At 43.8% G+C, this 121,896-nt stretch overlaps 2 long non-coding RNA genes across 2 annotated transcripts; one reads left to right on the top strand and one right to left on the bottom strand.

Moving 5' to 3' along the window:
* Nucleotides 1-484: 484 nt before the first annotated feature.
* Nucleotides 485-44,685, bottom strand: LOC124097023 (uncharacterized). Its single transcript, XR_006853079.2, has 5 exons — nt 44,574-44,685; nt 43,659-44,204; nt 43,374-43,552; nt 4,707-4,923; nt 485-997 (listed from the first exon to the last, which is right to left on the bottom strand). It is a non-coding gene; the product is annotated as an uncharacterized LOC124097023 (long non-coding RNA).
* Nucleotides 44,686-92,390: 47,705 nt separating this feature from the next.
* On the top strand, nt 92,391-96,076 carry LOC124096965 (uncharacterized). The gene is made up of 3 exons (XR_006853060.2): nt 92,391-92,724; nt 94,040-94,228; nt 95,108-96,076. It is a non-coding gene; the product is annotated as an uncharacterized LOC124096965 (long non-coding RNA).
* Nucleotides 96,077-121,896: the final 25,820 nt, after the last annotated feature.

Below are 121,896 nucleotides of genomic sequence, written 5' to 3'. Positions count from 1 at the left end.
GTACTGAACCACTGAGCCACATTCCCAGTCCTTTTTATGTTTTTAAAATTTTATTTATTTATCTATTTATTTGTTTATTTATTTTTGAGACTGTATCTCACTAAGTTGCTCAAGACCTACACTAAGTTGCTGAGGCTGGCTTTGAACTTGCGATCCTTCTACTTCAGCCTTCTGAGTTGCTGGGATTACAGGCATGTGACATTGAAATTTTTAACCATCTTTCTCTTCAGAGCCTAGCTAACAGTTGTTTTGATCATTTCTGATGTCTGAGTTTTCTTTCTTGTCCTTATTCATTTAACTAAGATTCAGTAGTCGTAGCAAAGGTTACAATTGGGAGAACTTAAGCTACCTGTGGATACCAGACACATTCGAATTATTGAGCATCTGGGAACTTCCAGGCACTACCCTGGACTGCAGGGGTTCAGCAGTGAATAGCAGTGTCTGTTTTCGTGGGAATAACACTGGTGTGGAGCGCAGACAGCAAGCCAGGAAGCAAATCGTTAATATATTTCCAGGTGATCTTATTGCACCTTCAAAACAACCTTAACCCAACAGGTACTATAAGCCCATTTTTACATATGCAGAAATACAGAGGCACAGATGAAGTGATCTGCACAAAATGAGATGAGAAATATGATTTAAACTCAGCCTGCAGACCTTGAGGCTCTTTTTTTTTTTTGCATTACATCTTTACTGAGCCTGTGGTCATGAAAGGTCCAGTTCTGATGCCACCCAATGAAGCCAATAACTCCAAAGCAGGGTGACAGGAGAAGAAAGAGTTTGGCAATAGGTTAGCAGGTGGAAGATGTAGGGCTGTCACCAAATTCCATCTTGCCAGGGGTTTTCAGGTGCAAAAGTATAACCAAGTGTTTCTGAGGATCTAATTTTAGTCACAGCCAGGTGGGCACCAATTCTTGCAGTAATTGAGTCTTTTGACGTAGTTTCGGTGTTGTCTATAGGTCACCAGGAGTCTCAGGAGTTTCTGGTTCCTGTAAACCTGAAGAAAGATCACTGATTAGGAAGGAGGTTGTGTGACTGGTACTGTTCTTTGATGTTTTCCTTATTCTTCTTTTCAGGCAAGGCTGACTTTACTGGTTAATTATTTGGGGAGTGAGGCAAAACAGAAATAGTGAAAAACAGGCTTGCTCATGCCAGGAGCTAGTTAACCCAATCATCGGCTTCAAGCCCAGAGGCAGGCAAATGGTGAAGGTCTGAAGCTTAAACTCTGGGGTTTTTGCTTGAGTGAACTGCTCACTTCTAAATTCACTTCATGCCTAAATTTTAGTCTTTTCCTAATGAAGACCCACCGTATTTTTTGTAAACCTGCAATCTCATAAAACCTGGTTTGGTTCTCACTGGGCTTTGGATTCAGAGATATTCCATTTCTTTTGAAGCCAGTGGAAGAGACAGACATGGAAACAAATAATCTTAACGTACAGACTTCGGAGTTACAATGGAGGGTTTATGGCTTAATTATGTCCCTTACCTTTGGCCCAAATCACAAGCTGAAATTCTAACTCTCAACATGTCTATATTTGGAGGTAATGTTTGGGGGGGACTAATGAAAGTCAAATTTGGTTTTAAGGATGAGCTATAATCCAATAGGGTTGGTGTCCTTAAAGGAAAGGAAGAGGCACTAGAGATGCAGCTCTGGAGAAGAAAGACCAGATGAGGACACAGGAAGAGAGCCCTCTACGGGCCTGGAAGAGAGCCCTCACCAGAAGCCGAATCTGCTGACCCAATGTCATGGACTTTCAGTTTCCAGAAGTGTGAGAAAGATACATTTCTAAATAACTCAGACTATGGTAAATTGTTCAGGCAGCCCCAGTGGAGTAATGCAAGAGGAAAAGTAGTCAAAGACTCACAAGGAAAAGTACTTGGAGTTCTTATATTTCAAAGAAATATCAGAAGAAGGCATCTTATGGCCCTAGATCTGTACTCCCAGTAAATTGAGTGCTCTGCTGTTGGAAGACAGAGGCCTGGGGGAAGATCTAACCATGGGTCTCATTAGTAACATCATGCTTCTTAGGAGGAGGCTGGTTTTGCTCCTTCTTCTTCCTCCTCCTCCTCCTCCTCCTCCTCCTCCTCCTCCTCTTCCATCCTCCCCCTCCCTCCCCCTCCTCCTACTCTTTTGTAAACCTAAAACTTGGCCAAGGAGGTTGAAATGTCTTGAAGAAAGTCATGTTCAAACTTGATATCCACTTGGCTTATAGCGAAGGGCACTTCTGTCCTGATCCAAGTCTTAGTCCTAAGCTGACTCTTGCTGTGTATCTTTGGGTGAATCATTTACTCTCTTTGGGCCTTAGTCCCAATTTCTCAAAGACAAACCACTTGGGTTAAATGATCTTTTTAGTGCTAATATTCTGTGCAATGATATTTAACCAACTTGTATAAAAAAGGTGTGGAAATAAAAATATGGAGAAGATCTCATTTCTAAAGACAATGTCTGATTCAGTCCTAAAACCACAAGTTTTAACTCCAACTCAAGGTTTAGCACTGAGACTCTGTGGACACTCATGCGAGGCGGAGGTGCTGGTCCTGACCCCTATTCCTGGCATGCTTCTTCCTCCCTTCTATCTGCCTGGTGCGATTCTGTTGACTTCCAAATTCAAAACGAATGTCATTTTGTTGATAGCCTGTTCTTCCCTTTGTTCATACCTCCATGGTTATATATACTTAATACATCACAAAGGAATGTTTCTTATCTCTCCATAGTTGACTTGACAAAAGTGGGAGCCATGTCTTATTGGTCTCAATACTTCTAATATCTAGCACAGGTGCTTAGCTAATGGCCAGGACATGAATGAATCCAATAGAAAGTATTGGGATAGATAAAAATTCAGGTCCTAGAGAATATAGATTCAAACAGAAAAGGCCTAGAAAGCCCTATCCCAAGAGGTGTGAATGAGAGGATGATTTTTCTCTCATCTGGTTTGTTCTTGGCTTTATAGGTCATCACCCTCATTAAGGACAGCTCCCTGAAGCTGCAGGCAGGAAATGCTTCACTATCAGGCTCGATGGCCCATATTGAAGACATAATCCTTTGGCCCATGACTCACCAATGGATTCCAGAAGGCACAGTGTGGGTGGCCTTCCTCTATCAATCAATGGTTGGGCTTCTCAGCTTGTGATTGGAGCTCCTTCTTGCCACCCAAGCTTATAGGTCTTTCAGATGCAGCCTGTATGGAGACCTCTGGCCATCAGGCCTGCTTGATTTCTAACCACCCACCAGGAGACGCAGGAAGCATCCATAAAAACTAGCTTTTATGACCACTGACACACCCCCTTGAGCATGGTCATTATGATCATTCAGCATTTATGAGACACCCTTCATGCAGTGGGGGCAAGGGAAAGGCGATTTGGCAGCCTCAACACAAACGGATATTTCTATATTACCCCCGCCCCGCAAGGTACTGTCTCCCTCAAAGATTATTCATTCGTAGTTACTTTTGGGAGCTCGCATAGGCCAGGGCAAAAATCCCTCTATGTGTCCCAAATAATACGAACCCCAGTCATTTCCAAGGGAACTTCACTTAACCAAAACCCAACACAGGTGAACTTTCAACTAACCACGTTTTGAGTTTGGCGCTTGTGTTCATTTGTTTTCTGAGTGATGTTGATGGGCATGTTCATTCTTTGTCACTGGGTAAAATATTTAGACTTCTGACTTTATGTCAGACCCTGTGTCTGGGCTTGATATTACCAGGATAGATAAGGATAAATAAATAAATAAGGATAATAAATAAATAAGGTAACCTGTGTCCTCTGAGAACTCCAATTTGGGAGAAGATAGTTATGGAAACAGAAATATGTTATAGGTGGTATGTGAAAGTCATGTTCATTGAAGGGTAGAGGCCCTAGAGGAAGGAGCGGTCAACTCACTCCACTGGGCAGGGCAGGCTAGGAAGTCTTTGCAGGAGGAAAGTTCCAGAAGGTGTTTGAGGGATGGTGACAATTTGAGGGGGTGTGAGTGTGAATCTTATAGGCAGAGGGAATGGCTGAGTAAAGGTATAGAGCCTGACGTGGCATGGCCTATCCAGGGAATCTGAGCCATGCAGAACAGGCCTGTCCATACCTACGGCACGCAGGTGGCAGGGGCTGCCTGAGGAAGGGCCTGGTCTGTCATTGAGGAAGGGTGGTGGCCATGCCTGCTGCCTTGGGAAGCATGAGTTACTCTCCTTAGGGTGTACCTCCCTGTGGTCTGGGTGACACTTTGTGAAGAGCTCCCACCTCTGGACACTCCACTCTGTCCTTTTCATGGGATTGTCCTCTGTCCACCCTTCCATAACAGTGTTCTTCAGGTCCCCTCCACTTTTCCCATGCTAGACCCCCTCTCTGAGGAATTTTTCCACTGTGGTGATTTCTCAAATGATATCTCATCCAGATGCGCTCTGACCGGACCTTGGACCAGATAGTCACATGGACCCAATGCTTCATGAATGTCACTATCTGATAGGCAGCCATCTGCTCCCGAAGCCTTTGTTGATGCTGTTTCCTATGCTTAGGAAAGACATCCATAGCCAGCCACTTACTGTATCCTCAAAGTTGGAATTATCCTAGACTCCTCACTTTCCTTCTAAGTCACCTCGAGTCCAACAATTATTAATCCATCCATCCATCCATTCATTCAATGTTTATTCAGTTCTTTCTTTCTTTCCCTCCTCCCTCCCTCAACCCACCCCAGCCCAGCCCAGAGACAGTGATACCTGGAGACATTTCTCAGGTCCTCAGCTGCCTTTGCTCACATTTGCATATGGGCAGAATAGACATGGATGAAGCTCCCAAGTGTTTTCCAGTTGAGTGCGAAGCAGATATCAGTGCTATTTGTTGAGAACGGAAAGCGAAGCAGGCTTAGGAGGATGAGCACGGGCCTTCAGTTTCAGACCAGTTTTGACATAGCCTGTTCCAAAGTGCTTTGTAAACCTAAAACGATAAAAGGTTTTTTGTTTGTTTGTTAGTTTCTCTCACAGGGGATGGGGCTGTTGCTCCTAGATCCAACCTTGACCTATCTGGATTAAATCCATGCCCTTGAATCCCAAGGTCCTAGGACAGAAAAGTGGACTATTTAGCAACGTGGACGGTGGGCTGGGAGTCACAGCAAACATTGGACTATTTTACCTTCGCTGACCTTCTGACTGTGGAGGGACTTCTGCTCTCTGGCACCTCCTGTGAAGAAGGCTGGGATGTTTGAGACACTCAACAAATCCCCATCCATACCAGGAAGGGGGAGGGGACTTCTGGAAGGGCCTCTGCCTCATTCCCTCCCCCTCCACGTGCTTCTCATTAAAGGGCTGATGGAGGGGGCGCTGGGGTGGGTTACATCTATCATCACTCTGTCCTCCTCCAACGCAACCTTCCAGAAAGCTTATGGTTTTAAAGGGAAAGGAGCTTTGAAAAAGAAAGTGCAATTCAAGAGGAAAACTGGATTTTAGAGCTCGTATAGATGCTGGTTCTCTTTGTTTGTTATTCCGTGTGAAAGGGTAGGTGTTTTCTGTTGCTGTTGGGCAGAGCAGCATCTCTGGCCTTCCTGCAGCAAGTGAAATGGGGGCTGGTCTGGGGATGAGGCTGGACACTACAGAGTCATCACCTGAACCACCTGGTCTGCTGCTGTGGTTTTAGTTTTTACGGTTGTTAGGTGCGTACATTACTGGCTCTGTGGCAATGCATCTTTTCTCTTGGTAGATTTGGTTCACAGCCAGCAGGGCTGACCACTCTGCAGTTTGGACAGGCACCATCCTGTTTACCGAGGCCACATGGCCACTGGCTTACTCAGCAGATCCTTGAAGCCCACGTCTTGTAGGACGCCTTCTAACCTGGTCATATTTTTTTCCTGTGTATTTCAACAATAGGCTGCTTTCTACCCTCTGATAAGGAGTCTATCATTCATAACTGAAATCAGGGATGGGTTGGTGGAGGTTCCGGAATGTTCTGGAACACTTCCTTTTGGGTCACATAACCATTGAGACATAATTTCTGACTAATCAACTCTTGTGATATAGCATGGGCAAGGTAACAGGACATAAATAGCAAAGGAAACCAAGATTAATGTGGAAACGTCTTGAGATATCAGCCTAGGAAATTGTGAAGGAGCCAGAGAGGCTCCTTGGGGAATGAGCGGGAGGTCAGGAAAGATAAGCTCATGGTGGAGTGAAAGGGGCTCTGGTGTTGATTGCCTGACATGAGCCCAGCCTGTGTCACTTACTAGCTGTGGGATTAGCAGTGGTAGGCAGGTCAACCTACCACTGTGAATCTCAGTTTCCCCAGTTCAAAGGTGGGATAATGTGACCCATGTCCTTGTGAACCTGAGAGAGAATGTGTGAGGGTTTAATGCAGAACCTGGCATTTGAGAGCTCAATGCACGATAGCATAACAATAACAATAACAGCTCACAGAGGTTGCGTGCTTAGTGAGGCATTATTTTAAGTGATTTAATTCATGAAGTCAGTATGATCCGAAAACTTACTTTGCAGTTGAGGAAACAGGTTTAGAAGGTTTTGGCAAATGCCCAAGTTACATACCTCCTAAGTAGTAGATCTAAGATTCAGACTTAGGTAATAATCTTATAGTTTCAATTCATACTATGTAATTGGAGGCATAATTATAATTATCATTGATTTTCTTCAGCTGTACAGTAATAAAAATTGGGAGCTTTTTCAACCAAGAAAAAATAGAAAGGTAGGAAAAAAAATTTCCCAGGTGCTATGTGATAAAATACTTAAACACCGAGTTTACTTAATTAACCTTCATGTTTGGCCTGGAAAAGATGTATTTGCATTTCAGAAATAAGGAAATCAAGATGCAAAAATATTGCACAGCTTGTTGGGTGCAAAGTTCAACCTCTCTCCATCATCCTGTTGCCTCCAGGAAACCCACTCAATGTCACCATGTAGGGGCCACATGACATGCCAGAGCCCTGTCCACAGGGATGACTAAAACCCTGGGGGTGCTTATACCGACTTGTGTCAGAGCTGCCAGGGAAGGAGGACCGTGAATAAGTTCAAAAGACACTGGGTCCAAAAGGAGTCACCGATCAGACTCCCACAGGAAGTGAAGCGGGCAATAGGAAAAGTACTGCTGGGGTCTGTGGTCCATGAAGTGCAGAGGAAACATCAGAGAACAAGGAAAATGGATAGGAGAGCCTATATTTAAAACTGGCTCAAGGTAAGGAAGGAAGTGATGGACTTAATTTTAGAAAGCCTCAGACTCTGAGGCTCCTGAGGTATGAGACATGGAAACTTGGGTGAGGATTATGTGTCATTTATATAGCATCCATCCACCGGCTTCCAGTGGAGAAGTGGGGGCCGATTCACTTGAAGGCATCCCCAGCAGGACTGAGAAAGGATGAGCTTTGAAGTCAGATAGATCTAGGGTTGAGCGGAATCGGATCAAGTGACTTATTTCAGCACTGTGAGCCTTGATTCCCTTCTCTATAAAATGGGGCAATCATATCTGCCTGACAGAGTTCTTATTGAGAATTAAATGAGAGAAGATTGCAAGGACCCAGGAAACTGCAAGGCCCAGGTTGACGCTAGGACATGCTCATTGAGTGAAACTTCATGGGGAAATGAAATGCTTACAAAAATTTTTGTTTACGAAGCAAGTTTTCTGTGAACTGTGATGAAAATATTGTCTGTTCACTCTGATGTCTTCAGATCAGGAAAGAGGTTCTCCGGTCACCTGCGATTACTGAATCGGTGCTGATCACACTCTGAAGACAGGTAGAAAGTTTGACAACTGTGTGATTCTGTTTGTCTACTTGAGCCCTGTCGTAGAATATCATTGCTAATTCCATAATGCTCTCCGAAGTTTACACTTTAACACTGATCTCTCTTTTTTCTTCCAAACTAAAATAGCTCTACTTTTTTCTGATTCTCAAAATTGTAAGTTAGTTGAAAATGATTTTATTAATTCACTGTGATATGAATTTCTGAGACATAACCATTTTTTACATGTACATGGTTCGAGATTTTGTTCTTCATTCATATAAGTACCTGTTGCATTCTTTAGGTAGAATAAAAAATACATTATGAGTTATTTCGAGGCAGAAGGAATCACATAAGAAATATCTTAGTAATTATCCAGTGTAAGAGAGGACATCCCACTGAAATGCCCTGTGTGTCTCATTCCAATTGAGTCACCCAACCCTCCTCACCCAGCAGGCTGGTGTTTCTGTTGCTCTTTCAACAACCCTTATGGCAATTGAGATTCTTTCACTAGCAAGCGATCAACAACCCCAGACCTTCCCTCACTGAAGAATGCATTTGTTCATACAATTTCAGTGTCCTGGAATAAACTGGTTGGCGATGGGAGGACTCATATATATCATCAGGAGTCTATCTCCCTCCTTCAGGTACCTTTCCCCCCACCCTGGATTTGTTCTCAGTTTCTACAGAGTGGCAAGATGGTGGCCAACAGCCTGTATCCCCTGGTGTTATGGTTTAGATGTGAGGTATCCCCTCGTGTGATGGTTTAGATGTGAGGTATCCCCCAAAATCTCATGTATGAGATGAGATGACAATGCAGGAAAGCTTAGAGGAGAAATGGTTGGGTCACGAGAGCATTAATCCAATCAGTGGCTCAATCCCGTGATGGGATTAACTGAGAGGGGCCTGAGGGCAGGTAGTGGCTGGAGGAGGTGGGTCACTGGGGGCGTGCCTTTGGGGTATATATTTTGTATCTGGCAAGTAGAATCTCTCTCTGCTCTCTGATCATCACGTGAGCTGCTTCCCTTGGTCATAGTCTTCCGCCATGATGTTCTGCCCACACTTGAGCCTGAAGGAATGGAGCCAGCTGTCCATGGTCTGAGACCTCTGAAGCCGTGAGCCCCTGAAATAATCTTTTCCTCCTCTAAAATTATTCTTGTTAGTTTTTTTTTTTTTTAGTCATACCAGTGAAAAAGCACACTAAAACACTTGAATTCACATTCAGCAGGAAAAAACAGCACATCTTTCTGGTAGCTCCAACCCAAGGCCTGGATTTGCTTTGATTAGACGAACCACAGTGTCATGCCAATCCTGAACACATTTAACTTCTGCTGTGGTTTTGACATCTGGAGTCTGTCAAACCTTTCTGATGCTCATTTGTTTCTTCCTGCATTAGATAACAAACCCCAGGAGTTGACTACCTTTTCTGTAATGTTTTCCCTGGGGGCAGGTGGCCCACAGATAATGTCCTTTAACATTTACCAAGTGCTCTGGGGTGCCAGGTAGGTACCTTGCCTCAGTCAGTCTTAGCAACATGGGTGCGAGGTAGGTATGGGGCCCATTTTAGACATGAGGAAAACAGAGGCTTAGAGGAGAGAAATACCTGTTGAGTTTCTACAACTTGTGTCTGTGGAGGGGGTGCAGCAGGGATCTAGCCCCCAGTTTACCTCATGAAAAGGAAAAAAAGCACCATCTTCTAGTCTAGTGGTAACACAGCCAGTCACACGGTCTCTCTTGCAAAACCCACGTGTTTACCTCACAGGGCTGTTGTCAATGTGACACAAAAACAATGTCAACTGAATCATTCACAGACAGCAGTTCATTGAACTCATTGATATGTCCTAATGTACCTCCTTCAAGGCCCAGGGGAGAGGAAGAGGACAGACTTGGTAGTTGGCCCAGTCATTCTGAGGCAAGCAGATTAAGTAAGAAGTGATAAGTTATACAAATACATCGTTTAAAGACATCTACAATTATTCAGTATTTTGGGGGTTTTTTTGTTTTTGATACTTGGGATTGAACTCAGGGGTGCTTTATCATGACATCCACAGGCCTTCTTATTTTTTATTTTGAGACAGGGTTTTACTAAGTTGCTAGAGCTGGTTTTAAGCTCGTGAGCCTCCTGCCTCGGCCTCCTGAGCCGCTGGGATTACAGGTGTGTGCCACTGCACCTGGCCATTTTCAGGATTTAAAGAATATAAAACACTTTGAAAAGGTATTTATTCAGGGCAAACAACATGGTGGGGGCCCCTGCAAAGTGTAGTGGAAGGAACTAGAATTTAAGAGTGAATAGGTCTGGCTTCCAGTCTGCATCTGACCATTGCTGGACCTACTGTATGACTTAGAGCAAGGTCCAGTCTCCTCCTCGGCCTCGGTTTCTCCAGTGGAGTATGGCTCAGCCTCCTTTCAGACTTGGTTTCTCTATTGACACAATGAGGATTTTGGATAGAGACATTTCCTACTCTGAAGTTTTTTTTTTTTTTTTACCTATAGAATTAATACAGGGTGAGAATAATTAGGAAGTGATGGTAACCCCACACTAAGCAGGTGTCATCCCTGAGGGTCTCAGGAAAAGAAAAAATTTCCTCCATTGGCTTCAGAACAGCCTCTGTGGGCTGAGCAGGAGCTGAGGAATGGGACCCTAGGGGCTTTCCTGCCTCTGGAATTAGTGTTGGCTTTGGTTATTCCCCAGCCAAAAGCTTTGGGACTCCTACAAGGAGTTGCTTGAAGTCCATGGCCAAGATCCAGTTGGGATGTGAGGAATACAGGTCATTAGCAAGAGACTTGAATGTCCTGAAGACTGGCTTCCTGGAGGGGAGTCTTACCCCAGCACGAGGGCACAGATAGAGAGCAACTCAGCCTCTTTACAGCCAGTGGCAGAGTTTGAGGGGGGAGCATGCAGAGTTGTGGCATCAGGAGGGGGGACCAGCTCTGGCCTGAGGGTCCATGGGTCCAGCCCAGGCTCTGTGGCTGACCTGGTCAATCACTCCCTCCTCCTGGGCCACTTTTCCCTCATTTTCAGAATGAGGCAGAACTGGACGTGCGTCGGGACTTTCCTGCTCAGACAGAGAGCTTTGGAGGGGGAGCGCTGCAGGTGCTGGAGCCACTCTGCCTGGGTTCTGAGCCAGCCCTGCTGCTCACGGTCTTTGTTTCCTTTGATGATTTATTTTATTCTCTCCTCTGTGAAATGGGGATGCTAGTGGTTCTCACTGCATGGGGTTTTGAGACAAATAAAAAACAGTGCACTTGCAATAGTGCCTGGATGCAGTACATGCCCTACAAGCTTCACCCGCCATGGTGGTTATGTTGTGACAGCACACCGCGAAGGCTTCAGCATTCCACAGCAGTTAGAGAGAAACTCAGCCTCTTTATAGCAGACAATGTTTTCTCTGTGCTGGAGGGTGGGAGGGCAGACCTTAGGATCCTAGGCCTGCTAGCTTCAGCAGTGCCTGCGAGTTCCTATGGTAACAGGAAGATGGCTTCATGTCCAACTCTGCTAAGGACCCCACAGGAGATGCCTCTGGCAGAGGAACTTCTTTAGGGCCAAAGTTTTAGATATCAGAGTCTGGTAGCAGGGACTGGGGGTAATGTAAAAGAAAGGAGGGATCCAGGCATGGTGGTGCACATCTGTAATCCCAGTGGCTCAGGAGGATGAGACAGGAGGATCGCGAGTTCAAAGCCAGCCTCAGCCAAAGTGAGGTGCTCAGCAACTCAGTGAGACCCTGTCTCTAAATAAAGTACAAAATAGGGCTGGGGATGTGGCTCAGTGGTCAAGGGCCCCTGAGTTCAATCCCCAGTACCAAGAAAAAAGAAAAATGAAAGAAGAAAAAAAAATGAGGGAAAGAGTCTGTGAGCTATATGTACACAGAGTCATGTTAGGGCCAGGCAGACATGAAGGCCTGGGTGCTACAGTTTGAATATGGTTGGTGTGTGGCCTCTAAGGGTTCATGTGTTAGAAGCTAGGTCTTCCCGGTGGTGACATTGGAGCCTAGTGCAAGGTAATTAGGTCATTTAGGGCATCACCCTCAGAAAAGATTAAGGTAGTTCTTGTAGGACCTCAGCTAGTTCTCGAGATGTGGTTGCTATAAAAAGAGCAAGCCTGGCCTTTTCCCAGCTTCTGAATTCCTATTTCTTCATGCCATCTTTTCATCTTGCATATATTCTCATTATGAAGCCATCTACTAAGATGCAACGTGGTCAGGGTGGCTTTGCCAAAGCCAGTGCCATGCTATTTGAAACTTCAACTTTCAAAACTTTGAGCTAAATAACCCTCTTCCCTTTGAAAATTACCTAGTCCTCAGGTGTTTTGTCATAGCAATGGAAAATGAAGTAATATATGGCTATGTGGCTTCCTTGCTGTAGGACCATTGGACAAATCTCTGAATACATCTGACCTTTGCATTGCTCATGGGCAAGATGAGAACATAGTGCCCAGACCACAGGTCTGTGGACAGTCTGAATGAAACAATACAATGAGGGCACCTGCACACTGTGAGCCACCATGAAGATGCTCAACAGGTGTGAGCTGAATCCAAATTGGAGGAAAGTAGAATATGACCTGAGAAAACCCCAGGGCCAACCTAAGGGTGGGGATGTTGTTTTTGGAAGTGTGTGTGTGTGTGTGTGTGTGTGTGTGTGTGTGTATGCATATGTGTTTAAGGTTGTACTACAGTGGAGGTGCAGGGTATGAAGAGAAAAGGGTTTTTTTTTTTTCTCTTTTTCCCCAGTGCTGAGGATGGAACTCAGGGCCTCATGCATGCTAGGGAAATGCTCTCCCCCTGAGCTCCATCCCAAGATCCTGTGACTTCTTGAGTGCTGGGAAGACCTTGTTAGTGACCCTCGTCTCTTTATCCTAAATGCCACCACCATGGCTTGGGACCACATCCTCCTACCCAGATGCCGGCATCAGCCCCTTAACTGGCCTCTGCCTCTGTCTCCCATTCGTTCATTCTCCTCCACCTTGTAGTCAGAAGTGTCCTTCTAAAATGGGGACGTGGCTGTGTCAGTCCAGCGGCTCCCCACCACCCTCAGGATGGACCTGAGCAAAGCTGTCTTCGGACTGCCCTGAGAGTCTGCCATCCTCCCTTCTCACCCTGCTGTGCCCCCCGAGACCCTGACCCAGGTCCGGTGAGACCCAGCCAGACGGGGGAAGGCAGGGGAATGTGACTGGAGCCCGTGTCCCAGCCCACATTCCAGCCTTCTTGCCAGGTCACCGAGAGAGACTGCTTCCCTCTAGCGAAGGCCACAGTTCCCATCACAAGCATCAACCCCCTCAACCCGCCCCCCCCCACTGCCCTGCAGGATGGTAATGGTCACTTTGTCAGTTTTTGACACAAAGCGTGTACTTAATAAATAGAGAATGAATGGCTTCTATTGTACAGGGCTCCATTGTACAATACTGTACTTTCCCATGCCACCAACAGCAGCCTTGGGAGGGAGAGTGTAGAAATTCTATCTGGGCTTTATGCAGGAGGACTCTGAAACATGGAGGGACTTACCCAGAGCCACAGAGCAAGAGGGACCGGGGCACTAGACCCGGCTGGGCTCCTCTCACTGAGGCTGGGTAGCCCCGCAGCTGTCTGTGTGACTCGGCCCTGGTCCCTTCTCTTGCTCTGGGGTCCAGGAGGCTGCAGAATGTAGAATCCAGGGCCCTCCGTGGCCTCTGCTTTGGTCACTTTCCCTGAAAATCTCTGAGTCACCTTTGGGATTTTCCAGGCTGTAGGCTCCTGGAGGGTTAAAAAAAAAGTCCCATGTGTCGCAAGTTCTGAAACCAGTTGCAAGTACAAGTCCTGTTGGCCCAGGCGCCCGTCTGAGCAACGTGGGAGCCAGAGGAAGAACTCCAGGAAGTGAGACTCGGAAGGGAAGTGAGCCTCTTCAATAAGTGGCATTGATAATTTACATAAGGTTCCTAATAACTGTGAAGAGCAGTCGGGGCGCTTCTGGGTGTGCTAAAGTGCCCTAGTGACACTCAGCTCTAGTGACACTCAGCTGGCTGTGTTTCCTCTGCTGCATCTGTACCCATTGTCTGGGGCGGTGGGGAGTCTTATCCAGCTGAGAAGCCCAGAAGCCAGCTCAGAGCCTGATACACCAAAGAAGTCCGGAGGTGTAAATGCCTTGACCAAAGCGACACTCCTGGCTCTGGTTCCTCCAGGAGTCCTCTTGGTTGAAAGAAGAGGATCCAAAGTTTTCAAGTCAAACACACCTAGGTTCATATTTCCAATCTGCCGGCTATCTGCTATGTGGTTTCCTGTAAATTACTTGACCTCTCTGAGCCTCAGGGGGCTGCACTGGTGAAACACGTAGAGTAACAGTAAATATTTCATCCAGTTATTATGGGGATTGCCACAGTGAAGACAAAGGGACCAGCAGACTGCTGCGAAGATAAAGCTGTTTTCACTATTGTTATTGTTCTTATTCTCATTGGGCTCCCTCAATGATTTTTCTTATATAAAAACATATTATTTTAAAATAAATTTATTTATTTATTTACTTACTTTTTGCTGCTGGGGATTGAACCCAGGAGTGTTTAATCACTGAGCTATATCCTCAGTCTTTCTTATTTTTTATTTTTAAGCAAAGTCTGGCTAAGTTGCTGAGGCTGGCCTCAAACTTGTGATCCTCCTGCCTCAGCCTTCCGAGTTGCTGAAATTACAGGTGTGTGACCGGCTGGTATGTCATATTATTGCGTATAAGCTGGCATATGGTAGAACAGCAACAGATTACTTTCTTTCCTTTCGGGGGGGGGGTCAGTCTAGTAACCTCTACTCTAACTGGCAGGTGAATTTTTTTTTTTTTTTTTTTTTTTTTTTTTTTTTTTTTTTTTTTTTTAAAGAGAGAGTGGGGGGGGAGAGAGAGAGAGAGAGAGAGAGAGAATTTTTTAATATTTATTTTTTAGTTCTCGGCTGACACAACATCTTTGTTTGTACGTGGTGCTGAGGATCGAACCCGGGCCGCACGCATGCCAGGCGAGCGCGCTACCGCTTGAGCCACATCCCCAGCCCTGGCAGGTGAATTTTTTCAAGGAAGCTCAGACCTACAGATACGGAGGGGCGTGGAAAAGGATGAAGCCAGTGCCCCTGGGAGTTACACTTACTATAGGAGGTGGGCAGAAAGCTTACCCCTGCTCCCAGGCAAACCCAGGATCACCTCCACCCCCGCTGCCCTGCTGGGGAGGGCTGGCCAGGCCGACCTGCGAGGGACCTGTCAAGAATCTGTTGAGGCTTCTTGCCTCCCCCATCCCCACCACACTTCCTGGCCCCAGGGGCCCTAGCATCACTTTCTTAGTGAATGGCCTTAACTCTCTGGGTGCCTATTATGTTCCTACTGCAGTCAGCTCAGAGGTCAGCCTCGTCGTGTGTACTTACAATCCAACATGGAATTGGGGTTCTGGGGGCCTCAGTTGGGTCATGTCTATAAATCTGGGAGACACTTGAGACTTTTTCATAATACAGAAGGGGAAATTGAGGTCCAGAGAGACAGTGATTTACCCCGACATGACACATTGGCTAGTGGCAGACCTTGGGGTTCAGTGTCAGAGGCAGTGTGTGTGTGTGTGTGTGTGTGTGTGTGGAGGGGGGGAACGCAAGCCCACAAGGGCCACAGCTGAGATTGGCTCCTGCGTGTGTAGGGCAAGCATTCTGAGCCCCTGACCTTGGTTTTCTTACCTGGCCAGTGGGCACATGACACCTTCTCACAGGGGCGCTAGAAGGAATAAAGACGACGGACAAGAACCCAGGTGGTACAAAGCAGTCCCTCCTGACTCCCAGTTCTTCCTGCAATGAAGAGGGACTTTGGGATCAGGCAGCACTGGGTTCAAACCCTGTGAGAAGCTGAGGAAAGTGCTGGCTGCCTCTCTGTTTTGTCACTTATACAGTGACATGGATGACCACGCTGGGTCTTGGAGGAGTTCAGAGGCATTAGATGTGATCTAGAGGTCCCCCTGGGAGATGCTGCCTCTTCCTTCACCCTGCTCCAGACCCAGATCGGCATCACCAGGCAGGGCCTGCACCCCAGGCTCCAGTGACAGGGGACATGTGTCTGTGGGTCTCTGGCTTCTCCTCCGGGAGCCCAGCAGTGCCACCCACTTGGGCTACAGTCAGCAGAGATGATGCGCTGGGGACAGGAATATCTTCTCAGCCCTCAGGCCACTTTAGGATGGGTATACCTTGGGGTCCACTAAACCCAAAGAAGGTCACCGCAGTAGCTTGCTATGAGGGTGCTGGAGACCTCGACAGCACCCGCAATGCAGTGGCCCCTAGGCGCTCCCTGACCAAGGATGAATGGTCAGCTATCCCTAAGACACTTAGTTTTCAAACCACCTCACATTTAATCAGTAACCATGCTCCTTTCCAAAAGCGATCCCAGGAAAAACATTAGTTTAATTTTTGCAAGAAACAACACTTGCAGAAAACTTGTGCACACAGCCCAGCCTCGAGGGACAAATGCGTGGCTCTGTTTGGAGTCAGAGGCAGCACCCAGCCCAGGACCCCGTGGCTGAGTCCATGCGCATCTGTCTGGTGTCTTCAGCTGTCCTGAAGAACAGTGGGGGATTGTTCAGGGACAGAGGCCACATGTGGGCTGTGGTGTCAGCAGCTCTGCATTCAAACTCCACTGTGCCTTGCTTCAGCAGTGTGTCCCCCAGCAGTGGCGGGACTCCTCCGAGACTTGTGTTCTCTACTGTAAAACAGGAATTATTATGTCGGCCTGGAGGGCATGGTGAGGTCTGAATCAAGCAAACCAGCGGATTGAGTTGAGCCATATGGAATTGTGTTTTGAAGATCAAAGCAGTGAAGCCTTGGAAATGTCCTATGTGTTCCTAGACATTAGGTACCTGGAACATTTGCTTTGTCTCTGACCTGCTCTGCATTTACACAGAGAACCTTGAAACTTAGTAAGAATAGGAAAGGGGTGGGGCACTGAGGAGTTGCATGGATCTGATTTAGAAGACCTGCGGGGAGCCTGGAGACCTGCACCTCACCAACTCCAGGTGATTTTGATGAGCAGATGCCTAGTGTTTGGTTGCTCCAGCCTTTGAACCAAGGAGAGGGGGCAGTACATAAAACATAGATGGCAATCCCCCCTCCCAACTCCTGTCTGGTTTTCTTTCAGGGCAGATGATGGCAGGATTAGCTTGGGGTGTATGCACGTGGGTGGGAGCAGAGGAAGAGACAGACAGTGCTAGAACTTGAGAATCCCTCCTGATTGCATAAAAACCCTCCTCCTAAGGGGGAGGCAATGCGGGATGAATTCTTTAAAAAAATCATGTTATGTTCCTATGTAAATACGCCAGTGGGAATTTCACCTTTATGGATAAAAAAAAAAAAAGAACCAACTCCAGGTGATTTTGGATCTATCCAAAGATAAATAGATGACTGAAAGGAAGTCTAGCAGAGCAGAGAAAGGAAAATGGGGAAAGCAAGAGAGGAAGGGAGGGGAAAAGGAGGAATTGTGAACTGAAATCGAATTCATGCATGTGCGATTTCATCAGCTTACTCTGTATAACTATAATGCTCTAATAAAAAATTTTAAGAAAGAAACCCAAACTAAAGACAAAACCAGACCAAACAAAACCAAACAAACAAAAAAAAACTCATCTTAATGTGTGGGGCCTGTCTTCCTTGTTGACTCCCCTGTCTTTGCCCCATTTTGAGGAAGGTGTTAGGCCAGCATATGTTAAAATCTCAGTAACTGCCTCTGGTATTCCCATATTTGGGAACACAGATTTAGTTATTTCAAAATGTGCTTAAGTTTGGAGCAAGAGGAATTGGCAGATGGAGAAATGTAATATCCAGTTTGGAAGCATGTTGCAAGCTCCCCTGATCCCATCTGTGCACATCTCAGGTGAGACAGTACCTCCCAACACCATGCAAACTGAATTGGGGCAGAGGAGGATCTTGAGCTCAAGATCCTTGGGGCTAACCCTTTGCCCTCCTGGAAGCCTGTAACTAATCTTACCTGGTCTCCTTGTTGCTGGTCTGATAGGCCAAATGCTGGTCATCAGTGTGAACCTCGATGACTTCCCTCAACTGCTTGTTCTTACTGCAATTCATACTGGACACACACTGCTGCCAGGCAAAGCATTCCTAGTAATTTTTCTATTCACTCAATAAATATAAATCCGTAACACTGAGGATCCAGGGATGAGCGAATTAGGCTTAATTCTTGCCCTTAGGAATTTTACAGCCTTCATGTTTCCAATATGTATAATTATAACAGCTCTGAGGGAAACACTTCTGCAGAATGCATAATGGGGAAGCCTGGTCTAGTTGAGGCTAGGTAGAAGTTTCCTGATCCTTACATTAGGATGGTGTTTTTTTTTCCCATTACCATAACAAAGTACCAGAGGTAAGTTGACTTTATAGTTAAAAAAAAAAGGTTCACTCTGCTCACAGTTCAAAGCCTAAGATTGGGTGGCAAGGAGCCATTGGTGTGGCCTCTGGTGAGTGCCTAACAGTGATGGCATCACAACAGCTGGAGCATGTGTGACAGGGAGTAACCCCATCAAAAGGCAGGAGCCCCACGGAGAGACTGGAGTGCCACATTCTTTTCTGAGAGCACTCCCCCAGTGACCTAGGGACCTCTCAGTAGGCCCTACCTCATAACGGTCACACTATTCCCACGCCAAGGACCAAGGCTTCAACATATGTGGCTTTGGGTAGCATGCTCAAACCATATCCCAAACACAACACATGGGGACCTGGTGACGACTTCAGGCTCAAAAAAACTTGCCAAGGTTTATTGGAACCAAACTAGCTCCAGGCACCATGCTGGTCTCTCTAGCTTAGTTACAGATCCAGAAGACAGGATGAGGAAGTCAGAATTAGTACCAACACTCGAGCAGAACTGATGTGGGCAAAAGCCCTGTTCCTCACAGTGTTTGGTGGGGGGTCCTCATTCTTCCTGAGGGCAGGCAGCCGTGGGATCCCCACTTGACAAGCAGGAAGTGAGCTCAGAGACTCTGCCTGAGTCGCTTGATCTTGAGTTCTGTTCCCACATCTGCACAGCAGAGACAAGAAGGTCTTGCTCCTCAAAGAGCTCGTTGTGAGAATTCACTGAAGTAACACACAGAAGGGCCGAGCCGTGTTTTGTCTTATCATGACTGAGGAATATTCCCTCGTTTCTTCCAGGAAATTGGCTTTCTACAACTTAGATGCTAGGCAGCATGGGCAGGCTTGAGCCAGGTGTGGGACTCCTCGCCTGGAGCCCCAGTTCCCACTGTACCATGAGCTCTTCTCAGGATGTACTGTGGAAAATTCTAGAAGACCTTAAGTTTGTGCTTTGAATTTGACCTTTATTTGGGGGATACCGGGCATCCATGGTGCTCTTTGGGAAGGGAGTCGTGTGACACAGGATCTCTTAGGCGATAAATGACCAGGGAAAACATGGGGGCTGAGGAAGGGATGAGAATTAGAGGCTGAGAGTCCATTTGGGTTATTCTGTAGGTTCACTCTTAGAGGAATCCTCGACCCCTGGACCAGGGCAGGCAGGGAGTGTCCGGGAAGGACAGAAGGGGGAGTGCTCATTTCTCCCCCGAAGCACTGGAGGGCAGCCCGTGGAATCTGAGGCTGATTCTGACTTAGTGCGCGTGGCTCACCAGCTGAGCCCACAGTGCCACCTCGTTGGCGGGCCATTACCCTCTTCTGCCCTTCGAGGAGGGCGACAGCCTCAGACACCAAGTTGAAGTTGCTGCCACTCAAAGTCAAGGTGGCCCTGCCTCTGCCCTCAGAAATACTCCTAGTTGCTTCTCATGCTAGGTGCTCTCCAGATAGCGTCTCTAGTTCCCTCTGCAGCCTGAAGAATGGATAATATTATTTGTATTTTACAGGTAAGGAACTTAAAGCTCTGAGCCGTTGAACCGTTGGACCCCATACCAAGGGAGCTCTGTTGACCACATGAAAGATGCAGAAAGTGACCCAGCAGGCTCTGGGTGTGAGAACTCTTGCTTCCTTCTCATCCACCCACTTTTTTTTTTTTTTTTAATACATACACACTCCCCTTTTCCAGAGCAGGACACCAAGGCTCCGAAAACCAAAGTGAATTTGCCCGCGATCACACAGCGAGTGTGACAGAATTTAAGAGTGTTCGCTGTGCCTTGGGCGTGGGCCAGGGGCCTAATGTACACTAGGCCTCATGTCCCATGGCAGAGCCCAGGGTGGGTTTACCTGGCTTTGGAACTTTCAGCTTCCCAGTTCTGCTTTTAGGAGACCAGATCCAAAATTATCAGTGGAGGAAAGGTAACATTGGCTGAGAAGATACCTAATCAGGATTTATGAGGTGAAGCTGCTACGAGCCACCCCTCCCCATGAATTCCATCTCTGTCCATTTTTAGTGATCAATGGAAGTCTGCTCAGTGAGGACCAGGCATCGTTGGCCTCGTATAATTGGCATTTAAGTGAAGGGCTTCAGTCAGTAGCTGCAACTGATGTAGAGATAAAACCCCTCAAGACAACGGGATGATGGAGGTCAGATGGATAAGTGCAGTCTGCAGCTCTGGAATTTTTCTTTCCCAAGGAAATTGAAAGAAGACGTGTCAGGCTGAGCTTACCACATTCCAGCCCAGAGGGTCAGCATCCAAAACCAGTGAGTGTCCCATACCTAGAGGTGAGGGGGTTGGGGAAGGGTCTCCTGACATCCTGGGTCCTGGAGATGAGGCATTATTGGCTCTGTAAATAACTCAGACATTCCTGGGAGATGAAAGATACTTCCACAGGCAGCTCCCTAAGTCCCTCCAAATGGCCGGCGTGCACTGGCCATCCCGGCTGGCGCCCACCTAAACACCATAAAATGTAGTGACGGCTCTGGAGAGCAGTGGAGGCTGGATAGCAGCCCTTTTACCAGAAATTCAGTGTATTTTCTACATGTTGCCCCAGGAGAGTCATCTCATCATCGAGTTGGAACAACAGACATAAAATGAATACACATGGGTGGAGAGTTTTGCAGTTACGTGCTGGTGTATCTATAATCTTTCCTCTCCCTTCCAACAGCCCAGTGAAGGGTGCACTGTTATAATTCCTATTTTACAGAGTAGGCCACTGAGGTCCAGAAAGGTAAGTCACTTGTCTTTGTACTTCGGCTGCTAAGCAATGGAGCAAGGTGTTTTGTCCAGGACTTCTAACTGTGTCTTGCCTTTACATATAATGGAACTTAGACATCAACTGTCCCCCCCTCTGTCTGCCTCCATCACTCATTGGACAGGTTGAATATGGCACCTCTATTTGAACATCCAATGCAGCCAGGGTCAGACGGCTATAATCTAGTGTTAAAAATAATGCTGACCGTTTCTGGAGTCCATCCTATATACCAACCCATATGCCAAAAGCACATTGCCTCTGATCCTTAGATCAATGTTACATGGGTTGAATTGATAGGAAATGAGTTTTAGAGAGATAAGTGACCGGCCCAAAGTCAGTGTGACTGGAGCAGGGAACGGAACTCAAGTCGGCCTCAGTCAGACCCTCTGTGCCTACCCACGGCCTCACACTTTCTCTTCTTACTGAATGGAAATCTCTACCTTCTGTATAGATGCCATAATTCTGCCCTCTGTGCCGCTTGTTTTCACAAGTTTGCTGGCTGGCAGATGCTGGGAGGCCTCTTTGCCTTCTCTCCTAAAGGGGCAGAATTTCTGGTCCCTCCACATCTTCATGGCAGGACACTCTCCCATTATCTCCCTGCTCACATGAGGCTTGGGTTGTAGGAAGAGCAAGGAGCTGGAGGCCTGAACGTGGGCTCTGCTTCAGTGCTGGGTCTACAGCTGTACTTCATCTCCTGGCTTCTGAGGGTCTCATGTGATGACTCCTTAATCCTCAGGGTTTATTGTAAGAATATAGCATATGAACAATGAAACTCACCATTCTGTATACACGATATGCATCAATAAAAAACAGGGGTATCTCAATTTAATGAAACATTATTCAGGTCTCTAAGATTTTCTTCAAAAAAAATTCCTACAATATAATGACAATTAAAAAACACAGATAAAGCCAGCCTCAGCATCTTAGCAAGGCCCTAAGCAAGACCCTGTCTCTAAACAAAATATAAAAAAAGGGCTGGGGATGTGGCTCAGTGGTTAAGTGCCCCTGTGTCCAATCCCTAGTACAAAACAAACAACAAAGATAGAAAACTTTATGTCTAGCATGATTTTCGACTTTATAAGGAATAAGACTGGAGTAAAACATGCTGACACTAATAACAATTATCTTAAATGATAGGTTTATGTATTGTGTTTGTGGGTGTGCACAAACTTCTTTGCATTTTAAACTTCTTTGCATTTTTCTATTTTCTGAAATTTCTTCAATGAGCATGAATCATTTTGAAATCAATGCAAAATATGGGGCTCAAAATGGGCACAAAGAGCTCCATTTTTCCCCCCAGTGCCAAAGTGCCATTTCAGCGTCTCTCCTCTGCTCACTCATCTCTTTTGGCGTCACTATCTTGATTTGACTGGATTCAAAGAGGAAGCAAATACAATAGACGAAAGCTAGTCTTTAGGAACTGCCTGGGCCTACGCTGCAAATAGGATATGCTGATATCATCTTTAAAAAAAACAAAAACCTAATAACCTCTTTAACATCTCACTGAGCAAGCAGCCCCAGTAAGAAAGTCACCTCAAAGGGAATATTCCGGATTTGTCACCTGCTCCAGGAGGGTTCACTGTCTGGCCATTCCAGGGAAGGGCAGGTGGTCAGAGGAATGAATCTAGGTGATCTGGGGACAGATGGGCTGACCCAGCACCTTTCTTTAAGTGACGCCTTCTGTGCCTGATAATTTCATAACTGACTGCCTCTAGGAACAAGACTGGTTCCCACTTTCTGGGGAGGGCAGCAGGGGAAAGGTGAGCTAAGAGTGTTTTCTGGAATTGCTTCCACTCACATGCTTCGAAGCAGCAGACGGAAGCTGAGTTTCTGTGAAGCAAAAGGTTCTGAAAATGGCAGGCCCTTGGCCTCCTTCCTGTCCTGTTCCTGGCAAGGCAAATGCTGGGGACTTGATTTAGAACTCTGTGAGAAGGGAAGGAACACAGATCATCGGAGGCGCACACCCTTTGTTCTTACTAAGGAGAAGGCACCAACATTTTACCAGTGTTATCAGGCAGCATTAGAAGCCAGTGCACCTCACGGATGGCCCAGCTTTTGGCCGTTCATTATAGCCCACAGGAAAGAGCCAGCTGTCACCCATCTCTAAGCGACTCTCTGCAGTCTCCATGCCAGTGATACTTAACCTACTACTCCAGGATCTGTGGTATTCCAGGCACTGCAGAAATTTGGAAATGACTCCATGTGTTACGGGCTAAATCGGGCTAAATTTAGGTTGAAGTTCTAGCTCTAGTCTTACCTGATATGATTGTGGTTGAAAGAAGGATCTTTAAAGAGGTAATTAGGTTGAAATGAGGATCCAAGGGTGAATCCTAATCCAAAATGACCAGTATGCTTTGAAGAATAGGAGATGGGACACAGGGAAGAGTATATGAAGACAAAGGGAGAGGATAGTCATCTGGAAGCCCAGGATAGAAGCCTCAGAAGAAGCCCACCCTGCTGACACCTGGCTCTCCATCTTCCAACCTCCAGTGTTTTGAGAAAATACACGTCTGCTGTTTAAGCCAGCCAGGGAGTGGCACTTTGCTAGGCAGTCCTAGCAAACTCATATGTGGTTCTATCTAACCTTACTCCTGCATGTAGGGAGCACTGCTCCAAGTCACAAATGAGGAAGTTCTCATTGACTCCAAAACCTGGGCTTGAACTTTGCTCTTAGAAGAAATGGGACTATTTGCGTGAAAGTGCTTTGCAAACTATGAATCCTTGCTGAATGAACACAACACCTCAAGGTGTTGTTTACTTTGCTGGGGAAAACAGCAGTTCTTTAACAGGAGATTCTAGCTTCTCAATTCTAGCTGGTCCTCCAGAGGGACATTTCCTGAGGGTTGCTTTGTTCTTTGATCCTAGGGGCCTGTCTTAAGGGTGGAAAAGGGTCTTTCCAATCCACTGAACAGTGGCTGACCAGCCATCAAGAGGCAGCAATATGGAACCAGGGCTGTTTATCTCCACTTGCCAGGGGCAATGGGGTGACCCTGGGTAGAGCACAAAGTCTCTCTGGACTTTCAGTTTGAACTTCCCACCTTCTGCATTGCTTTGTTAACTCCCCCCCCCCCCCCAGCATTGGGGATTGAACCCCAGGGCACTCTAACAGTGAGCTATATCCCCAGCCCCATTTTATTATTTATTTATTTATTTATATTATTTATTTATTCTTTAGTATCAGGATTGAACCCAGGGGCGCTTTATCACTGAGCTACATCCCCAGTGGGCCCCGCTACCTTTTTATTTCAAGACAAGGCCTCACTAAATTGCTGAGGCTGGTCTGGAACTTGTGATCCTCCCGCCTCATCCTCCCGCCTCATCCTCCCGTGTAGCTGGGATAGCAGGTGTGCACCACCTAGCCTGGCTGCAACCCATTCCAATCAGTGTTACCAATTGTAACATTTTAGTTTTCCTATCCTTTGTTTTTTGCCTATGCAGTGGTGACTCATTCCTTAGATTTGGCTCAGCTGTCACTTCCTCTGGGCAGCCTTCTCAACCTGGACCAGTTTCACCTGTTGTTGGCTAGGTTAACTCCATAAGGATACATTCCTTCCAGAGCCTCAAACATTGCCTGGTACATGGTGGGCTCTCAACAATTATTGCTGCATAAGTTAGCACGCCCCTTTCTTGTGCTGCCCTATGATTTTCTTTGATAGCATTCATCATCATTTTTAATTATGGCATTAAAATTAAGTTGGTTAACGTCTATATCCCTGTCCTTGGCCCCAAGTCTGTAACTCCACAAAGACAAGAACTTTGCTTTGCTCATCATTCCATTCTCAGCACTTAATAGTGCCTGCAAATAGCAGGTGCTTTAAAAATATTAGTTGAGTAAAATTAAATGAAGAATGCAGAGAAACCAGAGAAGTTTTGATTCATCCTAAAGTCATGGTACCCAAGCAAATGTCCAGGCCTTAGGAGAGCTCACTCTACACCATTCATTACTTCATTCATTCAGCAAATGTTCACCTGTCAGACTTCTCTTGAGTGAGGCAATGCATTTTTAAAATTGTGAAGAAATGTTCTTGGCCTTCACATGATCACAGTCTGGTGGGGATGGCGATAACTCAGTGTGCTCAGTGGTAATTAGGGGCAGGAGCCCTACTCTTTGTGGTGCACAGCAGGGTGCAATCAATCCAGGCCTCAAGGGACCAGGGAGGACAGGGAGGGAATTGGGGAGTAACGCTGCTGAAATCTGGGTAGGTGTACTTGAGGGGAAAGGAGGGAAAAGGTAGGTGAGTCAAGGCTGGAGAGTGGATGTGCTCCCTGGGGGAAGGGCTCTGGAGCTCTATTGTGGGGGAAGGGCAGAGGAGCTGGGAGGTGAGGCTGGGATGGTGGGGTGGGCCTCAGAGCGCCTGCAGGCTCTCTCCAGACCTTTGTGACGGGAGGGGGAGCGCAGATTGTCATTCTTATCAAGATGGGGCTCAGCTTTTGTCCCCAGCCTGGGGCCCAGCTTCTTTGATCCCCAGCAAGGCCATTGTTTCCCCAGCACTGGCCTCTTTGCTCCATGGGGGAAAATGTGGTCTTTGTTCTCCTGAGACTTTTTATCCAAGTCTTTCCCTGGTGGGGACAAGCTGGGAGGGGCTCCATGGAGGATGCAGGCCCTGGCAGCTGAGGGACAAGGGGAGCCCCTGTCTCCTCTCCTCTGCCTTGTGTGGGTTGCACAAAGCTCAGAATGCTCTTGCACTGAGCAAACCAGGCTGTGTTGGGGGTGGAGAGGGAACAATGGGAAAACCGTTTCAGCTTCTTTATTTTGGAAAAATTGCCTTTGTTAATATTTCCAGCCTGCTGATAATATAAATCAAATGCAGCAGGGCCTGGATTAGCTCAGTCACTTACTGTCTGTGTCACCTTGGGGAAGACAGCCACCTGTCAGAGTCTTGCTCCAGGTGACATAGCCCACAAAAGATGCCTTCTATGCAAAATACAGAAAGTGATATTTACTTTACACTATTGCTGGAGGTTCATTCATTCATCATTCATAATTCAATAATTACCCGTTAAGCACCTAATCTGTGTCAGGCACTGTGATGTGTGCTAAAGTAACGCTGGAGAATGAGATAGATTTCATTGTACTCTCCCCTGAGGTTTACCAGGAACAAAGGACTTTAAATGCATACTTGGGGCTGGGGATGTAGCTCAGTGGCAGAGTCCTTTCCTAGCATGCACAGGGTCCTGGTTTAATCCCCAGCAACAAAAGCAAAGCAAAACAACAACAGCAACAAACTTGTTGACATCAGTAGCAAAACACTTATCTAGCATATGCAAGGCCCTGGGTACATTCCCCAGTACTGAGAAACAAACTTGCATACATAAGAATTGCAAAAAGAAATGCAGATTGCATACCGGAAAACTTCATGGAGTCTAAGGCAAAGGTGGAAGGGGTCCCCAGAAAGGCAGTACTCACACCGAGTTTTAACAGACAAGACTAATAGGAGCTAATCAGTGGGAGATGGTCTGCAAATATTAGTTCCTGCCCCTCTGCTTTGGACCACATCTCTCATTGTACCTGCAGGGTTTGAGCGGGATTAAGAAGTTCCCCTCCTTTCTCCAGGGAATTTAGCTGAAAAGCTGTGGATGCTGGGAACCACTTCCAGGGGCCTGGAAATTGATGAAGACACATATAAGGGATGGAACATGGGGCCAGAATATGTGCCATTTGTTTGTGTGTGTGCATTTTAATGAGAAGTGCTGGGGTGTGCTATCTGGAGCTGAACTCTTGGCCCAGCTCACCAGGCTGGAGAGGGGGGTTACCCTCACAGACTTCAGGGCTTTGTAAGGGGGAAAACAAATGGGCTTGTAACCTGATCAAGGCAACAAGGAGAGGGGGTGGGCTGCCAGAATTGTGAGGATGAAGAATAGCTTCTCAGTGTCCTGCGGAGGAGGAGGCCTCTTCCCTCCAGTGAGGGATGTGCAGAGCAGAGCTGGCTCTCAGAATATCTGCAAACCCAGACAGGTGGGCAGCGCTCTGGGCATCCTTGGGCTACTTTGCACACCCATATCTAGCACCTTCTATGGACCGGGGACATTTGCAGAAATATCAGAGTTAGTCCTGGCAGCATCCTTCGGTGTGTGTGTGTGTGTGTGTTTCTCACCTGCAAAATCCTTCAGCCTCATTTTGCAGGTGAGAAAGCTAAGGCTCAGAGAAGTGAAATGACTTGCCTGAGGCCACACAGCCGGTAAATGGTGAAAGTCTGATTCCTATCCATACTCTCCCCGCTGTATCATGCTGGCCGATCATTTTTGGACAATATTTCCCTCTGGATTTTCTACACATAATACAAGAAGAATCCCTTTTATGTATTATGTTTTACAAAGCACTCTTGCAAATGCCATTTCATGGGGCCTTCGAAGTGCCTGCCCAGTGAGGTAAGGAGTTATTATCCTTGGGCTAGAAATGAGGAAATGGAAGCTCCGCAAGGCGGTGGGTCTCTTAACTCCACACAGAAGCAAACCAGAGAGCCAGGGGACTTGGTGCACTTTTCACCATTGTCCTGAGACCCAGATGGGCTCCCCAGGTATCTGCTGATCTCTGGATCATCTCCTGATCCTTAAAAGTAAAAACCCAAGCAGGAAGAGTTTGTTTTTCTAACAAGCACAGAAACTCTGTTCCTAACTGTTCTTAAAGCCCGCAGCCAACATCTCCTTTCCTGAGGCCCTTCCTTTGGAGAAGGGATGGTTGGCCATGTGTATTTTTCACTGGGGCTCCCACAAAGAATGTTGTCTATAATATGAAACACGTGTGTTTATTTGCTGGGGTACCCCCACCGGGTGCCCTTCCCTGCACAGCTGGGATGCCCTTTGTAGGAGCCCTCTCAGGGGCTGGAGCTGTGCACATCCAGAGAGGTACCTGCCCAACCCATCACCTCCTGCAGGCAGAGCTGGCACTGAATTCCCTCTGCTTAGTCCCGCGTCTCATTGGAGGCCTGGTCCTACCACGTTTCCATTCTTGGCCTCAATGAGGTATCCCATCTTCACACTCAGGCGTGCCTGAGGTCAAGCCTGAAACAAACACAGCCTGTGCTCCTGGTGGGTCCCTGCCGTCCATCAAAGGAGGAGCAATGGGAGAACCACCCTGCATGCTGCCTCTGCACAGTAGGCGCACCATAATGTTTCTTGGAGGAAAGAATAAGTTCTCCGTAATGGAGGACCTGCTCGTTAGATGTGCTTCAGGAAGATTCTGCAGCTAAAGGAAACATATTTCTATTTGTCCTTTCTGTTCTTAGGAGATAGTCTGGTGTGGTGGTCCTTGAACTTGAATGTGTCAGTGTCACCTGAAAGGGCTTGTCCAAATATAGATTGCTGACCTCACCCCCAGAATTTCTGTTCCTGTGGGCCAGGAGTGGGACTGGAGAATTTGCACTGTTACCAAATTCTTGGTTGATGTGATGGTTGGTACTGGTTCAGGGCCATGCTGTGGGACTACTGGTCCCCAAGAAGGAAGGATCAAGTGAGGGTGAGAGCTTCTGAGAAGGGAGGATGGGAAATGAGACTCTGAGACTGCTCTTGAGCAGGGGCAGTTTCAATTGCCTCACCTGGCAGGCAGGGTGCTTCCGGGTCGAATGGACTGTTGGGCTTGCTTTGTAAGCCTCATGGCCATACTCCCCAAAACTGAGCCTCTCCCCCTTCCTCTAGTCCTTCTCCTTCCTTGTCTTTGTATGTGCTGCATCTTCCCATTGGGCTACCCATCCCTTTTTCCTAAACTGGAAAAACTCATTAGGATAAAGACCCAGCAACGGTCACCTCCCCTGAGAAGCCCTTCTTGATACCTCCAGATGAAGGTTTGGCTTCCTTCCTGTACTTCTACAGCAATGGGGCTGTATCTCTACTCACCCGTTATCCACCTACAGTGTAGATGGTCTCTTCCTCCTCTAGTCTAACATCTTCAGAGTAGGAATTTCAGTCTCCCCTATCATTCTATGCCAGGACATGGGGTGGTGCCTAATCCATAGCAATGCTGTAGACAGAATGTATCTGTAATGACATCTGCACGTCTGTTGAGCCCAGGTGTGGTGAAGTGGTAAAGGATAGGATCCTCTGTGGTGGGTCATTTAAACACCTGCCCTGGGTAGACACCATGCTGGCCTTGGGCAGATAACTGAGGAGCAGGAAAGAGAGGTTCTGGCTCTCACACAGTGTATGGTCAGAGGGAGAGAAAGACATAAGGTAGTTAATTTCAGCAATGATGAGAGCCATCATGGGGAAGGACAGGATGCAGAAGGACTCATAGCAGCAGCGCCTGATCTGAGTGGGGCTGGAGGCCAGGGTCAAGGAGGTGATATCTACACTGAGACCTGATGGATAAACACAGGGAAGATGAGCCAGAACATGGCACATTTGGGGAACTGAAATCATCATGGCAGAGTACACAGTCCAGGTGGCCTTGGCTGGGGCGTCCAAGTGAGTCTAGATTTAGAACAGCTGGGGGGGTGGGGAAGAGGGAAGGTCCTCTGAGAGTGGTCCTCTGAGACCAGGAAGTGGGAGACCAGATGGCCCTTGCTGAGTGATGTGAGAAAGTGACAGGACAGAAACAGTGGAAAGGAGAGAGCGACTCTCATGGAGCAGTCCAATCTGAAGACATTCGAGGGCATGAGATCAGTGTCCACTAGTGTGCTGGGGAGGGCTTCTTGGCACTGTGGTTGTCAAGGATGGGCAGGACGTGGAAGGTGAAAGGAAGGAGGGAGAGCTGTGGGTGAAGGGGAATCTGGTGTGGGGGCGCACAGCAGCACTGAGCAAGCAGCATCCTGGGGGCCAGGGGCCATCCGTCCTCACTGGGCAGCCAGAATCACCCTCCCCAGACCCCTCTTCCAGGCCCTGCAAGCCCACACACCCAGACCTGACCCCACAGCCTTGGCAAGCCAGGGACCACATTCCCATTTTCCAAGGGAGGAAACCAGTACAAGCAGTCAGGGGAATTACAAGAGGGAGGTCACAGGGCCAGGAGGCACGATGGTTTGTTCTTTCGGGAGGGTGACCTTTCCCCTGCTTTAAAAGCTTTCTGCCAGCTACTTTTGCAGGGGCGAACAATGCAGTCTACTCCTTGGCAGGCACTGTGGCTTCTCTCTCACCTGATTTTTTTCCAGTTAGTACTTGAAAACACCATCAACACAGGAACCCACTCCTGCCCTCCTTAAGCCACTTGCCCAAGCCATCTCCTGGAAGCCAAGGGTTGTGGGGGGAGCGGAAGCTCCTGGGGGGATCACACCACCTAAGCATGTTTATGCATGATATCTCGCTTGGTTGGTCCTTGCCACCAGGAAGGCATTGCTAAATAAGGACACTGAAGCTCAGGGAGATGAAGCTTGAGTTCACATTTCTATGTTAGGTGGAGGAGCTGAAATCTGATTCCAAATCTGTTTGCAAATGAGCAGAATAAACAATCTCAGTTGGCAGAAAAAGGCTTAGAAACCTCTACCTGAGGGCCCAGTATTCTCTGGGAAAATATTTCCGGAACCCAATATTCTCTTTTGTGGGTTTGTACCTATTCACATGGTGAATCCCTTCCTGCGGCTTCCCAACCTTTTCTACCCATTAACTCCTGCTCATCTTTTTGACATCCTGATGATGTCACTGAGGATCTTGCTGGGGACAGACCCTTCCTATTTCAACCTCCCATTGAGTTATACTTAAGAGAGATTTGGGCACATTCTCTCATAGCCTATGTTTTCCTGGGCATTTTGCAAGCTTCCAGAGGCAGGGTTCTTATGCATCTCTGAGTTCTCAGTGCCTAGCGCAGCTTGGCCGACAGAGGTGCCTTGGTAGGGTCTTGTTGAATAAATGAACAAAGGAGAGAATGATTCTTGTCTTTTGATTTATTCCACCCCAGTGGGCCTGGCTGTCCCACCCTCCACCTCAGCCCAGAGTCTCGAGATTGAGAGAGGGACTTGCCGTGGCCAAAGTCACAGGGGTGCCAAATGAAAGCCAGCCAAAACAACAGAACAAGCAACAACCAACCAGCGTCCTCTGTCCCCCACTGCGGTTGTCAACTGCGCACATCTCTTGTCCAGTGTGTGTCAGTCTCTAAAGATCAACCCTGGAGCAGTAGTAGAGTTCCAGCTGCCTACTAAGCCCAATCCTTCTTACTTACTAATTTAATTAAGTTGGGGGTTGCAGTATGCTGCTTCCTTAGCAGCAAAGTGTGGCATGGTAATGAAGTTCTGACCAAGGACATAGAAAAATTTGGGGGGAAAGCTCCTTTAGGGGAGGGGCCAGGAAGAAGATGGCACTACAAGTTTTGCTTTGTTCTTTTGTTCTGATTTCTTTCTTCTATACATAATGTGGAATATGACACAATGATACAGTTGCAAAAGTAAACTTGGGTCATGAGGTAACTTTGAGGGTGGATGTCTATTGAGGATAGAGAATCAGAAAGATAAAAAGATCTTGGATACCTAAAGACCCTGGAGACTTCTGGACTTACATGAGGGGGAGAAAGAAGAGAGAGAGAGAGAGAGAGAGAGAGAGAGAGAGAGAGAGAGAAAGAGAAATGAAAAGAAATGTCTGTGAATGTGTGTGATGTGTGTGTGTGTGTGTGTGTGTGTGTGTAGTGCTGGGATCAAACCCAGGGCCTCATGCATCCTAGGCAAGTGCTTCACCCCCGAGCTACATTCTCAGCCTAAGACATCTATCTTGTTTAAATCACCCTTATTGATTGCATTTTATCAGAATTATAGAAAAGTAAAGTAAGGGGTCATGAACTCTGGACCTGGTGGGCTAGGCTATTTTTAGAAAAATAGGATTCAAAAAGCAGCCCGAGAGGCTAGCTGAGCCGTATCCTGCAGCTCAGGACTCCCAGTGATGGGGTTCCTGGTTCATTCATTAGTCTACCTATCGCCCAATTCATCCCACAGGAACAGGGCAGCCAGGGAAACAGAGACAGGGATGGATGGGGGTGGAGCAGTTGGTGTCTTGGTTGCTCACATGAAGGTCTAGAACCTTGGGCTCACCTCAGCTTGTTGCATTTTGAGGCTTGAAAGGAACTTTGAGAACCCAAAGTCCGTGTTAACACACTGGGCTTGTCCACCTGAAAGCCGTTTCTACGTTCTTTCTTATCAGAATGCTGCTTTTGTTGCTCCTGGTGGAAATCCCCTCTCTCTTTCCCTGACTTGTTTGGGGACAAGGTGTGTTGCTGGTCTCCTGTCTCTGTGCCCTCACCATGACAGGAGGGGCATATCTGGACAAGTTTTCCTTATTGTTTTCTTGAGAGAGGCCCAACACAAACACTCTCCTCCTCTTGCCCTCGGACATAACTGAGCCACAGTGTGAAGTGTAGAACTGTGGGAGTCATCTTCTCACCATCAAAATTACGGAGAATCTGGCCTGTAGCCATGACATCTTTGAGATGTTGTAATACCCGACCTGACCCCCCTATGTCAGAACTATTTGCCATGTGACATAATAGATATTGTTATAGGTTGCCTTTTACTTTTCTTGCAGCCTTAAGTGTCCTAACTTAAGTAGAATCTAACTTCCTACTAGGTTGGGAAAGCACCTTGCTCCAGGTAAACACTGGCAACCCAAGCTCCTTCTCTCCTATCTCATTCTCTGATAATGAAAATAAATCTTTTTTTTTTTCCCTGAATAATACATGGTGTCACCTCAAGCATAAAGTGAGGTTGCACAGGTATTTGGGCTAACTGGAGATCATCTGAATTGTTCTTTCCATTGTCTCGGTCTGTTTGGGCTACTGTTACAAAATACCTAAGACTGCCTACTTTATAAGCAACAGAAATATACGGGTCACAGTTCTGAGCCCAGGAAGTCTAAGACAAAGGTGCTGGAAGATTTGGTGTCAGATGAAAGCCTGATCCTCATAAATGGTGTCCTCTTGCTGAGAACTCATTTGACAGAAGGAACAAACAAACTCTCTTCGGCCTCTTTTATCAGGGCTCTCGTCCATTCATGAGATTGTGCTCTTAAGATCTAAGCAGCTCCCAGATGCCTCACCTGACAACACCAGGAATAAGTTTAAAGTGTAATTTTTTGGGGAAACAGATGATTCAGACCATAGCACCTGTCTTTCTTGGGTTCAAGTCCAATTCTATTATTATGTGCATGATCTCTCAGAATGACAAAAATAATCATTCCTTACATTTACAGCATATTTTATAGTCTACAATTTTTTTTAACCCAAAGATGTTTCCATCATTTCATTTGATCCTCACAGCACTGTAGACTAGGTGGGGATTATTTTCTCCATTTTCAGATGAGGACACTGGGGATCAGAGGGGTCTTGAACCATCTGAGGAAGAGCTAGACCTTGAAATTGAAGGGCGAGTAGATTAACCATAGACCTACAGCAGAGAGTGACAAAGTCAGTGCTCTTTATTGTTTACATAACCCTTCCTTCCTTCCCTGGTCTAAGTTAAGCCCCCAATGCCTCTGAGAGGTATGCCAGATGAGTATTTTTGTCCCCATTTTACAGATGAAGAAATAGAGGCGTGGAGAGGTGGCTGATGTGCTTACATTTGCAAAGCCAATGAGTCATCTTCCCATAGTTCTGTGTCATTTTCTATAATTATTTTCAATATGAATTAACTGACCTCACGCTGGCTAGGGCAGTTAGGGCCATCCCTGCAAAAGCAATGTGTTCCATGGGCAAAGAGAAGCTGAGTGACCTTTGAGAAGACTGCTGGCTCCAAAATAAGGCCGCAGGCTCCCCAATTCCACGTCCCCTGCTTTTTTCTCTTTCCCATTCCTATTTCCACTGCCATAGGTAACACTGGCTTACCCCACCTCTCATCACATGACCCAACAAGGAATCATATTTCTTTCTGTTTCTCCTGGAAATAGATGGGTCTTATCTACTGCTGTATCCCATTGCCTGGAACGGTGTCTGGTTCAAGAAGTATTAGTAGGATAGATGAATGAATCTATGAATTTCAACCAAATACTTACTGGTTTTGGTAGTGGGTGAGAGAGGCAAGCTCAGCAGTAATAAAAATCCACTTTTTAGTTTCACTGTCCCCACTGCTCTACGTCCTCATGAGCCCAGGGTGACATCCTAGGCGTGGTTCAGACCTGAGTTATGCTGGGAAGTCCCACCTCCAGCCCTACAGAGTAAAGCTTAGACTAAGCAGTGCCATCAAAATAGCCTAATCATAGCCGATTCAGCCACTGTCTCTGTGCGTTCCCTGGTTTCACTAATCCATCTGCTCATGCAACAAACAGGCCCAGTAACTGGTCATGGGGATACCGAGAGAGCGCCGGCCATCAAGTTGCCCACGGTCTAGTCAGGCCACAAGTGATGGGCAGATAGTACAGCAGTGAGATAAATGGCAGCTATACGAGTAAGGACAAGGTGCCAGAGGCATAGAGAAGAGGGACGTCTGATCCATCTGGAGGCCCAGTAATAGTGAGTGAACAAGGACAACTGTCATTCATTTGCAGCTTCCCATATGTCAAGTGCTATGCCAAAGCTACTTACATCTGTTCACCAATTGGTTAATTGATTCTCCTACAACCCCATGAGAAAGGTGTTTTCATTCCTATTTTACAGATGAGCAAACTGAAGTGAAAAGACAGGGGTGTGAGTTTCCCAAGGGCACAGAGCTTATGTGATGCTGGAGTTAGGATCAAAGTTCAATCCTAACGCCTATTGCTCCTCCTGCTTCCACGGCTATTGAGTTCACACTCGAGTTGCACTTGGAAAAATGAGGCAACCAAACAACATGCTGCCAGCCTGGAGGTGGTGGAGTCTCAGAGTGTGAGGGTGTGGTGAGGAGATGGCTGAAGGCATTCCAGACAGAAAGGGACAGCATAGGCAAGGACACAGTGGCTGAAAATAGCAGGTAGTGTCTAGGGACAAAGGAGTGGAAAGTGGGTCTTCTTTAGCCACCTCAGTGGAGAGATCATGGGCTCTTTCTCTTGTAACCTAGCCTTGACAACTCTGAGTGAAATGAACTTCTCTTATTTATAAATTACCCAGCCTGTGGTGGTCTGTTACAGCAGCAGAAAACAGGCTCAGACACTACTCTCAGAGACAGGGGTGGGATTTGAGTGGGGTCCGCCCAGTGGCTGAGCAGGTAGAACTGGCTATGGGAGCTGCTGCTGCTGGGAACATGTTCCTACTTTGGTTTCTCCCCTTCCCATCTTTCTTGTTGCTTTCCACGTGCATTCGCTGCTGAGCACCCATATGTGTCTATATGGGGCCATGGTGATGCATGCATGAAGACCCTGGTCCCCATCTTCAAATTATCTACAGTCCTGGAGTTGGGACGTATTGATAGAGACCCTAGTTGATGATCACAGAAGGTGGGTCAGTTACAGAGTGCTTTCAGTTTGATATTCATTTCGATGAACCCATGGATGCCCCACTGTGGAAAGCAAAGATAAATCCTATAGAACCCCTGTTTCTGAGGTGCCACAGTTGAGTTAGAGAAGAAGTCACATGAGACAGTGTGGGGCACCATGAAGGGGAAGGAGAGGTGGGGGTGCCCAGACTTGACATTTGAGCCCAGCCTTTATCCCAGCCAGGGACAGTCACATGCATGTTTTGTGCAAAAGCTCCTTGTGAAAACACATTTTTGATGTATTATCTCAGAGTCCTCCATGAGGACCTCTGTATAATTTATACAATAAGCTCCATTTTTTTCTACTGAAGGAACGAGAGGCCCAGAAAAGAGAAGTGACTTACCCAAGGTCACCCAGCTGGCAGAGCTTGGGACACACTCAAAAATTTTTGAACTGTGTTCTTTTCAAAAGAGCCTGCTGCCTCTACAAATAGTAGGATGGAAAGAGTGACAAGTGCCATGTGCTTGTGCGTCTACTTTTAGCTCCTTCATTGGACCAAGGCCCGGAAAGTGTCCCATCGTGTCACATCTGTTCAAGGCTGCGGGTGATCTGTGGGCTAGGGCTTAATCCAGTAGGAGGATCTGGTGGCATGGGATGCCTGGCCTCTCAGTGGGAGAGCTGGTTAATCCCCCCACTCCTGTTGTCCCAGCTCCGTCCCTTTGTCACACTGATCAGAGTGGGGCTTTGAGCCCCGTTTGGGGCCTTTGAAACATGAATGGCTGCATTACTCTGGAGCTTGCATTGGGTTCAGGGTTTCAGTGGAGACTGGGCAAAGCTGCCCTGTCCTAGGCAGCGAGGCATACAAAAGCAGGTGGGGACTCTTTGAAACAGATGCAAAAAAAGGGAAGGAAAGGATGTGGGCATTGACTGAGTCGGTGCATGTGCTAAATGTTTTACATACACGTACCACCCAGAGGACCTAATGGCCTTGCAGCAAGCTGTGAAGGTCCGTCTTGACAACATAGTCACCTCCTTTTCGTTTTTCCTGCTAGAATAATTATCTCTTTCAAAGGTGACAGCAACCTGCCCAACCCCCTAGAATCTTATGACTCCTATTTTACATATGGAAAGAAAGTGGCCCAGAGAGGTCAAGCAAGGTCACAGAGTTGTCACTGGTGCACCAGAGACTTAAAGTTAGCTCTTGGACTCAGGATGGTTCATGGGGAGACAGGGACACTTCTCAGGCCACTGAACTCTGAGGAGGAGGCTGGAGTTGGGGGGACCCAGACTAACATTTGTTGAACACAGAGTCCAGGTGGGAGGGACCAAAAGCAGCTCCTTCACCCAGCACTGGGCTCTGATAGTGGCTCACAGATATGCCTGCGGCTCCCACTTTCTCCAGTCAGGTCAGTCAGCTCCCAGCTCTGGAGAGCCAAGGCCACTCTTCTGGGAATGACTTCTCTCTCTCAAGAAGCTACTTCTTTCTGAACTGTGGCTCCCATGGGTCAGGACTGCACCAAGAAATAAGTGTTTCTCACAGCCAGGGAGACGCTTCTACACAGTTTAATTTGGTCTAATTACAAGCTCCATTGATATATTTTACTGTGTACATTGTTGCTTCAGCAAAAGTTACTTGGGTATAGAAAGTTTTCTATCATTTAAAAGATGGTAATTTTTTTTTTCCCAGATTCTTTGTCCTCTCCCTAGGGCTGGTTCCTGCCCACATTCACACGCTTCAGTGACGAGGCACATCCCAGGGTTGCTTCCTCTTTTCCTAGATTATGCTTTGCTGGGAGAGGGAAGCCTAAATTATATGGTAGGACTCTAAAGGCTGTGAAGCCAGCGGCAGGCCAGGTCAGCAGGGGAGGAGGAGGAGCCTCCCTGGAGGGGATGACATCAGCCTTCCTGGCCAGGCTGTGTCTCTGGCTGAGGGCCCTGGCATGACCAATGCCTCCAGGGCTCTCTGCGAGCACTGGCTTGGGAGTCTTCCACTCAGGACTCAGGCCCTGGGTCTACCATTTACCCACTGTGGGACATTGAAGGATGTAACCTTGCCCTTCCCTCAAGTCTAGGAAGATGCTAGGGAGAAACAGGTCACTGTGCTGGGGGACGTAACTCACCCAGTCAGTATACATGGTGATTGCTATTAAAGCACCAATTCTATCAAGAGTGTTGGTTTTGTGTGTGTGTGTGGTGGTGGGGTGGGGAGAGGCACTCCAGCAGCAATAACAATATTCATGTTAAAGCGATATGGTTGCATAGTGAGATAGTCAATGTTCATGAACATTAAGGCTGAACAGGGAAACACCAGCACACTTAATGTTTGTCTTAGCTGCTTCTTCTTCTTCTAATATTTATTTTTTGGTTGTAGTTGGACACAATACCTTTATTTTATTTATTTTTACGTGGTGCTAAGGATCGAACCCAGGGCCTTGCGTATGCTAGGCAAGTGCTCTACCGCTGAGCCATACATAACACTAGCCCTCTTCTTCTACTTCTTCTTTTTTAATACACTTTCTTTTGATGCTTTTTGTCTGTTTAAATATACTGCAGGGGAAAAATGTGACCAACAACAGTTACTCCTATAAAATGCAGATAATATCCCTGCCTGACCTGCAGTGAGATAATTACATAAGAGAACATATTTAAAATCTCCTGAGATTTGGTGATATGTTAGTAGGTGCAATGCCAAAGGCATGAGCCATGAAAGAAAAAGCTGGCAATTTAGACTTTATTAAGATGAAAAACTTGTGCTCTGTGGAAACTACTATCAAGATGGATAAGCTAAGCTCGGTGGCACATGCCTGTATCCCATGTGCCTGTATCCCCAGCAGCTCAGGAGGTTGAGGCAGGAGGATTGAGAGTTCAAAGCTAGCCTCAGCAACTTAGCAAGGCCCTGAGCAACTCAGAGATCTGTCTCCAAATAAAATATAAAAAGGGGTTGGGAATGTGGCTCAATGATTAGGCACCCCTGGGTTCAATCCCCAGTTTAAAAAAAGATAAAAGACAAACCATGAAGTTGGAGAAGATGTTTGCAAAACCCATATCTGATAAAGAATGTATATATAAAACATACAAATATTATATAAAAACAACAATAAGAGAAACCATCTAATTTAAAAGGAAGCAAAAAGTTCTAAATGGACACCTCCCCAAATTAATTTTACAAAAAGTAAAAAATTATATTAAAAAATGGTCAGCATAATTTGTTATTAGGAAGTTGCAAATTAAAATAACAATTAAATATCATTACCTATTAGAATGGCCCAAATCTAAAAACCCTGACCATGTCAAATGATGACAAGAACATGGAGGAGCAGAGACTTTCATTCCAAGCTTGTGGGATGCAGAAGAGTAGAGCCATGTTAGGAGACAGTGTGGCAGCTTTTTACATAACTAAATATATGCTTACCGTAAGATCTAGCAGTCATGGTCCTAGGTATTACAACAATGGAACTGAACACCAATGTCCAAACAGAAACCTGCACATCAACATCTACAGCAGCTTTATTTTTATCATGGCCATAAACAGAGGGGGGAAAAATCTCACAAGGTGTCTTTCAACAAGTGAATGCATAGACAGATTGTCATATGTAAGCTCAGTGGAATACAGTTTTATGGTTTTATAAAAAAGGAGCTTTCAAGTCATGAAGAGGTGTGGATGAATCTGCAATGCATATTGCGAAGTACCAGCAGGCAGCATGAATGCACCATGTGGTAGGATTCCAGCTCTCTGCCATTTTAGAAAAAGGGGAAACTACAGAGATAGCAAACAGATTAGTAATTGCTGGGGATCTGGGCGGAATTGAATAGGTGAAACACAGGGGATTTTTAGAATACTGAATCTATGTTGTATTAAACTGTCTCCACAGATACTTGATAGATATATGTGGAACTTGGCGGCACAAAATGAACTTAAGGGTATTCAAACTTAAAACAATTCATTCAGAAGGTCAAGGGATTCCAGGATGGGATGCATAATGTGACAAGACAACCTAGAGATATTAGAAAGGAAGTGTGTGGAGGACTGACTAAGTAACTTTGGAAATGAATGGAGTCTATAAAATTAAGGGCCAAAGACACTCTGTATAAGTACTATACTGTCAGGGAGACTGCTTCTTGTGGGAATATGGGTTAATATATAGTAATATATAGTATTTAGTACAATATTTAGCATTGTACTAAAATTGAACAATTAAATAAATGTCTGGCAAGAGGTAGAAGAAGACTTCTTACTATTAGAAGAAGACTGAAAGCTGGGTGCAGGGGTACACACCTGTAATCTCAACAGCTCAAAAGGCTGAGATTTCAAGTTCAAAGCCAGCCTCACCAACAGCGAGGTGCTAAGCAACTCAGTGAGACTCTGTCTCTAAATAAAGTACAAAATAGGGCTGGGGATGTGGCTTAGTGGTCTAGTGCCCCTGAGTTCAATCCCCAGTACCTTGGGGGGGGGGGGAAGAATAGGACTGAATAGGTAAGCAAGAGGGGAAAGTTCGAATGAGCCACGTGATAAAGTATTAGCATTGTATGTATCAGTATGAACCATATTTTAGCTTAATGTAGATGCAGGTGAGATTCGGTGATATGTTAGTATTATAGATACATGGGTATACACATGTTAGTACACACACATGTATTTTCTTGCTCTGTCAGCTGAGAATGACATGCCTATCAGCAGCAAGCATACCCCATGATCAGAACTTGGTTTCTAATACCATTTCGCAAGAAAGGAACCAATAATCATTGGAGAAATGGCTGAACCTATGACAGGATTAGGAAATTTAAAGATTCAGCTTTGTACCAGATTCTCATTGTACCAGAAAGTAAGGAATTGTTCAAAAAGAGAACAAAAGAAAAACCATGATGGAATGATGTCAGAAGGATGCAGAAAGAGTCCCCAATGGCCAAAGCTGGGACAATCTAAACAGCAAAACAACTAAGGTCGTATTAGATTATAACACAACACATGAAACACATAGCTGTGAGTTCAAACTGATACAAGTAAATAATTGGAGAAATAAACCCACTGGGAAGAATAGACAAATTTCCATACTACAGGATTCCAAATAACTTCTTCAGCTATTCTGCCCTCCAGGGCATGGAGCCCATCTCCCTGCTCCTGAAGTGTGGGCAGTGCTCGGTAACCTCCTTCCAAAGGATACAGTGTGAAGGCAGAGAAAGAGACTAACCTTACAGTGGAGAAATTGGACACCCACTTCCTCAGCCAGACGATCAAGGTCAACGTGAACACTAGAAAGTCACACTGATGGAATGACTCTTGATAAAATGTGACCCAGTGGTACTTCTCTGGTATTCGTCCCCCAATCCCTAAGCCCTAAACCCCATCCACCTAATTAAGTGACAAATATCTGACCATGCCTGATTTAGACACATCCTTCAAAATACCCAACCAGTACTCTGTAAGACTGCCAAGGTCATCAAAAAACAAGGACACTTTGAGAAACAGTCACAGGCTAGAAAGAGCCTGAATGTGGTATCCTGGATGGGATCATGGAACAGAAGGAGAACATGAAGAGAGAATTAAGGACGTCTGGAGAAAGCATGGAACTTCCGCTCTTAACAGCAGATCAGTATTGGTCCTTAATGGTCACACATGCACAGTGTTCTTATGTGCTGTTGGCACTGGGGAACACTGGTGTGCAGTGTCAGGGAATTGTACTACCTGCTGTGAGTCTAAAAATATTTTAAAATGTAGAGTTTATTTTAAAAAATAAGGTATCCTAAAAATCATTTGGCAAGTAGTTGATATTAGATGTTAATAAGTGAAAACAAGATTGAGAGGTTTTTATTCAAGCCAATACCAGGAGAGCACTGGACAAACACCCTCAGAAACTGAAGCCAGGGTGGGGATGCCCACTGATGCAGCCTCAGGTGCCATTATTTGTTTAGAGACAGGGAAAGGTTATGTTTTTTTTTTTTTTTTTTTTTTTAAAGAGAGAGAGAGAGAGAGAGAATTTTTTTTTAATATTTATTTTTTAGTTCTTGGCGGACACAACATCTTTGTTTGTATGTGGTGCTGAGGATCGAACCCGGGCCGCACGCATGCCAGGCGAGCGTGCTACCGCTTGAGCCACATCCCCAGCCCAAGGTTATGTTTTTTGTTTCCATTTCTCTCCCCTGTTAAAAGGGAAGAGAAAACAGCAAAAGAACAATGAGTGTTTATTGAGTCCTGAACAGATAAAGAGAACTTGATCTGTTCTAAGTGCTTCATCTCATTAAATCTATCAGTGTGCTGAAGGGGTAGTCAGCACTCTTCTTACAGAGAGAAAACTGCGGCCCAGAGAACTTACAGGACCCACCCAGCGAGCTCCACCTAACAGGGAGAGAGAGGTAGGGAGCAGGATTTGAACTCAGGATGCCTGGTTCCAGAGCTTTCTCTGGGAGGTTACTTGCCAGGCAACATGATGGCACCCTGGAACCACTCAATGCCCAGAAAGTTTTCTAACTTCTGGAATGTGTGTGTGAACATTTAAAATATTTAATAAATATTTCTGTAGAAACAAAGGAACAGAGTTTTTTGTTGTTGTTGTTGTTCTGGAATGATGTGGTACAAAAGAAAGATAGTGGATGGAGGAGACAGAGAAAGCTTCAGAGACTCAGAAGCGATCACGGGGCACCCAAATGCAGTTAGAGCAGAGGAATAAGCCCTGGCATTCTGCAGTACAGTGCCACGACCTAATTCGTTCATTACACATTGTACACAGCTATCAAAATATCCCACTGTTCCCCATAAATATGTATAATGAGTATGTGTCAATTAAGAAAAAAAGGGAGAGATCTCGGGAGGACTTTGAACAGCAAAGTTGGGTGGGCGTGGGTCAAGTTCACTTGGATGGCTAAGGATCAGGACAGGGTGGAGGGTGGGGTGCAATCCTGGTGGATGCTGGATGTCTATCTATTAGTGTGAGTCCTCGGCTGCTCCTTCCTGCTCCTCTGATCACTCACGCCCCAACTCATACCCGGGAGACTCTCCAATCTGGCCCATTTCCTCAGGGGAAACAGGATGTCTTCCACACACTGGAGCTGGTCTCTGGGGCTTTGGGGTGGGGAGAGGCTGTCTAATGGGTGAACACGGATCTAGGCACCAGAGAGGAAGCAATGTTTCCGGGAGGGAGTGGAGGAAACTGCCATTTCCTCCTCCAGCAGGAAGTGGCCTTGGCTATTCTCAGCACCTCTGGCTGAGGCCTGTGTGAGCAATGGAAATCACAGCCTGGCTGTGTCTCTGGCTTGCCTCCTGCAGTTTAACAATCTCCCAGTCAAAATAAACTGGCTCCTTAGGTCTCCGGGGCATGGTTAAGGTAATAATTGAGAGAAAGAGAAGCCAGAGGCCTTACTGTAGCACAAAGGCTCCATGAAACTTTTAAAATGTCAGCCTGGCATTGGCCGCTGTGGCCTCGTAGAAGCAGCATGGATGGATCACAGTGGAGACCAGCGAAATTGGAGACACAGTGACTGTTTCTCAAGTAGCCAGTCATTACCCTGCAGGAATTTGGATGGTTTGGATATGGGGAGATGGTCAATACTTGAAGAAAATGTAGATGAGTATTCAGCAGGATCAATAGAAAAGGAACTGCAAAGGAATCAGAGAGATCCGGTGTCCACCATGGACTTCAGCAGGGAGCTTATTTGGAAGAGGTTACAACATTGTCAACTTTGCTTTCTCGGTCTCTCAGCGGCCCTGTTTACCTCGCAGAGATACTCTAAGTCAACTTTGGTCCGCTTTTCCCTTTTATCTTCTCACACCCACTGGTTGCGGAGCCTCAGAGCCTCTTCCCTCCCCTCCCTGTTCCTTTATTCCATCCACAAAAGTTTATTGAGCATCTACTTGAAGTCAGGAAGCCGTCTCCCTGGGGATTCAGCAAAGAATGCCACAGTTTACATTCAGATATCAAACAGGTAAACACAAATCCACGAGGTCATTTTGTATTAGGGTAAAGACAGTGAAGGAAATAACCATATGCTGAGCAGAACGTTGTTGTCAGGGGAGGATTACTCTAGATGGGAGTGGGAGCACTGCCCAGGAGGTCACAGGCAGGGGTCTCTACCTGAGGACGCTGCCTCAGCTGCTTATGGAGCGTGAGGGGGAACTGTTCACTTGTTTAAGGTTTTTCAGGGGATTCTTGATATGATAAAGGAGACAGCTTTGTCCCTACTGTCATGGAGTTTATGTTTTAAGGGGGGAACAGAGAAAAGCAAACAAAATCCTTAATAAGCACCGCAGAGAATTAAGGCAAAGTTTGGACACAGGGTAGAGTCACTGGGTGAGCAGTTGAGGAAAGGGCAGCGCCAAGGGCCTAAGGCAGGAAAGGGAATATGGGTTAATGAGCAAGGAATGGAATGTCCTGACCTGAAGCTGGATCTTCCTCCCGCACAGAGAGAGCACCCACGGTCACATGCATCTTGGCCCAAACCATGATGGCTCAGAGGCCCTGCTGATCTACTTGTGAGACTTCCAGACCATTCCAGCTCCACTTCCTGGGCATGTTTGCACAGTCCTGCACCTTGGTCCTCACTGACCCCTGCTGCCTGTTGGAAAACTGGAGTCAGACACACTGCTGGGCATGGTTGGGTGACCTGCTCAGGACACACAGGAGGAGCTGCACAAGAAAACTGATAGTTTGAAAAATACAACCTGTGTGCAGAGGTGGCTCCAGCAGAAGATGCAGCAGGACTGGGGGGTCAGGGGAGTCTTCTGTTTCCAGATAATGTACTGGAGAGAGACCTGGGTTCACTCATTCAAAAAAAAAAAAAAAGAAAAAAGAAAAGAAAAAAATTAACAGAGTGCCTGCTTCATGCTAGCAAGGGCTGGTAATACCGGGGCCAATGAAAATCTAGCTCTTGGCCCACCACTCACTGATCTTAGAATTTAGTGGGCCTTTAATGCCAAGGTAGGGCATCTGGATGCAATTCCAAGTGCACCAGGAGGCTTTTGAATCACCCAGGAGACCTTCTGTAGCAAGTTATAGCAAACCTAACCCACGCTGGCTTCAGCAGTAAAGAGGGTTTATTGGTTGCTTAAAACTGAGAGCTTGAAAGGTGAGGAGGCTTCAGATGTGGTGCAGTCAGGGTTCCCGCCAGAGCCTGGTGATTCCCTGGGCATCATCTTCCTTGCAGTGGTTTGCCTCAAGGTCAAGAATGGCTTTAGGCAGAACTGAGGCTGTGCTTCCTCATTCATGCTCTGGGGATGAGACAGAACCACAACATTACCCCCACAACCTCAAAATTCAAGCCTGAGCACCCAGTCGATGGTCTCCCCTCATGCCCACCCAACCTCTGTGACCAAGGGTATGCAAAACCCTATACTGAGTTCTGCGGGAGGGCCACTGCATTATGGGATTGGCTGATTTGGCTCATCTCAGGGTTCCTACCCAAACCTTCAGATCCTGGGTGGGAGGACTGGTGTGGACAAGTAGCCATAATGCCCACTACACATGAAAGATTGCTTCACCATATTTCAAGAGCACTTTGCTGGAGAATAGATTGGAGGAGAGTGCAATAGGAAGAGAGGAGAACCTTCAGGAGCCACCCCAGGGAAGGACATGAGTACCCGGCAAAGGGCAGGTAGATGCAAGAGAACGTTATGACGTTAAAGCCTCTTCATGTTCTGGATCCACATGGCTCTAGGGTGGCAGACCTGTGACCGGCTGATGGAGTGTACTTCATTTGGAAGCAGAAGCTTCCAAAATGGAAAACAAACACTGCTTAGGCAGTCATGCCAGTTCTTTTTTTTTTTTTTTTTTTTTTTTGTTCCCAGGGAATTTTGTTCCTGGTCCCATCAATCAATGTTCACATGTAGAGCAGCACAGGGGACAGTTTGTCATGTTTTCAGTCCACAAATATTGATGAAAGCACAAAGGTTGACTCAACGCAGTTTAATGAGTAAGAAACAAACTCACTTGCTCAAGTTTCCAAGAATTTTCTCCTAAACTGAGTTGCAGTATGATTCTTGCCCCTCCTCCCTGTCAGAGGACTGAGCTCACGGAAGTCCCCTGCTTATTACCCACTCCAAAATGATTTCACCCAAATCAGTGACTTCAGTGTTTTCGGGAAGAATAATACTTGTGTACATTCCAAAGAGTACCTTCAAGCCTGCAAGGGAGCAATGAGTTTCTGACAGAAAGTGAGTCCATGTAAATAGAGGGGCATGGAACACCTGTGTGTGAGGTGCTGGGGGAGGAGATTGACCTGGGGGGTGGGGTTATGTTAGATTTCAATAGGGATTATAGGAATCCATGAGTTTGGGGGCAAGACTGACCTGGGTTTTAAGCTTGTCTCTATCTACCATTCGTTAGCTAGACCTGGGATAAAAAATATAAAATCTAAAAAGTTTTTCTATCTACTGATGGATGTCAAGAAGGAGATTGCAAAAGAATGTGATATACCGAGGAGAGATGGAAGTAGGAGTTACTAAGAGCACAGAGATAGGACCTGTGAACGCAGTTTTGTACAGGGGCAGGGAGGAAAGAAACCATGGCCTGCTTCCTGGAGGAAGAGGCATCAGTTTGTAGAGAAGGACAGGATGACAGTTATCAGGTATTGCACACGGAAGGAAGTACATGCAAGATCCTGCAGGCCAGTCTGAAGTGGAGAGTGACAGGTGTTGGAGGGATGAGGCTGAGAGGTGAGCAGGACCTGGAAAGTGAAGACCCTAAAGGCCACTTCAAAATCTCCACTTTTCTAGAACCACAGGGAGCCATGGAAGGTTTGGGGCTGGGGAAAGGCATGGGAGTGCCTACATTCCAAAGCACTTTTGGTTGTTGTTTGAGAACTGGACTGAATGAGAACAAGTCAGGGAATGGGGACAGGAGCCCCAAGGCTCTTCTGTGCTGTAGGGGAGAGAAAACAGCACCCTGAGTGGAGGCTGTAGGGTCACTGAGGAATGCTCATCCATGGAAATGAAGGATTCTCAGGATGTACTACCTGATCTCAGAGGAAGAAGGCAATGTTAAGTACCAGGTGCTCCGATTGCTTCATTTTCTCTCTAGTAACATTCTTGCGTGGTAGGTATGGATTCCCAGACCGTAGCTAAGTTGTTCATGGCTAGTAAGCAGCAGCAGCAGCAGCAGCAGCAGCAGCAGCAGCAGCAGCAGGGTTCAAATCAGGCCTGTCTCCCTGAAAACTCCAAACTAGCGAGGTGCTCTTTTTCTCCATTAGATCATGCTGCTTTCCCAAGTTAAATACACCAAGTTATTGCTCATCCAATTTGAATTAAGGATCATAAAGCGTTTACTATTGCTGAAGAATTTAAGTGGGGGTGATAAATGCAAAAGTTGATTGGTATCTTTGGGATTACCATTAGCATCCACCTCCACCTGTCAAAATGTTGGCCATCATCCTTTCTGGGATTTTTTAACAGGTTCAATTGACATTGTCACTAGGTACCACCTTCCCCATCAGGATGTATGTGGCTCATTACCTTCTTTTCATTACCTCTACAAGAGTTCATTTCCCCCACTGACCTGGATGCTCCTTGAGGGCACCATCTATGTCTCATCCTTGTGGTATTCCTGGTGCTTAGCTGGGGATGACATGCTCATTAAGTACTGGGTAAAGAGTGAATGAGCGCAAGATCACGGTGGTCACAATGATAGAATCTGTTCCATTTGGCAGAATATACAAGTGGGGCTAAGGCTTAGCCAGTGTCTATTATCCCACTCTGTCCTTCTTATTCATGTGTTTGCTTGTTTATTTGTTTATTGATTTGTTTATGGTGCCAGGGATTGAACTCAGGGTCCTGCACAAGCTGACCACAGGCTCTACCACTGAACCTCACATCCAGCCCCTACTTTGCCCTTCTTTATACCAAATCTTGTTCCTTCTCTTGTCCTTTAAAGGTTTCAGTGTGTGACCCTTCTCCGTATGGACCCAAGGCTGCAAGGCAATGTCCCTGTGTGTGTGTTCAATGGAGTTCTCGCTTAGCCATTGTTCTCTGGGCTCTTTGGCACAAATTACATGTTCTTTCTAGCCTGGCTTTAATCATCACAACCATGGGTCCTCATCAGGCTCTCTGCCCTATCTCAAACCAGTGCTTACAGGACACTCTTACCCTCCGAAGAAATGGTATAATTTTGGTAAACATGGGTCATTCCCCTTGCATAAATATCAGATACCAAACCACCACTTAACAAGATGGGCCAGAAACACAGAATATCTGAACAAAGGCTGTTGACAACAGTATCTTTTTTTCCTCTCTTGTAGTTCTGTGAAATTGCTCTCCCAAAAATAATCCTAATGCTTTATTTACTTCAGCTTTGGGTTTATTTTGGGTTGAACTTTCCTGAAACTGAGTCTTAGGATGTGATTCTTATCCTGGTCACATCCTGGGGAGTTGTTTTGTGACTTGTTTGAATGGGTTCTGGCTTTTCCAGGGAAGAGGCAGGGGCTGGAGGATGTTGACTCCCGTGTGTGGGACACACAGAGAGGAGAGACCTGCAGCTTGGGTGGAAGTACTCCCAGAGGGAAAGTTGGGTGTCCTGAGTTCCAACACCACAGACGATGGCAGAAGCGAACCCGATTCAGACTTTATCAGTTATCTATCCCGGGGACTGATGTGTCTCATAGTTTCCAACATCTGAGTGATGTGTGATTATTAGGAATTCAGACACTGGATGATTAAAACCGCCAGTGCTGGGAATTTTCGCATTTCAGGAAATTTTGATTGTGAGGCATTCTGGAAGCTCACCAGCCGGCGGACACGAAGGGGAGGAAGTCCAGACAGAGGGCAGGAATGGGACTGTGGGAATGGACCTGAAGGAGCTGACAGGGAATTTACCTTCATGGCAGACGGCTCTGTGCTGGAATCCTCCTTCCTCCATCCCCAGGTTCATGATTGGCAAAATGGAGATGATGAGGGCTGAATTAGACAGTGCCGTGCCTGCCACACAGCCCCAGCTCCAGATGTGAATTCCACTCCCTTTTCTCTCTTTTGAGGGTCTAGAAATCCAATCAGTGTTGATGGGGCTGAGGAAAACTGAGGTTTGTCTAGTCTAGGCTGAGTCTGATTTGTGGGGGTAGGTGATTATAAGTGATCCATGTAAGCAAAATCTGGAATTCTAGGGAATCTTGGAGATGGGCCAGGGCTGTTCAGATGGGGGCCAGGCAGCTCATACAGGTGCCAAGTGTTCTAGATTCAGGGTTGTATTCTTCCTCACATGTGCGCAGTTAAAACATTTTCACTAAAGAATGTCTTAATGGCTAGGTGAGGTGGTGCATGCCTGTAATCCCAGTGTCTCAGGAGGCTGAGACAGGAGGATCATGAGTTCAAAGCCAGCCTCTGCAACAGTAAGGTGCTAAGCAACTCATGAGACCCTCTCTCTAAATAAAATACAAAATAGGGCTGGGGATGTGGCTCAGCAGTGGAATGCCCCTGAGCTCAATCCCTGATGCCCCACCTCCCCCCAAAAAGAAAGTCCTTAATGAAGCAGTAAAAATAATCAAAATGATTCCATATCAACCCTTATATGCCTGTCTTTTTAATGGTTTGTGTGACAAAATAAATAAAGCATTTTGGTTATCTACCAAAATACAATGGTAGTCTTAAAGAAAAGTGTTGGAGCAATTGTTTGAGTTAGAAGATGAACTAGACATTTTTTTTTTCTTATAGAACTCCATTTTCCCTTGAAAGAATGACTTATAGCCACACTGTGGTTATTCAGTCTTGGGCTGGCAGATTCCCCAAGAGAGAGGCAGTGAGGATATGAAGTTGAGTTAATTGGGGCTGCTACTTCAAGGAAAACAAGTGACAATATTAGCTGCCAATGAGAAAATATGAGTTCAAGGGTAAAATGGATACTCTAGAAAACATATCCTCCATGTGAGCCAGCATCTCCATTCATGCCCACGACTATAATAAAATATCACAGATTGGGTGATGTCTGCATAATAGAGATAATTTGGCATAGTTCTAAGACTGGGAAGTCCAAGATCAAGTCCCTAGCAGATTCAGTGTCCAGCTAGGGCTGCTATCTGCTGCCCTGGCAGTACCTTCAATGCTGTGTGAAAGGCAGAAGGGCACTGGGGTTTGGATCTGAAATGTCTCCCAAAGGCCATGTGTTTGGTGTCTGTGTGTGATTTTGCCTGTGTGGGTGCTCTTGGGAGGCGGTGGGACTTTCAGGAGTTGGGGCCCAGTGGAAAGTCATTAGGTCACTGGGGGCATCCCCTCCTTGAATGGGACCAGCCCCTTCCACTCTCTTTCTTTCACTTCCTGACCATGAGATAATGCTTTTGCTCTGCCATATGCTCATGGCCCTTATGTTCTGCCTCACCACAGGCCCCAAAACCATGACGACAATTATCCACAGACTAAAATCTCCAAAACTCTGAGTCTCAACAAATCTTGTCTCTACATATTGTTTATGTCAGAATGATGGAAAGATGACTACTGCTGAGAGCAAGAAAGGGCCCACGTAGTTTACCTAGTTTCCTCCATCCCCTTTCATGTGGTCACTCATCCTTTCTAAAGGTGGTGTGTCTTGATACTATATTATTGACAATCAAATTCCAACATAAATTGTGGAAAGCATTCAGACAATAGCACCCGGCTTTAGATTCCACTTTGCGGTATGCCTTTAAGAAACTATCACTTGTGGAGTTTTAGTGCCTTAACAAAGAAGACTCCAACTCCATGTCTGATGAGGCCAGATTTCTTCATGTATTTCAATTAAATAACAAATCACAGTAGATTGAGAGCAAAAGATGTGAGATACTTGCTAATGAGACACTGAAGAGATTTGTAAACATGAAATAATACCATTCTTTTCACAAACTTTTATATAGGTTAACATGTAATTGACATAATTTTATTTGAAAATAAATAAATGTATACAACATTTCTATATTTTAATTTCTAATATGATAAATATCACTACATATGATCCACATAAAAAAAGCTCTTTGGAGTCCTCATTTTTTTTTTTTTTTGGTACCAGGGGTTGAACCCAGGGGCACTTAACCACTGAGCCAAATCCCCAGCCTTTTAAAATATTTTATTTAGAGACAGGGCCTCACTAAGTTGCTAAGACTCGCTTTGAACTCATGATCCTCCTACCTCAACCTCCCAAGCTGCTGAGATTATAGGCATGTGCCATTGTGCCCAGCTTGGAGTCCTCATTTTTTAAGAGTATAAAGAAATATCTCATTTTGAATCTTGCTTCTGCCATTTACCAACTGTGCTGTTTTGGACAAATTCCATCTCTATGCTTCACTTTCTTCCCTTACAAAATAGTTAATTTTAACGTATCTCATAAAGGTAGTTTGTGAGGATTAAATACACATTTACATATACAAAGTGGTTATAAGGGGCCCTGGCATCTAGCAATCACTGTATCCATATATGACAATAATACTTATTGTAACACAGTAGCATAGTATGACAGTGTGTCCCTGTTTTCCCCGACAATTTGTAAGGCTTCCCAGGTCAGAGTCTGTCTGCAACTCATCTCTGAATCCTAATCCAATGCTCAGCACCTACTAGGCAGTCATAATGGGTGGTAAGTGATGAATAAGAAGCTGGGAGAAGTCAAGGAAAATCCCAGTTGCTACCTGATATATATTGAAATTTATGAATGAGGACATTCAACCCCAGTGCAGCTGGGGTTGCCTCCCTCAAGTAAGGGTTGAGGGAGCTGCTAACAGGAACTGGGTTGAGGTTGGAGGAGGTAGACTTGAGAGAGGAGGGTCCCAGGTGTTTTTAGTGAGTTCTGATGGGATGACCTTCCATGAGGTGCTGTCTGGTGCCTGGTAAATAGGTGTGCAGGCCATGTGGACACAGGGTGGAGACCGGCCCCACCTACTGGTGGGGTTGGGTAACACAGTCCGCCTGAGGGGCATCTCTATGGGTCACCTGGGGTTAAGGAGATTAGAGCTGAAAAAAATTAAGAAAAAAAAAAATAAAGGCTAGAGCATTAAGTATGAGTGCCTACTGATTTTTCAAACCTACATTTCATATGATTGTATTTCCCCACCTTGTCCTTGTGAACTATTATTCTGAGGTATTTTTGAACATCCTGGAAGGAAAGGAAAGAGTGTTCTTCAACGTCTGCTTGGGTCAGGCACTTTATTGATGCTTTCCCATTTAAACCTCACAACCACTTTGTGAGAAAAGTGTGATTTGGCACACAAGGAAACTGAGACTTGGGGCATAAGTTACTTCTCAATGGCTTCTTTGTTAATCAGTGGGATTTGAACCAAAATCTTTATAAATACCAAATCTAAATCTTTTAAAAAGGCAAATTTTATATTTTTTATTATATAAGCAATAAATAATTTTGTGAAAAAATGGAAAAATACTGATAAACAAGTGAAAAGTAAATTCACATATCAGAACTATAATCACATTGGTATGTCATTTCAGACTTATTTCCATGTATGTATTTGCAACTGATTTTTCTTCTTAACAGTACAATAAATGTTCTTTTGTGTCTATAAATGTGTTTCTATATCATTTTAAAAGACTGCATAGGATTTCATTGTATGAATATACTGTTTATTTAACTAATTCTCTGTTGTTAAATATTTATCTTATATCTAACTTTTCATTAATACAAACAATGTTACAACAAACAACTGTATAGCTTAATCTCTGTATATATCTTTACTTCCTTGAGTAAATTCCTAGAAGTGGCATTGATGATTTAAAATGCATTTTTATTTTAAAGACATTTAAATATATTAAATTGCCAAATTGTTCCCCAGGAAATGTAAAAATTTTAATTCCAGCAGTCTGTGGATGTTCTTGTTTCCCCATTCCTTCAACAAGTGAGTATAAAAAGATTTTTTGCCATTTGGATAGTCAAACATAAGATATTTGTTTTTGTAAGTTCATATACTTTCAATTCCACCTTCTTGCCTCTTGAACCAATTTGAGTAATGCTCTGTACTAAGATATGGAAAGTTTTAATATGTTAGTCATCCACAGCGACAGTCTCTGTTTCCTGTCTGAGCTGGCTGGGTTGGAAGTAGCCAGGGAGCCAAGTGGGAGGAAAGATGGAACTCAGTTTGGTTAGAAAGTAGGATAAATGGATGGAGGGAGGGCTTGGGTGCTGATGACGACCCTCACCACAGGGTGCTGGTTAGAGAAGCTCAACTGCACAGGACTCACCTGGCAACATGTGCTTGATTCCCAGGGACTGCAGTGGCCAGTATATAGAGAGTCCACTGTCCAGTGAAGTCTGTGGCAGAAAGGAGGTGAACAGGGATCCCAAGAAGGGGAAGATAATAGGTGAGCAAATACCCATTCCCATGGGTGGCCACTTAGAAGCAATCTGGGAGATATGGAGTTTAAAATGTCAGAAAAAGTGCTCTTCTGTGTGTCCTTTTCAAGGATCCCAAATAGTTTGTCTGCTAAAGGTTCTCACAGTTTGAGAGATATTTTCTACCTTGGCAAATTCTCCACAATCCTGCATATTTTTAGGCTTAGACATTTACTTTGAGTAGATGAATTTGGCAGTGTACCTGTGACTTGGGTAGCCTCAGGGTAGACTATGGTCACGAGATTGAAGGTAGGTCTCAGCAGGCAAATTGTCCACTTGCTAAATGAAACTCGCAAAAATAGAATTCTCCCATTACCATAAGCTCATACTTTCCCTGGAAGCCGACTGACCTACTGGGAAAAGTAAATCCTATATGCAACGTGTTTGTGTGTGTGTATGTGTGTGTGTGTGTGTGTGTGGGTGTGTGTTGTAAGCATGAAATAGAAACAAGGAGAAATGGACACACGGAACAGTTCATGACATCTAAATAAGACATCTCAATTACAGCACAGTAGGGACAGTCCTACCAATTTGACTGCAAATAATAATTTGTTTGGCTCAATCTTCTCCATAGGTAGTGCTCCTTGGTTTGACTTTGTGACCTTCTCCTTTTAAATTAAAGTGATTGATCAATTCCATCATAGGGTGACTCATCTTTCTTTAGAAATCCTAACATAATCATGCAGGCCAATTTTGATTTTTCTGCTTGGAAGCTCTTCTCTGTCCTCCTGTTGACTTTGCATGTCTCTGTTCTGATGCACTGATTTTTAAAGCTCAGGTGACTACAGTCTTAGTTACTTTACTTACAAGTCTGTGCCTAAATTCTCCTAGTGAGGTAAGAGTTTAGGAACATCAAGATAGGGTAGGCAGGGTACAAGAAAAATGCTGGTTGGGGGTGCAAGGCTGGAAGATGAGTCATCATGTCCCTGTTTAAGGTAAGTCCCATTACCATGACAACTCTTGCCACTTCACCTGTGGCAATTCTACTACATGTTCTTCATTCTAATTAGGTGAAAATAAAGTAACCAAGGGGAACAAATAGGGCAAGATCTTCAATCAGGTCTGTGCAGACAGAGTAATGAAGCACAGCTCAGCATATAAGACAAGACTCACCCAGACACAGGGGCCTTGAGCCATCCCTCGCTCAGCTCATCCATTCTACATTACCAAGCGTTACCTTCACTTTCACTTTCAATAGATCTATTCTCTGCTTCTTATATCTGCATGTCTTGCTCAATTCTTTGTTCAGGATGCCAAGAACCTAGATTCCAACTTGTCCCCACCTGTTATTATTTGGTGAGCCAGCCAGGAGGCAAGTCCTGCTATGGGAGTCGGGGATCCTCTGTTGCAATTGCCTAAACCTACTTCTCTTTTCTGTCAAGCTCTCTGATAGTATCACATTCAGACTGAGAAGCAACTGATGGTCTTTGAGGAATCCCCAGGATGATCAGAAGACACCTCTCTTCAGAGCATTTGAAACTCTATAGCCTGAAAGTGTGGAGACCCTGTGACTTTGCTGGGCTCTCTGGTATTACTCAGCTCCCCTGCCATGTATTTGCACTAAGTCCTCAAGGCATTCTGGATCTGCCTCTGTTTTTGTTTACTGCCTTCTCCTGGCCTCAGCTTCTTTGGCCATAGACAAGGAGACACCTTTGGCCCACGGTTATACTCTCAGCAGGTACAGTCTAGGTAACTAAGATATATTAGGGTGCCTGCCACTTGAAGACTCCTGTGACAGGATAATCCAGTTGTAAGATCCTGTTAGATTTAGTCCGTGCTGGTTCAAGGCAAAGCTCACCATCACAGGCACATAGTAAAACCATCCACTCATCCCAACGCTGTGGTCATCTGAAGGAAACAGCTCAGCCAAGGCTAATTGTGTTGACACTTCCCTTTCTAGCTCTACTATGGCTCCAAACTGGCTCTGTGACTTCCTCTTCTTTTTTTTTTATATATTTATTGACCTCTTATAGGCCTTTATACACAGGTTGCCAATTCCTCCTCTCCTGAAGTGTTCTTGGTATCGTCTTCTGGAGAGCAAGTGCCTCTTTTGCACCAATCATTTCCCCCCACCCCAGAGAGGGGTGCTGAGGTCTATTGGCTATGGTAGTTTTCCATGCCTGAGAACATGGAGGATGATTGCTGTCCCTTTTTTTTTAGGTACGGTGAGGGAATGGAAACAAAGGTCAAGCTGCTGGAATGAAGCCAAGTGATTCCTACCTGATAAAGGAGGTTTGGTTGTCCCTTAGCTTCTTGGGTAGGGAGGCCAATATTCCTGAAAATAGTTATAACAATCCCCAAAGTTGGGCACCATATCCAAGAGTCCCACAAATTATTGTTGGCCTCTGCCCTTGGTGATAGCTTGATCTTGTTCCAACATTTAAAAAGATGTCCCCCAAAGCAAACTGGGATGTACTCTCTTTCAACCTTTGGGTCAGCTTGTTATATCTCACCCTAGTCCTAGGTTTCAATGGGACTCCCTGTCTTTTGCCATCAATTTTTTAATGCCAGGTCAGTCTACCAAGGCATTCATCATTTCAACGAGGGACTCAGGAGCCAGAAGGAACTCATGGATTTAGAGGAGGCATGTGCTCTAGGGAACATTCAACCATGATATTGTTGCCAAATGTAAGGCCAGAGATATCTGGCCACCCTAGGCCAGGATCCCCATAGGGACCCCAGAGATACTTAAGTCAGAGATGACTCATTCCTCTGAGTGACACTTTGATGGAATTTGGAATCTAGTCCTTAGATCCTTAGGTTTTCCTTCTTTTACAGACAACCATGAGAGGAACTACCTTTATACCACAGGAGTCCCAACTTGGGTTATTCTGTACCACTGGGACAACTTTGATCCTGATAATCTGAGAAAGAGATGCCTTATCTTCTATTGTAATGCTACTTGGCCCCAGTACAATGGTCCATTAATAATAGCCCAAATTTTAATACTATCCTTCAATTGGTTTGTAAAAGACAAGACAAATAGTCAGAAATCTCATACACTCAAGACTTTATGATCTTATACAAAAATCTTATATCATGAAAAGACAAAAATCCATCAGTCCCAGAGAAGCCTCTGCTCCCACCTCAGATCCAGACATCAGATGACTCTTTACTGAGTAGCCCCTATGTCTTTCAGGGGAGCACCCACAGCACCCACCAGAGGAAGTAGCTCAGCGGTTCCCTCCTTCTCCAAACAACCCGAGCTCACAACACACTTGCAGTGGGGCCTTTGAAACACCCTGGCTTTGCCGTGGGCCTCTGTCTTGTTTGTTGTTCACTACCTGGTTATCATTGGTACCCCAATGCTTTTCTGGTTACTTTCTCTGTTCAGTGGTTTATAAACTTTAATTTTCCACCTCAGATTCTTGGTGTCTAAAGGAAAAAATCTTAAAATAATTGACAGGTTTTTGGCTAGAGCATGCTCTGGTAAAACTTAAAGATCTCTCGATTGGAACTTAGATGCTGCAGCCCTTAGAGTAAGAATTGAGGCTTCGCCCTTCGTCTTTTGGGGGAACAAACTTTATCCACTGGTAATTAAAATATTCTTGGTAAAGGCAATACTCTTGTAAAAACTGAAGGCCAGTGATTATGAGATTTTGTACCCTAGTTCGCTCTAGGGTAGAGACCTCTTTCTCTTCCTCTTACCTTCTCATCTTAATGTCCAGACAAACAGAATACCATGGGATCCCACCCAAGACTCCAATTGGTGGAAACACTTATTCACATCTAAGATAAAGGGGTACTATCCATCTCTGGGTCAAGAGGTACTTAATGCCCTTCATCTCTCATGTTCAAAAGCCCAGCTGCCCTTACCCTTTAGCTGTCTGTCTGAGAACTATCCCTCTGAGGCTTGCATTGGAATGTAAGTTGCATAAAAACCTGCCCCAAACCAGTTTGAGACCAGAGGAAAAAAAAGTGTCACTCTTTAATCCAAGCTGCTATGGGACATAGAACATAGATGGCTGTTTTACAAGTTTTCTTTTTCTTGAATCTTTTCCTGAAGTCCACCCTCTCCCTGGAATCGTGGGCTCCTACATTCTTTAAATATCAAGGCTGCCTCTAATCTGGTCTGATATAGATGTTCCATGTCATCCTTTACTAGAAAAATTTGACTCTGTCATTTTTATTTTTATTTTTTTTGGTACCAGGGATTGAACTCAGAGGCACTCACTTGACCACTGAGCCACATCCCCAACCCTGAGGTGCTTAGCACCTTGCCCGATGCTGAGGCTGGCTTTGAACTCCTGATTCTCCTGTCTCAGCCTCCTGAGCTGTTGGGATTACAGGCATGAGCCACCACGCCCGGCCTGACTGTGTCATTTTTTTAAACCTCTGCCTTTTGGAACTCATGGTTTTTCTGGTAAATTCACTTTTAGATCAAATTAGTCTGGCTTTATCTAACTGGAGCTTTTAAGCTTTCTATCTTTTCCTACTGTTTTATTTTTCAGAGGCCAATTATTCAAGGGTTAACTCTCAAATACACTGGAAAAGGAAAAAAGATTGTCCACTTCAGAATTTCCTAAAAGGAGAATGTACAGTGGTCATGGCTGACATGTATTGTCCTCATGGATGGACCAGTGGCAACCTGAACCATTGATTTAGTATCCAGACACGATTGGTAGACCCCACCCCAGTAATTCACAACTGTACGAGCATCCCCAAGGTTTGTGTCCTCTACTCTATAATTTATTGTTCACTGTCACACAAAGAACATCTGTGACAGACTCCATTTAATTTCTTGAGGGTCAAGTCTAATAGACACTGTATAGTAAACACCTTTAGTTCTTTTTGCTCCTACCTGTGGGAATCTAATAACTGGTAGAAAGCTATAAGAGTGTTGTTTCCTGCCTGATTTTGTGTCTATTTGTGCAAACCTGTGTATTGTATGTTATGTTGACATACGTGCTTGTGTCTATATGTCATTTGGATGGTACAGATAGGCAGAGAAGAAAAGATTCACTCAGACCTGGGGGCCTTGAGCCACTCCCTTGCTCAGCCCACTTTACTCCACATTACCAAGTATTATCTTCACTTTCACTTTCAGTAAACCTATGCTCTAGATCTAATTGAGATCTAGTCCTGTTTCTTCTGCATGTCTGCTCACTTCTTTGTTCGGGATTCCAAGAACCTGAATTCCAATGGGACACCCCACCAGTATCATTGATGTCCACTTTGCACTCACATTCTGCCCCAGCTGAAGGCCTTTGTTTTGGAGCTAAGGCCTTAGAGCCTAAGACCAGGGCTGCCAAGTACAAAAGCCTAACCCAGGAAGGACTTGGGGATTGGGCAGAAAATCTCAGCCGAGACTGAGATAGGAATTTGGGGATACAGAGGAAAAAAATTACTGAATCAAAAGGGAAATACCCATGAATTGGTGAAACACAAAATAAGCAACTTATAAGCAACCCAGCCCTGTCCCAGCACCCATGTCTTTGTCACAAACTGGGCACAGTGCAAGGATAATGTGCAAGCAGACGGAAAACTGGTGTGAGGTGGTGTAACTGATTCCGCCTCTAGTTTGGTCCCTAACTACTATCCCTCTATAAAAAGAACCTCAGACCAACTGCCTCTCACTTTTGAGGTAGCCTGCCCTCTTTTTCCCTTTGGGTGTAAAATCCTTGCTTTCCTACATAAATCTCTGCATGTGCATCAACGTCCAATGAATACTGAAATTGTTTTCCACCATGTAAGTCAAGAACTCTGCCATTCTGAGATGACATCCCTCTCTCCGGGATCTCCTCGGACCTTTCTCTAAGTGACAGGGCTAGGCACAGGGACAAACAGGGACCTAGCACCTTTGGCAGGGTCTGAGCACCTTCACTGCAATTGAAATTACCCTTGGAGTGGGCCCAGCAGCCTGACTTACTTGCTCCCTGCAGCTCCAGCAGTTTATATATGAGCTCCTCAAAGAACCAGTAGAGAGGATAATCAGTCGCACCTGTAGAAACGAAGGCAGAGGTAAGCAGTAAAACCAATCATTGGCCAAGCAGTGTCTACACTTGCCTCTCTACATCTGGTATAGATGTAGTAGGAATCCACTCTTATCCCACAAACTATTTATTTTGCTTTACTTATCTTCTACATGGTTTAAAAATATTTGAAGGCAGTTTACTTTCAAAGAAGCACTCAAACAAAGGACATATTATGGAAAACCATTTAGCAAAGAGAAGATAAAGGTAGGAAAGAAAGAAAATGCTATGTATATGTGAGGCAGGCACATGCCAAAGATATTAACAAGTCCTTTCTACTTGCCCCTGGGGACCTACAAATTTGGATCCAGTTTTTCCAGTAGTCAAGAAAAAAAATGTATGAAATCCGTTTTTCAAAGCACAGTGCATATTGTCTCCTACCCCAGAAAGCCCCTCCTCACTATGGGGCATAAAACACATCCTTTAGATCTAAGTGTAACTTCTCTCCTTCAAAATTTGAGTTCACTAAGGGCAGAGACTATGGATATGTTTTATTTACTTTGGAAGCAGGAGTGATTTGGGAATAAAATGGAACTGTGTTCCATCCATGTTCTAGACAGTGGCTGTAGGATTTTGGAAACTTTTTAAAAGGTATCTAAACCTCAGAATGTTGCTGAGAAGATTCAGGGGAGAATTGCTCCAACATTTATGGATGAAGAACCTGGAGGTTGGGGAGGTATAACTTACCTGGTCCTCTGCTTGCTAACATGTGGCAGATTCTTATCTTTCTACCTTCTTTGCAAAAGAGGCTCAGGCTTAATGAAGATCCCTTAGCTAGTCCTGGGCTTTCTGGTATCACAGTCTTGCTCTTTTTACTGTGCATACTGATGTACCCCACCCTCCCATTTCAGCTGCTTGCCAGAGAAATTTCCTTTTCTAAAGAGTCACAAGTTAGCAGAAATGTCCTCTGAATCTAAGACAAGTGCCTGCTTGTCCTTGGAGTGGGTCTGGCCTTTGCTTTGCATGTTCTTTTCTGATTTATCTGAGCCTTGGAGAAGCCAGGAGGCTCTATGATGAGGAGTGACCATTGCTGCCACACCTAGATGTGACCACTGAGAGGCCTCTCAGACTATAGCCTGCCAAATGCTGTCAAGGCTTTGTTGGAGAGCAGAGTAGTCCCTCATTTTTAGGTGCAAACTTCGAAGTAAAAACTTTCCATGAGGCATTCTGGGATGAAGGCAAGTGGAAACAGAAGCTAGGCCAGATTCCTGGAGATCATGTAGTTGTGGAATGTGGAGAAGGAAGTGGGTGTCAGTTCACCTGATGCTGGGTATGAAGGTGGGCTGGGTTTGGTCCTGGGGTGACCTCCTGGGGGAGTCAAGTTCCTTTGTGAGCAGATGTTGACTTTGCTTCAGGATCTCTTGGACTGTCTGGGTGCATGGGTTCAAACTAGAAAAACATCTCCTTGGCTGCAGGCTCTTGGTGGCTACTAAGCCATTTTCTACTTTTTGAGCCACTGCAGGCTGAGCTTTCAAGGATGTCAGCTGTGCAGACTTAGTGGCAGAACCTACAGGACTGTGGACTGCTTTGGCAAGGTCCAGAGCCACTGAGGGGCTTGAAAAGTGCCAAGTACCTTGTCTTTCCTTACAGAAAGATTAGAAATAAACAGGACTGATCTCAACTAGGAGCACTTTGTCTATGGTTTCAAATTTCAGTCAATGGGTCCACCCACTGGAGTGCCTACCATCTGTGGAGTGTGGTGTCTAGTGATGTCTATATCACTGTTTGAGGGAGCTGGCAGTAGAGACGGCTATCTAATAAGATAAGAAGAGGGGCCTGGGTCCTACTGAGCCTATGTCCAGACAGAGGAGCTGACTTTACCCCATGGGTAACAGGACATCACTGATGGATTCTCAGCGGGCAAATGGCAAGGCCTCTGGCCACTTTGCAAGGTTCATTTGAGTAGACCAAGCCTGGAAAGAGAGAGAGAGACCAAGATCAGAAACATTTAGGAACTAACCAAGATAGGCAGAAGTTAAACTGAGAGTAGCCACACAACCCCGGAAACATAAATCAAAGTCCACTTTAATGAGAGCCTAGATTGAATTTTTCCCAGTTTCTGTATGGAACATATTTTCTTCTTTCTTGAGCCTCCCAAGACTCTTTTTTTCTTTTTCTTTTTTTTTAAATCACTGAGCTTCCCTCACATTATCTACTCCTCCTGTGGAGTTAGGTCTCCAAGAGGTTCATTGTGTCTTTCTCACAATGGTTTCTACCCTCTTGAAGGAGGGACACCTTCCTGCTGGATTCTCCAGATTTCACGTCCTCCACCCCCTCCAGCTCTTCTCTCTCTGTGTTCATGACCTTGGGTGACTTCATGGGTGTACCATTCATGCGGGGTAGGGCTGGTGGACGTATAAGGCCACCAGGACACACCCAAAGGAGGGCAGGTGTTCACCCAAAAAGGTTCAGGCTGGGAGGAGATAACCAGAGCTGAGCTAAAAGATGATCTCAGTATCTCTAGCTGAGGAGAAGGTGTGGAAAGTCAAATTCATTAGGCAAGGTGAGGGTGTGAATGAAAAATGGTAAAGTCAGAATGTAGGTGCATCAAGAGCGAGGTCGCCAGGTTGGAGGAAGAGATAATGACAGGTGGTTCAGGAATGAATGCACACAGAACAAGATGCTGGGCACCCCTCCATGTGGCTCCACACACTAGCTTTAGGAATCATGGTTTATGGAACCATGAAGGGCACTGGAGTAAAATATAAATTTGAATAGAAATATAAGTCCAGTAGTACTTTAGACAAAGAAGCAAAAGAAAGTAATGAAAGAAAAATGGATGTCTAGCAATAAGAATAAAAAGGAAAGAAAAGGATAAATCTCTTTTAGCCACTGGTGTTAGTGGATGCTAGTGGCTGGGAATGTATAGCTCTTACACACTTTTATACATGGAACCTCTATCCAAAGGATGTAGACACAGTGTCGGAAGGAAATGAAAGAATAGTCCTAATATAGTAAGACCCAGGAAGGAAGTGCTGGAAGGGTTCTTGTGAAGTTGTGTAAATACAAATAACCTCCTTGCAACTTCTAAAGACTGTTTCTTCTTGATGGTACAGAAGTCTCTAGCCAAGTATGTCAGGGTAAGCACATTTATGACTCTCTCCGCTCCCTCCTTGGAGGTAAGGGATTCTAGATGGGGAGAGCTGATGTGGGCCAACCGTCTGTCACCTGAATTGGGATGGTAGGGTTTTTCTGCCTTGGCTCTTTTCTTCGCTTCTTTCTATCTCTGGGGCTGACTGGGTCTACCTTGAACCCTATTTGGGCAGAGTCATCAACTTTTTTTAAAGAAGGGACCATGACCCAGGGGCCACCTTGGAGATTGTGGAGATGTTCCCTGTGGTTCATACATTTAAATGGATGGCCATTACATTTCGGTGCTCTGATCTTTGTGTCCTACATAAGCAAAGTGAAATGTGACTCAGAAATTAAAAGAAGATGATATTTAAGGTCAGCCAACCACAGGTGGCTGGCTGGGCATTAGTTATATTGTTTTAAACTTCCAGTGGAGGTAGTTTAAGGCAGTTGATCAAACTGAACAAATCAAAAACTTTTTTTGTTGTACTTCTACATTTTTTTTTCCAACAAAGTTCTTCCCTCCCTGCTCCGTTGGGGGTGCTTGTGATTCAGTGCTTCCTGATTCATGAATTGCTGTTTGCTCAAATATTTTTGGGTGCTTCAGTTTATCTTTTAACACTATGCAAGGGTGCCTAGCTAAGGGGGGCGGTACAATGAGGTCCACACTCATCTTGCTAACCCAAGTGCCCAGACATGTAGAAAGGGACACTTTTTACTAAATCAAATATGAATACCATACATGACAGTGGTAGTCTTGTCCTGCCCAGAAGCTAAACCTCATGAATGTTATTCTCGGCCAATCATATTTACTGTTCATAGCAACCTAAAGGATCAGAGGGGCATTGATTATTATGCTCCCCAAATCTAGTGCAGGAGGTGGAAGGGATGTAATTTAACTGACTGACTGGTGGTGGCCTCTTGGTTTTCTAGGTCAGGAATTGAATCCACTGAGGCCTGGTCACAGTACAGTATTCTTTCCACCATACCTCCCAGTTGTAATTTTTCCTCTCCAGACTCCCCATTACAGGAATTCCCAGTAAGTAGTCATATGACTCAGAGGGTCTGCCCAGCTATTATTCTGGGGCAGCCTGAGGAAAGGATCCTAGCTCAGCAGCACAGAGTAGCATCTTGTGGAAATGCCTCCTTGTGGATATGCAGTACTGAGCCTTTGCTGGTGTCCATATGGGGGCCCTCACTGAACATATGACCTGATCTGCCTCAAGTTCAATGTGAATCCTTCTTTAGCAACTCTAGGTTTTTTTCCTTGCATGGTGCAGATTGGCAAGGGATGGGTGAGGATGGGGTGGACTTGCAAAACATTAATGAATGGAATCTATGGCTTTTCCCTGACCCAGCTTGGCCAGCTGCACTGAGCTGAAATTCCACATTCCATTGTTCTCCTTAGAAGAAAACAGAACTGGCTCTATTTAGCCCTAGGAATTGTCTGTGTAGGCTTGTTGAAGAGAATTTGCAAACCAGATGGAATTACTGTTTACTGTGTCTCTTCTTGTCCAAGGAAAAAATATTATTTTTGAAGGCCATCATCAGCATGATCAGAATAGTTTCCCAGCCATTGTTTATCAGCATTCTGGTCAGCATGCGGGCTCAACAGAATCTTTCCACTTCTTATCTTTATGCACATTTTATGCACACCAGTCATAGTGGTCAGCACTACCCACAATCTTTTTCAACCAACTACCCTTCTTTGTTAACCCACATGGTTACATGGTTGCCAACTTGTATGGCATCTTTCATCTACTCCACTGTCCTGATTACAGATAACAAGACCAGGAATGTGCACCCAACTCAAGTCAGTCTCTGGGAATTTGGAACTGAGATCATAAGACCGACTTAGTCTTCCTTTGGGATATTGTCTTTGAACAGTATAAACTTAGAAGACGCTGCTAGTCATGTTGTCTATTGCTGAGAGCCACAGCCGAGTCGGAATGGCCCCTGGCATTTCGCCAATAGTATTGGTTGAGAGGCAAGCCATTAAGATGATGCTGGATTGATTCGGTTGTATATTAGACCTTTACTGTCTGCCTGGACCTGCTACTTTGGAGTTCTCCTGGGGATTCCCGGAGAGTTTCCATTGGTTGGGGATGTGCGGGAGGAGGGATTTCCGGAAGAGGGATTTCAGGTTGTTGGTTCCTGGAGGAGCCACGTAGCATTGGGGAGAATTCCCGGGGAGCGTGTGTGGAGTGTGCCAGTGGAGTTCAGAAATAAAGTTTATTCCTGCTTCAGTGGCTGGTGATTTGTGCCCAGCCAGACTACGGCAGTCTATCACTGGATAGAAAGGGAAATTCAGAAGCAAATTTAAATAGATGGAGAAGGACGAAACAAATTTCAGAGAGAAACAGAGATGAAATTAGAGACCTGTCTCTGGTTCCAGAACCCATATGAGACCCAATTATATTCCTTCTTTTGAGCTTTAGGACATGCGTTTATGTTATTATGATAAAATGTTCCTCTTTGCTAAAATTATTACTTAAAATTAGTTGGCTTCTACTAACTGTAATTAATAGTTCTTTCTCATGCTATTGCCTTGAAGGTTTTTGAAGAGTGACCCCAGGACTGGCATAATCATCTCCTTTGGGGAGCTTGTTAGAAATACAAATTCCCATCTCCTGGGACTTACTGAATCAGAAAGTCTGGGATGAAGTCTAGAAATACGTGTTTAAGTAATCCCTCCTGGTATCTCAAGCTTGGGAATCATGCACCTGGCCATCTCTGGTGGTGGGTGGGAAGAGCAAGACCTGGGATTTGACTCTGAGGCGTGAACCAGTGATGTGGTTCTGGGCAGGCTGCACGGCCTGATGGACACTCAGATTTCTCAGTGGCAAAATGGAGGGCACTGATGTTTACATTACACAGCAGCTGTAAGAAAAGCACACACTTCTGGGTACATGAAAAACATCAGTCTTATTTGTCTCTGTGGACCATAAGAAGAGGTATTGACCCAGGTCATTCATCTTGGAGACACAACCTGAGATTTTAAAAAAATAGCCCATTACTTTAAGAGCATAAATTACTTCTCATACCTTGTATCTAATTGGTGCATCTAGACCTTAGCTTGGGGGTCTTGCTATCACTAGATTGCTAGGAGTTAAACTCAATAAATCTGAAATTAATTTTGATCTCTTGGATTTTCTAACCCATTTTCCTGCTGTGTGGGGAAAAACCATGTAATTTAGACTATCCTAGAATAAAAGGAGATCAACTAGAAAACAACAAAGAAATCAGCTAGTTTTTGAAGAAAAAAAGCAAAGGCTTCATTTACTAATTTATTCATCCACTGACTCATTGATTCATTCGTCTGCCCAACGCTCATTGAGATATTTCTTGGCCTGCATACCATGTAAGTACTATGAATTTATAGAAAAGAGCCTTGTGTTCTATTACTGATGGAACAGTATGAATAAACAGGTAGAAGTTGAAAATGTGTAATCCTCACATAAAGGGATTATGGTCAGGAGATGTCTCTTGGTGAAATTAGGAAGTAGGGGCATGAGGGTCAAGGCTAGCAATAGAAAGCAAAAGCTGAAAGACAACATCTGCTTTGGTTTCAACAGCATACCATTCTGTAATTAACAGCAGCAGATGTTTTGCAAGGACCTCCTAATTCCTTGGGCCATATTTGAGCCGACCCTGGATGGATGACCTTCCAGCAGGTAGATCCATTTGCCAAATACTGCTCATGCTCTTCATATTCTACATGGGGTGGGCTGCTTAGCTCTCATTAAAAAAGAATCCTGTGTCTGCCACAACTTGACAGTGGAATCCATCCAACCTCAAGTGAACTCCTTCTGGAATCCAAAGAGCCTGGCTATCTTCTCCATGAATCTCCACCCAGTTCTTAGCATCCAGATCACCAAAAGTTTAAGTTATAAGCAAGATGGGATGAAAACATTGAACTTGTCCCCAGACAGCTCTTCAGGGCCGTGTCAGACCAGTATTTCAGATGCAAAAGAGATGAGACTGGGATGGGAGTGAAGACAGCTCCTCAGTGATTGTGTTAAATTCTCCCTCACATTTGAAGGGTGGTTTTTTCTGCTTGCGTCAATTACAAACTGCCTTAATGAAAGTCAAGTTGTGTTTTTCTTATTCCCAGACCTTATATAAGAAGAACAAAAATAATGACTAACATGTTGTATGGAATAGATAACATCCTTGACCTCAGTTGACCCTTGCCCCTATCCTGGAGTAGTTACTAGAATTTCATTCCCTTTTAACAGATGAGGAAGGATTTGATGAGGAATGAGACATTTTTTCATCAAAATGTCTGAGCTTGTTCTTCACTCTAGTTTTCAGACTATGGATTTTTATGCTCATTCTATTGTGCCAGGCTGTTTTAAAAGAAAACTGTTCTTACCAGTACACAGGATTTCAAGGAACTTCCTGGGAAAACTTGGAAATATGGGGTGAAGATGATCCTTTGCCTGTTAGAGTTTAAGATGGATGTAAGAGGATTAGTGAGGAGACAGGGTGGCTCCCAGGACTGTGAGACTCAGCTGATCATAATCCAACCATGGATCTTAAATATATTTGAAAGGGGAAGGAAAGCAGGGTCAGGGAGGGACATTTTGGCACCCTGTCCATGCTGTGTGCTAGGGATCACACGAGGCTATCTTAATTGAGTGCTATTAGATGGTTTATTCATCTAACTCCTCTTGTGGGGATACCTATCTCACCCAGCAGCCTTCTGAGTGTGATGTGATATCCCAAGCAGGGAGAACCCTGGGGAGAAAATGTACTGGCTGAGCCAAGGTGAAGATTTCACTTCCACGTGAGTTTATTAACCTTAGAACACAGATGTTGGGAGATTGACTCCTGGTGCATAGGAGGGAAGGATCAGCTCCTGGGCTAACACAGCCAGGTTTCTGAGCCTATGGAGCTGCAGGATAAATCCAAGTCACTAAAGGAGTGAGAGGGATGTTCCTCTTGGTCTCCTGGATGGTCTCTTGGAAGGTGGAATTGTTCATTTCTTTCGCCTGGCAGTGTGTTTTCTTTGCTTCAAAGACACCAGCTTGAGACAGTGTCTGCTGCCATCCTAACAGTCTTGGCCTTGTTCTTGCGAGAGAGGCCAGTGGTGCCCATGTGTTCTTAGGTTGACTATTGTCCCAAATCATTTGCTGACCACCCATACAATCAAGACCATCACGTAGGAGGGTGATGAAGAGGCAGGGTGAGTGAGACACCATCCCTCCAATTCAAATGTCTAAGCTTGCAGGACAGACTGACTTGTGCACAAGTCACTTTAATGATTTTTAATGGCTTTCTGTGCTCCTCAAATGGATCAGCCAATATGTGGAACAGTTCATACATATCAGCTCATTTCTTTTTCATAACTAACCCAGGAGCAGATGAAAATATGAAGTCTTGATATGTTAAGTAATCTGCTACGTGTCATAGAGCTAGAAGATGGTAGAATAGAGCATTGACTCCCTGAGACATAAGTGGCTGGAAAGACTGTCAGTGAAGTTCCAAATAAATGGGAAAATAGAGCATGGAGCTGAACTAGCTCTGGTTATTTTCATTCATTACCTGGTTCTTCACCAGAGCTCATCAAAATGAGAGCCCCTGGGAAATTTGGAGAGCACTAATGCCTTCATGGATAGAAGAACAAGTTGGACAAACCAGTGAATCCTAAGCTGGAGTCCTAGTCTAATATGAATTGGCAGTGAGCATCTAAGATCCATTTTAAATATCAAAAATTATACTGGAAATTGTGCTTTTGTCTCAGATAGTGCTGCAGACACTGGCTAATCTGTTTTGACTGGAACTTTATCATCCCAGTCTAGTAACCCTGGCTGTCTCATTACTCTCTGTGAGCTCTAATTAACTAGTAAGTATCAGTTCATTGAACCCTTTTTTGTTTGTTTGATGCTGGAGATGAAACCCAGGGCCTCTCACATGCTAGGTTAATGCTCTATCTCCAAGCTACAGTCTGGATTCATTTCACTCAACTTCAACAAACGTGTCTTGTGCACTTATCTTCTCTGTGTGGGACACTGAATTGTGTTCTAGAGATACAGGAACCAAAAAAAAAAAAAAAATAGCCTAGAAACTTGCCATCTGGGGAGGAAGGCATATCTGAAGGAGTCTTTTAAGACATTTCCTTTCAAATTATGACAATAGTTACTTTTCCAGTACAACCATTTAAACAGTAAAGAAGTATTCATTTTTCAGGTGCTGGAGAGCCACTGGAGAATTTTATATTGGGGCCTTCTGCAGTAGGATTGGCTTTTGGTAAGGTTTTGACATTTGGGATGCCCCTGTCACAGGATAGGCATTTGGTTGCATTGTGGGGGCTGGCCTAGAGTTTGCCTCTGCGGGAGGCAGAAAGCCCAGGTGACAGCAAAGAGGCCAGGGTGTGATTTCAGCCAGAGTTGAAGAGGCCTGAACCAGGACAGAGGCTATGAAGATGGATTGGAGAGATCCTGAGGAGGAAAAATATATGTTCGGTTACTGAAGAACAGGAAAAGTAAGGCAACTTTGATTCAAGAACTGGGCCTTGCTAGACAGACCTTTTCACAAGCTGGTCTCCTGGAAAGGACACTGGAGGCACAGCTAACCAAACAACCATCCCTCCTGGGCAAGGGCTTCCCACCAGGTGAATGCTTTGCCATATTTCCGATTCCAGGAACTGACTGGAATAACACTTATGCAATGGGAATGCATGAGGCCCACCTCCAGGAGCCTGGCTGTGAAGAACTTGGCAAGACTGGAGTCCTTTGCTGAGTGGAAAGTCCTGCTGTTCTGCTACAAGTGAACTTCCCTGGGATGCTCACTTCAGGGGAAGTGGAGAGCCGGCTGCCTGGAAGGCTGTGTGGGCTGGCCTGGAGCTGCTGGCAGGGAGGAGCTGGGAGAGATGCAGGTGTACCATCACCCTCTATGGCTCTTTCAACCATAGAACAAATGGGAGACAGTGTATTGGTAAGATACTCTGCTATCTTTCCAAGGATAGAGCAGGTGCATAGGAGCTTAAGTAGCCTGCTCTGTCACTCCATATGACCTCTTTGAAAGTCAGTGTCCTCATACATCAAATGAGAGATGCATAGTACTCATCTGCTAGGCATGTTGCAAGAAGACACGATGAATCAAAGTGCTAGTGCTTTGCCCAGCATGCTGTAGAAAGTTAATGAGCAGTGACTACTGGATGAAGAAGGGTTATGGCTGTCTAGCAGATTCAAACTCCAGGAAATTTAGGGAGGCAGAAGGCCATTTATCAAATCAAAGGACAAGTAAAGAATAATAATAAATGCACACTCACTTCAGGCATCTAGGGATCTAGGACTATCTGTAAACAAATTATTATTCTCCAAATGTCATAGAGGTTTCTTACTTGAAGATATCCAAGTGGGAATCTTTTTGTAAAATGGATGGTACTACTACTGATATAGTGCTACTGATATAGATGCTACTACGAATATAGTGCTTCCGCCTCATCAGGAGCTCTTAGGCAAAAGGGGCAATTGATCTGTGTATTTTCAGGACACGTTGGGCACTCTTCCTTTATTAAACCAAATTGCTTGTTGAATCCCAGATTTGTGTGATGTTTTATAGATTACCCTGGAGTTTTGAGTACATTGTCTCATTTGTTGAAACCCAGAATTGTAGATTAAAATTGGGGTCACATGTCTGTTTCACAGTGGGGAGGGAGACTGAGTCTCAGAAGAATAACAGGGTTTTCAGAAGTCACTTAGCAAGGAAGGAAATGATTTAGGATCCAAAACCAAGTCTTCTGACTTTCAGATCAGTGTTTCTTCTTCTCTTTAGTTGTTGGTTACTGCCAGGAACTTGATGAGCTCCCTCTCCTGGGTGCACCTCATAAAGGCACATGCAAGGCCCCTGGGGATTGGGCAGGAGTGCAGTTTTACCATCATTGAGCATGGTTGTTTTGTGATCTGGTGTGGAAGCTCTGTGATTGAGTGTGGATATTCGCCTGAGTGCAAGTATGTGGGATAAATACTCAGACAAGGACACTCCCTTCCCTCATTCTCTATCCTGGCTGTGTGGGAGGGAATTCTAGGTCACAACCACCACCATTAGAATACTAATAACATGTTCTTCAGAGAATAGCCTGAATGCCCTCCCACCCAACTCATCACCAAGCTCTTAGTCTTTGACAAAGGCATCTAGGAAAGTCCGGCCAGCATTCCTCACCAGCCCCCTCCATCCAGCTCTCCCAGAGGGCCAGCCTCCTCACCAGCCCCTTGCACTGTTGGATGGGAGCATCAGGGGAACCCAGGCAGAAGCAGGACTGGCTTTTCCCATCCAAATAGCACCCAAAGTTAATTTAGGTCATCATGGATTATCAGTTTTCAAATTTTTATGATAGAGTGGGAAATTAACTCATCTCTTATTTTATAAGCCAGAAAGTTCTAAAAAGCAGTTTTCCCATTGATCCTTATAAGGAGGATGGTCTAGTTTTGAATTCTGGTGCTTTTGTCTCAGGTAGGTGGGGCTATTTGATAGAAGGCTCTCCGAGAAGATGAAGTTTAGACTGAATGAGGTGAAGGGGCTAGCAGGAAAACAGCTGAGGAAGCACGTACTAGGGCTCTGAGATGGAAAGGCATTTGGAGTGTTCAAGGAGTGGGGCACATCTGTGTAACTGGGTCCAGTGAGTGGAGCGGGGGTGGATGGTGACCAATAAGGCTGGAGAGGGAGCATGCTCAAAAGTCAGAGGGCTTTGGTTTGTTCCTTTGCTAAATGTGGATAACTTTCCTCCCACAAAGACAGGTGAAAGAACTTTGCAAAAAAAGAGAAGCATAATTCCAAGTCTATGGTACCATTGCCTAGTGGAATACCCAAAGAATGACTGTGAGACTGTATTATTTTCCTGATTTCCCTACAGCCAATCATGCAAGTGAGCAAAGAACAAGACCAAAAGCTTTTAGTTTGGCCAGAACAGCCATTCTATGGCTGTCAGCTGATCAGGATGCAGAGAGGAGGGAGGAGCCCAGACCAGGAAGCAGCAGGGCCCCCTCGGCAACATCCATCTCAGCACAGTCGCCTTGGAAGTGACAGGAAGTGGAAGGAGTGAGAGGTCAGCTGAGGCCAGACCCTCTGCAATGGCCCTTCCTCCCCATGCTTCAGATGGCTGCAGGCCTCACCTTCCCAGCAGATCAAGGTGCAGTGTGTCCCCTGACTAGTGCACACCACACTTCTGTCATTTTTCAAAAACACCTTGGATGCCTTTTCCAATAGACAGACTTCAGGAAAGGTAGAGGGGAAGGTAGAAGCCTCATATCCCTTGCCATCAAGGCTGACTAGGAACTGAATTATCTAAGATGAAGAATGCCACCAGCCTGCTTTGTCCTCATCCCAGAACATATAATTAGGTCATCATTTTCCAACCCTGGCTCATAGGTGACTGCACGTCCCTCACTTGATAATTAAAGGTGTGTTCTAGAAACATCCCACATGTCTCTCCTGCAGCCTCTAAGCCCAGTCATGTCCCAAGCACTGGCTTAAAGGGGAGATTTGCTGTTTGCCTCTTTTTCATGGACTGGTTGTGTGCCACTTGGTGTGGCCCATTCTGTACGGTTTTCTCTGCTATTTTTGATTCTTGCTGCTTTCAAATCCATTACTTCTGCTTCAGCTTCTGGACTTGCTTTGCCTTGTGACTCTGATAATCAACTTAATTTTGTCCACTATCTCTCAACCCTGAATTCTAGTCTCTTTTGATTTGACCAGTGCCTGGGACCCCATTAACATTTGCACTTTCCCCCAGTGGTCAACCTCACTGGGTCCCTGGGGGGTCCCCCAAATTGGAACTAATATGAAAAATAATGCATTCAGTTCAGTGTCCTCTAGATTCATCCATGTTGTTGCAAATGACATAATTTTATTCTTCTTTAAGCCATTTTGTATATGAGCCCCATTTCTTAATTCATTCACCAACTGATGAGCACTTAAGCTGTTTCCACATCTCGCCTATTGTGCATAATGCTGCATGTTAAAGAATAGATTTTAAATGTTCTTACAATCTAGAAAGGATAAGTATGTGAGGTGAGGAATATCTTAGTCTAATTTAATTCTACAATATATGCATGTATGCCCTGTAAATGTATACAATTATTATTTGCCAATTAAAAAATAAAAAAAAATAAAAGATGAAAAAGAATACAGCAATACAATTGGCCACTCAGTCCACCCTATTCAAGTCGTGCTGTAGGGTGTGGTGTCTTCCTGTAGCTCTAAGGAAATGTGCTCACCCAACATCCGCACATAACTTTCCAGCCCTTACAGGGCACCCGGCACTGTGCAGGCTACTATTATAAGGAAAGGTGGGGTTGGGGGTTGTCATAGCAGAGTGGAAATGGAAGTGGTCTTTGGAGTTAGAGAAATTTGAGTTCAAGGGAAATCTTCGTCATTTAGTTGTATGACCTTGAGCAGATGACTTGACCTCAGTGAGCCGTAGTTGTCTCATTTGTGTAATGGAGATAGTAATTCTTTACAAGGTGATGGCTGATTTGGAACACTCAGAGGGATAAAGTATTTTAAATTCCCAGAATTGGAGAAGATGTTGAATGTATGGCAGCTATGTACAAATCTAACTATGTCCCTTTCCTCCATTTCTCCCTTCCACCTTTCTTTCTTTTTTATCTTTTCTTCCAATTGCACAACTCTTCCCATCTCAAAAGGCTTGTGTCCATGGAGAAATTAACTAAGAAATGAAATTCCACTTTCAGGCTGCCTGCAGAACTCCTGCTGCTGTCAGGGAGATTTCTGGGCCTTTAATGAGGGGAGAATTTGATCCTAAGACTCCTTGTTAAGATAAAGACCGGGCTGGTTTATTAACTCTATCCAGCTGGGTACAGACTTGCAGAGAAATAATTAAACACTCCCTGCTCAAGAATGGTCAGGGTCTCAGAGAAAACCTGGCCTGGATCTTTGGAAAAGGAGAAAGGTGCTCTTCCAGCTCTCTACAAAAATCATTTCCTGAGAGCGTGGAGCTGATGGGTCTTCCTTTCTGGAAGAACCCACTTCCCTTCACCATATTTGGACCTGGTCTTAAATTGCATATGAGAACATCAGAGTTTGTTCATTCACTCAGCAAATATTTACTGAACAAATACTGGACGGCAGACACTTTGCTAGGTTTAGAGTTGGGGCAAGGGTGCAGAGAGAATGTCCAGCTCATTAAAACCACTTTATATAGAAAGAGACCAAGGCTCAGAGAGAAGCCACAAGTCTAGGATAACAGGTTCCGTCAGGATGTGGGCTTGCTCTGACTCCCATAAAATGCTTCCTCAGACCAAACAGGGAAGACCCCTGCCTGCCTCTGCTGCTTCCTCTCCCCTCTCCCAGGAGCCTCCTTGTGTTCGGCTCCTCAGAGCATTAGCTGCTAGACTGCAAGCACCTGGGTGGTGGGCTCATGCCCATCACTTCTTGGCTGGCCCTTGGGCCACCAGGAATTGCAGCACATTGCATTAATTCATTAAAAATATAAGGATATATATACTCACACACATTTACATTTAAATACATATTTCAATTCCAATGCTCAATACTTTGCAATTACTAGTAATTTAGTGTTTGAGTAGTTCATAATAATAGTAATAGTAATGATAATAATAACAGTTATTATTTTTATTGCTTTTTGGTAATGGGGATTAAACCTAGGGTCTCTTTCATGTTAGGTAACTGCTCCCCCACTGAATTAGACCCCCAGCCCTTTTATATTTTTATTTTTTAGTTTGAGATCAGGCCTAACTAATTCAACCAGGCTGAATTGTGATCCTTGTGCCTCAGCCTCCCAAGTAGCTCAGATCACAGGTATACCCCACCTCTCCCCATTCTATAAAGTGATATTAATAACAATAACCTTTACTCAGACTTCCAGTTTGAGAAATATTTTCACACTCGTCTGCATGGTCATTTGCTCTTATGCTCGTCCTGACATTAACTATTATTTTTTCTTTATTTTTATGGTGAGGAATGCAAAGGTCAGAAGAGATTTCCTTCAATTTCAGCACACAGTATAATGAAAACTTGAATACTGGGTGTCAACATTGTGACATCCTAATCTATTGCACTAAGTTCCACAAATAAAAACCGGAGTGTGATACAAACTACAGGGAAACCATCTTTTAAAATAAACTTTGATGAATGGGGCAGAGCAAGGGAAGACTCCGTGTAAGAACTAGGAAACATTTAAATTGTCTTAGATGGGAGAATACTACTCAGAGAGAGGCTAAGCATTAGATAAGAGAGAGAGGGTGTGTGTGTGCATGTGTGTGTGTGTGTGTGTGTGTGTGTAATAGTAATAATAATAATAATAGTTATTATTATTATTATTATTATTATTATTATTATTATTATTATATAGTGTACATGCATGTAGAGGGGAGGGGTGTATGTGTATAGGCCATCCTGTAAGGAGATAGTAGCCCAAGAAGGTCTTGAAAGAAGCGTGGCTTGCTATGGAACAGTGACTTTGAAGGCCTGAACCAGAGCCTGTATTCATGGGAAAGGCAAATGGGGAGGAAGGTGGGAGGAGACGGACCTTGGGATTGGTGTGGGGAAGAGGGAATTTAAATCTCCATCCATAATTTACTAGTCAAGTGACTTGGGCGAGTTTCTTGTTCAGTGTGTTTCACTTCTGCAATGTGGCCATATACCTAACAAGGATTTGGTGTAGCTGTGCATGTCATGGCCCATCCCCAGATTATTTTAAGCCATCCAAATAAATGACTACTCCCTCTTCAACCATGGAGAGAACTGCCTTGTGGGTTTGCGATGCAAGATCTGTAAGAAATCTTAGCCCCAGTTATGAAGCACAGAATGAGGCTGACAGTGTGAGGACATTCCCTGAGCAAGGAGAGGCTGGCCATTTGTGAGTTGTGAACAAATATTTTTATTATTATTATTATTATTATTATTTTGGTTAGCTTTTGTTCATTCCTGATTTTAAGAGAATTGTGGTGAGGATGGGTTACAAATTGGAGTTTGGAGGTAGACCAGGCAGGGGGTTACTTAAAAGACCTAAGCAAGAAGAAAAGTACCCTAGCATAGCATAGTAGAAGAATGGAGGGGAAAGGCAGAGACAGAGCATGAGACCGCAACAGCAACCAACATTTATTGAGTACTTTCTGTATACCAGGTGAGCACTCAAAAGCCTTTTATCAGATATATTATACCTGATATAGCGTATATAATATTATATATGAAGGTATCAGATATATTGAGCAGCAGTACTTGCAATACACTAGAAATGAAATTGTTTCTATCTAGATTTGAAGGTAAGGAAATGGAGGCACAGACAGGTGAAGGCACAAAAAATACTTCAAAAATTCAACATTCAAAATTCAACAAAGACATTTATCTCTACCATTCTGTTTCCTATTAGAATGTTTTAGACCCTTTTATTCACTACTTATATGTAATTATAATCTTGGTGTGCATTTATATATATTTATATGTAATATAGAAATAGAACCTTTTATTTGTATATATTTAATATATATTGTGTATGTGTATCTTAAGTGTATTGTGTTCATGACAATAAGCTTTGTTTGTTTGTTTTTTGGTACCAGGGATCGAACCTAGGGGCACTTAATCTCTGAACAACATCTCTAGCCCTTTTTATATTTTATTTTGAGTTACTTAGGGCCTCGCTGTGTCGCTTAGGCTGCCTTTGAACTTGCTATCCTCCTGCCTCAGCCTCCTGAGTTGCTGGAATTCTAGGCATGGGCCACTGTGCCTGGCTCTCTTGACTATAGTTTTATATGGTGGTTTAATATTTTATTGAGTGGACCTACCAGAACTGTTATAGCTTTTCTGTTAATATCAAAACCTTGGAGCATAAATTTTTGACAGCAACTCTTATATCTTAAAGATGCATTTCCAGAAGTTAAATGCCTGAATGAAAAAGTGACTAATTTCATGGCTCTTTGTTTTTATTGCCAATTTGCTTTTCTCACAGGCTTGAATATATATGTATAATGTCTTGAGAAATATACGAGGCAACCAGTTTAACTGCATCTTTGTTGGTATTGTATATCATTATTGTTGATTTTGGTAACTTAATTGTAAAAATATGGGAGGCCACTTCAATTTTAATTTTTAGCTCTTTACTTATTGGAGGAGTGTATCATTTTCTCTCACACATGACTGATATTTGTGATTCCTCTGTAGTGTTTTTTTTTTTTAAAGATAAACCTTTCAAAGCAAAAAAATTCACCTGTTGGAATAAGTGAAGTATTTGATGTAGTGGGGAGAGGGGTAAGGTTGAGAAATCAGGAGTTTTGAATCTGGGAAAGATGTCATCCCTTAGCATCTACAAACATGGGGGACTGGAGTTGCTGTACTTAAATCCCATTTTATTTTGGAGAGAGGTCTGAGCTAAACAAATATTTGGCAGTATGGCAAAGGCTATGGTTTGGATGTTGAGTGTCCCCAAAAGGGCCACCTGTGAAGGCTTAGTCCCCAGGGTGGGTATATTGGAAGGTGCCATGGATCTTTCAGAGGTGGGGCCTGGTGGAAGGTTCTTAGGTCATTGAAGACAGGCCCTTGAAGGGATTGTGGAACCCCTGATCCTGATGTGAGATCTATCACTTACTTGTTCCCACTCCTTCTCCTGCCACTACCATGTACACTATGAAGTACAGCGGCCAAGGGGCATCTGCTGTGCTTGGCTTTGAGCCTCTAACACTGGAATTTAAATAAATCTTTTCCTTTTTAAAATTAACTGCCTCAGGTATTTTGTTATAGTAACACAAAGCTCACTAATACAATATATAAACCATATTTAAAGTCATGGGTATGCTCCACCAAGAAAGGAAAAGAGACAAAAAAGAAAAATGATCTGAGGATTAAACCTGCCAGTATTTCAAAGTGACACAGGTGAGAAGAACCTATCACAGATGAGGAGGTAAAATAAATCATAGAGAGTCAAGTGATTTGTTTCAACCTCAGTGGCCAAGATGGAAATCCAAGCTGTGTGTGCTTGACTCTGAAATCTGTATATTAACCCTTAGCAACACTCTAAATGCTGGAGTAAAGAGGTCTTTTCCTGGAGACATAGAATCTGGGTGGCTTGCCAGAATCTTAAATGTGCTGGGATAGCCAGTGAGATCCTCAGGCTTGAGCACATTTGATGCTTCAGTTGCTGGTAGGACCAGGCTGCACATCCATCACTCCACCTGGTGCAGTACTCAGGGATCTCGGGGGAGCAAGAAAGGTCTGGTAATTAAGAAAGATTCCTTTCCTGAGCCGCAGTGGGTCACAGTGACTGTCAGGGTTAAAAGATGGATGGCTTAATAAAGACCACCTGAAAAGGCAATTGACCAGCCAGGGAAAAACAATCATTGCCACCCACCTACTACTGGCCGAGTCACCAATCAGAGACCCGATAAGAAAGCTGAGCTGCTTGGAATTATCTGCACGGGATATAGTTGACCTCATTTTATAGTTACGAACAATCCTCAAGCAGCCACAGGATGCATCGCTGCTTCTTCCATATCTATTCTCTGCTCGGTTCCTTCCCTGGATATACAGAGATGAATTGAGCTGGTTCCCATTCTTAGGAATTTAGAATATTGTAATGCTCACGACTGTATTCAAGATTCTGAACAAACAAGGCTTCCATTCTATAATAGTGCATCTGTGTGTGTTTTAATCTTCTAAAACTTCATTTCAATAATGATGTGTTGAATTTCAGCCCAGTGTATAGTAAATGCTCAATAAGTTATTGACTGATGTGAAGCGTACGTAGGTTCATAGAGAAAGAGCCCAGAATCAAGAGCTAAAAGGACAGTAATGAAATGACATCTTTGCCAAAAATAGCTTTGTAACTTCAGGCAGGTCATTCTTTCTTCTCTAGATCTTAGTTTGCCCACTTGTTAAGAAGGGAGTTGGAGTCAATTATTTTGAATAATTGATTTAAGATTAAGATTTGCAGAAAGGTCTAAAAGGCCACAGTTTTTTAAAATTCTTCTTCCTAAAATGCTGCTAAATATCACAACATGCTTCTCGTGGATGGGTATGCTAGAGGGTTTAAGAAAGGGAAGCAGATGCAGACCTGCTGTGCGCCATCTGCCCCCCTTGGGGAACTGCCTCTTCCCTAACATGGCACATAGCCCAATTTCTCAGGAGTTCAGCTTGAGCGGATACTGGACTGGGCAGTTTTCTGGAAACTGGGTCCACGTCATTTCCCTGGCAGCATAACACTGGGAAGGTGACGGACGGTGTCAGCACAGGTATCAGTACAGATGTTGGCTGGAAATATGGCCACCGTAGAGCTTCCTCATGATTTCAGCCAAGTTGGTGATGGATCTGGGAGGCCCCAGCTCAGCATTCAGGGAGATGGTGAGCCCACTGCAGAGAGGACAGTGTTTTTTCATTGGCTGCCTCCTCAGAGAGAACTTGCTGTGAGTTTGCCTTACGGGGAGGAGGTTCCTGCTTGGGGGCATCTAGCAGAATTTTCCTAAGGGAGTAAGGCTTGTGGGCTGCATCCTCCATCCTTCTGCCACCACCTAGGTTCTGGCCCTGGCTTTCTTCTCAACAGAACGACAGTCTCCTTCTTAAGTGACAGTCTGCCTTCAATCTCCTTCTAACCCATTTTCCACAAAAGAACTAGAGTCACCCTTCTGGAGAAAAATAAAGGGAATAGAAAACACCCCAAACAAATTAGGTCATGTGGTCCCCACCATGGTGAGTCTCCAGAGGCACCCACAGGGCTTGGTAGCATCAATACAGACACCCCTGTGGCCTGCCAGTCCTGCTGGCTTGGCACTCTTACCTTGTCTATCTCTTCCTGTCTCTTGTCCCACTGTCCTTTCACTCCTGAGTTCTGTCCCCTTTGGGTTTCCCCAGGTTACCACTTTCCTGCCCACCTTGGGAGTTTTGCCTGACCCTTTCTCTCTGTTCAGGACACTCTTCTCTCTCTCCTTCCTTTATTTTTCCTTTGATTGAACTTACCTCTGAAAGCCTTTCCCTGGCCATTTAAAAGTTAGAACTCTTACTTTTTGGGGGAAGGGGGAGCTCAGCTTGCTTTCCATTATAATGCGCAAATATTTTCTTTACATGTTTTTCTTTGTTTGTGTTGTCCCCACTGACCCTAGTGAACTATGAACCCCAGAGCAGCAGAGTTGTTTCTGTTATTTACTATCACCTGTATCTCCGGTGCCTTCTTCAGTGCCACACACACACAGCAGGTGCTCAAGGAGCACTTGCTAAATGCCTGCCCTGGTTCTGTTCCACTTCCTGACTTCAGTTCCCACCCAGCCCACATAAGACCAACGTGAAGATAAAAGGGAAATCACAATGGAAGAGACGTTGGAAGAGCCTCCAAATGGAATGAGGAGGCCACACAGGGAGCAGGACCTATGCCTGTTGCAAGCAGCTGACCTCAGATGACTTGGGCCATTGCCACCCTTTGTCTATAGACACTAGAATGTCCAGAGACTCAAGAGATGAGTATCAAGAGGCTTCAGACTCTTGTTTTATGGACGTCGCTATTTGGTTAATCCATCCTTTTCTTTACCTTCCATCAGTCTCATAGCTCCTGTCAAGTAGCGCCTTATGTCCTTTTTCAACATCAATAGGCGTTTCTCTTTGAATAATTTTAATGACTATGTAATGATTTAAGAGCATTCTGCCTACATAAGCTCCCACTTCCCCTACCTCTTTTGTACTACTCATTCAGAGCTCTCTGAACCTGTTTCCCAATTACAATTCCTAAGACCCCAGTGAAGTTCTTGTGCAGTTTCTGAGTTGGAATTGATCAATCCCAACTTCCTCAGTTTTCTAGTTCCCCCAGTGTGCAGCATTTTTCTAACCCCTGTTCCTCTGCCTGTACTATCCCTTTGCCTAAAATATCCTACCCTACTGGAAGATCAACTTACCCTTCAAGACTCAGTTCCAATATCATCTTCTTGTCGATATCTGTTCCCATCCTCCCTGGCAAAATTAAAAGCATCTGCTCGGTGGCCTGTATACATCGCATCACTCTGCATGTCCTTATCTGTTTGCATATCTACTTTCTCCATGAGACACACATCCCAGGATTAGGGAGAGAGCCGGTTCTTATATCCAGTGTTGGCCACACAGTCAGCATATGTTAAATGTTTGTGGAGAGAACACATACATTAATACACAAAGGAACTTGCTTTGGTAATTTCTGTGTATGGGGTCTTCTATCTGAGAAACCCATATGTGCATAATTTGTCTGGATATTCCCCACTGGAAATTTTCTCTGTGGTCCCTGGTTCAGGGACACCATCTTTCTTTTTATGTCTTCCAGGATTAGACAGTTGGTTTGGTCTAGAAAACAGTTTGCTGTTGCCTGATTTAAAAGCAATCTAGCAAGTTAATAAAGGTCCCATGGGAGAAATTGGGATGCTGGTGAGGGCCCTAAATACTGTGGTACTCTATCCAACTGTAGAACTGGTTTTCAAGGATCTATTCATTCATTCATTCTCTCAGGACTCATTCATTCACTCAGCAGAACAATATCCATTGCTTTCTTGCCATGTGGCAGACACTATATTGGTATTGTGGGTAGGGAGATGCAAGAGGTAGAGTCATGGAGGAGGCACAGACAGGCAGTGTGTTGTGACCCATGCTCAGATGCGGATGCGAGTGCAGTTATGTGGAAGTCAAGAAAAGGAAGGCTTTCATCCACCTAGGCAGGTTACGAAAGTCTTGAGTGGAGGGGCTGCTTATGTTGACATTTGATAGATGAGCGAATTGCTCTATGGATAAAGGAGTTGAGAAAAGGAGGAAAAGAGAACGAGGGAAGGTGGAGGGAACAGCATTCATAAGGACATGAAGCAAGGAGTCACAGGTGTGCTTGGGCGAATTGAAAGGAATGTGTAATTCACGGTGGGCCAGATTTTGCTACTCAACAGGTCAACATTACCTGGGAACTGGTAGAATTTTCTGGAACAGCAGAATCTTGAGCTCCACCTAGGACCAAGAAAATCAGAATCAATATTTTAACATGACCTTCCCTCCCCTCCCAGGTGGTTCCTACACATGTTAAAGTTTTAAAAAAGTGGGCAAAGACATGTTTTCAAAACTGAAGCCTGCATCAAATCACCTGGAGGCTTCATTAAAAAACATGTCTCTGGGCTGGGGATGTGGCTCAAGCGGTAGTGCACTCGCCTGGCATGCATGTGGCCCAGGTTCGATCCTCAGCACCACATACAAACAAAGATGTTGTGTCCGCCGAAAACTAAAATATAAATATTAAAATTCTCTCTCTCTCTCTCTCTTTAAAAACAACAACAACAACAACAAAAACAAACAAACAAACAAACAAACAAACAAAAAAACATGTCTCTGGGCTCCACCTCATAGTTTCTGAATCAGTAGCTGAGAATTCTCATTTTTCAAAAGTTCCTAGGTGATGCTGCTACTGCTGTCCAGGCACCATTTGGAGAACCACTGGGCAGTGAGCTGGGTAGGTAGCAGGAAATCCTGAAGGGCTTTGCAGCAGTCTGGACCTCATTCCGGAGCACCGGGGACCACTGCACAGCCTTTACACAGGACAGTGACAGGCCACATCTTTGTGTTGGGTAGATCTCTCTGGCAGCCTGTGCAAGACTTAGGATATTGACAAGACGACAGACATCTCATATTCTTGGTGAAGATGATGAATTCTGCACCAAATCAGTGGGGGTGAGGTGGCTGTGATATAAATTCAGGGTTCAGAATCTGCAGGAACCAGTGACTGGCTGAAAGTGAGGATGGGAATCACCAGCCTCTGCCCAGCTGGGGACCTGCGTGCTGCAGGACAGGCTGCCGTTCCCTCACTTCCTGTGGCTGTTGCCCTTTCATGCCCTGAAAACCGCCCCACTTTATTTGCCTTCTCTTCACAAGACTGCCTCTGGCCCCCTCTGACAGGTTTCAGCCTGCAGTGTTTGAAGAAAGGGGTGCAGTAAACCATTCAGAAATAGGATTTATTAATGGGAGGCATGTAATTACTGCCAGACACAGCAATCTGAAAAGTTTATAGCCGAAGTGTTTGGTGTCATTCATTAAAACAAAGTAGGCTCTTGGCATGGATGCTGTCACCCTGTGACCAGACCCGTCTGTTTCTGAGAAGGCCCCTCCCCCAGGCTGGCAAGTGGAGCCTGGCTGAAGGGGCAGAGGCAGACACACCAGAACAGTGTGTCTGGCTCCGGAGTGACCTTGCTGGGACATGTTGGAGGAGCAGGTCCGGGCTCTAGAGCAGGGCACCTGAGAGGGTCATGGCCTGTTTTTATCTCCTGTACCTCTGACTCCGCAGTGAGCTGCTGGCTGACCCTTTCCTAATCGCCACCTCCAGCCCATGTGGATTCTCCAAGGCCTCCCTCCTTCCTGTTCTGCAGCTCACCGGCTCCTCGAAGAATTTGTGATGCAGACTGCAGAAGTTAGCATTGCCTCTTGACAAATGGGAAACTGAGGCCCAGAGGGACTTGAGGAGCCTCCCAAGGTCATATGGACAAAGGGACAAGTGTGTACTGAGCTCCCACCAGCTGTTCTCTTCTCTCCCTAAGACAGAATGCTGCCTGAGCTCCCCCACGAGGGTCCCCATGTGTTCAGAGAGCAGCCCTGGCAGTCACAGTCGCCGGCGGCCGCCGCGCTGGAGTTTAAACCCAGGGTTTATCTTGAGTAATTCTCTGAATTTGAGGGAGTTGGGCCTCCGAGTCTTCAAACATGAAGTGGGAGAGGGAAACATGTGACCTCCTTCACAGGGGGCTGTCACGTTAAGTAGGTTTGGAATGGGTCTCCTTTGCCCCTTGACTTGGGACCCTCTCTGGGCCTCTCAGAAAGCCCTGCGTGACCAGAACAGGGATGCTGATGCTCCGATGAGATAATGGAGAGAATATGCTTTGGAAAATCCTTGCACTCTATTCAAATGTGAGGTAATAATAGGAAAATGGATCTGCCACCACCCTGCCAAGAAACCAGCAACTTTGGAGACAAAAAGCAGACCTGAAATCTAGAATCTTCATTATTGTGATTGGTTTTGAACAGAGAAATTTTTCTGCCCTTTCAAATATCTATCTCAAAAGGTTATTTTGAAGACTGGAGAGAATGTCCATAATGCACAATATGGAAACCATTGTAGGATATCTGGTGGGTACTGTGTGCCAGGATACTGCTCCATTCAACTGTCTCTCCCAGGGGGACTGACATCATATTTGTTTTGTACTCTCTAATGCCCAGCACATAGCCTGGTATATGGGAGGTGCTTAGCAATTTGCTGGACTGACTTGGGTTCCACTGTATTCCCCAGGTTCTTTGAATGACACAAGCCTATGTGTTACTCATTTCTCTCTTTCAGAACCGAGCCTCCTGTCTGGCACAGAGTGGTAAATTCAGGTTGGATTGAGATTAAACTCTGCAAGAAACAAGGTGGACTCACCTAAAGTCAGCATCAAACTATAGGGGGAGGCTGGGGCTCCAGGTGGGACAGGAGCCTGGGACTAGCCTGAATAGGCCCTGATCAAATGACAGGCTCACTTCAAAGGCACTGGGGGTTGGAGAGGGGAGGGGATGTGGTTTCTCAAATGCCTTTTTGACTGGGTGGGAGTCTCAGTTGGCGGCAAGGGTGGATGGGGGGAAGTTGGCAGCAGAGCAGAGGCCTCTGCCAGGGCTACAGAGACAGGAACAAACGAGCCAGAGAGGAAGCAACTCAGATGGAGACAGAATGCATTTAGAATCTCCTTCCCCTCTCAGAATCCGCAGGAACGTGGCCACGGTGTGTGTGTGTGTGTGTGTGTGTGTGTGTATTGGAAAGAAAATAGGCTTTGCTGTCAAATAAATCTGTATGCGGATTCTCTCAGTGCAAGCTGCAAGCCAGGGCTGTGGGGTTTTGAATGTGATGCTTTATTTTTCTGAATCTCCATTTCCTCATCTTAAAAAAATAAAAAATAAAAAAGATCAGTGATTCTTGCCTTACATGGTTGTTGTGGGTATCAAAAGAGTGTTTTGTAAGCAATAAAACCAGCATTTATTAAGCACCTGCTCTCTCCTAGGCACTGAGCCTAGTAGCTGTGTGGATTTAATCTGTTATTCCCTAATCACCCTGCAAGGGAGTTATTACCATCTCCAGGCTCCACTTTCCAGCGGAGGAAATTGAAGTTCAGAGAGGTTGAGCAATTTGCTCAGTGATAGGGCCAGAATTCCAATGGGGTTCTTCGTGTACAGACGGCATCATGGTGTGTACGTGATGGTTAGATTTTCACAAATCTTAGTCAAGCCCCAAACTCTCCCAAGGCTGCAGTTTTCCTTCAGTGTCAGCACTTTCCCCCCCTCACCCCCCCCCTTTTTTCCTTCTTCTTCTTTTAAAGCTAAACCTTTGGCTAACCTGGCTGTCTGTGGAAAATCATGAGTGCCACTAAGTGATTCAGACATGATGCATCCTTTCTGTCTAGGTGCTCTTTGGCTTCAATGGGTTGTGAGGCAGGAAATTATTTTTAGGTGTTTGTATGAGGGAGGAGGAGAAACTGCTGAGCCTTTGGATCCAACAACATCTGACATATCAAAAAGTATCTTTGTAAAGGAAGCTGTCCACTCCTTTGACATTTTTTTTTCTTTTTTTTTCCTTTGGGTACCGAGGATTGAACTCAGGAGCATTCAACCACTGAGCCACATCCCCAGCCCTATTTTGTATTTTATTTAGAGAAAGGGTCTTACTGAGTTGCTTAGTGCCTTGCTTTTGCTGAGGATGGCTTTGAACTCATGTTCCTCCTGCCTCAGCCTCCCAAGCAGCTGGGACTACAGGTGTGTGCCACTGTGCCTGGCTCATTTGACGTTTAAAAAGATCTTTCTTTGAAACTTTAGCCAGCCATGAGACAAATATGAAAGGTAAGGAAAGCACAGGAACTTCGGTTGACATCCACATGGCCTGTGTCTTGATGTGTCCTTGCCTCAGTTTCTCACAATGATGCCATAAGATCATATAAAATCCATTTTCCACATAAGAATGTCCAGAAAGCTAACTATTTGTTTGAGATCACACAGTGATTAGGCACCAAAGCCAAGGTTCCAAGCTTAGCCTGTTCCGTCCTAAAGTTTTTCTCTTACACTCTTTTCTTCGCTCTCTGCTTCTGGATCTGTGTGTCTCCTGATGGTAGCCATTTCTTCCTCTAAACCCCTCTCCCTAGGGAGCCCATTCTTTTGTCTTTAATGATGCTGGAGAGATCCTGTAGGTTCAAAAGAAAAAAAAAAAAACTTTTAGCTTTAAGATTCCATGGGACTGACTGCCAAGATCCACAGCAGAAAATGGAGGTGAGCATGATTTTGGAAGGTGCCTTTGGTGAAAATGGACACTGGCTGGACAGTCCTATTTTTGGATATGGGCTCAGTATTATGAACAGCTGTAATTTTTTTTTTTTGGTCAGGGTGGGTTGGGCTTAGAAGAGGAGGATATAAGAATCCAGCAGGGAAGAGAACCTCTTTTCAGTTCATCCAACTCAATGCAAGTATTATGGACCCGTGTGCCTTCTCATGGTTAAATGGTCTTACTTAGATGCTGGATACTAAAGGTAGAAGGTAGCCCACGGGTCCTGTCTTGCTTAATGTTTAATGTATCCGTGAATTGTAGGTGATGAAAAATCAAAGCAAACTACCAACACCTGCTTGGCATGCCCTTCTAAGAGTTCTCCTTCTGGAGCAGCCGGAAGCTTACCAGCTCTGGGGTTCATGAGACACAGTTTTGACTTTCAGCCATGTCACTTATCTTGGTGGCTTTGGAGAAGTCATCCGGCATCTCTGAGCACAGCTTCCTCATCTGTAAAGCAAGTACAATAATGCCTGCCTTTTTAAGGTCATCATGGTCATCGAGACACTCATTGAATGTTATTTATTTTTTTCTCCCTGTATCTCAGAGTGCACATTCTGTGTCTATAATTTCTTAGGTAGAGAGGTGGTGTGATAACCTATATTTTTTCAAGACAATTTAGATCCACCCAGATTGTTGGCAGGGACTGTCAGCCACAGTTTAAGACTTAAGCCAATGCCCATTATGTCATTATGGAGCCTGCAAAAGTGATTACTAATGTTACTTTTCCAGTTCACTGCAGAGCAGAGGGGAGAGTTTTTCACACTGCTGGCGTTTTGTTGGAGCAGGACGATACGAATCACAGATGGCTTCCTCAGCAGATGTGGCCCTGCAGAACTGCAGTGCTGGTTTACAGGGATTTAATGAAAACCTGGCACCCTTCCAGGCTTGAATCAGTCCTCTGGGGTTCTCAGCTAATGCACGTACAGACCAATCTCCAAATGTCCAGTCTCTAGATGGTGTGGGGCATGCTGGGGTGAATGGCTTTTACCTGGGAACCGAAGCCCAACCCATGTGGCTGAGTTCACAGGCTCGGGCCCTGGGAGCTGGAACAGTGACATGGAAGGGAAGTTGGTAGAAGAGCGGCTCTGCCTGGAGGATGTCCAGATGGCTGTTGCCCAGCTGGGGTGATCTGGGCTCAGGGTAGAAGGATGGCTTTCTCAGCTGCTTGGCACACAGGACATTTTCTTCCTTGCCATAGATTAGGCAAAAAAGGAGTGAGCAGGAGTCTTAAGTGGGGGATATAGAATAACAGTAGTTTCCACTTAGTTCATGGTATAGACTGGAACTGGATGCTTGCCCCTTATTGCTTTTGTTTGAAATGCTCTTACTCCTCAGATGGTCAGCTTGGTATCTCTTATCTATTTTGTCTTCAGTGTCATCTCTTGGAGAGGGTTTCCTGATCATGCCCCGAAAGACCACCTCTAAGCTCTTTGCCTTATTATGAGCTATACATATTTATGCAACAAATCACAATTTGTTTGTCTGTTGGCTTTTTGTTTTGGATCTCTAGTAGAATGTAGCTCCTTGAGGGAAGGAACTCTGTTCATCTTGTGGACCAATGTAGCCCAGTGTCTGGTGCAATACCTGGCACAGAGTAAGCATCCGGCGAGTACTGATGATGAATTTCAGGAAAAGAATAAGAGAGATGGGTGTTTGCACCTTAATGCCACCACTTACAAGCTGTATGCCTAACAAAATGACTTAGTCTCAGAGTTTTACTTTCAGATTCTTCATCTGTAAAAAAAAGGGATAAAAATATAGAGAGTAGCTGTTTATGAAGCATAGTATTGAGCAATAAGAAAAGTTCAGGTAAGTTGAAGCTATTACTATGCAGTCATCGAAGACATATGTTAACGACCAACCAATATTTATCAATATTTATGTTCAGCTAGCATCTATTGAATATCTAGAATATTCCATACCCCATTACCAAGCCCTTTTACCTGCTGTATTTTATGCGTTTCTCTGCGCAATCATGTGAGATGTTCTTCTCATTTTAGAACAAAGGAAACAGAGACTTAGGGAGATTAAGTGGCTTGAACAAGCTTATATAGCTGCACAGTGACAGAGCCAGTATTAAATTCATTTCTATTTTTAAAGCCTTAATTTCCCCCTCATAATTCTAGGCTGCTTCCTATTAACACTTACTCTGGATAAATAAACATAAGGAAGCCACATTCTCTGTCCTCTGGGGGCTCTGGTTTAGGTGATAAGACATATGTAAGAGTAAAATGAACACTAATAAAACCCAAGTTTCTTTTTTTTTAAATGCTGCTTTGAAGTTTACAAAGCCTGTCCCGATATTTACAACACATTCATGTTTGAGGATATTATTATCTGGGATGTATAAATAATTCACACAAGTCAATAGAAAAAGACAAATAAATCTATGGAAAACTCAGCAGATTATAAGCAGGCAACTCAAATAGCCAATACTCACATGAAAAAATGTTGATATTACTAGATGTTGGGGATAGTCCAATGAGAACAATAAGATACCATTTCCCATCCATCAAATTGGCAAAAATAACAGAGAAACCCAAGTGTTGATGAGGATAAGGTGAAACAAGAACTAGAATATCAGACTGATGAGATTATAAATTGGCAAAATGGGTCTGCAGAACAACTGGAAATACCTACTAAGGGCAGATACCAAGAAGCCAGTGGAACCAGTATTTCCTCTATAAGGTAAAAACTTGAAGAAACTCTTGAATATGTGCAAAAAGAGATGTGAAAAATGTTAAGTTTCAGTGTTTTATATCATAGTAAAATATGAGAAATAATCTAAGAGTACCTTAATAGGGGTATGGATAAAGTAATGGGTTGAAATACAAAACAGCAATTGAACAAATAAATTAGAACTATACTTAGCAATGTGGATACGACACAGAAACATAATGTTGAATAAAGAAAAACAAGTTGCAGAAATACACAGCCATGATATCATTTGTGTACATTAAAAAAATGCACAAAAACAAGACCTGGTCAGGAAGCATCCATGCTGCTAGAGGGTAAGTAATGCCTACTTCTGTCTGGACAGGAGGACAGGCCACACTAGGGAAACTTGCAAGGAGCCTTCTACTGAATCTTCAACCAAACGATTTTACTTTCAGATTCTTCATCTGTTAAAAAAAAGGGATAAAAATATAGAGAGTAGCTGTTTATGAAGCATAGCAATGTGTGTGTGTGTGTGTGTGTGTGTGTTGCAGTCTGGGGATTGAAACCTTTGTGCATGTTAGGTAAGTGCTCTATCTCTGAGCTAAACTCTCAACCCCAAATGAATAGTTTAATTAAAAAACAAACAGCAAATGCTGCAAAATATTAATGTTGTTAAATCCAAGTGGTGGGTCTTTGAACTTTTCTGTGTTTTGGATTTCTAATACAACAAACTAACTCCTAAGTAGCCCAGAGCTTCTTCCCCAAATCGCTTCTAATTGCATCCTTATTAGGGCCCTGGAGGCAGAAGGGCTAAGAGGAGGTTCAGCACAACCTTGAGTTTCATTCTTCTCTCCTGGCACTTGCCCTTTGCTGTGCTGATTGGGGCTGGGGCACAGGTGCAGAAAAGATCCAGATTTTCATTAGAAAAAAGCCTGCAGCTATGGGGGTGGGGAGGGATGGGTTCAGGGAAAACGCAGAGAGAAACTGGAGTGCCAGGGTGCTGAGGTTTTGAGAAAAGGCGTAAGAAACAGGTTGAGAGGAAAGAAACTCATTCAAGGTCCTATCAAAGTAGAGCTGGAATCTATCTCTGCTCACCTAACCCATGTTCAAATTAGAAGCCAGAGTATGTGAAAGGCCAGAGCATGGACATTGACAGGCTTAGTGAGAACCCAGCACTGCTGTTGAGTGCTTGTGTGGCCTTTGGCAGCCCACCTGACTCCCTGCATTTGGGTCACTTTTGCCTCCCTTAGAGTGTCATTGAGAAGAACAAAAACATCACATAATGTTCTCTCGAGGGACTTAGCAGAACTGGCATTGTGTCACATTCTCTGTGTTTATTTCACAGCCATTCCAATTGGTTTCAGCCATTCTGGGGTCACTTGTTTTATTATACTCTCCTCACTCCTGCCCTTTCTCCCAACCCACATCAGGACAATTTCCTATGGACAAATGTTTAGCTCATCTGTGTCCAAGAATTGAGCTTCTCTTTCCAGTGAAGTCAGCTATAACCGAGAGGAGCAGAAATAGCAGCTCCTTTTCTCTGGTGTTCTTACTCCTGGTGTTCTTTCAGCCCATCGATTTTGGAGGCAGGCCAATCACACAGCCCTAGAGCCGTTGCCTAAAGAATCCTTCCATCTTTTAATATAACTCACAAGGAAAGAGTGCCTTTGGCCCCTTCTATACATTGGACTTTCCAACTCAAGTGAAGGATTGTGAATAGGAAAAGAAGGAAAGACCAAGATAAATGATTTCCCAGTGATATGGAAGAAGTGGAACTGCTCTTATTTGTATTAGAGACTGGCCTATTTCTGACCTTTCCATCAGTGTAGGACATGAAAACTTGAAGATCACAGAGTTGAACCCAGTATTTCTCCTTCTCCTTTTCCTGGTAGCAACTATCCCAATGAGTAGTTCCTGCCTCCCTCACTGTGCAACTTTCTATTTTGTTTTATTTATTTATTTTTAAAATTATTGCTAAGTGTGCTATAGATCATTATCATCTTTGTTCTTTTTGATTCCCCAGTTGATTTGACTAATGGGAATTCTTCCAAACCAGTCTTGATGTCGTTTTGATATGTTTCCGTCAATCTGTTGGTAACTCCTTGTTCATCAGCAGAAGATATTCCACACTTACTTTGTTCTCTGTCCAAGAACTAAGATTAGTAATTTCTCCATGGAACACTGGTTCTTTGGGGTGGATAATGGTATTTAGAAATCAAGATTTGGGTACCATGTGTGCTTGCTGCTGGGTCCTTTTAGTGCAGAATAAAATAAATGAACTCTTTCTCCTCTCTCTCTCCCTTTCTACACACACACACACACACACACACATTTACACACTCTCTATTGATTATATATTTCTGGAGAACCTTAATCTGGCTTTCATGGCATTAAAATCACAGACTTCATGCTTACCTTATTCATATTTGTGCTTCTCACATTTTACAGTGGGAATTACAGTTTGCATAAAAAAATATATTTACTATTTGTTCTATCCCAAGTATATCAAGACAATCGCACTGGACTCTTCATAAATAACAATGTTATGAAAGAAATTAAAGGTGTAAGAGATATTCTGCATCAGATGAAACCCAAAAGCACTGCCCATCAAATGTGCTGCATGACACTTATTTGGATTCTGTGCATTATTGGGGTACTTTGAACATGGAACAACATTAGATAGCCTTCTATAAATCTAAATTTCCTGGGTCTAAAAAATTATATCCTGTGGAAAGAACATATTTTTTTTGAAAGAAATAAGAGATGCATGTTGAATTGTTTAGGAATGAAATGTTTCGATGTTGGCAAAACACTCTTAAATGGTTCACAAAACATGTCTGTGTACACATATGCAGACATATACATATAAAGAAAAAGAAAATGTGTACAAATAGGGCAAAATACTAACCATTAGAAAAATTGAAGTTTAGGAAAAATGATTGGATTATTCTTTCAGCTTTTCTGTTGAAATTTCTCCATTTGAAACTTTTCAAAAGATTAAGGTAGGGGGAATAGTGGCAAGCATTGCACATTAAATATCATAAATCTACTAGGAAGGTTTATATCCCAAGTGCTGTTTTGTGCTGGGCCCACGTTAAATGCTTTAGTGCACTAGTGTTCTAGCTTTTATGCTGCTGTGACCAAAAGACCTCACAAGAACAATTTTAAAAGAGAAAAAGTTTGTTTGAGGCTCATGGTTTCAGAGGTCTCAGTCCATAAACAGCTGATTCCACAGCTCTGGGCCCAAAGGGAGGCAGAACATCATGGCGAAAGGGCATGGAGGAGGAAAGCAGCTCAGGACGAGACGTGGCCAACAGGAAGCAGAGAAAGAGCTCTGCTCTCTGGGGACAACATATATACCCCAAGGCACACCCCCAGTGACCTCCTCCTTCCATACCCTGCCTACAGGTAAGCCCTTTCTGTAGACTAAGCTGCTAACTGGATTCCAGCTCTTGTCGGATCATTTCATCTCTGAACCTTCTTGTACTGTCTCATGAGTGAACTTTTGGGGGCACCTGATATCCAAATCATAATAATTGTCTTTTTCCTCATCACCACAATTCTTTGAGGGAGAATTATTTGATGTCTCACTTATTTGATGTCTAAGGCATCGGAGGCTCAAGAGGAGCAGAAACTTGTAGATTAGGAAGCCTGGGCCCAGCAAGGAGCCCTCTATGAGGCCACCAATTAGAGTGGCCCCAGCAGGACTATATGACAGGCATTTGATTCTTCCAACAGCGGGCAATCCATTGTCTCAGAAAATTTCTTCCTTGTTGTTGTCTTGCCCACTGGAGCGCCATTAAAAAAAAATATATATATATATGTATGTATGTGTATATATATATATATATATATATATATATATATATATATATATATATATAGTTGTCAATTCTGCTAGGCTCATTTTAAAGAGAAAAGATTCTGTTTGCCCCATTCCCTTTGAAAAAGATAAGCATCCAGCTTCCTGTCCTCTGCCCTTTACCCAGACCTTTTATACCCATTACTTTCAGCAATGCATGTTCTTGTGGTTATTGGGTCACAACTTTATCAGATTCCAAAGATGTGAAAACCCGAGCAGGCAGCAGGGCCTTTAGACTAAGGGCAAGCATTTCTATTCATTAGCAGAGGGACAGTGATTCTTTGTCTGCTTCTAGCTACTTGCATGCTATTCACTTTATGTATAAGCAGAGAGTTAGCCTACCAGTGTTCTATGTACCAGGGGTTAGGACCTATTAGTGGGTCTTGAAATCAATTTAGATGGTGGCTGTCAGCATTTAAAAAAAGTGATTTAGAATCAAATTGGAAGAATAGAAGCTATTGGAGTGTATGTTCATTAGAAAGGTAGGTATTTTTTTGTGAATGCACATATATAGACGTATATAGGCACAGAGGTGCACACATATGTTTATTCTGGGTCACAGTTGAAGCAATTCAGAAACTACTAGTCTAAGTCTGGGTTTGGCAAGTGCCTGTTTTTGTGAACACAGTTTATTAGAGCAAGCCACACCTACTGTATGTACTGTTCTTGGTTGCGTGGAAGCATGCAGTGGCAGAGTTGAGTAGTTATGACTTACTGAACGTATGGCAAAGCCTAAAATACTTACTGTTTGACTCTTTACAGAAAAATTTGTTGTCCCTTCTGCTTTAGGATATTGAAACAAAATTTTCAATTTCAAAGTCTAATAAAACCTCCATTGTAAATGATCTCTAGAATTTCTATTTCTGGTATTTCTCCTCCAATAGCCATGTCAGCTGCAGTACCTCCCCAAACAGGTTCATGAAAATGCAGGTTTAACTACAGAAATGTAGGCATAACAAAAGCACTGATGGCTCAGGAAACTAGGAGTATTCAGATGAAAGGTCCTTCCAGCACATAGCTAACAGGATGACCTTTCTGTCCTAGGAAAATATTTTGATGTTTAACCTCATTGCACTCAACCAGACGTTTCCTTGCACAAATTTTCAAGTGAAATATTTCAATCCTGCATTCATCTTGGGGGCCACGTGTCTTATCCAAGTTAAATATTTCCAGAAAATAAATGTCTAGACACCGTCTCATATAAATTAAGCACCCGGTTTTTAAAAGATTCCTAGCAGACCTCCTTTTGGGTGTGGGGGTGAGTATAATTTTACTTCTGTGAAAAATGCTAGGTAAAGCCTCATGTGCCTAAGTCAGTGCACCTGCAGGTGGCTAATGAATGCTGCTCAGTCCTTAGCGGACAGTGGTGTGCATGCATGCCTCTGAGTGTGTGTGTGTGTGTATGTGTGTGTATGCACCAGGGAGGGAAAAGTATGGGGATGACAGGCCTCAAGGTGAGTATTCAGAGAACAGCTCCTTTTTCTTTCCTATGATCAACTATAAGACTTGCAGGTGACACGGCACAAGTACACGTCCACCTACCTCAAAGAGGCCGCCATGCCTTGCTGAATCCTCTCTTCAGAGAACAAGAACAGGTGAGTGAAGTTCATGAGGATAGAATTATGCTCTGTCTCTTGGACTTTGGATTTCATTCATGTTTGAGGTTTTCAGCTGGATGGGCTTTATCCAATTCCACTGAGCTATTTTTAGTGCCTTTGGTATTTACATTTTTCTTGATATACACTTTTTTATATTTATTTATTTTTTAGAGAGAGAGAGAGAGAATTTTAATTTTTTTTTCGGCGGACACAACATCTTTGTTTGTATGTGGTGCTGAGGATCGAACCTGGGCCGCACGCACACCAGGCGAGCGCCCTACAGCTTGAGCCACATCCCCAGCCCTGATATACACTTTTGTATCACTGAGAAATACATTTGGTTTTCTTTCTACCAAAGTGTGAAACTTTTAGGAAAACTCAAATACTTCAAAGATGAAACATTTTAAAGGCACTCTTGTATTTTTAAAATGTCTTTATGTTTTTTATATATATATATATATAACATTTTTATTCATGCAAATATAACTTCAAATGTTATAAGTCATTTACAGTTAACATAAATATATTATAAATAGCCATCCCTTATATAAATATTATAAAATAAGCTTGTATTTTGCATAAATATTACAGTATATATGTTATGTATAACAATAAGTGTATATATATAATAAAACATGTTATTAATAAAATAACAATGTTATGATTTAATATATATTTTCATTATGTTTTTGTAACTGCATTTTTGATAAAAAAATCTCATGAGGGAATTTACAGTGAAATATATTAATTGATTTGAAATTCAATGGAGAGGTAATTAAAGAAGTACTTATATTTTTCTTCCTTTTTCTTTTTTTTGTGTGCTAGGGATGGAACAGGGGCACTGTACCCCTATATTTCATCCCAACCCCTTTTTATTTTTTATTTTGAGAAAGAGTTTTTCTAAATTACCCAGGCTGGTGTCAAAGTTGTCATCTTCTTGCCTCAGCCTCCCATGTTACTGTGTGTACCACCCTGTCAGTACTATATACTTTCTAGATTTTTGCACAATCATGTACAGTACTTTTCTGTGTTTTAGATTTTATATATATATATATATATATATAATCTAATGTGATAAGACAGTGCTCATGTGGCCTGATGTTGGTCACAATTACAACAAAGCTTAATCCAGCCCAGCATATACAAGTGAAAGTGTAAACCACAGACATGTTTAGATATGTGTATGTATAAAAGTGATGCTGAACAATTATATAAGCTTTAAAAAATATAGGGCCACCTAATGCCATTTACTTCAACTCTCACTGTTAAATGAAAGGTGTCTCTTTAAGATTTTTATACTTCTGATAACTAGGTAGTGCCATGGAAGGAAAGGAAGCTTCTGTAAAGTTTGCAGTACTTCTAATTGGAAGGAAGCAAAGGGAACCAAAATAAACTCAGCTTGAACAAGAACCCCAGAAGGAACATTCATGCTTTAAACAATGACTTTACGCAACACTGTGAAGAGGGCAATGTTTCTGTAAGATACTGTTATGAAGAGCTGGTAAACTAACATTTCTACTTCATTTGGGGGGCATCAAAAACAATCTGAGTAACTAAATGATTATGACCACCAAAAAAAAAATTATCTCAGGGTTCAAATGTGCCTTGGCCTTAAAAATTATATGCTATTATAAAGCATTCTTTGTTCCTTGTCCCATTCATTCAGAATGCTTAGTTATTAATTTTAAATGACATCTTCCAATTTAGTCATCTAAAATAATCTGTATTCCCTTTATTTTAAGGTATGTAGTGTTCAATAGGGTTCTTTGGTATAAATTTGTTTTTGTTTAAGTTTCAACAATTAAATTTTCATTCATTCAACTAAGCTGCTTTATTCAGGCCTACATTTTTTTTTAAAGGTAACTTTGATCAATTGAATGAAAAGGGACTTAAATTTGGATTAGAAATATGCATAAAGTTTTTTCTTGGATTTCTCAAATTTATAGGTCTATTTCTCATAACTCATTATGTGCATATATGAAAATGACACATCTGTATACAAGCAATATCTATCAAACAATTCGGCCATGTACATTTGTTAATTACTGTACTTGACAAAGGAAGGTTAAATTATAATGTGAAACCTGGTTTTATGAAACCAAAGATGAGTGCAGCATTTCCGTATATATGGTAAAAATAAGGGAATCAACATGTCACATATATAATCTATCTTATGTGTTATATATATATATATAAGATAAAATGTATATCTTATGTCACATAAAATATATAATATTGGGAGAAAATTTTTGTATATAGATATGTATATATTAGGAGAAAATTTGGGAGAGAAAGGAGTTCAGGCATCCAAGAGAATAAAGAAGGGAATTGGACATGTCATTGAGATAGATGTAAAATTCTTTTTTTTCTCCCTACCTAGAATCCTGTGAGAAACAGACGAATTTCTGGAGACACCACTTTTTTCCTCTTATTCATTCAAGGACTGTTCAGTGGATGCCTTTCTGGATACCTGCTGTGTGCCAGACATCAGAAACAACATCTATACTTTAATGATTCTTGTGATGCAGAGAAAGTGAGGTGGGGAGAAGACACAGGAAATAAACACATATGCAAGATAATTTCAGATAGTGGGAATGTTTGGGATGGACGATAGCAGAAAGCATGCTGCAAGCAGAATCTGGGAAGGCCTCTGCAAAAGGTTGATGTCTGAATGGAGCCCTTAGTGGAGAGAAACCCAGCCTTGCAAAGATGGAGGGAAGAGTGTTCAAAGCAGAGGGAGAAACTAGTGTGAAGTCCTGAGGAGGGACTTGGAAAGAACTCATTTTGAGGTCACATCTTGTACAAATAACTTTGAATCTCTGCATTTGAAAAAAGGCTTGAGGGATCCTTGTCCCTTAAGACTCACAGAGGAAAAGGATTCTGTGTTGAAATGACTTTTAGTAATTAAAAGTGGGGTTAAGATGAGTGCATTTGCTGAGCAGACATTTACTGCAAGCTCTACAGCAAGCCGGCTGGACTCAGCTGTTCCAAATTCTGAATATGAGGCTCTATGAAAGATTATATTTTCCAAAGATGGCCACAGTAATTCTCCTAACCCACATGCCCATCCTTCAATATGACTTTGCCATATACAAATTTCAATAGAGGAGTCCAGCTTCCGTCCCTGGAATCTGGAGGGGCTTGTGATTATAGTACAAGTCATTCTATTTGACATTAGAGGCCAAAGGCAATACTGTAGTCTGTCATGTTCTATTGGGTCGATACTCTAGGAAGCTACAGTGAGGAAGCACAGGCTGCTAGGTGGAGTGGCTTCATGTAGATAACCTCAGCTGACCTCTCAACAACATATGGCAAATCCTGGTTATGTGAATAAAGGAGACTCATATGACTCCTGCTCCCATCTCTCAAGTCACTCTAGTTATAGTGTCTTCCAGTTGAGGACCCAAATATTGTAGAGCAGGAAAAAGCATTCCCTTTATGTTCTTTCCAATTCCTGACCCACAAGAAAGTGGTTGCTGTTTTACACCACCAATGTTTGATGGTTTATCTCACAGCAGTCAACGACTGGAACAGGTGCTTAGTGTCTTCATTGCAGCTGTGGGTGCCGATGGTCTTTTTAGGTGGGAGAGTCTGCCACTGGGTTCTAGAATTGTTAGGTGAAAGAAGTCATCCAAGTGGGATTCCAGAGGCAGGACCTTTACCACCAGGATGAGCAGCCAGGCTGGGGCATTCAAACCGACCACACCTGGTGAAAAGCAGGCAGATGACTCCACTCCCATGCAGTCCTTGCAGGTAGACAGCCAGCCAGCATCTGTGTGCCTGTGTGCTCCGCCCACTGGCCTTCATGCTTTCTTCCAGCAGTGTCCCCTCTTCCATATGACCCCTTCTCATGTTCCATTGTGTTCCAACCAAACTGTATTATTTGCCATTCTTTGAGAGTAGTCTGCAAAGCTCCAACACCAAGTGCTTGTTCAAGTGTTTCCGTCCATGCAATGGCCCCATGCAAATGCAACCTCCCCCGCTGGGAAGGATCCCACTATTAATACCCATGCAGTTTATAACATAGAGATCAATAACACAGGCATGGGAAATATTCTGCCTGACACAGCCCTCACACAATGACTTACTAGATGGTGAGTACATTACTTAACATGTCCAAGCTTCAGATTCCCCATCTGTAAAATGGGGATGATAATAGCAGTGATATTTCATAGAAATATTCTGAGAATTAAATGAGTCAATTTGTGAAAATGTCTATAATAACACATGGCTCATAGTAACACTGTAGTAAATACATATTCCATATATATATATATATTACATATATATATATGTATACCCATATATATTATATATATATATGTATACTCACACATATATAGGATATACACAAAATAGGTATACATAGGTATATATAATATATTTATATGCATAGTGTACATATATATATTTTTTTCCTTAAAGTTCTCACAGGCTCAGCATTGTTTTGATTGTATTGTTGTCAGGTGGTTGTATATATTCTGCACCTACCTCCCATGCATACTCTTTTTTTCTGGAGGGGCTTACAGGAGATTGAACTCAGGAGCAATCGACCACTGAGGCACATCCCCAGCCCTCTTTTTTTTTGTATTTTATTTAGAGACAGCTCACTGAGTTGCTTAGTGCCTTGCTATTGCTGAGGTTGGCTTTGAACTTGTGATCCTCCTGCCTCAGCTTCCTAAGCTGCTGGGCATTATAGGCATGTGCCACTGCACCTGGCCCTTGTACACTCTTTAAGGTGAGTGAAGCAGATCTTTGTCATGGTTGTTTTATCTTGGAAACAGTGTAATGCTGTCTCCTCCAGAGCAGGGCACCTCTGTGCCCTCAGAATCCAGTACAGGCTTGTCCACTGTAAGAGCTCTATAAATGTGCTTAGATTAATGAGTGGCTAAGCGGCCCATCTGGGACGTGTCAGTAGGACATGCAGTCTAATGCTCCAATGTTGGAAAATCCATTTCTTCTTCTGTGAGCTCTCTGACCATCCCTGGTCTCAAGAGGCAGAGGTCTGAGACAAACCCCGGTGATCTGACATGTCAGCTTCCAAGAGGGAGCCAAGGTCAGAGAAATTGGAGTCGGTCATTAAACACGAAGGGAGGGTTAAGGCAACAAGAGCTTTTACTATGTTGTGACATCATCTCCTATCCATTTATATGGGTGAACATGGTTTACCAGTGGTCCAGGGAATTTGAAAAAAATGCTCCAACCCCTCCATACTTTAAGAATGTAAACGGCCCCAGGAAATGACTTGGGTGCTGAGGTAATTTCCTAGATGGGCTTGCAAATTTCATTTGTCGCCAATTTCAAGGCAAGGGCAGAGAAACTGGAAACTGGGATATAGATGGTTCTGGGAAGTGAGGGGCACATGGATAGCATATGTACCACCCATGGTCTCTGTAGGAACTCTGGGAACATGACATCATAAGCCTGGGACCAGGTCAGTCTTCAATGATGGGACACTTCAATGTGGAATTTGGAAAGAGAAAATCTCTCCCAAGTGGAGTGGAGATCAGCTACAGTGGCACGCAGCACTATAGACTCACATTCACGTAAATGTTCTTTTAATACTGTCTGCCAAGCACTGCTGAGGACACAGAAATCAGTACAACTTCTGGACTCAAGATGCTTATCATCAAATGCGAGAGACCAGCACATAAGCAGAAAATATCAGAAGGGTAAGAGAGGGGGAGGATGATGGATGCTGGGGAAGCACAGGGCCAGAGTGGTACCCGAGATCTAACCTGCCAACACGAATGGTTACTGCCAGTGGGAGGGGGTGCTTCCTTTGTGACGTTCCATGTACCTGCCAGTATTTCTCCATTGCAGAAGAGACCATAGTATTTTCTTTATAAAAAACCTTGCTATAAAGAGAAATCCTATGAGTTGAATATCTTTCCCCAAAATTCATGTTGAACCCTTAGTCCCTAGTGTGATGGTATTTGGAGGTGTGTCCTTCAGGAGGTGATGATGGTCGAGAAGGTGAAGCCCTATGGTGGAATTCACATCCTTCTAAGAGGAGCCGCTCACTCTCTCTCTCTGGCCATCGTGTGAGGAGGCAAAGAAGGTGGCCTCATCAGAGAGCCCTCATCAGAACCTGAGTATGCCAGAGCCTTGATCTCAAATGTGCTTGCTCCAGAACTGGCAGAAAATTAATTTCTGTGGTTTATAAGCCACTCAGTCTATGGTATTTATTATAGCAGCCCAAGCTGACCGAGACGATAACTTCATAAAATAATAGTTAACATTGACCCAGCACTGAGCCACATTCCCAGTCCTTTTTATTTTTTATTTAGAGACAGAGTCTCACTAGGATGCTGACGGCCTCACCAAATTGCTAAGCCTGGCTTAGAATCTGCCATCCTCCTGCCTCAGCCTCCTGAGCCACTGGGATTACAGGCATGTGCCACTGTGCCTGGCCCAACCTCTGTTTTAAGCATTGCTATTTTGATTACTTTATATGTTTATAAACATGTTAACATTACGTCACACCTGACTATTGCTTTTAAGAGGTTGTATCAGTTTTCTTCGCCAACCATTCAAGGCCCTACAGGATGCGCCTCTGACCTTTGTTCTCCAATTTCAAAGGTTTTCAACTACTCCCTTCTGTATGTGCAATTGCTTCAGCTTCTGGAAGAAGCCTCTGTGCCTTGGCATCTTCTCTTCTGCCTGTTCTGGTGATGCCTTTCTGCACCTGGTCAGCTGGGATGTTGCTAGTCATCCTCTAAGACCCAGGAACTGGTCTGTTCCTCTGGGAAGCTCTTCCTGGTTTTCAGGGCAAAATTCACAGCCCTACCCTTTGGGCCTTTGCATCTGAAGCTCTGGTGGCCTGAAATGCTCTTCCTCTGGTTGTCATCCACCTATCTTTCAAAACCCATCTTCAGAATCACCCCAGGTATGAAGTGTTTGTGACTCACTGAGAAGAATTGACCATATCCTCCTCCATGCCCCAGAATGAGGGATTTCTCTTATTCCCCTGGGACACTGAACTGTGAGCTCCTTTAAAGCAATAGCTGTTACTGTCTCTCCAAATCCTCAGCCCTTAGTGAATGTTTGGAAAATAGACGGATGCATTTATCACATCATATTGTAAGTAAGCTGCTCGTGTATAATTGTATGCCACTATAATCATGAGCCCTTTGAGGGCAGAGATTCATTAGTTTTCATCTATTCTATGTTGCCTTTTTCCACATTTTCCCTCTCTACCAGTGCTTTTTTACACTAAGTAGGAGACAATGTTTACTAGATGGGTGAGTCAAGCCTGCATTTAGCTTATTTTTTAAAATTTAAGTGAAATGATACACAATTAAGAGCCTCTAGTGGAGTCAAAAGAAGACCTCAGAAGAGTCCTAAGCTCTGGGCTTTAGACCCAGAATCTTTACTGTGACCTTGGTTAGCCAGTTACTCAATTTGGATCTATTTTCTTGGAATGACTTGTCAGCTAGACTAATAATATCAAACACACAGGGTGGTTTTGAAGATTAAACAAGACAGTATACATAAAATGCTTGGCACTTGAAGGTGCTCAACCAATGTTAATTTCCTTTCACTCAGTTAGTGTCATAACATGGCTTCAATTTGGTTAGTTCCTTAAAAACAAAATTCTGTAGGTCTTTGAGCATTACAGACACAGTCTAGGTTACGTCCTTCAGTCAGCTGGATGTTAAATGGTGTCCTTGAAACCTGATGCTGGACTTTGCCAGGAAGATATTAGCCTACTCCCAACTTAGGTTATTTTGGGATTTGATGGCTTTGGAAAGGAGATAACAGCTGACTTTTATGAAGATAGAGAATAGCTGTGCTCTGGCAGAAGGTGCCAAAACCTCAACTAATGCCACTTGGAAAGAACACAGCACGCTCTGAACTTGGGCACTCAAAGGCTATTATTTTTGTGCCAACATAAGAGATTGTTCAGGAAGTTACAAAAAAAAAATGAAATCTCATTACATTGAACTTCAAGGTAACTGGAAAATTCTCTAGTTCAATGGCTTGATTGTGTTCAAGAGTCTTGAAGATGGAAAAAAAAAGGTATATTTGTCAGAATAGTCTAGGTAATACCATATTCATGGATGTAGGATCAAAGGGGAAGGGAAGAAGTCTAGGGTAGTGCTTTGCTTTTTGGTTTCTCATTTCATGATGTGGGAAAGATGGAGCAACTCACTGAATAAGACACTGATGGTTTGCCACGTTACATTTGCTTTGCATGAAGACAATCAGGAGAAGAAATTAAACAGGCCGGTAATTGTATGGGTCTGGAACTCAGGAGAAAGATGCAAACTAGATTAGTCATCAGTTCAGAACTGGTCATTGGTGCTAAGGTGGTTGGTGCTTCACTTTACAATGTCAAGTGAAGATGTTAAACAACTGGAATATTTCTGCATGACAATGAAGTGCAAATCAATACAACTATTTTGAAAAACCATTTTTAGTTACCTAGTAAGATGTGCAAACCCTCTCATATAGAAACACCAGTCCTGAATACATATTCTGGAAAAATTTGGAGAAGATACATAAAATAAAGTTTATAATAGAATTATTTTACTAACAAAAGTTGGAAATAACCCAAATATCCATCAACAATAGGAAGACTAAATCCATTGTGGAGTTGTCATGCAATGGAATGATGCAGTCATAAAGAAATAATGAGAGCTTCAGAAACAACATGGATGAGCCCCAAGAACATCAAGTTAAGTGGAAAAAGAAAGTTGGAGATATATAAAGTTCAAATGCATGCAACACTAAACACATGTGGTAAAACTTAAAAAATAAATGAGGAAATGACAAACATGAAAATCAGAATAGTGGTTGTCTCTGTAGGGAAACAGAAGGAGGTAGGAGATTAAGAGTGCATACAGGGGGGTTTCAAAGATGAATATGATAATGTATTTCTTCAAAAGAGTGGAAGGAGGAGAAATATTTTCAGCCTTCAGAATTGTGAGAAATAAATTTCTGCTGTTTATAAGCCACCCAATCTATGGGACTGTGTTATAGTGGCTAAAAATGATTGATAGGCACATATAAAAAAATTTACAGGTGATAGTATGTGTAAAAGTGAAAGACTGAATGCTTTCCTACTAATATTGAGAACAAATAGTAAATTACAAATCTTTCCACTTCTACTAAGCTTTATATTAGAGTTTCTAACCAGACTCATAAGGTAAGGAAATGAAATAAAAGACATACCAATTACACAGTAAAATGCAGAAGTGTCTTTATTTATATAGTACATGATTACCATGAAAACCCTAAGGAATCTACGGAAGAACTAAAAAGTAAATTTATCAAGGTCACAGAATAAAAGATCAATTACAAAGAGTATATTTTCAAATGTTAGCAATGAATTATTAGAAATTGAAATTATTAAAAGGCAAATTCATTTATAATTGCCCTAAGAAAATGTGAAATACTTATAAATGAATTAAGCCAAATATGAGTGAGGATAAGACAATAAAACTATAAAACATTACTGAGAGATGAGATGTAAATAAATGGAGAATTATTCCATTAAAAAGATGTAAATAAATGGAGAATTATCCCAGATTCATGGTATGGAAAAGACGATGTTATTAGACATCGATTTTCCCCAATTGATCTGAAGGCTTAGTTTAATTCCAGTCAATAGCCTAGCAGAATTTTTGTAAAGATTGACCAGCTGACTTTAAATTATATATGAAAATGCAGAGGACTTAAACAGCCCAAAACAAAGTTTAAATGTGAGCAAAATTGGACAACTTTACCTAACTTTATGGTTTAATGAGCTGTGTGGTTTTGGGGTAAGGAAAGACACATATCATGGGAACAGAGTAGAGAGTACTGAAATTGATACGGTCAATTAACTTTTTATAAAGATGCAAGGTAATTCAAGGGAGAAAAGAGTCTTTGCAACAAATGTTGCTGAAATAATTGGATACTCAAATTACTCAAATTAACCTTGACCTTCTAATGACACCATACACAATGACCAATTTAAATGGATCAAAATTCTCAATGTAAAACCTAAAACTATAAAACTTCTAGAAGAAAATAAGAAAATCTTTATAACAATGGGGTAGACAATTTTTTTTAGGACAAAGCAAAGGCAAACACCCATGAGACTTAAAAGAAAATTAATAAATTTCACCAAAATTAAAATTTCTGTTCTTCTATAAACTGTCAAATAAAAAGGCAAGCCTTAGGCTTAGAGAAAATTTCTGCAGAACATACAGTTGACAAAGGTCTTGTATCTAGAATAAAGAACTTGTACAATTCAATAAGGTTATTACCAATTCAATTAAAAAAAAAGATGTGCGAAAGGTAAGAACTGACTTTTCATAGATCACGATGTACAATTGAGTAAGAGGTGGTCAGCCTACAAATGACTTTGCATGTTGACCTTCGTGTGGCATTCCAAGATTTCTTCACAAATAGTCCCAGGATTTCTAGTTTATACCACACTGCCTTGCAAACACACCACACAAATAAAAGAATACAACTTGATTTTTGTGCAACAGTAACAGATTACTTATTCAGGCATAAAGGAGAAGTTTTTATTCCCATGTGGTTGTTAAAACAGTCAAAAGATTGATATCAGGGAAACATACAATAAAAACCAGTTAGATGTCATTGCACTCTGATTAGAATGATTGAAAAAAAATTTGATAAGACTAAGTAAAGATGTGGAACCCTGGAACGGTTGCATGTTGCTGGTGGGAATGTAAAATGTGACACAAACTTTACAAAACAGGCTGACGGCTTCTTATAAAGTTCAACATACACTTTTAAAGTTAGCATACAACTGGGCAATCGCACTCTTGCATACTTACTGAAAAGAGATCGTATGTCCACACAAAGACAGGTATACGAATGTTCATAACATCTCTATGGATCATAATTTCCCAAACCAAAAAGCCACTTAAGTATCTACCTACAGGTGAATAAACAAACAAATAGTGGAATTAGTAATAAAAAGTAATTAACTATTGAAGTATTCAACCGCAAGGAGGAATCTATAAACAGGCTGAGCAAAAGAAGAATACAGAAGAACACCAGTGATAGGGTGGCATGTGATGCGAGACAGGCAACGCAGGATGAACTTGGGAGAGACATAAGTAAGCGTCTTGGGTTCTTGGAAGTATTTTATATCTTCCATGGTGGGAGTGGCTATATGAGAGTATCCATTTATTAAAAGTCACAAATTATATTGTTCAAGTGGGTGTGTTTCCTTGTGCATAGATTATAGCTTAATAAAACTGATTTTTTAAAGACTCCAATCTAGAATTCAAGTTTGTGCACGATGAACAGGGGATGTTGTAGTTTGGATATGAGGTGTACCCCAGAAGCTTCTGTGTTAATTCAGGAGTGTTCAGAGGTGAAATTGTTAGAATATGAGAGCTGTAACTATTCTGTTCATCCTAGTTGGAATGGATTGACAGGGTGGCTAATGTAGGCAGGTGGGGTGTGGTTGGAGGAGGAGAATCACTGGTGGTGTGCCCTGGGAGGGTGCATCTTCTCTGTGGCTCTCTTTCCCTGCCTCTCTGTTTCCTGCCTGCCGTGAGCTGAGCCATGCTCCTGCATGGGGCCCTCCCACCATGATGTTCTGCCTCACCTTAAGCTGGAGCAATGGAGTCTGCTGACCAGGAACTGGCCCTCTGAAGCTGTGAGCCAAAATAAATTTTCCCACTTTTAAGTCATTCTTGACAAGTATTTTGTTCACAGTGATAAAAATCTGATCAACGCAGGTGACAAAGAAGAAACCCAGAATACAGTATTCCTCCTTCACTCTCAGCTCACACACCTCTCTGCTCTCAGGACCTGGATTTTTCCAAGTGAGGTCAAAAGGACCCTAAAAGGGTGTGCACAACCCCTGCCAACTTAAGGCCCATGGCAGGTGCTCAGTATGTCATTAACAAATTCCAAGTGAGGCTAAGAGGCTGACCATTAGCTCTAATTGTACTGTTTGCCAACAGCACCTTGGTTTTAGCTTTAATTGCTAAAACTTCCGAAATTCCCCCTCTGAGAGATCAGAGAGCCTTCATGAATATCGATCTTCAGAAGCACATCAGATCTGGGGACGAAAACTATCTCAGATGAAAACATTGTGTGTTTCTGGGACTTTGTCTGCATAGTTAGCTACTAGGATAATGAAAACATTCACTTCTTCGATGGAATGATTTTACTCTACAGCCCAAAACTCTCATGGATTTTTCTGGTGTTTGACATAGAGGCCAAACTTCAGGGTCTAGGGTCATTCTTTCTAGCCTCATCTCTTAACTCTTCTCTCACCAGGTTTTACGCTCCTGTTTTTTCCATACAGAGTGCTCTGTCAGCTCTGTTTCTACTTCCGGGGTGATAGCTTCTTGACATATCAATCTGGCTAAGCCATATTTGACTTTTTAATTTTTATTTTTTTGAGTACAGGGGATTGAACTCAGAGACATTCAATCACTAAGCCACATCCTCAGCCCTATTTTATACTTTATTTAAAGAAAGGGTCTCACTAAGTTGCTTAGTGCCTCACCATTGCTGAGATTGGCTTTGAATTCGTGATCCTCCTGCCTTAGCCTCTCGAGCCATTGAGATTACGGGTGTGTACCACTGCACCTGGCCACACTTGACTTTTAAGGCTTAAATCTCATGAGAACTCCTTCCAGAGGCCTCCCCAACCTCCCTCTCCCTCCTCTACCACTTCCCCAAGTGTGTTCCATGCAAAATGTGTCTGTGTTCCCAATTATCCTACATAGGTCTTGATGGCTGCTCTTATTACCCTATATGGAGGGATTTCCTTCCAATCTGTGCTCTTCATCCTGAGAGCTTTGACTGCTCGTGTGTGCTTTCATACCCAGGGTATCATGGACACCCAGTGCATATTAGGAAGCAGCTGTCAAACAGCTTATGAAAGAAATTTCTGCCCAGATGCTTCCTCAATGCAGTGAGCTATTCCTCTGTACCCTCACCCACTGCCAATGCTGAGTGCAGAGTTTCAGAGAAGGATTTAAAGGATATTGGCATCTTTGTTGAAGTGAGTGTTGAACAGAGGCTGCTTTTGCTACTTCTTCATATTTTTAAGTCAAAAGACTTTGGTTCTTACTTTGGTTCTGCTAACCTTGTGAACGTGGATAAGCACTTTCACCTCTTAGCCTCACTTTCCACCTCTAAATAATGTGAATGATAAACTTACCACAGAATTATTTTGAAAGTTCAATCACATCTACATCAACAATTGTCACTTTTAAAATTGTTAAGCAGGTCTTTCCCAAAAGGTGGTCTAGATAGAAAGCTTTATGGGACAGACAGTCATTTTAGGGTCTATGTTTGATAATCTTGGAAAACTAGAATGGGTCGTGGCACTCTTTTGCTTTCCTCTAGAGACTGCTATCCACATCTGGCTCAAGTAATGGGGCAAAATTAATTTTAGTTAGCTTCACCCCGTTGACGTCTGTCTCTGTCGGGGCAAGACCCAGGTAGCCTGGGTGCACATCAACATAAGGGTCAACTTCTCCCAGGAGGTCCAGAGAATATGTCTGGACCAGGGAGGGGACTGGGAGTGAGGGAAAAAACATTCCATGGTGTCATCTGGAAATATTTTGGGTGCATTCAATGGCAAAACTTGGGCAAGAGCTTCTTCTGGATTTTATGACAGATGTCACCCCCTTGCCTTGCAAATAGCAAACAAACAAAACCCCAAAGCTTTGGTTCCTTTCTCATTTAAAGGGGGAAAAAGGATCAAAGAATAAGAGGGTATCTATGATAATAATTATCCTGTTATAATGCATATTCTGTGATTTGTATATGGTTCAGAGTGTCCCCCAGTGGCTCACATGCTGGAAGGTTGATCCCAGTGTGATTATGTTGACAGGTGGTAGAATCTTTAAGGGGTGAAACCTAGTGAGCGGTATTATGTTATGGAGTGAAGCTCTAGGAAGAGATTAATGCAGTCCTCACAGGATTCTGGTTAGTTCCTGCTAGAATGAAACATCAGAAAAAAGCAAGCTTCAATAGGTGTGGTGGTACACACCTGTAAATCTCAGCAGCTCAGGAGGCTAAGGCAGGAGGATCACAGGTTCAAAGCCAGCCTCAGCAACTTAGAGAGACTGTAAGCAACCTAGTGAGACCATTTCTCAAAATAAAAAATAAAAGTGGCTGGGGATGTGGCTCAGTGGTTAACCCAGGTGCCCCTGGGTTCAATCCATGGTACAAAAAAAAAAAAAAAAAAAAAAAAGAAAAAAGAAAAGAAAAAGAGAAAAAGCAAGCTTCAGCCCTGAATCTCCGTGGCTTCCTGTCTGACCACTTGATATTGTTCATAAATAAACTCTTACCATTGTTATGCCTTTTGTCATGAGGCCCTCATGAATAGCCAAATGAAAAAGGCCACTTAATCTTGAATTTTCAGCCTTCCATACTGTGATATTGGCATCTTTGTTGAAATGGGTGTTGAACAGAGGCTGCTTTTGCTACTTCTTCATATTTTTAAGTCAAAAGACTTTTTTTTTTCATTTTTTTTATTGTTGGTTGTTCAAAACATTACATAGTTCTTGATATATCATCTTTCACACTTTGCTTCAAGTGGGTTATGAACTCCCATTTTTAGCCCATATACAGATTGCAGAATCACATCAATTACACATCCATTGATTTACATATTGCCATACTAGTGTCTGTTGTATTCTGCTAAAGAAGATTAACATTAAACAGAGATGAGAGGTGGGAGGGAAAGGGAGAGAAAAAGGAAATTGCATGGAAATGGAAGGAGACCCTCAGGGTTATACAAAAGAACATACAAGAGGAAATGAGGGGAAAGGGAAAAATAATACAAGGAGGAGAAATGAAGGTCAGTAGAGGGGGTAGAGAGAGAAGTCAAAAGACTTTGGTTCTCACTTTGTAGTTTTACAAACTACCCATATCTCAGGTATTTTGTTATAGCAACAGAAAATTGACTAAGAGAACATACAATCTTTTTCTCTGTGAAAGTAATTATTCATTATCTCATATAATCCTCAGAGCAAGTTCATGGAGTAGATAGGGCAGGTATCATTACCCTATTATATAGTTGAGGAAATAAATATTCAAGCCTGAAAAATTTAAATAAACGTGTCTAAGGTTACCAGCTAGGCCGTAGGGAGCATGTTACTTGAACCCTCATCTCCTAATTCTGCATCTTTATGTAAAGACCAAGGCTGTTTGAATCTTCTATGCCTTTGCTCACATTTTCCCCTGTCCTAAAACAGCTTAAAAGATAGGAAGAATTTTCTAAACAGCCATATCATCCAAGGAAGGCAGGACATAATGAGCTCCTCATTGCTAGGGGAGGGTAAGCAAGGGTTAACTGTTTGGTAGGGATAATGTAGAGGAGATCCAACTAATTTGAATAGTAGACTGAACTTTACAGCCCTACACTCCCTTTCAAATCTGTTTCAGTATCATTAACCTGAAATTATTAAAACTGGCATATAACCCTTGGACATGAAAGCCAGGTGGGTGCAGCAGAACAGGGAGGTAAAGACTGAACCAGAAGAGATGGCTCAATAATTCCCAGGATCCCAAAGTATCATGGTGAGAGCAGGGCCTTGGCCCAGCTCCCTGCATCAACTTCAAATTCTCTTCCTCAGCGCTCCATGCCAATCAGGACAGCCTGGTGATTTGGAAAAGAACAACCTCAAAGTCTGTTCTGACTCTGAGAATCTAGAAAAAAAGGTGCAACTCCAGACCAGGCGCTCCTTCTGACACACACACTGAGGTCCCATAATGATTAACATGAAGATTTAGCTGAGTAACTTAACAGAACTCTGGCTAAAACACATTGAGAGAAATTATTTACTTCAAAACGTAACTAGTAGCTGGGTGCAGTGGTGCATGTCTATAATCCCAGCAGCTTGGGAGGCTGATGTAGGAGGATCATGAGTTCAAAGCCAGCCTCAGCAACTTAGTAAAGTCTTAAGCAACTTAGCAAGACCTTGTCTCAAAATAAAATTAAAAGGCTGGGGATATGGGTCAGGGGTTAAGTGCCCTTGGGTTCAATTTCCTGGTATCTCCCCTCTCCTTAATAAAAACATAACCAGTGAAAAATATTATAGACAGATGGGTGATGGGCAAAACCAACTCTTGTTACTGCTTTTTGGAGCAGAGGTACAATATGAAGAGGATGGACTGACCCACTTCAGAGATGCCTAGCTTTTGAGTTGAAATTCTGATTCTGTCCCTGCCTTGTGATGAGACTCGGCAAGTTAGTCACCTTGTTTCCTGTTTCTTTGTCTATAATTGGAATTGGCCATGCCCACTTTTCAGAGAAGTGAATAAAAAAAAAAAATACATGTAGATATGACCATGACACAAAGCCAGTGTTCAATAAATCTGCTTTCTTCCTTCCCTCTCAGAGAGTAATAGAATATCCAGCTACTGAAAAACAAAGTCTGGTGCAACATGAAGATCCAAAAAACACTGAAAGAAATTTAGAAAATTGTGTACAGTTTTTCTCAGACTGAATTTTGGAGTGAGGACCAAAGGCTAATATTTATCATTTATCATTGAGTGCAATTTGAAACAAAACATAGAAATCTGTGGGTCATTCATCTGGCTCCACAGTCACCCTGCCCAATGTCAAACCTATTGTTCATCACAGCTCTGCCCCACACGGGGGTTTTCTCCTGCACTTGGGGAGCTCCTTCCCCACCCCATGCTCCCTGTCAACATGACTGATGAACTCAATATCCCCGTCTGTCTAACTGACAGCTCAGCAAGCTGACTCCAATCAGCAGGACCCCCTGGTCGCCTGACTCAGGCCTCCCCAATCAGAGGCAGAGGCTGCTGTGCACAGACGGACCTGTCTGCAGAGGCTGGTAAGTGAGAACTCCCCAGCGCCTCTGCACAGAGCTGAAGTGGCGAGGCTGCCCTTCACCTGTCAGGCCCCGTGAGGGGTCAGCAGGCACAGTTGGTCTCCCTTTCACCCGTGTCCATGCAGTAGAAAGGGTTTGTCCTTTCTTTCTTTTTCCTGAGGTGCTGGGGATCCAACCAGGGCCTCATGCGTGCTCGGCAAGCACTAGAAAGGATTTTGCTTTAAACCTGACAGCTTTGAAAGCACTCAAAGTCCACAGGTTTGTGGTTTGTCAATCCACGACAGAAGCAGCAAGCTGTTATTCAAGAAGCATTTAGGCCCCGAACCAGGAGAGTGGGAAATGTTTCTTGGTGCCATAATGGAACAGAGGCTCACTGGTTTATATTGATTTATCCCACAAATATTTCCTCAGCCTGTGGCTCAACTATGGAGATGAACTGAGGGGAGCGTGCATGCTGGTGGGCCTCACCATAACATCACCCACGTGACAAAACGAGATCCAGAAATTCTGACTTAAGGACCATTCACATTGAATTACTATTGAACAGACGAATCAGGCGTTTTATGTACCTCGTCTGGTGGACTTTTGTGTGCAATCCCCTGTCATTTTATAGATGAGAAAACTGAGGCTCAGAGGGCCTCAGTGATTTTTTTATTTGGAAAGTAGTAGAAATAGGATTCAAACCTATCTGGCACCAAGTTTCATGATCTTAACCATTTTTTTGTTGTTGTTGTATTTCCTGTTTCCAGTCCTTTTTAAAGAGTTACTGGTAAGATAAAAAGAAGATGAAGCTGTTTATGGAAGCACTTTGGAAAATATAAAGTTCTCTGCCGTAGGAGAATAGCATCCTCTTTGAGGAATCTCGGCTTGCACTGGGTTAATTTTCAGTGGACAATGGAGCATTTGGTTGATTGACCTCTCCTCCAAGTTCACAAGGCCTCTCAAGTTTCAGTCACCACGGCTGCCTGGGAGCACCAGGATTCTGACTAATTCCTTATGGGCTTCTCCTGGGCTGAGGTTCCTGAGTGTGGCCTGAACCTGGTGGTATTGTTCTGTGGCATGGTGAGATGAGGTCAGCCGGACACTGCTCTGGGGTCTTAATCTAAATAACCACTGGAATGGTCTGCCTTCGACATGGTGAAAATGTTTATTTCTTATTTCTGTTTGAAGCAAACTTCCTTTTCAAAGGTTGTCCCTTTAAAGAAAAGGGAAGGAAGACTTTTCTTTGTTCAGAAAAATTTCTCTCACGTTTCTTAGCTATTAGCTGTACAAATTGATATTTTTCAGATGCACAGGACATGGGGATGGGGCCTTAAGAGACCTTATGGAGTAGCAGAAAACATACGGACCTGGGAGTCATATTCTGGGCCAGAGTTCCTTGTACACAATGATTTGCTCACTGTGGAACTTTTTGAGCATGTTTGTAATGTCTCCATTTCCACTTCTCCATCTGTAAAATAGAGGCGATAATTCTTTTTTGTCTTGTAGAGTTATGGTGCAGATGTATTATGATAGGACTCTTATCTAGCCATTCTTTCATTTATTCAGTAACTTCTAGAAACTTGAGACATGGCGATGAGCCAGACAGCCATGGCCTGTGCTCATGAAGCGTACGGTTTAGTGGCAGAGATGGACATTGGTCAATTTTAACAGAGGTACTTGCTTAAAGAAATGTTATGAGAAGAGGTATAAGACAGGAGAATAGAGAGCTACTAGGGCCTGTGGCTGTCAGTGTCTTGGAAGGTGAGATTGAGGGATGAGGAGAGGAAGAAGGGAAGCAAAGCAGCATCTGTGAAGTTCCAAGAAGTTTCACACAAACCGATGGCAAGAAGGTCAACGTGTAGCAGCCACATGCCCATGTTTGCCAGCTACTCCCAATTTACGCCCAGAATATTCCCTAAACTATCTCTATGGGTAAGAAGTTTCACTGATGCCTCACTAACATGGCTGGTGTGAAATAGGAGGGTAAAAAGTATATTAATATTAATTAACATTGATTCAGGACTTCTGTGTGTCTGCATTATGCTGTAAACTTTAGGAGAGGTGGGTACTACTGTTATTCACATTTTATATAGGAAGAAACTAAATCTTGTAGAAACTAAGGAAATTGCCCAGAGCCGTGTAGATGGTCAGGAGCAAAGTGCAAACTTGAAGTTGGGCCTTATTCCAAAGACCAGGTACTTAACCACACTGAGACTGCCTCCTCAGGTGAAAGCATTTTGCTATAAATGCATTCTGCTTGAAAGCTGCAACTTTCTCTGAATGAGTAGTTGACTTGGCACCTGCTTGCTGAATGAATGGAGGTGAACAGTGGCCTCAAGGACACAATCTTCTAGCTCTACTCTGTGTTACAGTAGAACTGAGTGGTAAGAGGAGCATTGAGACACCATAGCAGTGATACCCACTAGGGCACCGGAATTCAGGATTCAGGCTCTGGTTCTGTAGGCTGTGACCTGAGTTAAGCCACGTCCCTTCCCAGAGCCCAGTCCTCCCCTCTCCAATGAGAACAAACCTGTCCTCCACCAGGCTGTGCCAAAAACACGCCACATGTGAAAGAGTTCAAATGCGTAAACTGGAAAATGCCAAGGTGATAACAGCAACCAAGCTCGTGGCCAATGTTTGTTAAGAACATCTTTGTTACTAAAGGATAAATGGTTTAAAAGATTTGGTCATTTGCCCTTCAAAATGACCCCATGAGGTAAATACCATTATTCCCCTTTAATACATGCATAATTTGAAGCCCAGAGAATTAAGTAAATTGTTCCAGTCACGGAGCTGGTATTTGGAGTTGGGCTAGTGGACTCCAAGCCAAGGTTCTTAGACATTTTAGTAGTTACTAAACAATCTCATCCACTTCAAAAAGGTCAAAGTACCATAAATGGCTCTAAGCCATCTCTCCTAAGAGCTTAAGAACCCAAGCTAGTTCAAGGATGTTTAGGAGGAGAGGTGAAAGGTGGAGAGGTCTGTGGGGGGTCTCTGCGGGAGAAGAAAGTCATGTTCGTCAAGACTCATGCAGAGAGCTTTTAGAGGGTTCTGAGATGCCAGGCAGGTCTAGAGAGGAATCAGTGATGAGATCTGAATTTGTTAGGATGCATTTTGCTCTTATAGCATAGTAAATGAGAACATGACTACCACTCTGATGCGTTCTTATGAGAATTCTGTGAACGTTGATAGCCATAGGCTTCCCTTATCAACCAGTGAACAAACCTTAGGAATTCTAACCACCTTTACATATTCTTTATGCATGTTCCTCCAATAAACCTTCAATTCAGATGTTAATATTTCTGCTTTGCAAATGAGAAAACTGACCACCGAGAGATGGAAATCCCAGGCCCAAGGCCCCATGGCTGGCAATTGGGTTTGAATCCAGATTATCTTGACTGAAGGGTCTGTGCTGTCAATCATCAGGCAAGGTCACTTCCACTGACAGAACATCAGTTAGTATTCCCACCCTCCTTTTTAGTTGAAATGTATTTACCTATAGAAGAGCTGATAGAGGAGTTGAGCTTGGTGAACTCTAGACCATTTTTAATCCTTCCTGTATGAATATGAACAAATATCAGTTTATCATTTTTTTTGGCTTCGGTTTCCACATCTATGCAGTGAGAATCCTAGCACAAACATCTAAACCCATTGATAGTAGTGAGGATTAGAAGATAGAACGTGTTTTAAGTGCCTAGTATTCTGTCGGATGTACAGTAAGCGCTCAATAAAAAGGAGAGACTTATTAAATGAGAAAACTTAGGCTGAACAGGTCTGTTTTGATTATGGTCAGAGCACAGATAAAGGGTTGCTCAGAGCCTCCAGCTTGGCTGTCTGATAGCTTTCCAGATCTCTGATCCTTGAAAGCAGGATGCCATCCACAGTAGATAATAATGGTTAACTGAAACCAATGGCCACAGGGCCACAGAGATGCACACAGTGGCAGTAGAGGAGCTTCCCCTGCCCTGCCCTCCAGCACTCTCTAACCAGCTAGAACCCCATATGACACAATTTTCTGAACAATGACTGTTGGATGCTGTTGGCTTTCAGCCACAGAGAGTTATATTTAACCAGATTTCTGCATAATAATGACTAAGACTATGGTGTACAATGGTTTGTGGTCAATTTTTTAAATATAATGTTTGGGGAAAATTAAATGGCAAGAGGCTCTGACACAAAAGGAAAGCTTTAATTTGTTTATATTCTCCCATGTTGCCAAGCCTTTATATGGGCTGTTTTCATAGCCCAAGATGCAGTGTCCCGTACGTGGATAATCCCGACACATCTGGTTGGGGAACAGGTACCTCACCTTCAGTTCTCAGCTCAGATACTATTAATCCTCCCCTGAGTTATATATTCTTTCTGTTTGGATTCATATGCATTTCACAATTGTTTTGCTTTATTCCATCTGTCTGTCTGTCTGTCTTGGCTGCTAGGACTTCTTTGCTCACTGTAGTATCCCTGGCACCTGTGGCAATTCTGGGAACAGTTAGTGCTCAATAAATACTTCTGGATAAATGAGTGAATGCATAGACTCTGGGAAGATATGGTAAAGTGAGGTACATACACAGCCTTGCACATAGTAGGGGTTCTCTTTGTCTCATTTTCCTCCCCTGTGCAGGTCGATATTTCAGAGACACGCAGAACATCTTGCCCCTCTATATGTTTACCTAGATTGGTGGCCACAGGGCATTGTAGAGGCTTAGCACATGCTGTTTGAATAAACAAATAATACCTGAACCTTAGTTGCTTTATCTGTACCATGAAATGGTTGGGTTAGATTCATAGTCACACAACCCATGTTCCTTGGACTCCTACCACATGTGACAGGCACTGGGCCTGTACCAGTCATGGACAAGGTCCCCGAGAAGCCTGTTGAATAGGAACTATGATGAAAAGTATAAAGAAAGGCATTCCATCTTGGGGTGCATTGAGACTGACAGGGAATGAATGAGATTTTACCCAGACTCGTCCTGCAGAATGGGGCAGATTCCAGAGATGGTGCAGATGCTGTTATGAAAAGTCTCAGTATCATCTTCTCCATGCCTGGCAGCCAGAAGCAACTTGTCTTTCAAAACTCTAGCCTTCTGTAATAAGCCCCTTTTAGAACATCACTTCTTTTCTATCCCCAGTGTGATATTGACTGGTCCATGGGGTGCCCAGATAGTTGGCCCAACATTATTCTGGGTGTGCCTGTATGGTTGTTTCTGGATGAGATCAACTCTTGTCATTTTGACTTCATAGACTGAGTCAAGCTGATTGGCCTTTTTAACATGGGTGGGCCTCAGCCAATTAGCTGAGGGAACTCCTGCCTGACTGCCAGAGCTAGGATGTGAATACTTTCCTGTCTTCAGACTCACACTGAAACATGGGTCTTGAGCTGCCTTTTAGACTAGAACATACACCATTGGCTCTCTAACCTGGACGAGGACCATTGGCTTTCTTGGGTCTCCAGCTTGCTGACTTCAGATCTTGGAATTTCTCAGCTTCCCTAATCACATGAGCCAATTGCTCATAATAAGTATATCTCTTTCTCTCTTTCTGTTCATACACACGCACACACACAAACATGTATATGTATTTAGTATCTACTTTCCATTGGTTATGTTTCTCTGGAGAATCCTAACTAATACAGAGGGTAAGGAGGCATCTACCTTTTCCTGAGCCTGTATATAACAGGAACCAGGCGAGGTGATTTATATCCCTCTTTCATTCCCCTGAACAATCCTCTGAGGGTGGGCATAATTTCTTGCTTACATGTGGACACACTGAAGCACAGAGAGGCGAAGCAAAATTCCTGAGGTCAGATAACCCGTGAGTGACTAACTCAGGTAAAACCCTCACTTCCTCTACCTCCATAATGGCCCAAACCATTTCTCTTCCATTCATCCACATTCTTCTCGGCAGGTTTCCTTTCTCTTTGAGACAGTATGTTCTTTGTGGGCAGAAACCAAGTCTATTGCTTTTGTCCTATTTGCCCATTTTAAATTCTTGTGTTTAACCTGGTATCTGTGTTTTAGTCAGCCTTTTCACTGCTGCGACTAAAAGACCTGACCAGAACAACTGTAGAGCAGGAAAGGTTTAGGTAGAGGCTCATAGTTTCAGAGGTCTCAGTCCATAAGTGGCTGGCTCCATTCCTTGGGGCTCAAGGTGAGACAGGACATCATGGTGGAAGAGTGTGGCAGGGGGAAACAGCTCACATGATGATCAGGAAGCAGAGAGAGACTCCACTCATCAGATGATACACACACACACACACACACACACACACCCTATAGCCCCATCCCTATGAAACACTTCCTCCAGCCACACTGCACCCGCCTCCAGTTGCCACTTAGTTAATCCATCAGGGATTAGTTCACGGATTAGGTTAAGGCTATAACCCAATCATTTCTCCTCCAAACCTTCTTGCATTGTCTCACTTGTGAGCTTTTGGGGGACACCACCTCTAAACCATAACAATCCGGCACATGTAAGTGAGTAGGGGCAGGTGGGTGGTGTCTAAAAATTATCGCATGATCCACCTGGGTCATGGACTTTGATGGATGAAAGGCCTTGAGAGACCACCTGCCTCTGTGTCCCCTCCCTCTTCCTTTGGTTTTAGTTCTCTTCCCTTTATGCTACGTGTTGTTGTTCATTATTATATGGTTGTGCATCTCCCAGGAAATGCATCCTGAAGCTTGAGCTGACGGCTGGGGACCCCACCTCCTCAGGAAACACGTCCACAAGCCCCTTCTAGCACCTTGGCTTCCCTGCACCTCCTGGGCCTGGAGCCAGATCTGTAGTTGGGCGGGAGCAGGGAGGAGAGAGTGTGAGCTGAAGAAGACAGGGAGACCCTGACAGGCTCCTGGGGCCCCTGGTGGTTGAACTGTGGCTATAAATAGAAGGAATATGAAGCTGAATGTCTTTTTAATATGCACATGGAATTCATTTATTTAATGAAGAATTTTCCTGGAACAGAGAGCTTGCCGTCAGAGCTGAGCTATTTTTGAGTAGGATGTGAGGGAAAAACTCAAGAGAATTATTTGCTGTTTGGATTTATACTTTTAAAATAGGTTGCAATAAAAAAATAAAACTATAAGGGCAGAAATAAAAATCAGTGTTTGCCAAAGGCTGGAGGTAGGGGCAGGGGATTGGCTGGAAAGGGGCATGAAGGAAATTTCTGGAATGATGGCTGTGTTTTATATGGATGATGGCAGTATTTACACCGCTGCATGTGCTTGCCAAAACTTGTAGAACTGCTCACTCAAAACGAATGAATCTTGCCATATGTAAACTACACCTCAACGACCCTGACTTACAAACAGCCCACAATGCTCCTTTTCAGGGAGACAGGAAGGCGTGGAGAATGAACGCCTTGGTCGCCTGCTTCAGGTGGGGTTCTCTGTGGCTGTTGGTACAGAGTTCTTCTCACTTAATACTTGCAAAGCCACAATGAGTTGGAGGTTCTTTATCTCCATTTAATAGATGATACACTGGAGGTTTGGATTGGCTCCTGCCAGGCTGCATGCAGAGGTCTCAGGATTCTATCACGACCTCCTCCGCCCCCCTGGACATTCAGGGAAATGAAACCTTGAAGGGAAGTTTTGGGAATAGACATAGCTGAATTTTTGCTCATTCAATAAAATGCTGTCTGACAGTCCTGTGCCTCTTCTCCAAATGTTCCTCCATTCTGTATTCTTTGGCTGTGTCAGGCCGCATCTGGGAAAAGTCCTTAACAAGGTGCTAATGGTCTTTAAAAGCTTTATTTAGTGCCTTTGGATCTCCCTTTTTATCAAGTGTATTTGGCTTTGGGAAGACTCAGACCTGTTACAGAAGGTGGGTTGTGCTCCCTAGGACTTGCCATTGTTCCTGGATCCCTTTTCCATGGTGGATGCCATTAGCCCATCATGATCCCCTGCGAACCCTGACTTGCTCTTGAACTCCTGCATAACCCAGTCCTCTGGCAGGAAGTGCTAACAGATCTGAGTTGGCACTCAGATCAGAGACTATTTGTCCTTCTAACTGGGTTGCTAGGCCCAACCTAGGTGCACTTATAAATTGAGGGTTTCATCTTATCCTTTCTCCCCATTGAACCTGGAACCCCAAGGAGGATGAATGACCGGCTCTGGAGGCCGTGTAGAAAGGACATGGATTAGATGATTACAATTAGGTTTGGACATTGGCTTTGTGCCACTTCCTCTGTTGGACCCCGAATGCTCATTTTCTTTCACTGTGAAATGGAATAATAGTAACAATTACCCAAAAGAGATGATGTACAGCTTAAATCAAATGATATAACACACAGGAAACAAAAGCTCAATATATCCTCAACCCTGTGCTGAGAACTCTTATTGCATAATCTTCTTCAACCCTATAAAAAGTTATGCATAATAAACTTCAACATCTTTTTACATAGATAATAATTAATTTGTTCAGATCACACAATAAAAGGCAAAGTCGAGGCCTGAACTCAGGTCTGTCTCCAAGCTCCCGTTGTTGATCACAAGCTGCAATGCCCTTTTTTTTTCAGGCCCGAGATTAAACAGTGCTTGGGATGGTGTGTCCTTTATTGCAGAACTGAGAGGACTGGCAAGTCTCAGGTCAGTGTCTTGCTCACCTATGAGCCTGGGGCAGGCACTGAAGATGCAAGAATTGAGGTGAGGCAGAGTGACCTGTATGTGGCTGGCAGGTAACAGCACCAACAGGCATCTGAGGGGTCTTATATTCAGAAATGGCTTTGGGAGGGCCTTTCTAGGTCCCCCTGGGCTGATGAATTACAAAATGTTCCCTCTAGGAGGATGCAACTCAGAAGAACCAAGGCTGAAACTGTCTGGATAAAAAAAAAAAAAATGGAAAAAATAGGGCCCTTTCCTCTGGGGAAGAAACAACACACTGTGGGCTGGATCTCTGCAAGCACTCTAATTCCTTGGCCCATGCATTTGTGCAGTGTACTATCTGTACAGCTGGATAGAGTGACCTTGGATCTTGACAGGAGAGAACGTTATAATCTTAAGGAATCTGGGAACAGGTAAATGGCGAATGTCCAGATAAGTAATTTTTGAATTTTTGTCAGGTTGTTAACACCACTGGCCTGAGCCAGAATTTGAATCCAGCTCTGAATGATTCCAAAATTAGTGTGACTGATCATAATCATTTGATAAAAATGTATATTACCAGGACTTTCCCCAGAATAATCAAACTCAGCAAGTGTAGGGTGGGTATTCTAATGATCAGAAAGATTTAGAACATTTACTCTATCCTGTGCTATCATACTGTATTGTAAGTGTCTCCATTAGCAGCCAGGGTTACCATCTGGTCTCCTCGGGACCACATCTGATTCTATTCCACATCCATGGCACGTGAAGCCACATCTGGCACAAGACATGAAAACAGAATCTATCAACAAAGAGCTGATGCATCCACTGAATGACTTCATAGTCAATCTAAGAATTCCGACTTAATTCTGGCTTGCTTAGAATGCTGTTATCCCAGCTGCCAAGGAAACTGGAACTACAAGTGTTCTTCCCCGAACCCCCCCTTCTTCCCATTCCCCTAACCACCCTCTTTCCTCCATCCACCCCCAGCAGGATGGGGCCTGTGTTCCAGAAGATGCCTCCAGACTTTAATCTAGAGCTTGGTGTGTTTCCTGGTAGTCACGCCTATATCCGCCCCTAACTCCCGGTCTGTGATTGCCCATCACTGGACCTCATTTCCCCAAAGATAAAATGGAACAGTTTTGCAGCACGATTTCTGAGGTCTCTTCCAACTCTGACGTCTGGATCCTCTGGCTGCCATGTAGGATTTCTGGCGAGTTTGTGAGATGTGGAGGCCCGTTGAAGGCCTAGTTGAAGGCCTCCTCACCAGCCTCACGTGGACTGTTGGTGGCTGTTGGGGCGAGGAGCAGTGCCAGTCTGGGATCTTCCTGAGGTCTGCCTCGCTGGTGGGTCTGCTTCAGCTAATGGTCACCTTCCAGCAGGCTCTGGGCGCCTCCTGGGCAAGTCAGTAAATCCTGGATGGGAAGCCAGCTGGATGAGGATGCGGGGGAGCCCTGGAACACAGAGCAGTTCAAAGGCAGAGGGCAGGGCCAGGAGGGTTCCAAAAGCACTCACCCTCCCAGGCTTTGAATTCAAGCTCCATCGGAAAAACACAAGTGTCTGATTCCAAGGGAAAGGCTTCTAGTAATAATAATGAAAAGGGGCTTTGAAGCCTTCTTGGAAATTGCTTTCTATAAAATAGTGTTTTGAGAATTCGAGTGCGGTGAAGCAGAAACGTGGACTGAAATTCTCCCTTTTCATACTCATTCTTTCAAGTATTTTATTTTTAAATATGAAAATAATGCACACACATGGTTAAAGAATTCAAACAGTACAGAAAAGTCGAAAAAAAAAAAGAGTAGGTCTCCCTTCCTCCCTTTCCTCTCATCCCCAGTCCCTTACAGGAATAATTCATTTTGCGGTGTGTGTGTGTGTGTGTGTGTGTGTGTGTGTGTGTGTGTGTGACTATTAGGTGAATTTAAAAAATTTTAAATCTTTTTCTTAGGGTAACATATGGTAAATAACATAAAATTTACCATTTTAACCATTTTTAACCAGGGGCATCCTGTCTATTGACATACTGTGCAGCCATTACTATCATCCCTTCTAGAACATTCTGTCTTCTCACACTGAAAATCTGCACCCATTCAACAGTAACTCCATTCCCTCGCCATGGCACCAGCCCTGGGAACCACCCTTCTTTTCTAATTTGTTTCTCTATGAGTTTGACTCTTCTCAGTACCACGTACAAATGGAATCATAGAATATTTGTACTTTTGGTGGCAGGCTCCTCTCCCTTGGGATAAACAATTGCTTTTTGACTTTAGGTAGCTTAGTACCATAACTCTAATTTATACGCTTATGTGGTATGACCTCATCTCTCAAACTGAAGCAGTATTTATTGGGTCCTTGCAATGAAACATTTTGCACAACTGCTCCAACTCCCACAGTTCCTTTCCATCTCCACCTCTCATGCTATTTACTATTTGTAGATTTTTCGAGGAGGTGATCTTCTCTCCTGAACTCGAGATTCACTCGCCCAGCTTCCTGTTTGGAATCTCCCCTTGGGTGTCTACTAGACGTCTCAAACCTCAGGGTTCCACACTAAGATCATGGCCTTTGGTTCCATTGGCCTGTGTCTTCTCTGATCTGGCCCTCCACAGTCTTTCCACTCAGTAAAAGCCCCCTTCATCTTTGCTCAAGTCCCAAACCTTATAATCACCCTCCTGTCCCATCTGTATCCCGCATATCTTCCATCTGGACTAATGGGAACTCCTGTTGGCTTTACTTAAGAATATATCTAGACTCACACCATGTCCTGGTAATTTTCCCAAGTCCAGATCATCCCCACCTCTCACTGGGGTTATCGAAGCATTCCAACTTGTCTCCCTCCGTCTTCCCTTGCCTGTTGGTAGTTGAGTTAAAATAGTAACCCGAGGTATCCGTTTAAAATAAAAGGCCTCTGTCAGAATCAGCCAATGGTTTTCCACTCCCTTCAGAATAAAAATCCAGGAGGCTCCACACCAGTGCTTTTCAAATGTTAATATACATAGGATCCACTTGGGGGGCAGATTCTGATCCCAGAGAATCTGATGCTGCTGGCTAGAGGACCATACTTTGATTGCAAGAGCACTGACCTCCCCTCCAACCCACCTTCCCACCTTGCCCCGGGCCTATCTTCTATTACTTTGCTCCCCTCTGTCCTTGCTCCAGCCTGTTTCTCACTGTGGAGTCTGGAGTTCAGGGGTGTTCTCACCATAAGGTTTGTACTTCTGCCCTTTCTGCTCTCTCAGCCCAGAACACTCTTTCCCCTGAGGTCAGGTACAAAGCTTCCCCTCCTCACCTTCTTCACTGCCTTGGATCAGCTTTCTCTAAGGCCTTCTCTCATCTCCCAGTTTTGAAATGATGACCCTTCTCTCTATGGTTCTCCCTAGTTTTTGCCCTTGTTTTATAGGAAGGATTTCCAAACTAAGACCTGCAGGCCACATTCAAGTTGGGCCCACTTCCTGTTTTTGTAAATAAAGTTTTATTGGAACAAAGCCATATGAATTTATTTGTGTCCTTTTTATGGCTGCCGTGGAGGCCTAGTGAAATGTTAAGACTGAGGTCTCTGGCCTACAAAACCTGAAGTATTGACGATCTATCTGCTTTTTGTAGGAAAGAGTTTGTTGCTGTCTGTTTCCTAGCTTCAACACTGTCTGACTTGCTAGATAGGCACTCATTAATTTATAGTCTGCTTTTCTGCACTGGACTACAGACTCTGTGATGGAAAGAGAAATGATCTGTTTTGTTCATGGTTCTATTCCTAATACCAAGAAGATGCGCAGCACAGAGTCACTTCATGAATATCTGCTAAGTGAATGGTTAGA

Source organism: Marmota monax, unplaced genomic scaffold, assembly GCF_021218885.2.
Source record: "Marmota monax isolate L192 unplaced genomic scaffold, Marmota_monax_Labrador192_F-V1.1 WCK01_AAM20220418_F8-fsc00023, whole genome shotgun sequence".
NCBI lineage: Eukaryota > Metazoa > Chordata > Mammalia > Rodentia > Sciuridae > Marmota > Marmota monax.
The sequence above is the reverse complement of the archived record's forward strand: the minus strand, read 5'-3'. Positions and strand labels throughout refer to the sequence as shown.